The sequence below is a fragment of the Eubalaena glacialis genome, chromosome 2 (genome assembly GCF_028564815.1).
Source record: "Eubalaena glacialis isolate mEubGla1 chromosome 2, mEubGla1.1.hap2.+ XY, whole genome shotgun sequence".
NCBI lineage: Eukaryota > Metazoa > Chordata > Mammalia > Artiodactyla > Balaenidae > Eubalaena > Eubalaena glacialis.
Window position 1 is genome coordinate 121,415,555 of NC_083717.1, and position 135,606 is coordinate 121,551,160.

Genomic DNA, 135,606 nt, shown 5'->3' on the forward strand with positions numbered 1-135,606 from the left:
AGAATCCACCTCCTCCCTAGTGATCAACTTTGTATACCAGGTGTCCCAGGAGAACCAAAACTGGTGACCAAGACTCAGAGATAATGACTGCCTTATCACTGTCCAGAAGGCATCAACTAAGGTGGCAACTCTAGTGGATTTCTTAAAACCAAGGCTAAGAACACTTCTCTTTGTAAAAAAAAAAAAAAAAATGCACTCTGTTATATAAAGGGTGATGTAAAGGAAATAATCATATAAATAAATGAAAATGGCATTAAATAAGTTTCCCTAGTACAGTTTTCTGAGGTACAGTCCAAGTAAGAGCTCTGCCCTGCTGGTCACTACGCAGCTCCTCGAGTGCCCATTTATCTCTCTCTTTCCCAGAGCTGGTCTAGTTATCCATCGAGCATTCTTCCCACAAATGCTCCAAAACACAATCCTCCACTGTACCCCTAAGCCCCCAGACTCCCCATCACCCTCCAATTTAGTTCATTTTCCGTTCAACAGATATTTAATGAGCATCTACTGTAAGTCACAATGAGTAAGCGTAAGAGAGATAAGGTCCTTGCCCTTACATTCTAGGGGAGGGGAACCAGAGGTCTAAGAACAAATTAAGCTGGAACAACAGGGATTCTGATGCTCACCCCCAGAGAATTAAAGGAGATGATCTCCATAAAGCACCCAGTTTGAGCTTAACTCATAGTAGGAGCTCAACATATATTTGTTTCTTTCCCTCTAGCTGTTTGGAGAATAGCATTCCCTTCCCATTTTGTTGTTGTTATTTTGTTTTGTTTTTCTTTTTGAGGCTTTCAAGCATTTTTGAGCTCTAACATATACAGGGGACCAAGGTAAAATGAACAAATGTGAAGCAAGTTACAAAGTTGTTAGAAATCTTAAGCTCTCACATTTTCCTGGGAGCTCAATAAAAAGAGATACTGTTGCATTACTGCTCAACCTTTCTGGAAACTAATTTAATAAAATGTATCAACCACCTTAAGTGTGCTCAATCCCCTTTACACAATAATTCTCACTCTGGGGGGTTATTTTAAGGAAATAATTTAAAATAAGCCCAAAGATTTATGTGCTTGTACAAGGATATTTATCACAGCTCTATTTAGAATAGCAAAACTTTGGGGTGTCGGGGAGGGATGGACTGGGAGTTTGGGGTTAGCAGATGCGAACCAGTATATATAGAATGGATAAACAACAAGGTCCTACTGTATAGCACAGGGAACTATATTCAATATCCTGTGATAAACAATAATGGAAAATAATATAAAATAATATAAAAAAGAATGTATATATATGTATAATGAATCACTTTGCTGTACAGCAGAAATTACAACATTGCAAATCAACTATACTTCAATTAAAAAAAAAGAGAGAGAGAAAGGAAGAGTAAAATTCTGGGAAGACTTAAATTTCTAGGAATGAGAGATTAATCAAAGAAATCATGTCATTTGTTCATTTTTATTAAAAAAAAAGTAGTACCAGGACTTCCCTGCTGGTGCAGTGGTTAAGAATCCACGTGCCAATGCAGGGGACATGGGTTTGATCCCTGGTCCGGGAAGGTCCCACATGCTGCGGAGCAACAAAGCCCGCGAGCCACAACTACTGAGCCCCCGCACCACAACTACCGCTGTAGGGCCTGCGTTGCCGCAACTACTGAGCCCACGTGCCTAGAGCCCGTGCTCCGCAACAAGAGAAGCCACCGCAATGAGAAGCCCGCGCACCACCATGAAGACCCAACACAGCCAAAAATAAATTTAAAAAATTAAAACAAAACAAAACAAAAATGTAGTACAACTACTGGGGCTTGCTCCATAAATTCAAGGAACAATTATAAGTTATATGTTGCAAATTGTTTCTTTTAACTTTGTAAGTAGCAAACATTTCTTGTGCAGCTCTGTGCTGGACCCTGTTCTAGGTCCTGGGTCACTGGTGTGAATAAGACAGATAAGCTCTTAAGGAGCTTACATTTTAGAGAAAAGAGACAGAATTTAATAAATAAACAAACACGCTGATGTTAAACAATAAGTACTAGGTAGGATACAAAATAAAATAGGGTGATATACTTGAGACTGGAGGCGGCAAACTAATCGGATTGATGGACAGGGAAGAGCTCTATGGGGAGGTGACATGTGAGCTGAGACCTGAATGAGGGGGGCAGCCATGCCACCTGGAGGAAGGGTGTTCCTCCAGAAGGAAGGGCAGATGCCAAGTCTTAGGTAGAAGGTTGGTGAGTTTGAGAAGCAGAAGGACGGTGGGGCTGAGGCAGCAGGGCCAGGGGCATGTGGTGGAGTTGAGGTTGGAGAGGGCTGCAGGGCCAGATAGATGAGGGTAGGACTTTGCATTGATCCAAGGGTGATGGGAAAGCACTGGAAGTGTAGCCATAACATAAGCTGCTCCATTTTGAGCAGCAGAGATTTAAAAATTTACATGCATCTTCCCTTCCTACTGACCCTGGTGTGTCTTAGAGCTATTTGGAGAATGACTAGCTGACTAGGGGACAATTAATCTTGCTTGCTTAAGAATTACAGGGACTGGCCTTAAAGATATGGGAGCAGACCAACCCTAGAGTACAAGATCAAGATGGTGCAGACCAGAACACCACACAACCAGTTTATTATTTATTATTATTATTGGAGCTGACTGTGCTCTTCTGCACATAGCCCCCCCTCCTGTACACCCCTGAAACTCCCCTTTAAAACCTTTGTCCCCTAACCAGCAATTTGGAGGTTGGTTTTGGGACATTAGTCCACCATCTTCCCAGGTTGCTGGCCTCCTGAATAAAGCAGCCATACCCTTCCCAACAACACTTGTCTCTTGTATATTGGCTTTCCAAGCAGCAAACAGCTGAACTTGGGTTCAGTACCAGCCTCATCCGGTTTTAAGCAGGAGAGTACCAGGATTTAATTTAGAGCTTAGAAAGCTCACTGGCTGTGTAGAAACTGGATTATTCAGGAACAAGAGTGGAAACACACCAGGAGGCTATGGCAGTTCCATAGGGAGAGAGCACAGTGACAGTGCAAGTGGAGAGAATGACAGATTCAGATATATTTTGGACATAGAACTGATAAGAAATACTGGTGGAGTGAATCTTGGAGGAGAGAAGAGGGAGGAATAAAGGGTGACTTGTAGGTTTTTGGCTGGAACAACTGGGTGATTATAGTAACAATGAGATGGGAAAAACTAGGGGAAGAAGAGTTTGGGGATGGAATTAAGAGCTCTGTGGGGTCACTTTCAGTCTGAGATAAAATACAGGCTGTGGAGCCAGACTGCCCAGGTTCTAATCCTATTCTAGAGTGCTAAATGATTTTGATGGGTTCCCTAGCCCCTTGCCTCAGATTCTTCATCTGTAGAGGGGAAATTATAATACAGTGACCTTATGAGGTCGTTGTGAAGATGACAGGCGTTATTATATATAAATAGATTAGTGCCAAATTCTTCACTCAGCAAGTATTTAGTGAGCATTTCTATGCACTAAATTCTGAGCATACAACAGAGACTAAATCAGACAAAAACCACTGCTCTTGTGGAGTTTATATTCCACTTGGGGGAGGGGGGACACAATGAATAAATGCATTGTTAAAATATTGAATATGTTGGATGTGGATAAGTGTTATGCAGAAAAATAAAGCAGGGAAAAGTGGTTATGAGGAGAGGAGTGGGTTGCAGTTTAAAATAGGGTGGCCAGAAAAGGCCCCATTAAGACAGTGATATTCGAGGATAGACTTCAAAGGAGGGGAGAGTGCCTGCCACATGGATATCAGAAGAAGATTTTCTGTTTGAATTTAAAAAAAGAAAAAATCCCACAAGGACTCAGAGGCAAAGAATATACAAATCAATTTTCACTGCAAAGTAAAGGAGCTGTTACAGTGGAGGATTACTGGACTGAATGTCAATATTATGACATAGTATGAGTGTGTTTCATGTTTGGTAATTGCAATCATTGTTGCCTTTGTTGTGTTCATCCATGTACAATGCTTGGTGTCAGTCTATTTATCTCTTGTAAAAATAAAATACAGTGTGTGTGTGTGTGTGTGTGTGTGTGAAAAAAAAAAAAAAAAAAAGAAGAGTCTTAGACACACCTCTTTATAATGAATAACTTGTTTGACTCTAAAACCAGATTTTGGGGTTGGGTGGCGGTTGTAGTTGGCTTTGATGTAGAACTGTTGACTAAATTGGCAGATTAAGAAAAAGTCACAGTATTCGCCTACATAGATTCTTCCGAATCAAGCAGCAAAGATGTAAAATGAACATTTTTGGCCCTATAAATTCTCAGAGGAGTTTCTGTTTTTAATTGGTGCCATACAATAGATAGTATGTTTTGGTTTATATCTTAGAATCCAAATGACTGTAAGATGCTTAAACCATTTCCAGAGTCCTAGATGTGCAGCAAAATCTAGTTTGTGTGGTGTGTTGGGGGACTGTAGACCTCATTTTTCTGGTGGTACATTAATATACTGCATCCAGTTTTCTCATTTAGACCATAAAGTGTTTGTAAGATTATGACATACTTGGTTTTTATCTATTGATTTTTTTTCCCAGTATGAGTAATTCCTGTTTAAATTGTTTGCCTTACGAAAAAAAAAAAAAAAAAAAAAAAAAAAAGAAGAGTGTGCCAGGCAGGGGAAACTGTTAGTCCAAAGGCCAGGAGGTCAAGGCTTTGAGAAACACCAAGAAAGCGAAGCAGCCACGGCTGTTATTCTGCAAGAAGTTAGGAGCCACTGGGGAGTGTGAACAGATTGGTGACATGATCTGACTGATATTTAAAAGCATCCCTCTGGGGCTTCCCTGGTGGCGCAGTGGTTAAGCATCCGCCTGCCAATGCAGGGGCCAGGGGTTCGAGCCCTGGTCCGGGAAGATCCCACATGCCGCAGAGCAACTAAGCCCATGCGCCACAACTACTGAGCCTGTGCTCTAGAGCCTGCGAGCCACAACTACTGAGCCTCCGAGCCACAACTACTGGAGCCAATGCGCCTAGAGCCCGTGCTCTGCAACAAGAGAAGCCACCGCAATGAAAATCCCGCGCACCGCAAGGAAGAGTAGCCCCTGCTCACCGCAACTAGAGAAAGCCCGCGCGCAGCAACGAAGACCCAACACGGCCAAATAAATAAATAAATAAATAAATAAATAAATAAAATCTATTTTAAAAAATTTAAAATAAATAAATAAATAAAAGCATTCCTCTGGCTGCCAAGTTGAGAATAGACAGGGCAGGGCAAAGGCTAGTGAGAGGACTGGGGCTTCAATCCAAGTGAGGGAGGATGGTGGCTTGGACTAGGATGGAGCAGTACTGGTAGAGAGAATTAGATAATAAATGATACAAAAAATTTAATGTATAGAACACCACATGGTAACATGTACTATGGAGAAAAAGAAAGAACAAGGGGAGATAGGAAACATGGACGGTGCTGCAATTTTAAAATGGGATGGAAGAGAAGACCTTAAGATGGTGGCACTTAAGCAAGTCTTGAAGGAGAAGAGGGAGTGAGCCATGGGGCCATGTGGGGAAGCAGTCCTCAGGCAGAGCGCAGCCCTGCAGAGCCCCTGGAGCAGGAGTGTGACTGGCGCTGTCCAGGTAGGAAGGGGCCAGCGAGCTGGACGGACTGAACCGGGGGAGGGGAAGGGGAGGGAGGGCGGAGTCACAGACCACTGCAAGGACTTTGACTTTGGGGGAAGCCAGTGGAAGGTTTTGAGCAGAGGATTGACACGAATCTTGTTCACCTGCTCGTTCCAGCTGCTGTGTGAAGAACAGGGTACCAAAGGGCAAGAGTGGAAATGGGGAAATGATTAGGAAGCGGGTGCAACAGTCCAGCTGAGAGATGAAGGCAGCTCGGGCAGGATGGTAGTTGTAGAGGAGATAAGGAGTGGTCAGATTCTAGACACCTATGAATGGGAAGTAGAACCAGCAAGATTTGCTGACAGATTGAATGTGGGATGTGAGAGAAAGAAAGGAGTCAAGGGTGACTCCAAGAGTTTGGGCCCAAGAAACTGGAAAGATGGAGGTGCCATTTACTGATGTAGGGGAAGGTGTAGGAGGATATATGCTGGAGGGAGGTCAGGAGTTTGACCTTGGATGTGTTATACTTGGGGTGTCTTTGAGACATCCACATTGGACATCCACATTGTAGAGATATTGAGAAGGCAGTAAATATACAAATTTGAGGTTCAAGGAAAATATACAATTTTGGGAGCCAGCGGTCCTTAAAACCTCGAGTCTGGCAGAGCTCACCTTGACAGAGTGGAGCTGGATGAGAGAGAGCCTGGGGCGGAGGCCTGAGTCACCCCAACACTGGAGTCTGAGCCGAGGCGGAGGCACCAACTGAGGAAACTGAGGACAGCCAGAGATCCAGGAGGACCAGGAGGGCGGCCTGGAAGCCTAGCCTACCATCCAGTCTCTAAACACGATGCTTTCAAAGACTATTTAATGCTGTAGGAAAATGCTCACCACAGGTCATTTGGCCGGGGCGGGGAAGCAGCATATGAAACACAATGTTAACAGTTACTTTCTGTACATGGCGGGGCTTGAGGATTATTGTTACTTTCTGCTTTATAATTTTCTGTATCTTCTTAATGCTCAACCCTGAACACGTATTACTTTTGTAAAAATTCTTAGACAAGGATATTTGAAGATCAATATTGGAAAGTGGCTTCTGCCGCTCAGAGAGAACTCCAGCCTATTTCTACCTCAAACATGTGCCTACAGAAGGGACTTTAGGTTCTTCTTTCCCACAGGGGGTGCTGTGGAGGGGGCAGTGCCACTGAGCCCAGGGAGCTTCCAAGGGCTTTGGTCAGCAGGTGAAGACTGGGCAGGTAAGCCCTGGAGGCTGTCCTGATGCCAAGCGGCCCCATCTCAAGAGCTGCTGAGTGGTACCACTGCTGACCTGCCAGCCATGCTTCTCAGAGCTAGGGGCGTCAGAAATGCCAAGGGCATCCCCAGGATAGGCCATGGGGCTCCTTGGCTCAGCATAGACTGACAGATGGACAGCACGGCAGCTTCATTAAAAAACAGTTTATTAGCATCTGTGCAGATGAGATCGGTTCTTCCCCAGATGCCCCGGTCTCCCCACCTGAGGCCCTGGGGAACCGCTCTGCAGCGGGCCCCTATCTTGAGGCAGTGCCCTTGCTCATCTGACTCCACTCCCACTGCTCCTGGCCCAGGGCTAAGCCCCACCTCAAGATGCCATAGGGATGGTCTCCCCTGAGTGACCGTTGCCTCTAGTATCTGAGGAGTCCCTGCCACCAGCGGCCGGGGCCACATCCACCTGGATGACCCCATGCACCTGGGAGAGCTGTGGGCTGTCCAAGCTGGCGATGAGCTGGCGGGATCCTGGTCTCACAGGCACGAACGTCTGGCGCAGTGTCACTCTCTTGTCGCCCCCAATGTCCCTGTGGGAAGAGACAGGATCATGGGCCTGGGGTGACCGAGGGTGGAGTGGGGAGTAAGGGCTGATGGGGCAGGCAGGAAGGAAGGAGCAGCAGGTGGAGCCCTTCAGGCATTTCTGGGCTCAGCTGGAATCTCCACACCCAAGACCTAACCTACCGACTGGAACAAAGCCTGAACCCCAAGGCCACCTCTGCAAGGCTAGATCACTGGCCGCCCACCCAGCTGCTGGAGCTGGAAATCTCCTCAGCATCCAGGACTCCTCCCTCCCTGCTCTCACAAACATCTGGACAAAGACCGAGGCACTGCCTCCCCTCCTCTCCATGGCCAATGCTCCTGCCCCAACCAGGTCAGCCCCAATCCCCGTAGGGTTTCCAAGAACAAGGAAACTTCAAAGGGAGACTTTGGGGCTCAACACAGTATTGCCAAATACTTTCAGGTTTGCCGAGGAAGAAGGTGGAAGAAAATTAATCATCCTCTGCTACGATCATATTTCAGGATGTTATTTAAAAAACAAAAAACAAAAAACAGACAATTGGCATCTTTAAATTAAATTGACACACATTCGTGTGCGTGAGTGAGAGAGAGAGAAACACACATGCTGGTGTGCACACACACACTACAGTGTCTTTATTTTCTTCCTTCCCATGGACCTCTGGTCCCAGACCACCCCTCTGGGAATCACAATTTCACCAGCCTTCTAACTGGCCTCCTTGCCTCCCATCTCATTTTCCATTCTATTCTCCAAGCACTCAGAGGTGAACTGAGCCCTTCACCGGCTTGGCTTCCTCGGTGCTTATGAGATAGATGAAACTGTAGCTCCTTAACCTGACACACAGGTTCACTCTGAGTCACCCCGCCTGCCTGAGGTGAACTGAGACCTTCACCGGCTTGGCTTCCTTGGTGCTTATGAGATAGATGAAACTGTAGCTCCCTAACCTGACACACCAGCTCACTCTGAGTCACCCTGCCTGCCTGTGCCACCTCATCATCCCCCCATTCCTCCTGCCCACCAGCCCCACTGAGCTCCTCCCCTTCCCTGAACTCACCTCTGTCTTCATGCTTTGCCCCCAGGCTGCCTCCAGACCCAGCTCACACCTCCTCCTCAGTGAGGGCTCCCTGGAGCACCTCCTGCCCTCAGGAAAATGAATCTCACCCTTCTCTGAGCTCCTCCAGCAATCTGCACGTGTGCTTACACACTGACTGTGACTGCATTTATATCGCACCTTCTCACGCCTGTTAGCATCTGTCCTTTCCTGCCTCTGCCTTAAACATTTACCTCTGGCCCCTGCTCAACCTGAGCCTGCCTTGGGGACCATCTCTGGAGCCAGACTCTGTGCAAACACCACAGTCCTCCAAGGGAATGAGCCAACACCCCAGCATTGAGGATGAGCTCTCCTTGGGGCAAAACAGCTTGGAGCCTGCTTCCAAGGGGCGTCCCTGGACCACTCTGTACTCCTTCTTCTACCATTGTTAACTGTGTGGTTTAGAACAAGGTACCAGTCATCCTCACTTTCTGGTGTAAAATGGAAGCGAATGTAAAATGAGGGGGTGGGATCAGATGGTCTTGAAGGTGTCTCCAAGCTCTATGAAGGTGGGAAGCAGGGGAGACAGGGAGATAGATATCTATAGCCTACCTGTTAGGTTATAGACTTAATTTCTAGACTTCCTATCATAATATACAACTTGAAAATAAGTCTAGAGACTTCCCTGGTGGCGCGGTGGTTAAGAATCCGCCTGCCAATGCAGGGGACATGGGTTCGAGCCCTGGTCTGGGAAGATCCCACAGGCCGCCGAGCAACTAAGCCCGTGCACCACAACTACTGAGCCTGCGCTCTAGAGCCTGCGAACCACAACTACTGAGTCCGTGTGCCACAACTACTGAGGCCCGTGCGCCTAGAGCCTGTGCTCTGCAACAAGAGAAGCCACCGCAATGAGAAGCCCGCACACCGCAACGAAGAGTGGCCCCCGCTCGCCGCAACTAGAGAAAGCCCGCATGCAGCAACGAAGACCCAACGCAGCCAAAAATAAATACATAAACAAACAAATTTATTAAAAAGAAAAAGAAAGAAAGAAATTAAGTCTATAACTTAGCAGGTAGGCTATACTCTGCCTGGTTACGAATCTGTGCTTTTAATTTGTGCTCACTTTTCCATCGATGCAGGTTAAAGGTTGTTTAGGTTCAGATCAGCCTTTAAAAGTCTATTTAACCCATACTATAATTGAACTGTACTATTTCAGAGCCTAGCCTTTATTTATAACATTATTTCCAAGAGAAATTGCTCTCCAGATTCCAGCTAGGGATGTCAAGATCTCTTCCTACCCTGGTCTTAAGAGTCAGGCGAGACCTTGGCTGCACCCCAGTTTGCGAGTTTAAGCTGAGCACGTCAGCTGCTAATGTTGGAATGTGCCCATAAATGAGTGCAGGTAATAAAACCAACTCCCTGGCAGGACATCAGAACTTAGACATCCAAATTAGCATTGTCCTTCAATTATGTACTGGTTCAACCCTGTTGAACATTTGAAAAAACTCCTCTCAGATTTTCCTTCACAGCCATTTAAAACCACACACATCACACGCACCCACTTGGGCACGCACGCACACCCAGACAAGTCACTGCCCCTCCTTTACAGCCAAGCTTCAGTTCTGATTGAAAAGGGCGTTATGACCCACCTTGTTCACTTACCTTATTAATTAGTCTTAATTCTAAATGACTTGAGGCTGTTTCCCCAAAGTCAAATCCACCCCCTTAGAAGACCACCCTAAGGACATTCTAGAGAATATGATTCAGGCTCTGGGGGAAATTCCTGAGAAGGATTTGGAGCAGACTTCCAGCTTCCCCTGGTGACTGCTTTGGTGGTGACAATAGCCATCTGAAGGAGTAAGTTCTGGAATGTTTATTAAGGGGCCGCTCAGCAGGCCGGGTGGCACAACTTATGCCATAATGGGGCTCCATACCACAGCCTTGGATGCGCAGATGAGAGTGAAGTGATGCCCGTTTTGGAATCTAATATATCCGAGCCAGGAGCTCAGGGCTCTCAGCTGTCCTGGTGGCCCTGGCCTGGGCTCACAGCAGCTGAGGAGCCACAGAATGTCCAAGGAGGACCTGCCTTGAGAAACTACCATCTAACCCTCTCACATACTGGTGGGAAGACTGGGACCTTTAAGTGGGGGGAGACTCACACAAGCCCCACAGCTGAAGAGAGGAGCTGGGTCTCCATCATTCAGTGCAGCAGTCCTTCCCTTATTCCCAGGCAGGGGCAAGAATCAAAGATCTGGTGGGGCTGCTGAGGGAAGCCCCGCTCTGGGGGATCTCTCAGAACAGGCGAACCTCCCTCTGTCAGCTGCGGGTGAGAGACACCAGCAGGTGAGCTGTCTGGGAGTTCCAAGCTCCACTCTCTAAGCTGCCAGAGACCCTTTTAGGGTGACAGAAGGAGAGCACTCGTTTGTGATGTGTCCCATCATCCAGGGGGCCGGGCTGGGGCAAAGATCAGAACAGCAACATTTTCAGCTTTGGCCTGTTGGCGAAAGTGGCAGCCACCACCGGGCAGAGCCTGCTGTGTGTGGGGAGAGGGATGGGCAGGGCGGGCAGGGACCCTCTGCTTCCTCACCCAGCCCCCCCGAGCGCATGCTGTCCCTTTCCCTTGGGCACTCTCTGTCGAATGAGGAAAATTCCTGCCCCTGTCCCCAGAAGGCTGAGCTTAAAGGTCAGCCTCTGGCCTTCTCTGCTTTCCCTCTGTGCTGTTCCTGCGTGCGTGGGTCTGCGTCAGAGATGGCAGCACAGGCCCAGGAACACGACTGTGGGCACCGGCCTGGCCCAGAGCCTCACGTGGCTCGGGATCAGGCCCCGGCAGGCTGGGTGAGGGCCCGAGGCACAGGGCTCTCGCCTTCGGAACTGCTGCTCGGCCCTCATGCCACCACGCCAGCAACAAGCTTGAGAGCCTGTGCTCTCACCAAAGCGGGAGGGGCAGACCCTGCCCCTTAGGAGTTGTGAGACCCTGTGAGATGCGGCCACCAGCTGCCCCGTCTGTAAAGGGGGGACAGCTACCAACAGAACACTAATGTCGTGCCGAGCACCATGCTGAGTGCTTTACGGGCAGCGTCGCCTCTGATCCTCAGAGCCAGGCTCATCGTTATCCCTACTTTACAGGTGAGAAAACTGAGGCGCAGAGGAGATCAGTCACTTGCCCTGGGGCACACGGCCCAGGTGATGATCTCTAATGTACTTTAAGGGGTTTTTGTGGTCTCCAGATGAACTTATATTCCTGAAAGTGCCTGCTCAACTCCTGAGTGCTGGGCGACAGTATTGACGAGTTGCTAGTGATTCCTATGTGAGTTTTCAGCTCCCTAACGAGCCGGTGAGGCAGGGTGGGGACACCACGGAGCACTGCCCACAGCAGGCCTTTTAAGTGCTGGGTGGGCTGAACTGAGTCAGGAGGTGCTGCTGGCTGGCCCCAAGCGACAGACCTTACCGTCCTGACCGAGAGAGGAAGCAAAGCTGGGACCCACGCCGCCAGGAGGCAGGCAAGGGCAGCGGCAGGGGAAGGAGGAGGGGCCGGACTCACCCAGCGTTGAGGGCCTTGGGTCTCTGCAGCCCGGAACCCTCGAGCCGGAAGACAACGTTGGTGAGGGTGACAGGCAGGGGGTTCTGGAAGACAATCTGGACCTCGCACTCCTGGCCAACCACGGCTGCTCGCAGTAACTGAGAGAAAAAGAGGCCCCCATCAGAGCCCCTGGCCAAACTCACGGGACCAGACGCTCCCCCAGAGAGGGAGAGCTCCTTAGAATCAAGACCTCCCTCAACCCACGTTTCTGCCCCCAAGAGAGGGCTCTCCCAAAGCCAGACAGGAAACTCCAACCCACTCTCCAGCTGCAGCCACCACAGAATCAGGGAAATGAGATCTGATTTTCCAGAGGAGGAAACCGAAGCCCAAGAGCCCAGAGCTGGTCCCTGACCTCCTCCTGCCACGGCTCCTGGCCCAGTGCCCCCTCCCCTCGCCCTCCGATTTCCCCCTGCCCCAGCCAGCTGCTCTACCGTGAGGGAGAGGTCCGGGGTGCGCAGACGGAAGGTGTGCTGCTTGGCCAGCACCTGCGTGTTCTCCTTGACGTGGCCCGAGACGTTGAGCAGCATGGTCCCCTGGTCCACGAGGTGGACCCGGTACTCCTTGTAGGCCACGGGCATGGCCGTGCGCTCCGCTGTGGGGAGGAGGCATGGTGTCACTGAGGCCAGCTTCCCCAGACTCGGCATCCTGGGGTCTCCATGTCCCCAGCCCCGGGGTGCCCAGCCGTGGGGTGGGGGGGAGGGGGCAGGGCTGGGGAAGGAGCACTTACAGGCCCCTGGCGCCAGCACCACTTCCTTCTTGCTCTCCTTGAAGACAGACCCAGAGACGCCGGTATAGAAGGTAACAGAGAGGTAGAGGTGCAGCTTCACAGTCCGGGGGCTGCTGCTGCAGTTGGTCAGCACCACACAGATGGTCAGGTCCTGCCCCATCACTGCGTCCTGCGCCTCCACCTGCAGGGCCACATCCTCAGCCGAGTCCCGGATGGCGTACACGTTGGGTTTGCTGCCGTGGGCGGCTGCGGTCTCCACTGCCTTCCGCTCTTCTTCTGAGCCTGGGGGTTGAGGGTCAACGGTGAGCTTACCACTGCCGCTGGCGTTGGCGAGTGCTTGGTGGGAACCCTTGGCGTGGACGGAGCTGGCCAGGTTGGGGGGCTGGTACCTTCCGGGTGCTTATAGATGTGGGAGACCACTTCCTGCATGTTGGAGCCAACGGCCTTCGTGACGACGAGCGAGCCGATGGCTTTCTCCTCCACGTACACGATCTTGAAGCTGCCGTCACTTTGCCGCTGCCAGTAGATCTTGTCACTGTTCACCTGTATGGGGCGTGTGTGGGGTGTGAGCCGGGAGTGAGTGAGCCAGAAGGTCTGAGGGTGGGCCTGACCCCCAGCTGCCTTCCCTGGATCCTAGGAGCTGCATGGAGGGCTAGATCCAAAGGTTGGGAGCTTCCTGGAAGAGCCAAACCGGGAGACTTTCCAAGCTGAGCCAGACAAGGCCAGAGATGGGGGAAGAAACTGGTCTGGGAGGCTCCTTACAGTGTATTCAACATTAATAACAGTAATTCCTTACGCTCGTTCGCTGACTCTGCGACTTACAGAGCAGCTTCATACCCATTATTTCTTTTGATCCTGAGCACAGGAAGCATGGCAGCCATTATTATCCCCCTTTTAACAGTTGGGGAAACTAAGACTCATAGAATGAGTAACTTGCTCAAGGTCACACAGCTAGTCGGTCAGTGGTGAGGTCAGGACCAGAGAACCCAGGGCCAACGCCAGTGCCCTGGTCTCCCCAGGCTGCCCACAAAGGCACCGGGCACACAGGCCTCACCTCAGCAAAAATGAAGGGCGTGTCATACTTCATGTAGACCAGGCCGTTCTTGATGGACTGCACAGAGCAGGGGCCACAGCAGAAGATGCCTAGGGGAGTGAGGGTAGCATGGGGGTGAGAGATCCAAGGAGGCCGAGGGGGACCCCCCCCAGACCCTGGGCCCACCCATCCAGGCCCAGCGCCCACTGCCTTGGGTCAGCTCCCACCGGTCCAACTCAGGGAGGTTAAACAAAGGAGCACGCACGTTCTATTTGGCCTCAGTCATTGGTGGGGGATAGGGGGACAGGGACAACCGTGGAGACAGGCCTGCCTTGCTAACCAAATTGCTGGCATACTTCCTCTACCGGCTGAAGCTTCATGTCAGCTGTCTGTAACCCCCTGAGGTCAAGAGCCATCCTACATCAAGACAAACCCAGAGCCCACCGTGGTTCTGCTTGCCGGCTGGGAGAGCAATGACATCACAGTCACCATTCCAGAAAGATCCAGAACAACCCTTCAGCTCTGCAGCCTATTGTGTCCTCTCTGTGGGGAGGTGAGAGGGGAGCTGGTGGGAAACAGAGTCTGTCCTCAGTGTGCTCGGGAGGGTTTTCTGGAAGAGATGAGCTGATAGGGAGGAGGCTTGGCAGGAGAGGACACAGAACAGGAAGTGAGGGCTATCCAACAGGAGAGAATCTTAGAAAACATCTCGTATGATGGTCTCCTTTTACACATGGGGAGACAGGCTCAGTGAGGCAAAGTAGATGCCAGGATCTCCCAAGACAGTTGGATACAGAGAGAAGGAAGGAGTTAATACTTAACTGAGTAGCTACTAAGCTCCAGCCATGCTGCTAGTCTACTATGACTTCTCATTAGATCCTCCCAACCACCCTGTATGGTATATATCATCCACACATTACAAACAAGAACACCAAAGCCCGAAGGTGAAAGGAACTTGCCCAAGATGACGTATCTAAGAAGTGATCAAGCTAGAATCAAGCCCAGGTCTGGCTGGCCTCAGAGCCCCTGGCTGCCGCCTAGCCCACCACTTCCCAGAGTGGGGACCAGAACTCAGATCTCCCGGTGTCCTGCAGGCTGTTCCAGCGTCGCAGGCATCACTGGGGTTGCACAACTCAGGGGGCACCGTTCACAGAGATGACTGAGGGGGAGGGGTCTGGCCAGAGACCAGAGGAGGAATGTAGGCTAGGGGAAGGCTATCTGACCCAGGGTGAGGAAGGGAGAGGTGGCAGGGGTTGGGGGGAGAGGCAACCGGAGGGGCAGGTGGGGCTACCTGGGGCCAGAGTATTAAGGTGGGAAGGGTGTGCGGGCCCTGTCTGAGAACAGCACGGGAGGTCTAATTTTTGCAGAAACGTGCGTTGTGGAAAAGAGACTAGTAGGTTATGTCATCAGTGATTACTTCTTAGGCTGGACTGGGTTACAGAAGCTGTTTTCTCCTTTGAACCTATCTGAACCCTGATTTTTTCATACTGTACGTATAACTCAGTGGAGCAGTGGAACAGATACGAGAGGAACTTGGTAAAAGCGAGAATATGTGTCGAAAAAGAGGAAGTCGGGGGCTGGGTCTGCTCTGCTGCTGACCTAACGCTCTGTGCCCTAGAGAAGCTCCCAAACCCAGCTGATCTGCAACATCACCAGGAGAACTTTCAAAAACACAGATTCCAGGCTTCCCTGGTGGCGCAGTGGTTGAAAGTCTGCCTGCCAATGCAGGGGACACGGGTTCGAGCCCTGGTCTGGGAAGATCCCACATGCCACGGAGCAACTAGGCCCGTGAGCCACAACTACTGAGCCTGTGCGTCTGGAGCCTGTGCTCCGCAACAAGAGAGGCCGCGATAGTGAGAGGCCCGTGCACCGCGATGAAGAGTGGCCCCCACTTGCCTCAACTAGAGAAAGCCCTCGCACAGAAATGAAGACCCAACACAGCCATAAATAAATAAATAAATAAATAAAAATACAGATTCCTAGAGTCTATTCCCTGAAGGTCCAACGTATCAGGTCTGGAGCAGGATATAGAAATTTCCTTGAAACAAAACGAAACAAACCACCTGAAAGAAGATAGGGAATTGTATACTTTATGCTATACAATTCTATCCTTTTTTTTTTCTTTCCAAGCATGTTTTACTTAAAATAACGACTTTTTAAACTTTAAAAGAATATATATAAATAAAAGGGTCCTTCAATTAATTACCTCCAGGATATGTAAATAAAGAAGCAAGTGGGAATAGTGGATTTGTCAGGGGAGGGAAACCTCTCACGGAATTCTCTCGAATCCTTGGGCTTTTGAGCCATCTGAGTGTAATAATCATTACAAATAAATAAAATTTAGGCAAATAGTTACGCAGAAAGGTAAAAACAAATGAAGGGCCACATGGTGATTTGCCCTGATGAGTCTGAAGAACTGCGGGGTTACAGAACCCGGCTCGAAGGCCCCGTCTGGGACGCTGGAGTTTGGTACCCTGGCTGGGGAGAGAGGGAGGGGCCCCAAGTGGGGTTCAGGAGCCAGCCAGGGCCCTGCCTCACCACTGCTGGTCTCCTGGGGTGTGGCGTCCACAACCTGCCATCCATCAAAGCCTGAGGGCAGATCAGGCCTCTTCATCCAACAGTCGTTCCACACGTGGAAGTTCCTGGATGGACACGGCCGGAGGGCTCCGTGAGCTGCCCACCCCCCCCAGGGCCTCCCCGGCATCCCCCCGCGCCCAGGCCTCGGGTCACCAGTCCTCAGCAGGGAAGGGCAGGCCAGCCCCAGCCTCACCAGACGGAATCATGGTTCAGGTGCTCGAGTGGCTTCATGTTCTCATCAAAGTAGATGTCCATGGTGAGGGACGTGTCTGTGTCATGCGCGGAATTGAAGTTGGTGATGGTACGGGTGGCCAGGCCCAGGCAGCGCAGCACTGTGGGGAAACCAGGGTTGGGGTTCAGGGCCCGCGGCCAGGGCAGGGGTGGGGGGCAGGTGAGGCACGAGGTCAGGAGTAGCAAGGGGACAAGGGCAACTGGGTCAGGGGTTGCTAGGGTCGGGAGGGCACTGAGCCAGGGAGTGTTGGGGGTTAGGGGAATCCAGGCCACCGGCCTCGCCTTGTCCCTAACTGTCCCTTCTCCCTCCTCTCCTCTAGGCCCCTCTCGGTTGTTAACACTAATTAATGATAATTAAGGCCAGCCTACCAGCCACCCCGCCTGCTCCTACACTGTAGCCACAGCTGGGCTGGGATCGTGAAGGCGGAGCCTGGCTTCCCTCCCTCCTTCGTGTAGGGCCCAGGCCACTCCTGTCCCGTCCCTCCACTACCTGTAGTGGTCACACCGGCGAAAACCCAGCACTGGCCGTAAGGGACAGGGAGGCCGGTGCGTAGGTAGCTGAGTAGAATCTCCACGCTGCCCACCCACGCTGATGGATTCGTGCCGCGGGAATAATTTCCAGACCAGTTCCCAATCAGGATGCCACTGTCATCCAAGGAGTTCACCTGCCCAGGACAGGATGGGATGAGACAGAGTTGGGGGAGAGGCTCAGGGCCTGCCGTGTGGCCCCCGGCCCAGCCTCTGACCCTGCAACCATCCCTCACCCCTAAAGGCTTCAGGGTCCAGTAGCAGGCTGAGCCCCTCTCACCACTCCCAGAGCTCTCTGCCCACTCCACCCCCATCCTGGTCTGACACAGGAATGTGAAGGCTGGGTGTGCCAAGTTTGGGGTTTGGCCCTACATTACACAAGAGCTGGAATGGGAGCCAGGAAGGGGAGGGTTGGGGGGCAGGCGAGGGAGGGAAGAGGAGTGACACCACTTCCCACAGTACCCTTTGCAAGAGCAGGGATGGAATCAGGAAGGGTAAGAGTGTGGGGTGGAGCAGGGGAGGCAGCAGGCAGACACACAGTAGGGCTCAGAGACGCGAGTGTGCTCACCATGGCAGAGACGACCCGGCAGACACTGATGGGGTCCCTGCGGCCTCCATATGGCATGCCCCGCCGGTCCAGGATGTACAGGCAGGCATCCAGCACCCCTTGGTCAAACTGGAGGGAGGAAGGGCAGAGGTGACCCCTAGGCCAGCACCTGCTCCCCTACCCCGCCCCACCTGCCTCTAGTGCCCCTGAGTGCACGAGGCCCCAGCCAGCCGTACCTGGCCGTAGTTCCAGGTCCGCTCGCCAACCTGTGCTTCGGTCCCATAGTAAATTCTCCCAGACTCGTTAAGCACGTACTCCTGCCGCCAGTCCTCACGGTCCACATACACGGTGTCCTCTGTGTTCCCAAAGCATATATGCCTGGTCCCCTCCAGCCCTCTCCCTGGGTCCCACCTGCCCCTGGGCTGATTCTGCAGGACTCATGACCGCAGAGGAAGAGCAGGAACGCCTCTAGCCTGACAGCACTGCTCCCAGGACGGATGCAGTGAGCATGACAGAGATAATGAGAGGTGGGTGGCTGTAACCAGGGCCCTTCCCCAGGAGAGGTGAGGCTGTGTGACCTTGGGCTGGTCACCTCTCTAGGTCCTGGATCTAGGTCCCCTCACCTGGACAATGGGAGGCTGGCTTCTCCTAGGGCTAGGTACCCAGGCACGTAGCCAGATCCTAGGAAAGGAAGCCCTGACCTGCCCTCCCCTCCTGTCCATGCCTTGCTTCTGACTCCAGCAGGCTCACCTGGGCACCAGGGATTGAAGAGGATGTAGATCTCATTGCAGGGGTCAAAGGGCAACTGGAACTCGCCAGCTTCTGAGTGCGTGCGGACCGTGAACTGAAACTTGCCGATGATGGCATTGGGGCAGGTGTGGACCCGTAGGTTCAGATTATTCCCGCTGGACTTGGTCACCTGGGCTTTCCAGCCTCCACTGCCCCCCTGGCCCACTGGGATGATCACGTGGGTGCCCTTGCCCACCTCAGGGTTGTTTCCTGGAGTGGGGGAAGCATTGATTAGCTGCTGCAGCCTATCTGAAGTGGGGGGGGGGTGCCTTGGACTTCTCCCAGCCCCACCCAGAAAGTGTATGAGCCAGTGAGTGTGTCCCTGAGTTGGACCATCGCCTGGGTCAATCTGAGAGCAGCTCTGTCCCCACCCAGTGTTTGCCCACATGTCAGGGCAGAGATCCAGTCCAACATCCCAAACCTGTTCCCTCGACACTTAACTCAGAGGTGACTAGAAGAGACCAGGTCATCGTCACGCTCTCCCTGCCTGACTGTTCCAGCACCTGGGCTGGAGGAGCAGAGCCACCCTGTCTGGGTCCAGTTGCCCCTGCCCCGTGTGAAAGGGCAGTTCATACCCTGAAGGTCAACCCTGCCTGCTCCCTGGGGCTGCAGCTTCCAGAGCCCAGGGCATCCTTGCTGGAGGTGGTGGGGGTACCTGGGAAATTACAGGCTGGGGTGGGCAAGGCTAGGCCCTAATCAAAGGGTACAAGGGGTCGCCGGCCCTCTGCGGCAGCATAAGCACCAGCCTAGGCAATCAGTAGCCACCAAGCAATGCAATGCGGGAGGCACCTGCCCTGGGCCATGGGGACAGAGAGACCGAGAGACACAGTGGGACAGAGCGTGGAGCCACACCCTGAGGAAGGAGGGCAGACCCAGAAAGAAAGACACACAGAGGCAGCAACACTGAAGGGGATGCTATACCAAGCACCTGAAGAAAAAGAATTTTGGGACAGATGCCTCTGGAGGCTTGAAGAGGGTGAGCTTAGGAAAAGAGGGACACCAAGACCCTCCCTGAGGCACCCCTGGGGACATACTTACATGCTCGCACCTGCCTTATCTGGCAGGGGCGAGGAGTGGGGTGAGTGAGGAGCCTAAAGATGCCCCTTTGACCCTAATACGAGGGCGGGGAGCCCTGCTAGGCAGCCCCCTACCCCCACTCCACCCTGCCCAGGACCTTCACCCCTCCCACTGCGCGCTCCACTGACCGATGAACAGCTCCAGGGTGACACGATCGGACGACTCATAGGGACGAGACAGGAAGAGGACCATGTTGAAAGGCTGCCCACGGCGGATAATCAGCTCATTGTACTCGAACTCGTTCGTGTGGTGCTCTTGGCGATTCCGGTCCCAGGGTGAACTCAGCAGATCCACGCCGGTCACCACCAGCGTTCCCTCTGCAAGGCCAGAGCTCAGGTTCAGTGAAGCCCCGTGGGGAGTCCGGCCCTGCATCATTAGCCTCCCAGGCCCCCAGAGACGCCAGAATGAGTCTCAGGCCCATTAAAGCATTTTGGCTCTCAGATAACGAGGACAGGTGGGCCTCACCTTGGATGGTGCCATTTCTAGCTGTGTCCACAGTGCTGAACCGGGAGTCGGGTCTTCGACCCCTGGAGCTGGGCCCTCGATCCCTGAAGTTAGACCCTAGGTCTCTGCGGTGCTCAGGCCTCCGGTCCTCATCTATCGCATTCTGGCACGAGCAGCAGCCACAGCAGTGAGCCCAGAAGGAGCGGCCCCCTTGGCGAGCATTTCTGTCTGGCTCTGGCTCCGTCTCTGGAGAAGGTGTCATGGGGGGCTGCCAGGTGTTCCCGCCCCAGCGGCCCACATCCGAACGAGGACTGCTCGTCGTCATGCCTGTGTGGACAACGCAGGGAGGCTCTGATCACTCACACAGACCTCCTTTACCCCTACAGGATGCCCCAGTCAGCTCACCCAGAAACCCTCCATCCAGAGAGCTGATTCAGTCCCAGCCAGATGACTGAGATGATCTGATCTCGACCCTGAGATTCCCTCAGACCCACCCAGAGACCTTCCCCAAAGACTCCTTTCAGAAACTTCCTACATTACAGAGACGAGTCTTTCCCCTCTCACCCGCACACGGACATCCACCAAGCCAGGTGCCCGATCCAGAAAGCTGCTCATGGACGCCTCCCAGGAAATGACACTTGTCACACCCTCAAGGTGCAGCAGCACAGACCATCCCGGGCCTGCTCCCTCCACCTGCCAGCTCCTCAGTCTGGAGGTCCAGAGCTGCCTGCCTCAAGGACCCATTTCTTAGGCGGAATCCCCCACCCAAGCCTCCTTGCATTACACAGGCAAGTGACATTCACGACTTGGGCTCCTGACATTCCCCACGGCGGGTCGAACACCCACGCGGAGCTGCCCGGAGGGGCGGGGCGGGGGCAGAGGTGCCCCGAGCCGGGCTTCCCAGGTGCAGAGTCTCGGTGTGTGGGGAGCAGCCTCACTGGGACAGGCTCGGGCTGGCTCGCACCCCACCTGGCCGGGGCCTCACCTGATGAAGGTGCTGCCATCTCTGGGTGGAACAGGTCACAGGTCGGGACTGATGGGACTGGACTGACAGCCGCCGCACGAATGGAAAGCTTGGGGCGGGCGGGTAAGTGGTTTATGAGGGGGGAGGGTGGGGCCAGGCTCCTGGGAAGAAGAGGAAGGGAGGTTGCTCCATCCTCGAGGGAGGAAGCCCAGCCTCTGGGGGCTGTTTCCGAGGTAGGGGTGGGAAATGAGGCTAGGCCGCACCCTCTTTCCCCTTTCAAGGAACCAGGAACCGACTGGAGGCGGGGTTGGGCCCGGGCTGGGGAGGGGGCGGGGGCGGGGTCTGTCAGTGCTGAAGTTGGAAGGCTTTGATGAGATCACCCCGTCCGAGGGATGCTGACTCCTGCCAGACTGGGTGCATCAGAAGCACCTTCTCCTCGGTGGAGGAGGTTGCGACAAGTGTCATTTCCTGAGAGGGGTCCTCGAGCAGCTTTCTGGATGGGGAACCTGGCTTGGTGGATGTCCATGTGTGGGTGAGGGGGAAAGAATCGTCCCTGTAATGTGGGAAGTTCCTCTAGCGCGATGGGGCAGGGAGGGTCACCCACACCTCTATCCAGCAGACTCGCTCTTCCCAAGCTCAGGCTGCCCGCCTCTGACCCTGTGAAACTGCCCCACCGGCCTGGCTCTGGGACTCGTCCTGCCCAGGGAGGTCCCAACATCCCAAGCTGGTACACACCGGTGACATCAGCAGCCAGGCCCTCCGACTGGCTCCACCACCCATCTGTCTGTCCCTCCTTCTTCCTCTAGCTAGGCCACAGCCCCCAGCATGAGTGAGCTGCCCCGATTCCTGTGTCCCTCCAGGTTGGGGATTAGGGGGGTCAGAGTAGAAGCAATCTCTTATTTCCTAACCGCCACCCCCCACCCCCCACCCCCCAAACCTAGGGGTCTGGAGGAGGCTGAGGTCTTTGCTCTGAGGCTCAGGTGGGAATGAAGGCCCCCTTCCCCAGGCTGCAGAGTACCCCCTTCTCTCACTGAGATGAAAGTCTGGTGAGCTGGAGGCCAGGGCTCTCCAACCTGGAAATCTTCCTGGGAATCCTGACCAACCGGCTCCAGGCACCTGCCCCAACTTCACCCTGACACTGGGAGAAATGCCAGGGAGGCCACCAAGAGAACCCCAAGGCAAAGAAGAGGTCAGACATCTTCCGGAAGGCTGGGACCCTGTTCCTGGGGTCTCTTCCCTCCATCCCACTGTTGTCCCAGCTCTGTCCATGGGACACTGAACAGAAGACAGTGAAAACAGGGTGGGCAAGGGGACACAAGGAAGCTGACTGGAGGAGATGCTGAGTTTGGTGATGCATCAGGCAGGGAGGTGGCTTGGGGAGTTGGGACAGAGGCTCCAGGACCGGGCACAGAGCCCTCCACATCCCCGTGACCTTTTCCTGTGCAGGTCTAAGTCCCCAAATCCTCCAGCACACTCAGAGGATGCACTAGCGGAAATCAAAATTCCAGGCAGGTGTGAGCCAGGTCAGCCAAAGGGCTTCATGGAGGGGCTGCCTGTGTATCACTATGGATATGGGAGGGCAGGGCCCTGAGAGTCCGGTTGTGTGTGAGCACATGTGGGTCCAGGTAGATTCTCAGGGAACCAGGAAAATGCCTTGTCACATTCTCTCCCTCTTGTTTCAATCTTTCTCTTTCCCCACCCAGCCAGGTTTGACTCAGTGCCCTCACCCCTGAGTCGCTCCCCTTTCCTCCCTCCGGGGAGGCTCAAGTGCCTCAGGGCTTTCAGTCAGGACAAGGTATGTGTATGTGTGTTGGAGGGGGGACCATGGGAAAAGACACCGTCTCGGTACCTCGGGAGCTGGGGCCAGGCTCTGCCCAATCCAGAAGCAAGAACATGAATCCGGAATCCCAGACCAAGTTGCAGAGACAGCTCTGGCTCCAGCACTTGAGCTCAGCAACCTTGGGTGCATCTTAACAGCAGTTTCCTCATCAGTACTATGGGCCTAATCGTCTCAGCCCTGAGAGCTTGTGAGGACCAAATGGGATCAAGGATTTCCAAGGGCTCTTTATCCAGAGCATGCTACTCATGGGGACTGACAGTGTTGCTGTAAGAGAGGGGAGCCAGGGTGCCCTGGCCTACTCCTCCTGGGAAGAGCTTTCTCAGCTGTGGTGAAGGAGAGCCAGGGCAGACAGGGCATCTAGAAGGGGCACAGGTCACGGGAGAAACTTCTACGAGCCCTTTCAGTTAGAGAGACTTCCAGCTGCTTTGTGGTCCAGCCCCAACCGGAACCTGAACTCAAATCTGATTCCAGCCTGGAACTTAGACCCAGCCCAGCCCCAAACCAGAATGTAGATTCAAATCCAGCCGTTGCCCTGATTCTGCCCCAGATACTGAGGCTTTGGTTCTCCATGACAGGGAACAGCAGGACTGAGCATAAAACGAAAGTAGAGGGGGTGAACTGACATACCCTCACTCTCTCCCTTTCTTTTCCAGGATAGGTAGCGGTAGTAATGATGGTGGCGGCGGCGGCGGCTTAGCAGCCTTTGGGGGCCTCTTCATTGTTTATTCAGTTCCAATAAGTTAAAGGGCAGGGGGCGGGGGCAGAGTCTCTTAGGTGAGGCTCCTGCAAACTGAAGGCAGCAGCTCGGCCAGATGCTCCGAGATGCCCACTGCTTGGCACAGGGGGTTGCCCTGCAGGTTGAGGAGGACCAGCCTGGGGCAGGAGGCAAGAGGCTGGAGCACTGCAGGCTGCTGGAGGCCTTGGGCAGGAGTCAAGGAAAGCTCGGCAGGTTCCTCCAGATCCACCTGCTCCTGTGCACCCATCACTGCTTTCCCTCAAGAACAGGGACTGCTGCCTAGCAGCCTGCTTGGTGGGCACCTTGTCCGCTTCCCCGGAGGGCATAAGGCTCTAGACTGCAAATACCAGCCCCCGGGGGCCAGGCAGGAAGCACAGGAGGCTGACTGGATACAGTCCCAGAAGGAGTGGTGGAGACTATGGCCAAGGTGAAAGCTAGCCCCGGATGCAGAGGCACCCATGATCCACCAATGGCCAAGGGTTGCCAAGTGGAAATGCAGGCTAAAGATTGCTTTAACTTCCATTTTTTAAAGAAGAATCAGGATTCTAGATTTTTTTTAAATATGAAACTTACTGATTTTAAAAACATGATGCGCTACCCAAGACTATCTGTAGGCTGCTGGTTTGTGAACTCTGGCTTGAGGAAGTCACTTACTTCCATCCTGCAAAACTCTACCTGTACAAGTCAATGATAGCCTCATACAGCGCCAGGCTACCGTCTCTCCTCAGCTTAGACAGCCAGAGCCCCCTCTCCATGTCTGGGGGCACACCACTCTGCTTGCTGTCTGTCCCTTCCTGGTGTGGCACCTCGCACTACCTGCTGTCTGAAAGGCACCCAGAAGGAAGGATACGGTTGTTGCACAGAAAGAGCTCCTGCAGCCGGGGCAGGTTAGTGACACCGTCCAGGGACTCGATAGTGTTGTCATTGGCCTGCAGCACCTGGGGAGCAGGGAGGGCAGGGAAGACAAGGCAGGGAAGGCAGCTGTCAGCCTGGGATTGGTACAAGCAACTGGGGAGCCCAGGGTGATCAGCTTACAGTGCATGGAAGGGCTCCTGGGGTCAGGCTGGGTGACAGAGGAGAAGGCAGGGGTCATCTGTGGGGTCTGGGAGGACCTGGGCATCTCTTTGTAGGGTGGGCAGACTTCTGAGGTGGAGGAAGGGGAAAAGGACCAGCCAGGACAGTGACAGAGGAGTGAGTGCTTTACCTCGAGGCAGCGCAGGGCAGCCAGGGCAGGGGGCAGGGCTCGGAGACGATTGTGTGACAGGTCGAGGTGAGTGATCAAGAGCAGCTGCTCCAGATGGCAGAGCACCGTCAGATCCTGAGAAGGGGGGATGAGATACCCAGCGAGACCTGGGGGAAGGTCCTCAGCCATCGTTTGTCAGGCACTTGCCCTGTGTGCCCCACACAGGCCCTTGGGGACCCCAGCTGAGGAGAAGAGGGAGCAGGTGGGACGCTCACCTCACCACCCCTGGCAGTACATGTTCCATGTCAAGGACATGGGAGAGACCTGAGCCCTGGGGCTGGGGTGGCCAGTGGAGTGGTGGGAGTGGGGCAGGTACGGGGGATGGAGCAGGGCGCTGGGATAAACACAGACACCGGTGGGAGCGGGCCTGGTGAGTCTGGGATCGGCTGGTGGGAGCGAAGGTGGGCAGCGGTGACGTGTTGGGGAGACTGACTGGGAAGGATTACAGAGGAAAAAGAGAGTCTGGAGGGTTTGTCAGAAAGCTCTGGAAACTATTCAGGTTTTAGGTGTCGGGGCCTGCTCCAGGGAGAGAAGCATGGGAGTGAGCTGAGGAAGAAATGTTCAGAAAGGCACGTGCGACTGAAGGAAAGCCGGGGGCATGGTGAGTGTCTCGGCTGAGGCCCGGGGAGCGGATACAAAAGCCGGCCAGGTCATGAGGAAGAGGGAGGCCAGCTAGCGGGGCGAAGGCCGGGAAGGCGCGTGTGCAGTCCCTACCTTGTGACCAAGGTGCAGCACGCGAACCTCCGCGTACTCCATCTTGAGCACGCTGTTCTCCAGCAGGAACTTGCTTCGCAGGTCGTCCAGGTACGCGGCCCGCATAGGGTCCACGGCCTGGCAGGGAGAAGGCACAGAGAATGCATGTCAGCGGCCCTCCTCCTGCCCGCTGGGCCTCCCCCTCGCCGGTTCCCGTGGACCCAACTTGCCTTGAGGGTCTGGAAGTATTGCAGCGTCTCCTTCTCATACTGCAGGGGGTCCAGCGCCCGCATCAGCAAGATGATGGTGAGCAGGCACCCTGGGGAGAGGGCGGGGAAGAGGATGGTCTCTCCTGGATCCTCCTCTGCTCCCATCCTCTGGAGACCCTTCCCGCTCTCCCCAAGGGCCCCCCCTCCCCCAGAAAGGGGCCTCCTCAGGGGAGCTCAGGGAATCGGGCCTCACATTTATTCTCAGGCTCCAGCTCTTGCAGCTCCTTACAGGATTCAAGCTCGGACTGTAGCACCGTGGACTTCTCCACCGACAGCTCACACCTGAGGGTGGGCAGGGTGGGGGAGGGGATGATGCCCCAGCCCTGGGGTACTAGTCAGCCCCAGTATCCAGTCTGAGATCATCTGCTTAAGCCCCCAGCCTCCTGCCCAGCTGCCTGATGCCCAGAGTCCAGAGCCCCGATCCTCGTCTGCGTGCTTCCCTGTCATCATCACCTAAAGAGCTGTTCATCCGTGGCGGAGTCCCGGCACCAGCCCTCTTGGCGGCCTGTGAGAAACAGCAGGTGGTCGGAGGGGACACCCATGACGGGAAGAGAGGGATGAGGGCTGCTGCCAAGGGGGGAGGTGCGGGCTGTGTCACCTTTTAAGAGCACACACTCCTTCTGGGCATCGCCTGCTGTCCAAATGACACGAAATGTATGTTGGGGCAACTGGTCGTTGAGAGAGGTGGCGGGCAGGTCACAGAGCTGGGAGCATGGGGTTAAGAAAAAGCCCGGCTGTACCACTTTCCTGACAGTCCCAGCCCAGCCCTACCCCAGCCTCCACTCTGCCCACCAATCCTGGGATACCCAGACGTGGCTAGGCCGGTTCCTGCCATCTGGGGTCCTCCACGCCACGGCCAGGGGTGACTCGTCCACCATGAGCAGCAAGGTCTCCGTCCTGGAGCCCACCTGGCACGGGGGACAAAGAGAGACCCGTCACTCCAACAGCACCAGGTCCACGATCCACGATGCTCTCCGGCAAAAGCTGCAGGACTCACTAGGAGGGGCCGGGAGAAGGAGACAGTCAGACAGGCCTCATCCCGGCTCACATGCAGGCAGCGCAGGGCATCCTGGGGATCCGCTGGGGGAAGACACAGCCTCAGGTCTCCTTAAATATTCTTCCATTTCTTCTAAGCCCTAATCACCCAGCTTCTTCCCCCACTGCTCACCTCGTCCCAGGAGCCAACGATGGTAGAACCAGGCACTCTGATCATTGGGGTCAGTGAAGAAGGCGTTCTGCACCAGCTCCAGCTCTGCAGGAGCCAAGGAGGCATGGGGTTGTGGTTAGGACCCTGCTTGGCTCCTGGCCGCCTCAACATCCCACCCTCACCTTGGAGTTCCTCCAGCCTGCAGTTTCACCTACAGGCTGGCCTTGCCCAGGGGCTGCACATTTCAGTTTTATCTCCCCCGTTGGACACCTGGGCTCCCTGCAGCCAGGGGCTGGATCTTATGCACCCCCAGAGCCAGGTAAGTTCCCGAGCGGCAGGTTCAGGAACAGGCCTAGGCATCAGGGTTGGAAGGGTGGCACTGCAGAGTCCTCCCCAGCACCCCCTGACTCTGCTTACCTTTGAGCAGCACATCCTCAGGGAGGCGCCCCTGGGGTCCAGAGTCTGGCGGGGGATGCAGCTGGGGCAAGAGGCAGGAGCGGTAATGCCAGGAGGAATAGTTGGAGAAGTTTCGGGTGATGAGGCTGTCAGTGAAGGCTAGCTCCTCTGCAGGAGGCACAGCTGCCTGTGCAGCCACAAACCGCCGGTAGTCCCAGCAGTGAACTGGGGGGAAGGGCAGACAGCACATCTCAGAAGCAGGGCAAGAAAATCTCCCCGGCTGGTACCCCTGGAGTTCCCTCAGAGATCCTGAGAAACACCTCTCTGCACTCCATGGATGATACATTTGGCTCCATCATCCCTTCTGCCATCAGCTCAGTGGGCCCATCCTGGCCATCCCTCCCCACTCTGGGCCTTACTGAGGCCCTAGTACCAGAATGTGGGGCAGGTGAGGGCTGTAGGGACAGAATCTGCAGGCACGTACAGTTCCGCTCATCAACCTCGAGGAAGCGAGCACACAACTCCAGCTCCCGGGCCCAGTTGGGCTCTGGCAGGCGGCCCAGCAGCCAGCAGCGGTGGTGCCAGGTACCGTAAGACTTGGGGTTCACCCTCAGACAGCTCTCCAGGAAGCCCAGTTCTGCCTTCACCAGAGTGGCCAACTCCTCGGGGGACCTGCACCCAGAGGGGAATGGTCAGGGCCCTCCAACACCCAATCTCAGCTCACCCCTGTCTTTCTGCACCCAGCCCTCCACTGCCCTCTGCCTATGCCCCTGGCTGCCCCACTCTTCCTCCAGCCCTGGACCCAGGCAGGGCAGGGGCAGAGCCAGGGCCATCTTCCCGGGGCTCTGAACCCCTACGCACTTCTGGACCTCCAGCCGCTGGAGCACCTCTCGGCGACAATTCCAGAGGGTGGCAAAGTCAGGGTTGGCTCCCAGAATCTGGCTTGTCAGTTCCAGCACTGATTCATCCAGCTCTCCAGCCTGGCGCTGAGAAGGTAGATAGCAGGGTCAGAGAGATCATATCTTTCTCCTGCTACACGGCTAATAACATAAATACAACTACCGACTGTCCTGTGAATGCCATACTATACTATAGGTACTATACAAAGCACTTTATGGGTTTACATGTATTCTCTCATTTAATTTTCACAACAGCCTTATGCAGTAAGTGCAATTGTTAGGCCCATTTTACAGATGGGCAAACTGAGGTCCAAAGAGATTCAGTAACTTGCCCAAGGACACACAGCTAGTACCTGACAGAACGCAGATATGGATCCAAGCAGCCTGACTCTAAGGCGCAGTTCTTGGCCTCAGTGCTATACTAAGAGAGCCACTGTGGGAGGGGACTACCTCTGAGGGCCCCACCTTCTGGAAGACAGTCCGGGTGGCTGACTGGTATAGCTTCAGCTTCTGTTCCCGCTCTAGCCTTTTGGCTTCCTCTTGCTCTTCTGATGTCTTCACCTTCAGGCGCCCGTGCTACAGGGATGGGCGGGTTGCAAGAGCGCAGGCTGCCTTGCAGGGGCATACCCACCGGAACCCCCACTGCGGAGCCCCAGGTTTATATCGGGCAACGGAGGCAAGGCCCCACGCGGGGCAGGGGCAAGGGCAAGGGCATGGGCACGCGGAGGTGAGGGGCTGGGCTCAGGGTTCTCACCATGGTGCTGGCTCAGATTCAGGGCAGGGGAGGGGTCAAGTGGTGCCCGTGAAACCTGGGGAAAGACGTGTCAATCATGGGAGCCCCGCCCCTGGTAGCCCCGCCCCTAGATGTCCCCAGGAAGCCGCGGGCGAGCCGGGGCGGAGACCCCTGGGGTGTTAAGGGGTTCTGGGACAGGCACTGCACGTCCAGAAGGCACCCACCCGGAATGGGACTTGCACACGTGCAGCCCTGTCCACAGCCCGATCCGCCGGAGCCGGGCCCGAGCTGGAGCACTTAGGTGATGGGGACTACTCCGCGCCCAGAGGCTGTCGCTACCCACCCGCCCCACGGCTCCCAAGCACTGCTGGCCCCCGCCGGCGGACCCACCTGTGCTGGGAGGAGGCGTGCGGGACGCGGAGCTGCGGCGCCCACTACCGAGCCCGAGCGCTAGCGCTAGCTAGAGCGGCGTCACGCCCCGGCTCTCCGAGACGCAGCGCCCTCTGCAGGCCTGGGGAGGGGCTCGCGGCAGAGCAGGCGGGCTCCGGAGGCGCCTGCGCAGGATCTCTGCGAGCCTTGTCCGGGAACGCCGAGTCCCTGTTAGCCCTCTGGTGTGTAAGAGTGTGCAGGCGTGACTGTGGCGCGCGCGGGAAAGCAGCGCGGGGTGCAATTCCAGCCACCTACTCAAACGGCGTTTCATTTGAAAAGGTTTCCCCAGCAGCCGGAAGCCCGCCCTCTCAGCGCTCCACTAACCTCTCTCTGGCCGCACTCGCCACCTCTTAGTTGCTAAATCTAACTGATGGAGTTTCCTCTCCTTACCTCCATTGACCTCTGCAGCATTTGACGCTGCTGACTTCCCTAGACTTGACACCCTGTCCTGGCTTCTCCTGCACTTTTGCCCCTCTCTTCTCATCTGTTCACCGTCTCTTCCCCTAAATGTTGGTGATATCCAGGGCCCTTTCCTCACTCCTTTCCACTTCACACACTGCTCCCTTGGGAGACTGTTCACAAATCCAAGGCCTTCAACTGCTTGGAGTTGGAGCTCTCCAGAGCTCTGTCCTGGGCCCACAGATCTTCTGGCCCACACTTTGTCTGGGTGACTTCATCCACACTCATGGTTTTAATTGCCATCTGTAAGCTGATGACACTTAAATTTATATCTCCAGCCCAGATGTCTTGCAAGCTTTTTTTTGTTGTTGTTGTTGTTGTTTTTTTTTTAATTTATTTACTTTTTTTATTTTATTTTATTTTTTTTTTATTTTTTTATTTTTGGCTGCACTGGGTCTCTGTTGCTGCACCCGGACTTTTCTCTAGTTGAGGCGAGCCGGGGCTACTCTTTGCTGCGGTGCACTGGCTTCTCATTGCGGTGGCCTCCCTTGTTGCGGAGCGCCGGCTCTAGAGCGCAGGCTCAGTAGCTGTGGCGCACGGACCCAGTTGTTCCGTGGCATGTGGGATCTTCCCGGGCCAGGGCTCGAACCCGTGTCCGCTGCATTGGCAGGCAGATTCTTAACCACTGCGCCACCAGGGAAGCCCGCAAGCTTTTATAATGGAAAAAAATGTACACACACACAGGAGACACAAACATTTTTTTAAAAAATATTTATTTAGTTAGGCTGCAGAGGGTCTTAGTTGTGGCACGCTGGATCTTTGTTGCAGCATGCGGGATTTTTTGTTGGGGCATGAGGGCTGTTAGTTGTGGCATGTGGGATCTAGCTCCCCCACCAGGGATTGAACCCCTGGCCCCCTGCACTGGGGGCACAGAGTCTTACCCACTGGACCACCAGGGAAGTTGCAGACACGCACATGTTCATAAGCCTATTAGGTATCACCTGGGTATCCCAGAGACACCTCGAACTCCAAAAGTCAAAAGGTATCATTGTCTCCCCTCCTTCCAGCATAAACTTTGGCCTTTATGTTTCCTATTTTAGTGGATGGCCTCCCCACTTTTCCTTGATATCTCTTAAATACCCTCTCCATTCCCACTGCACTAAGAATTTAAGTTCATTTATTCCTGGGATTGTTGGAAGTCTTTTCAATGTCCCCTCATCTCCACCCTGTCCCCTCTTTTATCAGTTCACCTCTGTGCTGCTGAATCAATCTTTCTGAAATGCAGATTTGATCATGTTGTTTCTCTGCCCAAAACCCTTCCATGGCTCCTGACATCTTTTCAGGAAAGACTCTGAATCTCTCAGGTCAGCACATCAGGCCTTTTGGCATTTGGACCCTGCTTACCCCTATGGCCTCATGTCCTGCCTGTCCCTGTTAAAAACTCTTCATCACAGCTGGTAGGATGACTTGCAGTTTCCCAAGCACATTAACCTGTTCCCGCTTCCTTACTCTCCTTCCTCCACACCTCTTCCTTTGCCAGAATAACTCCTGTTCATCTTTAAAACTTAACTCGTGTCACCTCCAGGAAGCTCTCTAAAATGCCCCAGTCTGTCAGTGATAGCACTTACCCTGCTGTGCCTACGGTGAGTCTTGGTTTGTATGCTAACATCGCCTAGGAGATTCAGAGTTCCTGGAGGACAGGAACAATATATATATTTTAAAATTTTATTTATTTATGTATATATGTATGTATGTATGTATGTATGTATTGGCTGCGTCGGGTCTTCGTTGCTGCGCGCGGGCTTTCTCTAGTTGTGGCGAGTGGAGGCTACTCTTCGTTGTGGTGCGCAGGCTTCTCATTGCGGTGGCTTCTTTTGTTGCGGAGCACGCGCTCTAGGCGCGCAGGCTTCAGTAGTTGTGGCGCGCGGGCTCAGTAGTTGTGGCTCGCGGGTTCTAGAGCACAGGCTCAGTAGTTGTGGCGCACGGGCTTAGTTGCTCCGCGGCATGTGGGATCTTCCCGGACCAGGGCTCAAACCTGTGTCTCCTGCATTGGCAGGCGGATTCTTAACCACTGTGCCATCAGGGAAGCCCAGGAACAATATTTTTTTTTTTTGGTATTGCTTCTCCAATACTTGGCCCTGGTTCTCAGTAGTTATTGGGTAGTTATTTGAATGAATACAACACCGCATAGTGAGGGCTGGCTTGGCTGGGCCTAACGGTGAGGGCTGTTGGCATTCAGGGATGGGAGAGATTGTGAGGCCTGGACCAGCCTAGGAAGGTTTCCTGATGGAGCCTTCATGGGTTCAAAGTGGTCACTGAGTGTGTATGTGTGAGTGTGCTGTATTTGTGAGAAGTGTGTGTCCATGTAGCATGTGTATGTTTATAACACACATCTGGGTAAGAAAATATGGCTTTAAATTTTTTACATTTCTTCCACACCTTTTTCAGGCCCTGGAAATGTGTGTAAAGTGCCCACTCTATATTCTGTCCTTTCTGAGGCCCTGTAACAAGTTACAGGGGAAAAGAGACACTTGTCCTGGCCTCCTGTACTTCCTCACTGTCCCAGTGAGGAAAGAGTTACACCATTTGACGGCTGTCTTTGTGCCAGTCACTGTATCAAGAGCTTTGCACACACACAGGATCACACGTGGGAAGCAGTGTGCAGAGTGGTTAAGAACGTGGACTCTGGGACTTCCCTGGTGGCGCAGTGGTTAAGAATCTGCCTGCCAATGCAGGGGACACGGGTTCGAGCCCTGGTCCGGGAAGATCCCACATGCCGTGGAGCAACTAAGCCCGTGCACCACAACTACTGAGCCTGCATGCTGCAACTACTGAAGCCCACGTGCCTAGAGCCTGTGCTCTGCAACAAGAGAAGCCACCACAATTAGAAGCCCGCGCACCACAACGAAGAGTAGCCCCCGCTCGCTGCAACTAGAGAAAGCCCACGCACAGCAACGAAGACCCAACAGGTCCAAAAATAAACAAATTAAATAAATAAATTAAAAAAAAAAGAAGAACGTGGACTCTGGGGTCTCACTGCCTGGGTGCAAATCCTGGCTTTGCCACTTATTGGATATGTGACCTGGGCAAGGCACTTAACCTCTGTGTTGACTTTCTTCTGTGTCTCAACTCCTTCAGCAGTAGCATAGGAAAAATAATGTTACCTACCTGCTAGGGCTGAAGTGAAGATTAAACGTAAAAGTCTATGTAAAGTGCTTAGGACAGTGCCTGCTCTGCGTAAGGGCGCAGTGGATAGTTATAGTAGTAATTTTCTAATTTTCATGACAAATATGCCAGGAAATAGAGGCTCAGAAAGAAAGGCTGAGTAACTTGCTAAGTGCTACCCATGTAGTAAGTGGTCAAGTGGGCATGGGTTTGATCTAGCCCAGACCTCTCTCTACCTCACCAACTGCTTTTTTTGTTTGTTTAGTTGGGTTTTTTTGGTCACCACCTGTTCTTGCTTCCTGCTCTATAACCACTCACATGTACAGCCAGATACCCGGGAACCCAGGTGCCCACAGATGCAGATCTGCCAGATACAGTCTTACATCATAGTCACTAAGGGCGGAGGAAAGGGGGTGGAGGAAGGCTGAAGTAGGCACGAAATACTTTTTAGTGATTAGTAATCCTGAAACTGGGAAGTCTGAGTCAAGCAGGTTTAAGGGATGAAGCGAGTCTCAAAATCTGCCTCCAAGAAGGTGGGGCCTGGGTTTGGAAAGAGGACAGGAAGGGCATTTCAGGCATGTGTTGTGACAGACTTAGCTGGCAGGCAGTCAGGCAGGCAGAAGCTGAACCAGGCGCCTTTGGAGATACGAGCAATGGAAACAAGACAAGCCTCTTGCTTTAAGGCAAAAGGAGGTGTCAGGAGTTATATTTGGCCTCCTGTGTGGGATAAGTGGGAACCATGCTGGTGTCTGAGGGCCACAATCTGAATGACATTTGAGGAAGGGATTTTACTGCCTTCTATGTAGAGAAAAGAACAAGTAATAACTGAGTACCGACTGAGCCTCAGACATCCTATTTGATGTTCTCACTACCTATGTGAAGTAGGTATTATGATTTTACAATGAGGACCAATGCATACAGTGGGTTCACAGAGGTTAAGTCGCTTGGCCAAGGTCACACAGCTGGGAGGAAACCAACTCCCCCTAAAACCGAGTTCCCTTACCAAGTTTATGATTAATCTATCGAAAATTTTATTCCCTTTTTGGTCCCCTCTGGCCTCGATCCTGTGCTAATTGAACACTAGTCAACCAGAGTCAGATGACTAAAGTTGCTGTTGTCGATAACAGAAGATGTCAGCGTGGGCACGGGTAGTAATTCTACCCAGCAGAAAATGGGGATCCCAGGAGGCAGAGATGAGGGACCCACAAACAAGCTCTGGTAGAGGCATGGTGAGGGCAGCACTGGGGATGTGGGGTGAAGAATCCTCAATGGGGGAGCAAAGGAAAAAACAGACTATGAAGAGAGGTTCTGTGACCTTGAAGCCAATATTAATAATGACTAAATTCTTTACAGCCATGATAAGAAGAAACTGAAATTCTGCCCAAGGTCACACAGCTTGTAAGTGGTAAGAGCCTGGTCTCACGCTGGGAGGCAGGGTGCCCTTCAGAGGACAACTAAATCACCCTTTATATACACACAATAAAGTTTTCTACTTCTCTAAACTGAACAAACAAACCAACTGACCCTGGCTGTCTGATTCCAGAAGACACTCTTACTCACTTTCCCTCCGCCTGGCTTGCCCACCGTGCTCTGCTGCAACCGGCAAAGGCCCAGAGTGTGTGGGAGAGTGAGGGGGTGTGGAAGTGTCACAAGACTTCTGGAAAGCTGGGGTGGGTGTGCTGGAGGGCCGGGTGGGGAGGGAGTTCCACTCAGAGGAACTCAGACCTGATGGTCTGGATCTTCCTGGGGCCATAGTTCCGCAGGGTATCAAGTGAGCAGTGGTTAGATGTTTGGATGGGGGCACCCCGGGCACTTGAGAGGAAATCAAATGCTGGGAAGGCTGAGGGTCAGCTTAAGTTGAAGTAAAGGAGTTGCAAGGGCAAGAGCAGAGCCTGGCACTTGCCGCCCAGCAGGAAGGGCGGGGTTGAAGCTTCCCCATGCATGAGCGGAAGTGCCCATTTCTTACCTCTTGCAACATGGACCCTCCTCTCCCCCAGCTTCCTGACCTTCTCTCTAACCTTGGCCACCACAGAACAGGACATCAGAGCTGGAGAGGGCTCGACAGGTCATCTGGCTCCCGTTCATTTCCCAGCGGCCCAGAGATACTTGGTGACATGAAACCACATACACGTTGGCGGCAGAGCCAGGGCTGGAAACCAGGTTTCCCAGTGATTATCATAGAGCTTTTACACCCATCAGCTCCATCTCAGGATATGGTGAGGGACAAAACGGTTAACTGTGGGTAGGATGATAGGATAGCAGATATAACTGGTAGGATATTCATCTCCAAATAATAGTGGTTAATGTGTGTTTGTCAACTTGGAGAGAAGTCCCTAGTGGTGGCACTTTTCAGTGATATGTTGGATGAGCACACAGTGCCATTCTCATAATTGAAGGTAGCTAACATGTAGTTGGGAGGAATGCTGGATGATGGAATCTGGATCTAAACATAATTTGAGGGCCCATATTTGACCAGATGGCACTGAATAGTGACAGAGGTACAATCGGGTTCTTTGGTCCTCAAATCATCCTCTGCACAAGAGCATGATGTGTGGGCGATGGAATAACACCAGTGTGTGCGGACAGGGAGATTCTGGTTGGCATAGGGCTGGTAAGAGTCGACTCCTTGCCAGAAGCACTGACCTGACTTTGAGCTGCACGAAGAGAGCTTTAGGACCCAGAATGATGGGGTGCAGAGGCCCCAAATCTGTGATGGTCAGACCCTGTTGGGAGTGTATGGTCCATTTTAAGAGGGACAGGGACAAACGGCAAGGTCCAGAGGGAGCAATCAAGATGGTGAGGAGAGTCCACAACCAGAGAGAGGACATGGGAATGTCGAACTGGGGGAGAGGACTCAAGGGGCAGATGATAGTGGTCTTCAAACTCTTGAAGGGCTGCTAGTTGGAACAGAAGCCACATTGATTCTGTTAATCTTGAGCGCAAAGAACAAAGACCAGTGAACAGATATAGCCTTGTTATGGGGGGAGACTTTCTTATAATTAAAGCTGTCCAAAGGTGGAATGGGCCTAAATGAGTGGTGAGCTCACCATCATGGGAGGTAATCAAGCATGTGTTGGTCAACAACCTTGTGAGAATGGGGTAGAGAACATTCAAGGACTAGAATGTTCCCCAAAGTTATGAAGGAGTCTGACACCTGGGATGGCCCAGGGAACCAGAATGACTCAAAGCCCAAGAAGATCCTCTATATTCACCACCTCCCCAGGGTCCTGGGGTCCTTCGTACTTGGTCCTCGTGCTTGGATTTTTTTTTCTCTCCTTCCTGCTCCCCAGTGCCTTCTGCCAGGTTGGGGAAATTCCACGATAGACAACAGTGCCACCAGGTACCCATAACTGGAGAAGAGGAAGGAACAGACTGGCCAGTCAGAGGGAAGGGCAGGGCCCCAAGTCTGGGCCCAAAAGACAGAAGGGCCCCAGAGGGAAAGTCCCCACGCTAGAGCATCCTGTCTCCCCCAGGGTGTGGCAGGTGTTGACTCAGGTTGGCATCTCTAGGGGAAGAGATGTAGGGAAAGCAACCAGGAAGTGGGGCTGAAAAGCTGGAAAAACTTCTTGAGCCAGAACTAGAGTCTCTGCACTGCATGGTGGTTGGTGAAGTTGACAGCATTGCCCAGAGCACTGGTGGGACTGGGAATGTGGCCAAGAAGCTCGCTGTGTGGCAGGGTCTGGGTGGCAGCCTCCGTTGTACAACTCCATGGTATGCCTTGGGCTTGGGGCGTATACACTGTGAGTGGTGCCAGGAGGTAGCAGTCCTGAGGTTCTAGGCCTGCATGAGAAACAGAAGCCTTGGAACAAGGTGAGACTGTGGGGGCCTAGGGAAGGAAGGGATGCTCTGGCTGGGAGATGAGAGCAGCGGACAGAGGACAGTCCCAGGAAGGAGGAGCTGCTTGCTTTGGGGAGGACCCTGCCCTTACCCCTTCCCTGTTCCATTCATTCATTCAACAGTGACTGAGTGCCCCTGTGCTGGACACCACGCTGGGCACGGAGGCCAAACACGGACACATGGAGCTTATGGTCCTGAGAGGGGCTGTCGCACAGAACCCTCTGAGTGTTGGGAACAGTGTAGAGAGGCAGTCAAGTAATCCTATAAGCAAATGTAAAATTACAGCTCTGGCCTTAGGGAGGTGTGTGTGTTGCTGGGTGAGCGCCTATGGGGGTGGGTGAGGTTTCCCAGGGAAGTGAGCTTGGAGCTGGGGCTGCAGGTATGGGGGAGGAGCCCTGGCTTGGGGCTCAGACACACATCTCCTCTGTGCTTCCCCAGAAGCAGGGCCTGTGTTGCCCTCTTTCAGCCCATCCTGTGGGCGTACAGCACCTCTGCTTCTGCTCCTGCCATGGCCTACCGAGAAGGCTGGTTTGATCGCATGTCTCCTCACCTGCCTGCCCCATGGTGGTTGCTCAACAAACATTCACATAATTCAGCCGGTCAATCCTTGAGCAGTAATCACTGAGCACCAATACAGCTCACCCCACGGCACTGACCAAGACTGCCTAGGTCCCTGCTCTCGTAGAGCTTACACTCAAGCTGGGGAGACTGATGACCCTGTAGAAGCAAATACACACAAAAGACGATTTCATCAAGTCGTAAGTGCCCCGAGGAAAATTAAAGAGGGTATTGAGATAGAGCTGGTGGTGGTCGTAGGGGTCCTGGGAAAGAATGAATGAGTGAATGAATGAATGGTAAGCCATGGTGGTCAGAGCAACACATGCTGCACCCTGCTGGATGGGGCTTAGGAGGGCGAGCTGGGACTCTTAGAACCCAGGGCAGGGAGCTTGGGGCGAGGTGGGGAGGAGGCGGACAGGGAGTGGTGTGGAGCCTCAGAACTCAGTGTAAAGAAGGAGAACGCCTGGAACTGATGACAGAAGCAACACTATGTCTCCATGTCCCCTTTGCACCCAGCATGACTCAGGCTTGAGTTCTGAAGGGTGGGGGCAGGGAGGACCTGGAGTTGAGGTTCAGGGAGCTTGCAGGGTTGGCCAGCTTCCCCAGGCCTGCTCCCACAGAGGTCCCTAGTGCTCCCACAGCTGGCAGCCGTGCTACGCAGTCCTCTTCCCGAACCCAGGCCCCTGAGCAGGGGGCAGGGAGCTAAGGTTGAGGCACGAGATAGATGGGCTCCAGGTGAGACATTTACAACCAGCCTCCTGTTTACACTGCTGAAACCGTGTAACTCTGATTGGGACTTGAACGCATGTGCCGGGACTCAAACCCAGCCTAAACCCAGATTGGGACTTGAACCCACAGTCTTTTTTTTTTTTTTTAGTTTATTTATTTATTTTATTTTTGGCTGCGCTGGGTCTGTTGCTGCACACAGGCTTTCTCTAGCTGAGGTGCGTGGGCTTCTCACTGCGGCGGCTTCTCTTGTTGCAGAGCACGAGCTCTAGGCGCACGGGCTTCAGTAGCTGTGGGACATGGGCTCAGTAGTTGTGGCTCACGGGCTTAGGTGCTCCGCGGCATGTGGGATCTTCCCGGACCAGGGCACGAATTCGTGTCCCCTGCATTGGCAGGCGGATTCTTAACCACTGTGCCACCAGGGAAGCCCCTGAACCCACAGTCTTTTAATTGAGATCACACGCCTGGTTTCAGGACTTAATGAAGCTCAGGTTCTTGATGTCTCCTTGCAGAAAGAAGTCAGTGAGAGACAAAGTGATAGGTAAGAAGTGGATTTATTTAGAGAGAAGCACACTCCACAGACAGAGTGTGGGCCATCTCAGAAGGCGAGAGGTCCCGAAATATGGGGTGGTTAGTTTTTATGGGCTGGGTAGTTTCATAGGCTAATGAGCAGGAGGATTATTCCAATTATTTTGGGGAAGGCACAGAGATTCCCAGGAATTCGGCCACCGCCCACTTTTTGATCTTTGATGGTCTACCTTGGAACTGTCACAGGCGCTGGTGGGTGTGTCATTTAGCATATGCTAATGTAGTACAATGAGCATATAATGAGGCTCAAGGTCTACTGGAAGTCAAATCTTCTGCCATCTTGGACCTAGTTGGTTCTAACCAGCTTTTGTCATGTCCTATGGCTATGTCATTCTTTTAAAGGTTGTGCCCTGCCCCCTTCCCTCCCGTCTCACTTCCAGATAAAAACAACAACAGGAACGGGGTAAAGAGCTGGACTTTGCCTCTGGCAGACACTTTAACAGTAATGGCAGGGGTAGAGAAGAACTGAGCCTTGCCCAGATGGGAGATGAAGAGACCACATATTTCTCATTCTCGAGGTCAAGGAGACCTTTCCAACTACACATGTGCAGAAAGGCTCCTTGGGGGCCAAAAAGGGAGGGGGCATCACCCCACAGTAGGTGATGTCAGTCTACCCATAGGCCTCTTCACTAGAATCCATCTTGGCTGAGATGCGCGTGCACACATGGGAGGACCCTGAGATAAACCAAATATGGACTCAGAGCCAGACAAAGCAAGATGATTGGCCAAAGGAAACCCAGAAGAAATGCCCCATATAAGTGATTCAAACTACCACGAGGGTGCGACTCTCTCTCTGAGTCTACCCATGTGAGTCTTATTCACTTGCACCCTTTTTTCCTCCTAATAAACACTTTACTTGTTTCACTACTTTCCATATCTTTGTGGGAATTCATTTCTACAAAGCCAGCAGGCCAGGGGCCTTGTCACTGGCCACCGTCCCTGGTGGTCTAGTGGCTAGGATTCAGTGTTCTCACTGCCGCGGCCTGATTCTAGTCTCTGGCCGGGGAACCAAAATCCTGCTCCAAGCCGCTTCAGGCTGAAGCTACCCCAGATCAAGGTGTAGCCTGTGGGGCTGAGCCCAAGGACTGAGGAATACGTGGGGCTGCAGTTCTGGGAGTGTGAGACCTGGGGCACAGACACTGCCATTAGCTGGCTCAGCCCACCCGCCTCAGGGAGGGAGGGTGGGGTCCTCACCAGTGGGTCCCACTGGGCCTGTGAGCTCAGCTGCACCCTGGGTGGCTTGGACACTCTAAGCACTATTCTGTTCTGAGTGCAGGGTTCAAAGGTTCTGTGAAGCTGTGTGGGGGGAGGAGGAGAAGGGGCCAAAACCCAGCTCCTGTCCTGGGGTTGTGGTGGGGTAGGGGGTTTTCAACCTTATCTAGGGGACCCGATGAGGACATCCATGGCTCTAATACCAGTCAAGAGCCAAGTGAATGTCATAGGTTCCCGAAAAGGGGCAAGAGAAATTGCAGAAGAAACCAGAAGTTTCTAGGAGGTTGAAATGAGTTTTTTTTTTTCTTTTTAAATGTATTTATTTATTTATTTTTGGCTGCATTGGGTCTTCGTTACTGTGCGTGGGCTTCTCGTTGCGGTGGCTTCTCTTGTTGCAGAGCACGGGCTCTAGGGCGCGAAGGCTTCAGTAGTTGTGGCTCACGGGCTTAGGTGCTCCGTGGCATGTGGGATCTTCCCGGACCAGGGCATGAACCCGTGTCCCCTGCATTGGCAGGCGGATTCTTAACCGCTGCGTCACCAGGGAAGCCCGAGATGAGTCTTGTGGGAAGAATTCTGGCAGGTGGAAATGGGGCTGGGGTTGTTGAAGGGAGCGGGTGGCAAGCCAGGGACCAGAACAACTCGAGCAAACGTGCAGAGGAAAGGAAATGTCACAATGAGAGAAGGGCAACTCTGTATTTGGCCAGAGGGGTCCTTGGGCTGAGTGAACTTGGGAATGCTTTCACCATTCCGCCCAATCCCCAACCCTTTGCGCAAAAAAGAAAAGCTCCTCCAAAACCAAATAACAATAACAACAACAACAAAATAAACCAAAAAAACAAGCAGCAGAGGCGGCATGGTGCAGGGGAAGGAGCTCGCACTCTGGAGTCATGTATTTAGTTGAATCCAGACTCTCACTGTAAAGACCTGCAACTCTGGACAAGTACCTCAACTTTCCTAAGCCTCAGTCTCCTCAGCTGTAAGAGAGTACGTACCTCATATGGCAGATGAAAAAGATGAAGTCTGACCTAGGCAGAGTGTTTAGGTCATTGCTGCACTCATTAAACACGAATTCTCTCGGCCCCTACAGCGCCTCGAGTCTCTGGCTGGCTCAGCTGTCTTAGAGTGACAGCGAAAGCCCGGAGCCCGGTTGCCTTTCCTTCTCTTGCACCAGCCCCTCCAGGGCTGCTGGAGCAGTATCTGTTCGTGGAGTTCCAGCTTTGACTGTTTCTTCTGGAACCACCTCTCCAAGGAAGGGGGAGCCAAGACCTGCCTGTCGAGGATGGGAGCATATATGTTCATACTTGTAACAGAAATGGCACAAAGCTGACCCCACTTCATCCCTCTGCCTCTTTCCCAGCATTCCTCGCAAGGCTCCTCCATTTCAAGGGCTTAAGGAAGGGTCCTTTTCTTTCCCAGATTCCCCCATTATCAAGTTAAGCACAGCCGGATTCCAGGTCCTCTCCTCTTCTGGCACACAAGTTGCCAGGCAGGCCCTGTGACCCCTTGACCTTGTTCCCAGCGAGCCTGCACTGGGCCCTGGCGGGAGCTGGCCCACTTCTGAGCTCTGCAGATGCCTCTGTGCAGAGGGCAGTGGCATCCACCCATCCAGAGAAGGTCCCGCCTGTGCCCATCCTCAGCCCCTGCTCAGACCTGCCCCTGCAGCTCAACATGAGCCAGGCCAGCCTGGTTAAACAGGCGGTAATAAAGCTCTGTGGATGATCCCTGGGCGGGGGCACCCAAGAAAGGTGTGTGTGTAGGGGAGCTGGCCAAGGTGACTGTCCCAGAGGGAATCAGGACAGATCGAGATGGGCAAGGATGCCTTTGGTTGCTGGAGGCAGGAACTGAGGCAGAGGTGAGGTTTTGCAGAGAAAGGCAGGGGTAAGGATGCTCTGATACCCCCAGGAAGGTGAAACCTGAAAGGAACAAGAGTTGTCTGTGGCCCAGGGAGCAGCCTGGCTGCCCACCCCTCCTGCTCCTTTGAGTCCCCACCCTGGGTCTCATCACGGCTGTCTAATTGTTTCACGGTGATAACTGAAAGCACTTTGAGAGCCAGACCTTTGTCTTATAAAGCTTGCCTGTGCCCATCTGCCTCTCCCTGCCCAGGGCTGGGCAAGGAGGAGGCTGCAACAAAAGCCAGCTGACTGGGAGATGGAAGGGGAGGGAGAAGATTGTGTGGAGGGCCCAGGGGGAAGGGCGAGTGAGGGGGCCCCGAGGGGCTAGGAGGAGCAGCGGAAGGATGGGAGGCCGGAGAGGACACAGGCCGAAGGTCCGGGGAGGAGGGGTTTTGTGGAGGTGTGGACCAACCTAGGGGGTGAGGACCAGGGACCAGATGGGACGGGGGACAGGCTGCGGCGAAGCAACTTCTGAGGTCATGGCGGGGGCCCTCCCCAGTGACAGGGACACCAGGAGCTGAAGGGAACCTCATGCAACATGCAAGACAGTGGGGGCCACGGGTGGGGAGGAGCCAGGATAAGGAGGGAAAAAGGGTGGGTCTGGGCCCGACCATCTCACCTTGATTTGTCTATTGGGCTGGGCTCCTCTGGGGCCTTGTGTGTGCTCTTCATTCCCCATGCCTGAATCCTCACGCCATTGTCACTCACATCACCCACAGGGACCTTCAGGAGCCGATGGGAAGTCCTCCTCCGTGACTCGTCCCGGAAGCTGGCATCTGAGATGCCATGGTTCAGGCCTGCTTCCATCACCTTGTTTTGTGTCAGCCAATTGGTCAGAGCTACGTCCCTGTGGACTCCTTGGGAACAGAAGCTCCATGGTTGGCCTCACTTTGGCACGCCTAACCCTTGGGCAGTTGCCCTAGAAAGAGGAATCCACTTCAGGTGTGACGTGCATCTCACAGGTGCAGTGTGGGTCCACTCCTGAGGAGGCCAGGGCTGGTCAGGCTGATGAGGCTGGGCTCCTCGGCACCGCCACTGCTTCTCTGCAGCCATTTTTCTCCATTCTTTAGGCCCTCAGTTGCTCTTTCTCTTACCCTCCCTGCTAGTGGGGTAGGGAAGTTTTGGGTAATGGGAGCACCTGCATAACAACGTGAGAAGGGGTGGGGCCTCTGGGCCAGGGTTGCTCCTTGCTTAGAAGTGTAGAACACAAGGGCCAGAATAGGCCTCAGAGACTGGAAAATACAACCCCTTAGCTGGAGAAACAGAGGCCCAGATTTGCACGCAGTCAAATCTCTTCTCTGAAATATGCTTAGCTCTTTGCTTGTACAGGCGTGGGCTCTCTCTATGGCTATCGAAGAATATGGTAGTGCTGGCTGCCTCTGGGTTGGGACTGGGCACTAGTGAGCAGGGATAGGAGGGGGGACTTCTCACTGTACACCTTTATATACCTTTTGGATTCTGACCCATGTGAATGTCACCTTTTAGAAATGTAAATTTAAAAATGCTAATCAAAAATCTCTTCTCCATCCTTCCCTGGGCTCCCTTAGGGGATTAAGCATCTTCTGGGGACCGGCCAAGTCCCTAGATTTGCTCTGGTAGGGGTAGGGGCTGCATCTCAGCCAGCCCCTGTGTCTCACCACGGCTGATTTCCCTCACAACTCCGGCACATTCTTTCTTTCTCTGTGCCTGCTGCTGCTTTCATGGCCCCCACGCCAGCGGTAACAGCACGGCAGTCCTGCACCAGCCCCACCTCCCTTCCTACAGGTCCTGTCTGTTCACTCTGCCTCTTACAACCTCTCCTCAGCCCACACCTCCGCTGCCATCACATCTGGGATATTGGCCAGCCTCCGGGCAGCTCTTCTGATGCCTGCCTGTCCTCCCTCTGGCCCATCCTCCCCACACCTCAGCCCCAGTGAGCTTCCTCAAATACAAATCGGTGCACACTCCTCTCCTGCTTAGACCCTCCTGTAGCTTACAGTGTTAGCGCTCTGCCCAGATCCCCTCGGATGCCCTTTTCCATTTTTGTACATGACACCCCCTTCAATGTGTTTTCAAGGTCGACACCTGCAGCTCTTCTTGGAAGGCTGCCCTTGACCTCCTGGAGCTGCTTTGCCCTGCCTGGCCCCCACCTGGGCCAAAGTGTGACTGGTGACTGCTCAGTGGTGGTGGTGGGGAATGAAAGCCTGGCTCCTTTTTCCCAGGCAGGGCTACCCTGAGGCCTTACACTCCAGTGCTGTCCCCTGGGCTCTGAGGGAAGCCACCCTCCACGGCTGAACTGGAGCTCTTGCTTGGCTTCTCCCCCTCCACCCAGCTCCCCTGGGAGCACTTCCTTAATAGTCACTCAGCGTCTAAGATGACTCCCTCGGGTGGAAACCTACTGCCCACAGTTTAAATCTTAATCACTGATCTTTACTCATCTCCTTTCTCCCTGGAAACTGATCCCATACCACATCTACACTTACATCATACCAACTTCTAGCTGTCCTGCACCATTTTGTGTCTCAGTACCTTTTTTTTTGGTTAGAAAAAACGACCCCCCCATCCCACCTTCTCTCTTCCCATTCTGTAACTCTCTGGTCAGCATCACTTCCTTCACTCTCCTAGTGGAGCCGGCTGCTCCCTCCTGTACTGTCAGGGTACTGTGTAAACTTACTATAGCACCCATCTCACCAAACTGAACTAGTCTTCCCTGGTGCCTAGTACGGTGCTGGGCAGAATGCAGGTGCCAAGTAAGTGTTTTCTGAATGAATACTGATCCCCCAAATGTCCTAAGACTCTGCTGTTGGGTTTCTCAGATCTTGAATCTCTTCTACTCTCTGTCCATGTTTCACTCTCTCAGAGCTCTACTCCATTGCTTATGTTTCTAAGGTTAACTAAGTCTTGTTGGAGGGAGGCAGTGTGGTGTCTTTTAAAGAACACTGCTCCCTCCGGCTTCCTGAGATAACCAGGGCTGAGGCTGAACTCTGCGTTGGTGTAGACTCTTGGGTACCCCGTTCACTCACTTCCTAAGGTAAGTCGAAGGTCTAGCTGACTTCTAAGGTCTTCCAGGGCTGAATGAAAGTCCTCTGTGGGCTGGAGCCTGGTCTGTCTCGTTCTCTGCTCTCCCAAAGCCAAGAAGGGTGCCTGGTGCAGAGCACACTCTTAAATGTTTGTCAAGAGAAAGAACTGACAACTTTAGTGGCTACATATTGCTTGGTGCATATATGTTATTTCACTTACTTTCCAAAGTGGTGAGGTTAGGATTTGTATGACTTTGAAGCCCATGTTCTTCCCATGATACCTTGTGGCGTTTAGGGAACAAGGCCCTCACGAAAGGATTTGTTCCAATGATGGTTTTTAAAGATGGTTGTGGAAGGCTGGAGGAGATCCTGAGGTGCTTGTCCTTCTTCTTAAAGCATATAGGCAACTGCTGCTGCCCCTCACCAATCTTAGGGGAATTTAGGGTGGTGAGTGGAAGGCAGTGAGTGGGTGGTGAGGAAATCTGATCACTGCGATCTAAATGGGGTGCCTGGGCAAATGGTGGAATTTAAGTACGCAGTTCCAGTCACATGCTGAGAAGCTGGCTCTCTCTTAAAAAATGCCCTGATTGGCAGCAGTTGTGGACTCCTGTGCCATATATACTTGCACCATAGCTGAATTCAAGCAACCATTGTCAAGTCACTGACTGCAGGGTTGGAAGAGATGCACATAATCAGCTCTTACCAGCCAGTGAGCCACCCCAGCACCCACTGGAATAGTAACCGGAGGCAGTCCCCAAAAAGCCACAGGAAGATCACAGCTTCTGCAGACTCTATGGGGAGTGTTGGGAAGCCTCAGCTCTCACCCTGCCTTTTTTGAAGATTAGAAATTATCTATGCCACTCTGATTTACAGCAGCCATCCAATTACCTTGATGGCCATCGAGGCTGCTGGTGGGAAGGTGTCCTCAGAGTGGCCCTCAGCTCCTCTTTGGAATACACACCCTGTTGCCTTGTCTCGGGCTGGGACAGATCCCCCCCCCCGCCAAGCAGGAAAGGCAGCCCTAAAGGGTTCTTGCAGTCAGTTCTTCAGAAAGCAGTTCAGGTGGTGCCATCCCAAGAGGGAGAATGTGAGTGTGTCAGTGCCATCAACTACTCTTCTGCCTCTCACTTGGATCTGGATAGTACTTTCCTCCCAAATTCCAGGAAATTGTAAACACCAAGGAGTTTGCCCTTCCTGGATTGGGCCTCACCCAGGGATCAGGCCCAGCTAGAAGGCAGCAGGCATCCCTGAAGAGATGGCAGAATGAGGGGGTGGGAAAGCAGTGAGGGACTGGGACGTGCCTGCTTCTGGCTGTGGAGGGACCCTGCTCCCCAGCTGGGGCATGGGAGCCAAAGGGCAGGTGCTCCTGAGATGGGCAGCTCTACAGGGAAGAGGAGGAACAGATGTGGAGGAAAGGGGCCTGTCCTGGGGATAGAGATCCTTGAGAACCTACACATTTTGCATACCATTAGGTCTTTCTCTCAAGTACTTAATACCTTCCTGAGCATAGAATCAGCACTTGAAAATAAGTTGAAGGAGAAATGAGACCTTTATTAGCCCCCAGAACATTTTTCAATATTAAGGCAAAAAGTAAAACGCAGGGGCAAGGAAGACCTGAAGAAGGACCTACAAAGGCCCCTACGGCTCAACCAGGGCACACGGCAGAGGCCTTCTCTTCAGATCAAGGGTATGCAGTAGGTAGGCGGGAAAGGAGGCCTTGTTCCACTGAGATAGGCCAACCACTCAGCCCAAAGGGAAGCAGAACTGTGTGAGGCCAGGAGGGTTAGAACTTGCTAGAATAGAGGGTCATAACCCACTTGGGCACTCGGAGGAAGCCAGGCAAGTAGGAGGCCAGCCAGCTCAGGCTGGAGACATGGGAGAGAGCGGAGCTCAAAGACAAATAGTCCTGGACGGGGCGGCCTGCAGATCACAGGAAAAGAAGGATTAGACTCTTGCTTCCCACTCCTCAGACACCCCCACCCCGGCTGAGGAGACTGAATGGAAGGTGAGGGAGGAAGGAACAGGGAGAGAGAGAGGGAGAAGGGGTGAGCCGGGAACAGAAGGAAGAGAGGTCTAGGCTGGCTGCTGGGCCAGAGCTCTTACCATCAACGTCCTGCAGGCCGTAGCGCCGCGCCAGGTCACAGGATGGCAGCACCTTCCCGCTTAGGCTCAGGATATTGGGGTCTGTGGGCACACAGACAGCTGAGACGGCCCGGGTGCGGCCCAGGGTGACAAGGCTTGGGCCCAATGGCACAGGGCACTACCGAGACAGGCTTAGGGACCCAGACTTGTTTCTCTCTGTTTCTAGGAAGGTTCCCGGGCCTCTGGCTCTTGGCCACATCTCCCAGGATCCAGTTCCTGAGGCTCCCATATCTCAAACTGGGCATCGGACCCTTTGGGTCTCCAGAAGCCAGAGAAAAGAAGGGCGTATTCCTGGCTCGGGACCCTGAACTGGCTGCCACCACCCTGCAGATCCTCCATGCCCTTTCCTGTTACCAGCTGCCCCCAACCTCTTCACCTGTTGCCAAGGCCACCACACATTTTCCACTCATTTCTGTGGTCTCCGCAGATGAGAAACGAAATCTGAACTGAAACACAGGGGCAGAGAAGTGAAGGGTTAATTTCCAAGAGCACTGCCCAAGTCCCTTCCCTGCTTTCAGCTTCTGTCCAGGAGACAGAGGCGCTCATCACTGCACCTGCAGGACTCAGCATCTCAGAAGGTACGGGAATCATTCCTCCCCACATCCAGTGAGCCCTGTACCCCAGTACCAGGACCCACTGCCTTTCCTAAGTGGAAGGATGTGGGGTTGCCAATTATGTCTGGGCCTTCTAGATTAGTTCAGAGCAGAGGTCAAGGGCATGGGCTTTGGAGCTGGATAATCTTTCCACTTATGGCACATGTGACCTTGAGCAAGTTTCTTAGCCTCCCTGAGTTTCAGTTTCCCCGTCTGTGAAATGGAGACACCGTCTCCCTTATAGGAGAAAAGGACATAACGTGTGTCAGTGCTCAGCCCTGCGCCTGCAGCGACAAGCACCTGGGTATTTACTCTGTTGTTACTGTCTTGCTGTTGAGGATGGAGCGGCTGATCCCCACATTTTCTGCCACCCTCGCCCTCCCCTTGCCAACCTGCTCAACCAGGGGATCAGCAGTGTTCTCCTCCTTCATCATGTGCTCCTTCAGCAGTTCTGTCTGCACCAACCCTGGCCAGAGCGACACGTAGCTGACCCCGTGGCGCCGCAGCTCCCGGGCACAGTCAGCAGCCAGCCTGTCGCACTGCAGAGGGACAGAAGGCCAGGTGGGAGCCAGGGCACCTGGTCACGTCACCTCCCTCCCCTGCCTTCCCTGCTTCCACCGAGGATGCCCCAACCCCCTGGCCTTCCCAGGAGCCCTGTCTCAGCTGTCCACCTTCCCCAGTGCACTGCCTAGCCTGGCCAGCTGAGAGGAGCCCAGGCAAAGGAACCATCCATGCAGGTGCAGAGGAAGAGGTGAGGGCCAGTCAGCCTCACCACTCTGACTACCGGGGACTGTCTCTCCTGAGCTATGGGTACCACGACTGTCCCCAACCCCTGTGCCAGTGGGTCCTCACCGCAGCTTTGCCCACGCCATAGGGGACGTTGAAGAAATACTGCAGCCCACCAGCGGAGGAGATGACCACGATGAGCCCCCGGCCAGCTGGTACCATCAGCCGTGCCCCATACACAGAGCACAAGTAGTGGCCTCTAGAAGGTGGGGCAAAGAAGAAGGAATGAACCACGTTCAGGGCTGTCTCGGGAAGTTTCTTCTGCCCCCTAATGGCTTCTGATCCAGGAGAAGGCCGCAAACCTGGTGAATCAAGGGCTTGAGGCCACATTCTGAGAGGGACACGGGTAAAATTAACCACCGAAGGTTAAGAAACGGCAATCTTTAGAAGACTGTAATGGAAGAAAAGCACTCTGTCATGACAGCAATAACAAAGCTAAAATAGCTCAGGGGATAAAACATAATAAATGTATAGGATCTACAAAGAAAAACTATAAAGTTCTGCTTAATACAAAAGAACAAGTACAGACATAATTTGTTTAGAAGAATCAACATGTAAAACATCAGTTCTACTTAAACTAATCCACAGATTCAGTCAATTTGAGTTATATCTCAATAAGACTTCTGGAGAAATCAACAAAACAATCTAAAGCTCAGTGAGAATAAATGTGTAAGAATAGCCAGGAAAATTCTGAAAAAGGAAGAGTAATATCATGTGGGTGAGGGGGATATGCTCCCCTCACCCCGCCAACCTGCGTTAAAATGTACAGTGACATAATAGTTAAAAAAATGCAGGACTGGCATAACAATACATAAGTAAGTCAATGAAACAAAATACTCAATAATTAATCCAAATGTAAAGGAGAATTCAGCGAATTACAAATGGAACATTTCAAACCAACGGGGCGAGATGGACCACACAATAAATGGATTTGGAACAACTGGTCAGTTATTTAGTGGGTGGGATTGGTTCTCTACCTCATTTGTTTTAAAATGCATTCCCAAAATATTTGAATATAAAAAAATGAGTGCACAAAAGCACTAAAAGAAAGCATGACAATGTGTTCATAAACTTGAGGTAGGGAAAACTTGTTTCAGTATCACACCTAGATAGAAACATGACTTCTTAACAGTAAGACATATATACATATAGAGATGTACAAATACATACATGTGTACACAATTAAGTATATATAGCTGAGGAAAGCATAAATGCAAACAATGAGTAATAAGTTGAGAAAGGTATTTGTAAAACACACATCAAAGGAATCTATTGTACAAAGATCTCTTATAAATTGATGTGAAAAGAATAACTTAGTAACACAACTCACAAAAGAATCAAGAACCAATAAAAAATGAAAAAAAAAGCTCAACTTCACAAATAATAGAGAAGTGTAAATTAAAAAACACCTTCAGATATCTTTGGCCTATTAGAATGGCAAAACTTGCCTGACCTCGTGGTCTGATATTGTCTAGTATTATTGAGGACACGGGGAAACAGATATCCTCCTTCACTGTTGTGAGATTATAAATTGGTGGGGTCTTTTTAGAGGACAGTTTGATAATGCTTATTAAAATCTTTAAGAAGTCATATTTTTTGACCTAATTGTTTTCCACTGTTGCAACAGATAAGAGGTTAGATAAATAAATTATGGTATCTCTTCCCAGTGGAATATTTAAATGAGTGGTAGAATATATACTAGGCTATTAACAGTAGCTATATCTCAGGCAAAAGAGAAAGCGGTGGTGACTAGGGGAATAAGATTATACTGGTCTTCACAGTATATTTTTAAAAAAATAACACACACATACTTGGTAACCAGAAAGAAATTTCTTTTGCATGGGAAACAGGACCCTCCAAATGAAAACAAGTAGAGTGTGGTATCAAAAGGAAGCCCAGCCTCAGGCAATGCAGAGGAAAGGCACAGTAAGTGTGAATGTGTGTGTGGGAGGTGAAAGGAGGTATTGGTGCACTTCCAGGAGGCTCACAGAGTGACCTTCACCTTGGAGAATTCATCAGGGCTCCAGGGCTGGGGTCCAGGCCTTTGCTTCACAGGCTCAAAACCCTGACCAGCAGGAGATGAGAGTGTGGAAGGCCCCTCTCTCTGGAGGGCTAAGGATATGGGTGTTGCCAATTTCTAGCTCTTTGGGTTTTCTTTTCTTTTTTTGGCCACGCCATGCAGCATGCAGGATCTTAGTTCCCCAACCAGGGATTGAACCCGCGCCCCCTGCAGTGGAAGCGTGGAGTCTTAACCACTGGACTGCCAGGGAAGTCCGGGTTTTCTTTTCTTGATTCTTGGCTGACCATCCCCCTCTGTCCTCACAACCTTTATTCCACTTTGGAAATGACAAGTGGATTCTAATCCTGCTTCCCTGGGATTGCCACTAGAAGCCGTGAGTGTCCTTAGACGCTTTAGAAGTAGATTTGCATATAATCTCTTGGTGACTCCCACAAGTGGCTCATCACATCCATGCAGTGTAGTTTCTGAGAGGGTACCCTCTTTCCAACAATAAACACAGACCTAACTGATGTATGTCATGCTGGGTGAACTCTGAATGCTGTGTTTCATCTCACTCCTTTGCCAGATGTATGTGTAACCCCATGACACCCCTGCCCTCCCAACTTGGACTTGGGAGTACCCTTGCCTGTGGGTCTGAAGTGAGGAGGGAAAGGCTAAGATAGCTGGCACTCATTCTTCCTTATTGACCTTCTTCTGATCTAAAACAAAACAATTTCTTCCTCTAGCCATCTTCGGAAATACTGACTACAGGTGGCATGCTTTACTGAGGGAAAGAGGCTCCCTTCTGGGTCATGCATTTGGATGGGCAGAAAATGAGGCAGGAGGGAGGGTAAGGGCAAATTCAGATGAAAATTACTGACAGAAACAAGGCAAAAGTTGACATTCTTAGGTACAGATTCACCTGGATTAAACTTCTTTAGAAGTTAGTGGACAAATGGGACAAGGGAGAAGAAAGAGACAAGATCAGAGGGAAAAGGAGAGGGCACATGGGGAAACGTCTGGGCCCTCAGCTTGGATGAGTGAGTGAGGGGAGCCCAGGCCCTTAGCGGGGTGGCAGGGGAGGCACCTACTACCTGAGTCCGACGTTGTTGATATCATCCCAGATGGAGGCGGGGCTTTCCCAGAATGCCTTTTTAGTGTTGTTCAGGATCGCCTGGAAGACAGGGAGAGTCGTGAATAGGACGCTTTGAAGGCAGGAAGGGGCTGGGTAATGGAAGGGATAATGAGTGGGGATGAGGACTCAGGTCAGAGGGAAAGGTCAGGAGTGTGGAGCTGGGGTCAAAGTTCAAAGAGCACCTGGACCCCAGCATAGGCGTTGTTGACCAGCACATCCAGACGCCCCTGCTGTTCTCGATCCACCTGCTCAAACAGGCTTCGCACTTCACTCTCCTGGCTTGAATCACACACCACCGGCACACACCGGCCCCCTCGGGATTGTGCCTGGAGGGGGTTAGAGAGGATATGAACTTCCCGTCGAACATAGTATGAGACATAACACAGCTCCCCTCAACTCCCAGCGTGGGAGCTGAGAAGGCAATCATAGGACTCACAGCCAGCAGCTGAAGGAACATGGTGGGCAATACTGCCCTCTGGTGCCTGTTTGAGGAGTTTCAGGAATGCTAGGTCCTATCATTGTAGAGGAAGGTGGATGGGGATCCCAGGTTTAAAATCTACAGACATTTACGGAGGCCTACCATGTGCAAGGCACTGTACTCTGCATGTGGAGGGTGAGGGACAAACAAGGCTTGGAGGCTGCTCTTTTTTTTTTTAATTTATTTAATTTATTTTATTTTTGGCTGTGTTGGGTCTTTGTTGCTGCGCGCAGGCTTTCTCTAGTTGCGGCGATAGGGGGCTACTCTTCCTTGCGGTGCGCGGGCTTCTCATTGCGGTGGCCTCTCCTGTTGCGGAGCATGGGCTCTAGGTGCGCGGGCTTCAGTAGTTGTGGCTCGCGGGTTCTAGAGCACAGGCTCAGTAGTTGTGGCACACGGGCTTAGTTGCTCTGCGGCATGTGGGATCTTCCCGGACCAGGGCTTGAACCCATGTCCCCTGCATTGGCAGGCGGATTCTTAACCACTGCACCACCAGGGAAGCCCTTGGAGGCTGCTCTTGAGAAATGAGTATCTATCTTTTTCCTCATCCTTGGTCATTTCCATTTCACGTGCCCTTAGCTCCCACTCTTCGCCACTCATGCGGAATCCCGACTTAAAATCACAGCCCTCTTACCCTCACTCCACCAACACTTCTGCCTAGTAAATGAGAAATCAAAGCTCTCAGACATGAACTATCTCTACTTTCTGTTCTGCCTCACCCTCTACAAATGTGCCCCCATCCTCTAACTTCAGATAAAGAATACCTTATTCAAGAACAATCATCATATTCTCCAGATCCATGCTCTGGATCCCACCCTCTGACCTCCCTGCCTAACTGCTCACCCATATTCCCAGTGCATTCTGGGCACACTTATCACTTACCATATTCATATTAATTACTTTTATCACTTACTGTATTCACATTACATTGAAATGATCCGTTTTTGCCTTAGACTTCCTGCTGGACTCTCTTTTAAAAGCAGAAGTTATGTCTTACTAATCTTGGTAACCCCAGTGCTTCACCCAATGCCTAGCATATCAAACGCACCCCAGTATTTATTTAACTGAAATTCAGTAGAAAAGTCAAGTGAAAATGTACAAGTCAATAAAGTCTTAACAAAAACAAAGAAAAAGCACAGGTCCACAACTCTGAAGATGCAACTCCAAAATCCCTGAAGCTCTCCAACAGAAAGTTTTTTCATAAAATTCACTCAGTGGCAAAATATGACCTGATCTGAAGTTACTTATGGGGTTTACTTATCCCACTTTGAGTAAAGATGTTCATGTTTACTGAGGAATATTTTGGTTTCAGGTAAGAGGGTAAGAGGAGTGGTTAATGGGAAGGGCTCCCTGAGGTGGTTTCTGCCCCTGGGATCCCGGGAGAAGCACTCACCTCCTGCGCAGTGGCCTGCAGCGTGTCCAGATGGCGGCCAGTGATGTAAACTGTGGCACCTGCTTGGCAGAGCTGCAAAGCGATGCCCCGGCCAATACCCCTGGAAGCACCAGTAACCACGCACACTTGGCCCTTCATGGGAGCTGGCATGACTCACAAGCGAAAGGATTAAATCTGTGGAAGCAAGGACTTGCTCTGAGGGAAGCCTGCAGACTGTATATGCAGAGAGGGGACCTTGACAGTGATAGGAAGGGGAGCCAAGGTTGAGATCCTTTGATGGGAGAGAAATTTCAGAGGGGGATAACCAGTGCAGGGCCCAGGACAAGGCTGGTTGTCCCTTTCGGGAGGCCAAGGAGTGAAGAAGGGGGATAACTAGTGCAGGCCCCAGGACATGGCTGGTTGTCCCTTTTGGGAGGCCAAGGAGTGAAGAAGTGGGGCTGTCCAAGAGGGCCACCTACTGAGACTTTCTGAGTGGGGCTGACTGGGTGGGGGACTGTAGCGGGGCGGTCCCTCTCAGCGCGTCCACGCGGAGTCCTGAGCTCTCTGGAGCTCTGGCCGCTGGTCCGGAGGCGAGACTTCCGGGTCGGGGGTGGGCGCGAGGCCAAGGGACCCCGAGCCCGAAGTGGAGGGAGCTCGCGCCCCTTACCTGCCACCTGTGCTGCCGCTGGAGTTCTCGCGCCGCCTCGCTCGCAAAGTTCTCGAAATCGAGAACTTTAATTCTGGCCGCGGGAGCGGGACGAGGTGACAACAACGGGGTCAGAGTACGAGGCTGGGGTGGAAGTCAGCGTTCTGACCCAGTTTCCGCTGGCGACGCGGAGGGGAGGGTCGAAGAGTACCCTGCGGGTCCGGGGCAGTTGGCAAGCGAGAGCAGGGCGATCCTGAGACTCAGCCACGCCCACCCCGGAGCGGTAGTCGCGGGGCTATGACGTGTGACGCGGCGCCCCGAGCGCGCGGGCGTGGCTAAACTCTGCCCGGCCCCGGCCAGCATCCGACTGCTTGAGGTTCCCCCTGCGGCTAAGGAAGCTTTCGCTGGCGGAGAGGCGCTGAAGCACTTATGGGGCTGGGTCCCCGCTCCCCACACCAGGCGGGGCGCCGGTTCCCAGCTGGCGGCAAAAGAGGGCGCGGAGCCAAGGGCTCGGGGCGCCCCCCACCAGGCCGCCAGCGACAACCCTGCCCGCCTCCGGATGGGCGCTCAGAGCCGCCTCCGGATGGGCGCTCAGAGCCGCCTCCGGATGCGCACCCTCACCTGAGCCCAGAAGCTCTGGGGTATTTCCGCCGGGCGCTTTCCGCGCTGAAAGAGGTCCCCGAGACGGGAGAAGAACGAGGTAGGGAGCAACTTTGGGGTGGGATCAAGGGAGGCACTTATTTGGGCATAAAATCCAGGACCGGTAAGGACATTTTCGTGGGTCCCCAGGGTGTGAGGACTTAGTTTCATCTCCTATATCCCCTTCGTCCCTCCGCACCCCTTGGTTAAGTGATGGAACATAACCGTAGCCTCCTCTCATTCTCTTTAATATATTTCTTTTCTTGTTTTTCCAGAGCTGATGGTGCACAATGTTTTGAAAGAAGTGGAGGCTCAGGCCCTAGCCTTGGCCACAAACAGGGCTGGTAGTGAGATGCTGCAGGAACTGTTGGGGTTCAGTCCCCTGAAACCGCTGTGTCGAGTATGGGCTGCTCTGCGGCCCAACTTGCGCTTTGTGGCCTGTCATCGATGTGGGGTCCATGTATTGCAAAGTGCTTTGCTGCAGCTGCCTCGATTGCTAGGGAGCCCTGCAGAGGAGGAGGAGGAGGAGGATGGGAAGGATGGTCCTTTGGAGACCCTGGAGGAGCTGGGCCTGGGACTAGCCGCTGAGGTGTGTGATGATTTTCTTTTCTACTGTGGAGACACACATGGCAGCTTCGTGGTCAGAACTTTGCTGCAGGTATTGGGAGGGACTCTTCTGGAGTCTGAGAGAGCCAGGCACCGTGGCTCCCAGTTACCTGGTAAGTATTACAAGAAAGGGATATGGACCCAGAGGGAAGGAGAGTTTAGGAAGTTCAGAAGGAGAGAATAAGCAGAAGATTTCTTCATGACCTTGAAGAATTAGCAGAGAAATTAGGTCAGGGATAGCAGGCCAAAGATTAGTGTGTGTAGAGGCCCAGAGGTGAGGATGCATAGGTGTGTTTAGGGAACAGCTGTTAGAAGAATGGGGGCAAGTGGAAGAGATGATTCACTTGAGCATTGCGTTTCAAACTTTTTTTTAACCAGAACTCACAGTATGGAAAAGTTTTTTAAACATGACATACATATGTGTATATATACACATACTGGATTCAAGCAAAAGGTCAGGAAACAATACCCTTACTACATGCAACCCACTCTGATATTTTCTTTCCCCCCTTTTTTTTTGCTGTGCCACACGCGGCTTGTGGGATCTTAGTTCCTCGACCAGGCATCAAACCTGTGCCCCGTGCAGTGGAAGCTTGGAGCCCTAACCACTGGACTGCCAGGGAATTCCCTCCATTTTCATTTTATTTTGTGTGTTACATTAAAAAAATGCTTGGACTTCCCTGGAGGTCCAGTGATTAAGAATCCGCGCTTTCACTGCAGGGGGCGCAGGTTTGATCCCTGGTTGGGGAAATAAGATCCCGCAGGCCATGCAGTGCGGCCAAAAAAAAAGCTTGTTGAGACCCACTAGATTGATTTCGTAATACACTCATAGGCAGCGGACCTACAGTTTGAAAAACATTGGGAAATAAGATAGTAAGTTTAGGTGAGGCCTGATTTTGGAACACCTTGAATTCCTGACTGAGGAGTTTGGACTATCTCCTATGGACCATGGGGGAGCTGGTTGAAGTTTCTTAGAAAAATTAAAACGGAAATGTAGTCTCAGTTCAGTCATCCACATGAGACGAGACATTGCGTTGTACCAATTGAGTTGTATGTGTTCTGCATCTCCAAGCCGAATCCTTGGTCAACTATGGAATTATTCTTCCTCCTGGATGGCAGTTTGTGATCTCACCACTGCATACGTTCTTGATCTTCCTTCAGAAGCACAAAGGGCCCCATCTCGGGAATGTAAGGCAACCGATTTCGAGGTCCCTGAAACCTTCTTGAATTGTCTTCAGAACCTGAGCTCCTGCTTTCTGAAGGACATTGCTGGTAAGGAGGGAAATAGGAGGAAATCTAGGATCTTCTTTTTTGGGGGTGATTATCATCAAACAAGGCTCTTTTTTTTTTTTTTTTTAAATAATATCCAGATTTTAATTAATTAATTAATTAATTAATTAATTAATTAATTAATTTTTGGCTGTGTTGGGTCTTCGTTTCTGTGCGAGGGCTTTCTCCAGCTGCGGCAAGCGGGGGCCACTCTTCATCACGGTGCGCGGGCCTCTCACTATCGTGGCCTCTCTTGTTGCGGAGCACAGGCTCCAGACGCGCAGGCTCAGTAGTTGTGGCTCACGGGCCTAGTCACTCCGCGGCATGTGGGATCTTCCCAGACCAGGGCTCGAACCCGTGTCCCCTGCATTAGCAGGCAGATTCTCAACCACTGCGCCACCAGGGAAGCCCAAGGCTCTTATTTTGATCAGTCTTATCCCTCTTTTTTCCAAATGTTATCTGGTTTGATGTTGTAAAGGCCCTATGTAGACCATTTGTGTCCATAGTCCCTTGAACCTTGTTGCCTGAGGTCTGAGGTTTTACAGGTTGTCTGGATTTTGGGAAAGCCGCTTTTATTATTTCTGCCCTCCCCCACAGTGTTTATCACTGACAAGATCTCCAGCTTCTGCCTTCAAGTGGCCTTACAGATCTTACACCGCAAGCTGCCCCAGTTTTGTGCCCACCTCTGCAATGCTGTGATGGGCTACCTGAGTAGCCGCAATTCCTCAGCAGATGGCAGGTATGGACAGGGCCTCAGGATTGACCAAGGTGGTGGGCTGTGTGAAATGAATGACATGATGTAGGTATTTTGTTTGTTTGTTTTAAAAGACAAAGGTTTTCATTCTGTGTGTGCATGTGTGTACATATGTATATATATGAAATATATATATGAGCTATATATATATATGAGATATATATATGAGATATATATGTATATAGCCGTGTTATTTTTTTGTCCAGTTTCACTGAGATATAATTGACGTACAGCACTGTGTAAGTTTAAGGTGTGCAGCATGATTTGACTGACTTACCTCACAAAACAACGACCACAATAAGTTTAGTGAACATCCATCATCTCATTTACATACAAAAGTAAAGAAGTAGGAAAAAATTTTTTTTTCCTTGTGATGGGAACTCTTAACAACTTGCATGTAAAACATACAATAGTGTTAGTTATATTTATCTTGTTATACATTACATCCTTAGTATTTATCTTATAACTGGAAGTTTGTACCTTTGACCGCCTTGTGCCAATTCCCCCTCCCGCCAGGGCCCCTGCCTCTGGTAAACACAAATCTGATCTCTTTTCCTATAAGTTTGTTTGTTTTTGAAGTATAATTGACCTACAACACTGTATTAGTTCCTGTTACACAACGTGATGATTTGCTATTTCAGTACACTTCAAAATGATCACCATGGTAAGTCCAGTGATGTGGTTATTTTGGATGAAGTGAAGTGAAGACTATCTGATCACCCTCTCCTTGTCCCCAGTCCCCTACTGCTATTTCTGCGCGATCAGACGAGCTCCAGACTCCTGGAGCAGGTGCTGCTGGTGTCGGAGCCCCCAAAGCTCCAGAGCCTCTTTGAGGATCACTTGCAAGGACAGCTGCAGACCCTGGCTGCACATCCTATTGCTAACTTCCCTTTGCAGCGTTTCCTGGATGCTGTCACCACTCCTGAGCTGGTGAGTCAGGAACTTGGCTGAGTCTGTGTCTGTTAGTTCTTGTTCATTGGGACTTGCTTTATTGTATGCCTGCTTCTGTATTTTCAACAGTGTGCTGGCCGTTCCCCTTGAGGCGTTATTCCTGGAGTGTTCCCAGAGCTTAGGGTGAAGGTGCCTTCTTCCCAGAAAGGATTTGCTTTGGCTTCTCTCAGGTGCCAGTGCCAGCAGGGGACTGGCGTAATTCAAGTTCTCAGCCTGAGCTTCCGTGGCTCGCTCAGTCTCTGGGTACTTGGCTACAAATCCATATGAGCACTGGAGCTGCTGTCGTAGCTTCTCATTTCCTTTGCTGCTTAGTGCCAAGGCATGCTTCCCTGGGATCTCATGGGTTGAGATCTAGGGTAGAAGGGGAGGTTTAATTCTAGTCCTTCCTTATCCTGAGAGTATGGCCATTTACAATCCCCTCCCCATGGGAGGCCGCACCTCTAAGACTGCCCCTTTGTTCTGGACCTTCCTTATCCGTCCAAACCAAAGTCCTGTTATTGGCAATGCTTTTATGTTTTATCTAGCATGTTTAGTTGTTTTTGGCAGGAAGATTTCTCTGAATAACTCAGCCCACTGTTACCAGAATGCCAGATTCTTTAACCCATGTTTCCCCTCAGCTGTCCCCCGTGTTTGAGGAGCTAAGCCCTGCCCTGGAAGCTGTGCTGGCTCAGGGTCACCCAGGGGTAGTCATTGCCCTGGTCGGGGCCTGCCACAGAGTTGGGATCCACCAAGCCCAGGTCCTACAGCTGTTGTTGGAGGTGAGTGGTGGTTACCCGCAACCCATTTATGCCCTCAGTTCAAATTCCACCTGCTAGGACTTAGCTAATCTTCAGTGGTTGTATCTGTGGACCCAAGAGGTCTAGTGCCCAGGGAGTTCACAGATACAGGGGGAAATGAAGCCAAAACCATCTCATGGCCCTGGAATGAAAATTGTCTCCCAGGACAGAGAGAGAAGTTTTAAGGAATAAATATTTATTCAGTCCCTGTTACATATATGGAGGCTGTGGATACAGCAAGGCAGATGAGATCCTGTCCGCATGCAGCTTATGTTCTTGTGGAGTTAGGCATTCTCATCTGTCCTGAATGCTTTCCCCTGTCTGGGAAGTCGAGGTTAGGGATGAATTAGTTGAGGTTCTCAGTTTCATGTTTTGTCTTCCCTTCTAGGCGTTCCACTGTGCAGAGCCCTCTTCCCGGCAAGTGGCCTGTGTGCCTCTCTTTGCCACTTTGATGACTTATGAGGTGTACTATGGACTGGCAGAGGAGGAGGGGGCAGTGCCCGCAGAGCACCAGGTGAGGTAGGGGAGAGGCCAAACCTGTGACTAACTGGGGACCAGGCCTCCCAGGGCTTAGGAAGCCCCTCACCACTGAGGTGAGGGTGGTGAGATCTCTGGCTTCATCCAAGTGAAGGTGGCAGTTTGGTGGCTGCCTCCTAATTCCCTGTCTCTGTCCTTCCAGGTAGAAATGGCCACCGCCAGGGACCTGGGGGAAGTGACAGTCCTTGGGTCTCTACTGCTCCAGCATTTGCTGCACTTCTCCAGTCCTGGTCTTATACTTCGAAGTTTGGGCGCCTTGACAGGACCACAGCTTCTGACTCTGGCCCAAAGCCCTGCTGGTTCCCATGTGCTTGATGCTGTCCTGACCAGCCCCTCCGTGACACGCAAGCAGCGCCGCCGGGTGCTGAAGACCCTAAAGGTTAGATTTCTGGCTTCTGCTTTGATTCCTCTGCCATCCTCCGTTTAGAGAATGTGAGCTTCCCCCAGGACTGTCCTTCGGAGTCCCAGAGAGGATATGTAGTTCCTAGACTGCTTCACCTCAGCCTCTTAACTTCAGCCCTCACGCCCACCCCCACCCAACACACTTCTGTGGACTGCCCTAGAGGGCCCTACCTTGCTTGTCTCAATGCAGGGACAATATGTGGCTCTGGCCTGTAGTCGCCACGGCAGCCGTGTGCTTGATGCCATCTGGAGTGGGGCAGCCTTGGGGGCCCGGAAGGAAATTGCTGCTGAGCTGGGTGAGTACCAGCACCGATCTTGGACCTTTCCAAATGTTCCCTTTCCTCACTGTAAAGAGCTGGGTGGCTGGGAATGGACCTAAATTAAGCAGAGACTTCAGTTCCAAAGGGTGGTCTTGGCCATGGGTTCTTGGCAGTCTGCTCTCCCCGGCCACTCTGCGGACTGTGCAGCCCTGTGCTCCCACCCCTCCTCCTGACTTCTCTTCTTTGGACAGTGGAGTGTTAACTCTATCCTGAGGCAGACCCAGGGTTCCAAAAAAATGGAGGGACCTTCACCCCAAGTAGAGTCTCTTCAAGGATGGGTGGGTGACTGCATGGTGATACTGAACATGAATGGTTCCCTTTGCAGGGGCGCGGAACCAGGAGCTGATAAGGGACCCTTTTGGCCACCATGTAGCTCGAAACGTGGCCCTGACTACCTTCCTGAAGCGGCGAGAGGCTTGGGAACAGCAGCAGGGGGCGGTGGCCAAGCGGAGGCGGGCCTTGAACTCAATACTTGAAGACTAAGGCCTTTGGATCTGGGACTGGGTGTTGATGGGGCAGGGGGAAACGGAGTATCTATCCTGTCCTGTTCCTAGTTTAAATTGGAGTCAAAAGTCTTATTGATAAACATTTTTATATTTTTACTGGAAACACCTTTGTTATTTTGGGGGGGAAGGGTACAAAGAAATAGAGATCTCAAGGTAAAGTTAGAGAGGGCTCTCTTCAGGGCACTGGGGAGCTTAGGGACAGGGAGGGAGTGGTAAGGACCTCTAGATGTAGCAGCAATCAGGGTGGGATCCAGATGCCTGTGGACAGGCTGTGGCCTTTCAGGGTAAGTGGGAGGCTGGAAAGATGGCTAGGAATGGATAGTATTCTTCAGCAATGGGTATAGGCTGGGGTGGAAGGCGTTAGGCTGATGGGCCTGTCACTATGGGATCAGAAGACTGGGGAAAACAGGCGAGTTAGTGAGCCTGCACTGTGTGTAGGCCCCAAACTTGACGCTGTCACAGTCCTTACAGTCTGTCTCTTGGAATGAGTCTAGGGGCAGAAGCTCAGAGCCCCTTCTCAGTAGGGTTGGAGGCGACCCTGCCGCTGCCACCGCTCAGTCCCTTCCACTGCATGACGAAGGGTGGAGGAAATTCCCAGCAGCATGTGGCCCAGGCCTTGCAGCAGTGCGGAGGCCCATCGGAGGAGCTCCCTGAAGGGCAGAGACAAGAGGAAGTCACGGGGTGGGGGAACCTGGGAGGAGGCCACAGGCTGGGGTCTGGGGGTTTTCCACAGGGGAGCTAACAGGGTAGGGGAGTGCAGCTGTAGGGATGGGGAAGTGTGACATGTTGGTCTCTGACCTGAGTATTTTCTTTGGGCCGAGTCCTTGAATGTCACAGCTCATGGAGTAGAGCCCGTAGAACGTGGCTTTGATGTTCAGGCTGCCAAAGAGGTCTCGAGGGTTTTGCTTGTACACATCGAAGGTGATGCGGGCGATGTCCTTGCTGTGCTTGGGCTTCTCCCGGCCCAGGCCATACGACAGCACCCCACCCTGTAGGGCCCCCCCATCGGTGCAATGGACCCTCACATACTGACACCCACCACTAATCCCCGTCAGCACTGGGACAGACCCACCCTTGCCTGGACTGTTGGTCCGCTATAAGGAGTCCTCGACAACTCCTCACCTCTCCCATCGCCTCTGCCCCCAAGATCAGGGTTAGGCAGCAGAAGAGGCTCGGGAGAGACAGAAAGGGTCAGTGGCCTAAGCAGCCCCAGTGTGGGCCTCTCACCCTGCTGGGGCTCCAGCTCTGTCCCAACTCCAGCACCATCAGGCATGTGTCATCCTCCAACAGCTGGAAGAAGTCCTCGCTGTCCACTGTGGTCCCATCCTCCTCCAGCACCAGTGTTAGCACCCCACTCAGCATCAGAGTCTCCAGTGCCTGCCCAGTGGCAAGAAGGAGGAGGGAAGGGGCAGCGCTTATCCCATGCCCCTTCCCCGTCCAGCTGCCCAGCACCCAACGGTTGACCCTAGATGCTGATTGATATCCCAACTCTCCTTCCCGGTGCTTTGCCATCCCTTCTAATGGCTCTAGCTCACGGTGTTCTTTAGTTGTTGGGGGACCCTCACTAGGGGCTGTCCTTTTCCTATTTGTTCCTGCTTTGCTCCTACCATGTCACTGTCATCTCTCTCAGCTTCCCTCCAAGCCATGCCTACTGGTTAGGAATTGAAAAGCTAGCCAGTTTCTCTTGAATGGGTATAGGCATTATGCTGATGGGGCCTGTCACGATGGGGTCTTATCTCCAGTGTCCCACCTCACTCTCCCCGACCCTCACAGAGTTCTTCAGAACTATTTTCAGTAATAATAACTTTTAACCTTTTTGAGTCTTCACTAGTGTCAAGTATCTATGTAGCACTTTACATACATTATTCTCTTTTACTCCTTTCAGCAGCCCTAGGAGGTAGTTGTATTATTGTTCCCTTTTTACAGATGAAGAAACTGAGGTTTTGATAGGCTGAATAACTTCCCAAGTTTTGACACTAGGAAGCGGCAGAATCAGGATTTGAATTTGATCTGTCATACAAATTGCCGTTCCATACTGAGTTCTGAAATCTATCCCTCCAACCCTGTCTACTCCTTTCCCACCCCCAAAGAAAAGCCCACTCCTTGGGGAAAAAAAAAGTGCATTGACTCAAATGCAGCCGAAGCCACTGGGCTCACCCCCCTGCTTTCAGCCCTCAGAGGGAGGGGCAGCCATGTAGCTGCAGCCCTTCCTGCTCGTTATTCCAAGCTCACACTCTTCCCTAGCCCCTTGGCTGCCCCTGCTCTTGGAACCCAGGGACTTGGCCCACTCACCTTGTTTAGCAGTTCCCGGCGGGTGGCAGCTGTCAGGCCTTTCCGGGTGGCCCGCTTGTGATCACAGACACGGAAAGGTCGCCGGGGTGGTGGAGCCGAGGTCCAGACCTTACGGCCCAAATCGGCGCTCATACTGGATACTGACCTGGTAGGTGGGAAGAAAGGTCAAGAAGGAGTGAGGGGTTTGGTGAGTGCAGCGGGGGTGATGGGCGTGGGATAGCTGGAGCGTTAGGGAAATTGGGAGGGAGGGATCTAGGTGTGCAGATTAAAGTAGCTCGGGGAGAGAGGGAGAGACCATGGACTGGGGGTGGGGGCAGTTCAGGAGCTGGACAAGCCCACTGTGAAAAGGGGCAGGGAGGGGAAGGGGTACAAATTCGAAAGTTTTCTAGGGTCTGAAAGCAGCTTTGTCACCCTGCCTATATCCCCAGAGCTGGAGAGTGGAGAGAAGGGTTAGAAATCACCTGAGCAGGCCGCTGGGGTCCAGGGCAGAGAGGTACTCCATGGTGGAGGGAAGGAGCAGGAGAGTTGCCTCTCCCGGGAGTTCTGGGCTGGGTGGTTCTCCGCGGGGTTGGAGCTGAAGTGGTGGTGTTTTCTGTTACGGAGCTGGGATCTCAGCCCCAGCGAGGTGGGGTATGAGTCAAGCCCGGACTCTGGCCCCCCTGCCTGGCCAGCGAGAAGGGCAAAGTCCAAGGGGAGGGAGGAGGGGAAGGGCCAAGTGGGGTCGTGGAGGAAGGATCGAGGCCCAGATATGTCCAGCAAAAGCCATGGAAGTTTGTGTGTGTGTCTCTGGTGGCAGCGTGTGATGTGAGGGTAAATGGGAACTATGTAATTGGATGGAATGTGATCTCCGGTGTGTTTCTTTATATCGAGGTAATTTCTAGGGCCAATTTCTTCTGGCTCCCAATCTGTGTGAAGCTGGTTATGTGATTTGCTCTGTATGTGCTGCCACCTACTGAAAAAGCCATGAACTGCAGCTTTAGGAACAGGGAGGCCGTGCTGAGGATGGGCAGGGCTTGGAGAAAATAGGACACCTCCAGGCAGTGTGCCTGGGTGGGGTGCGAGGGGAGGATGGGTCCTGATCCATGGATCCAGAATCACCAGGATCCTGTCTGGGACCCTGGCCTTCCTGCTTTCATGCTCTTCCCTCTGTGGGCTAGGGGAGGGGCTGGCTCAACACTTCTCTTCAGAAGAACTGCCTGCTTCAGCTGCACTGGATTAGTCCTTCTCTCACCTTTCTCCATTGGCCACTTTATAGGCATGAAGGAGATGTGGATGGCGGAAGAGGGGATGGGTCCTTTGATGGCATCAGGACTTTAGCATTCGGTGCCCCGTGTCCCATCTCTGATTTCAGCTGCAGTTGTGATGAACAGTTGTGAGGAAGCTCAGACTCTCACTGTCAGTGAATCCCTCACATGAGCGTAAGTCTCTCTGATTTCCTGCTCAGGAGTCTTATCTGAAGCTGTAGCAGCCCACTCAGCCCCCTGACAAGTACAGGCTGCAAGTGTGTATAAGGGCATTAATGCCTCTAGGACAACCCTTAAACAATGGGGAATGTGAGCTGGCCATAAACGCCCATCTTCTGTCTTTCTGGAAGTTATTTTGTGCACTCAGAGGTTCCTGATGCCCACTGAATATTGGAACTCAATAACACACGCTTACTGGCTTTCCTCTTCCCTCTTCCCCTGCTCCCTCACTCCTGCTTCCCGACCTGACCCCCCAAATACAAGATTACCCGTACCCATGCCCTCGACTCAGGCTCTGCTTTGGAGGGAACCCAAACTGAGACAAGACTGGTGTCCTGGCTCCCAAGAAACCCCCTTCTGGCTGTTGACTGGGCAGAAGCCTTTTTTCCCTTTCCCTAAATTTCATCAATCTACCAAATTTCTTCCTTTCCAAGCTTTGCCCAACCTCACGACCTAGAGAAATAAGTCTCTACACTGCGCCCTTTCCTTTTTCCTTGTGTTGTATCCTGGTGCAGCCTGGCAGTGTGGCCTCTTCATGGTTGTGAGTTAGGACTCCTCAACCAGGCTATAAGCCCCTCACACCTCCATGCATCTCCCATTCCGCCCGGAACTTAGCCCATGCTTTACACTGAAAGCTGTCATTGACAGCCCACTGAGAGCTGTGAGGGCGGAATGACTGGGGCAGGGTCCCAGGCAAGAGGTGAGAGGGGTAGGTAGGAAGCTGAGGAAAAAGGGGGCTCAGCAGGGTCAGGAGTCTGAAAACAGGCAAAGGTAGAGCAGCTGGGGGAATGAGGAGTTGGGACGCCTTCTCTGCTGAGTGCAGGCAAGAGCGGCCAGACAGCTTAAGAGCTGCAGAGTGGGAGGATTGGGACCAGAGGGTGGGGGGCAGGGGGTGGGGAGGGATGAGCGCAGAAGCAGGACCCAGGGGCAGGATCCGGCAGTGTCCCTACTCACCCACACGACCAGGGGACCTTATCTGCACCCCTTCAGCTTATCCTGTTTCCTGGGGAGGCGGGCTCTCACACGCCTGGACGTGTTAGTGATGGGAAGCAGCAGGGTGAGGGAGGGGCCCCAGGAAAGGCCCGAGAGGAGCCCCACCTTGTCCCTCCCTGTTTTCGCCTCACCCTCTGCCAACCTGACAGGCACAGGACAGGATTAGGCACCTGGCCCACTGCTCCTTTGCCTTTGGGCTTCCCCAGGCCCCTGGAGGGCCCCCAACCCTGCTCGCTCCCAGCTGGGTAAGTAGATCTGCCCATGAGACCATACTCCCTTCCACTCACTTTTGCCCTGAGGTATAGGCAACAGGGCTGGACGAAGAAGGAGAGGCCAGGTTAGGAGGGTGGAAGGTGGAGGCAGTGACAGCCTGGGAGTCAGGACTGGGGAGGTCGGCTGACCCAGAGCAGAGAATTTGGGTTCCAGGAAGCAGTGTTTGAGCTGAGGCTGGGGTCCTGGAGGAAGAGACAGAAGCTCCCAGACAGAAGAGAGGCAGGCTGCAGAGGAGTGAGGGAGGCACAGTCCCTTCTCACTGGCATCAGGCGTAACGTGGGCCTTTGCCCCACCTGAAAGCGCTCCATGGCTCCTTCCAGCCTCCCGTAGGCGCCTAAGGATGTCGGTCTGCTACGGTCCCCCGGGGAACGAGACGCTGCTGAGCTGGAAGACCTCGCGGGTCACAGGCACGGCCTTCCTGCTGCTGGCGGCGCTGCTGGGGCTGCCTGGCAACGGCTTCGTGGTGTGGAGCTTAGCGGGCTGGCGGCCCGCACGGGGGCGACCGCTGGCGGCCACGCTCGTGCTGCACCTGGCGCTGGCCGACGGCTCGGTGCTGCTGCTCACGCCGCTCTTCGTGACCTTCCTGACCCGGCAGGCCTGGCCGCTGGGCCAGGCGGGCTGCAAGGCCGTGTACTACGTGTGCGCGCTCAGCATGTACGCCAGCGTGCTGCTCACCGGCCTGCTCAGCCTGCAGCGCTGCCTCGCCGTCACCCGCCCCTTCCTGGCGCCCCGGCTGCGCAGCCCGGCCCTGGCCCGCCGCCTGCTGCTGGCCGTCTGGCTGGCCGCCCTGGTGCTCGCCAGCCCGGCCGCCGTCTACCGCCACCTCTGGGCGGACCGCGTGTGCCAGCTGTGCCACCCGTCGCCCGCCCACGCCGCCGCCCACCTGAGCCTGGAGACCCTGACCGCCTTCGTGCTGCCCTTCGGGCTGGTGCTCGGCTGCTACGGCGTGACGCTGGCGCGGCTGCGGGGCACCCGCTGGGGCGCCAGGCGGCACGGGGCGCGGGTGGGCCGGCTGGTGGGCGCCATCGTGCTGGCCTTCGGCTTGCTCTGGGCCCCCTACCACGCTGTCAACGTGCTGCAGGCGCTCGCCGCGCTGGCTCCGCCCGAAGGAGCCTTGGCGAGGCTGGGCGGGGCGAGCCAGGCGGCGCGAGCCGGAACCACGGCTCTGGCCTTCTTCAGCTCCAGCGTCAACCCGCTGCTCTACCTCTTCACCTCCGGGGATCTACTGACCCGGGCGGGTCCCCGCTTCCTCACGCGGCTCTTTGAGGGCTCCGGAGAGGCCCGAGGGGTCGGCCACTCTAGGGAGGGGACCGTGGAGCTCCGAGCTACCCCTCGGCTCAAAGTGCTGGGGCAGGGCCGTGGCAATGGAGACCCCGGGGGCGGGGCGGAGAAGGACAGTCAGGGATGAGACCCTTGACGTCAAACCCTACAACCGGGCCTGCTCTTCCCTATCCCCTTCCATCGCCTTCCAGAACTCAGGGAACCACTCTGGACGGTTTGGGGATCCTTCTCTGACCATAGTTTGGATCTGTCTGGGCAGAATTATCATACATCTGGGGCAGGCCCAGGTTCCTCAAACTGAGGGACTATGAGTGGTGGTGGTCCGTGTTAAAGAGTATCATGTACTTGCAGGTTGGCATGTGCCCAGGTGCCAGAGCTGCTTACTTGTTGCCAGAAGCTATTGTGAAATACACTGGGTGGCCGTTATGTTGCAGCAAAAATAGAAATGAGACTTTTCTGATAAGCAAGGAAAATAAGCAAACAATGAACAGGCTGGGGAAACAGCATAAACAGGCCTGAAAGAGTTAAACAATCTTGGTTACTCTTTAGCTGTTACTACTAACAAACACTTGTAGCTAGACTTGTCCTTCACAAAGCTAAACAAAGCTAATTACTCTCTGATTCCATAGGAATTATACTCTGCACCTGGCATTCTTCTCCCCCTACACTCTCTCACAGCATTAAAAGAAGGTCATGGGCGGATAACTTCAAGGACACCAGACCCTGTTGCCTGTTGCTAGCTGTGGCCGTTTTAAAATATTGCAAGAAGAAGAAGAATGCAAAACCTTCACCACTTTGATCCTTATCACTTACCCTGGACTTCGAGTTCCACCTATAAGACCCTCTGTAATCCCCCAGGAGAGGGGGAGCACAGTTCTTGAGGCGCTAGCCTACTGTGTTTCCCTCTTGCATGGCCAAAGGAATAAAGCTACTCTTTTCTATTTCCTCCAGATTTTGTCTCCGTATTTCTATTCGGCATTGGTGGACAGGGAGCCAAGCTTTTGGCAACAATTACACGATGGCTTAAGCATGCTCCCTCCAGCGGTTCATCATACCTGAGTGATACCGAAGTCACCTAGTTCCCTGCTGGGTCAGGCCAAGGCTGGGCAATGCCAGCCTTCGGTGGCATCATGACCTGTCCTCCCCAGCCCAAGTGGCCTGGTTCCCCCAAGCCAACCCATAGAACTGCTTTGGAAATAAAGAGAGAAAGAGGAAGGAAAGGTATGAGTGCTTGGATGAAGGGTGGTGATGGGATCCATTCTTTGGGGTCTGTTAGAGCTGAGTGGAGAGGAAACTGGCTCTGGAAGGGGAAGGTCAATCTGTGGGGTTTGAAAGGAAAGTTTTCTTGTCTGTCTTGTGGTTGGTACATTGGGGAGGGGCAGTGGGAGTCTGAGACTTACCTTCTTTGAATCTAAGTCTCCCTGCAAAGGTCACCTGACTCAAAAAGGAGCCCAGGAACAGGCATTCACTTACCCAGGGGCCCTCTGGGGGCTGGGGATGATGGGTATGGGGAGTGGTGTGGATATCTGGAAGACAGGAGGAATTTTTCAGGGAGGTGCCACCTTTCCTTTCTCTCTTTCTCCTTTTTGCCAAGTCTTGACTCCTCCCAAGACTGCTAGCTGTTCCTCATCTCCCCCAGTACTGCTCAGCCCCCATCTTTTGGAATCTTTCTATCTCTAGGTCTCAAAATTGTTCTGGATCCTGACACTTTTGAGTTTGGGGATGTAGGATGGGGTCCTTTTTAGGGGATGTCCGTGTGCACACACGTGTGGTCACCATGGTGACCAACCCATCCCTGTTTGCCCAGGACTTTCTCAGCTTTAGCACTGAAAGTCTCTTGTCCCAGCCCCCTCAGTCTCTGGCAAACTTAGATGGTTGTTTACCTGAGAGGTCACCCTGACCATCACCCTGGTTCTGCTTTAGTGACTGTTCACACCGCCCAGGCAGAGCCCAAGAGAGAGAGCAAAGGAAATCCAGTTCTCAGGGTCACGTCAGGGCCACCAAAACTGGGGTTGGGATGGAGCTCCAGACCTGGGGGACAGAGAGTATGCCTAGAATGTCTAGTCTAGGGCAGAGGAAGACAGGCCATTGAGAGAAATGGAGGTGGGGAGCAGTTTGGGAGAAGAGGCAAAGACAACCCAGTTCCTGTCAGAAGGGACTTCTGGTTGACCCTGGAGCTCTGAGCCAGAAGCTTCTATCCCCAAACACCAACTTCATGGGCTTCTTCCTGTCCTCGCGCACTGGGGCAGAGGCTCCCCAACTTCTGTTACACACTCCCCTTCTCACACACCCTCTGCGGTCAGAAAGCCCTTCCTCAACTCTGTCTTCAGTTCTTGCTGCGGTTTCAGCCCATTTCTTTTCGCCATACCCTCTGCCTGATAACTGCTGGGTCAACTCTGCTCTGGCTTTTCTCAAAGCAGGAAAGGTAGGGGCACTACAGAGGATAAGGGACCTCAATGACCACCATTACACTGTGCATCTTTCCTGAGAAGAGGCAGACTTGGAAGGGAAGCAGGAAGGCTCATGGTCAGATGGAAGATAAGACTTTTTGGTTCTTAGCTTCGCAGGAGAGTTCAAGAGGAGACTGTCCTCATTCCAGGGGGCCGGAAGAGTGACCCTTCTAGGGGCTGTTTCCCTTTCCACATTCCTGGTTTCCCCTCTTGGCAGGGCAGGCATAAGGCATCACTGCCCTCACTCCCTCATGTCTGCTCCCTGTGTTCACCTCTGCTTTCTCTGTGTGTCTAAGGTGGGACAGAACAGTCAGCTGTGGGAAGGTAGGAAAGAGGTGGTGCTGACTTCCTTGCCCAGCGCCCAGATCTTGGGTCCAAATTCATGTGGCAGGGTAGCCACATGGGCAAACACAAGGCAGGTGGTTCGGAAGGGGAAGAAATTGTCATTCTGTGTGATACTAGAGAGACCATTTGGACTTTGGCTTCTACCAAAGAGAATGGAGATTGACCTAGAATGGAACTAGTTCTTTTAAGTGAGGAGAGGGATAGCGGTGCTGGAAGAGGGTCCTCTCCCCCAAATCCCGGTCATGGCTTGAATCCAAGCCAAACACAGAATGCTGTCCTCTTTGACGTCACCTGACCCAAACCCAGAACCTAGCCACAGCGTCAACCTACACTTCCTATTAATCTAAAAATCGACATCGTTCACAGAAAATATAAAGATACCCAACATTCTGACCTCTCAATCTGAGTCCATTTCCCCTCTCTGGCTTCCTTCCCTCCTTCTCCTGTAGGACGCAATTTATTATTCTGTTCAATTCTTCAGTCTAGACCTGCATGTGAGGCCACACCCCAGCCTACTCACCCCCTCACCCCTCTTTCCTCTCTCACTGCCCCTTCCGGGGCTCTTCTCTTCTGGCCCCACCCCTGAGGAGTCTTCCTCCCAGCTGGGCTCTTCTGGAACATGAAGAATATTCCACCTCATCTAGTGAAGGGAGGGGGTAGGAGTTTCCACCCCACCCTCAGGAAGATGTGTCTTCTCCCTCCCCTGCTCTGTGGTACTTCCTCTCTGGCTGACTTAGCTGATAGAACCTGGACCCCAGGCCAGGCCCCTGGCACTGGGACAGATCTGGGGATAGGCTACACCACTCTGTTCTCACCCTGGGATTGACACCAGCTTCCAACCAGTGCTCGGCAAAGCCTTAAGTAAGTTTCCTGGGAGTAGGGGAGGCGGGGCGGCGGGGGGTGGGGTGTGAAGCCATAAGAGAAGGTCCAAAGGAATTTCCAAAGAAAGGCTGACCAGCGGTAAAATGACTTGGGAGGACTTAGTCTTGTCTCCTATCTACGAAATCCTCCCCATCCCTGTTATTCTTGGTGGGCCCTGGGCATCTCTTGGGCGAGTGGGTAGGTGGTTGGAAGAAGTCAGTGGGACTGAAGGGCTGAGGGCCTGGCGGGGGGAAAAGGAGCTAGCCTTTTGAGGGGTGCAGCATTGGTAAGGAAAGTCCCCACTTTGGTTCTGGGTTTCAGGGTCTCCTGAGGGAAGGAGGCTGAAGGGTCTGGAAATACTGCTTCTGCTGTTGCTATATATTTTGCAATTGGGTCTGTGGGCAGGAAGGGGCCCTGTGGCCCAGTGAGGAAATTAGTCTTTCTACTCAGCCAGATCCCCTTAAGACAGGTCAGTTGGCAGTGATGAGGGCAGTATTCTGCGGAGGTGCACCTGATGCTGCTGGTCTTGGAGACAGAGTGGAATACCCAGGCCAGGTGTGTCCAGGGTGTCAGGAAACCCTTGTCCCTTCCCTCATGTGCGTGTCCGCCCTCGCTCTCCAGGTCCTTGCAATAGCCACGAGCACTACATCTCCTGAAGCACCCTCCTCACCAGGTGTCATGTTCATCTCTCTGCTGGTTATCATCGTACTGTCAGTGGCACTGGCTGTGGGGCTGCCTGGCAACAGCTTTGTGGTGTGGAGCATCCTGGTAAAGATGCGGAAGCGCTCTGTCACTGCCCTGCTGGTGCTACACTTGGCCCTGGCCGACTTGCCCGTATTGCTCACTGCCCCCTTCTTCCTCTACTACACGGCCCAAGGCACCTGGACTTTTGGACTGGCTGGCTGCCGCCTGTTCCACTATGTCTGCGGAGTCAGCATGTATGCCAGCATCCTGCTTATCACGGCCATGAGCCTGGACCGCTCGCTGGCGGTGGCCCTCCCCTCTGCGTCCCAGAAAATCGCACCAAGACAGTTGCCTGGCGGGCGCTAGGAGGCATCTGGGTGGTGTCTGTCCGGCTGGCCACGCCCGTCATCTTGTACCGCAAGGTGACGCTGGGACCGGACAACAGGAGCCTGGTCTGCTTACCGAAGTACCCCAGCGAAGCACATAGGGCTTTCCATCTGTTCTTCGAGGTGGTCACCGGCTTCCTGCTGCCCTTCCTGGCCGTGGTGGCCAGCTACTCCGACATCTGGCGCCGGCTGCGGGTCCGGCGCTTCCGCCGCAGGCGCTGCACCGGGCGGCTGCTGGCCTTTATCATCCTGGCCTTCGCTGCCTTCTGGCTGCCCTACCACGTGGTGGACCTGGCCGAGGCGGTACGCGCGCTGGCGGGCAAGACAATGGGGTCCGGGCCCGAGAGTCAGCGGCTGCACCTGGCCCGCAAGCGCTCATAACGCTGGCCTTCCTGAGCAGCAGCGTGAACCCCGTGCTGTACGCATGCGCCGCCGGCGGCCTGCTGCGCTCGGCCGGCATGGCCCTCGTCGCCAAGCTGTTGGAGGGCACTGGGTCCGAGGCGTCCAGCAGCCGCCGCGGGGGCACCCTGGCCCAGACGGTGAGGGGCGCCCCCGCCTCTCCCGAACCTGGTCCCGCCGAGAGCCTCACTGCCTCCACCAACCCTCTGGAGCGAAGCGAAGTCAACTAGGCCTGCGGGGTGGCGGCAGCGGAAGGACGGTCGCTTTCCTCCTGGGGGAATACGCCCACGCTGGCCTGACCCAATGCTTCAACCTCCTCTTACCCAGGTGGCGGGTGGAGCGGAAGAGAGGGAGGGGAAGGGCAAGTCAGGGCAGAGTGGGAGCCTGGCCCCCACGGGCAGCTTTGCAATTAAAACTGAAGTCTGAAATTGGGTCAACCCTGTGTGTGGGGCATGTGTATTATGGCGGACTCGGGTGCTCCTGGTTGCCCTTATGGGTGTCCTTCTCAGTAGCTGAGAGGCACATCCTTTAGTTTCCCATGATTTTCAGTTTTGGAAGAGACACAGACATAGAAATCAGACCTCCTTCCCTCCCTGCTTCTGAGGCAGGTGGTCTGCAGATCATATTGAGAACAACACAGAGCTGCAGACTCCTGAAGGAGCTGGCCAAGGAAGACCACCCATGTGGGCTCATCACTCCAGACTCTCCGACTCAGCGGACCTTCACTCCCTGACTTAGCGAACCTTCTGAGAACACTTAGCACTGCTGTGAGGTGTCTGCCCTGAAGGCTGTGATGGGTATCTTTATTAGCAGGACTCCAACTTCCTACCAGTAATCTTTGTCCCCTCAGTGGGAGGTGTCCTAGGGGATTGCTTTCCTTCCCTCTGTCTCCCAAGGAGGCCTCACTTGAGAACCAAGTCATCAGATCTTATCCCCTAGAATTCTGCACATCAGCATTCTGCCAGCCCCTAAAACGCTCTGGTGCAGGCTGGAGCTGAGGGCCCTCTGTGATGTGGTCACCCTTAGGAAATGAAGATTTGCAGAAGTGAGAAGGTTGAGTCATTCTTTCCTAGGGATGACTGTTGTCGTGGAGAGTCTTGGACTGGCTCTGTTCTGACAGCATTTTAAGAAGATGGTAGGGGCTTCCCTGGTGGCGCAGAGGTTAAGAATCTGCCTGCCAATGCAGGGGATATGGGTTCGAGCCCTGGTCCGGGAAGATCCCACATGCCGCGGAGCAACTAAGCCCGTGCGCTACAACTACTGAGCCTGCACTCTAGAGCCCGCGAGCCACAACTACTGAGCCCGTGTGCCACAACTACTGAAGCCCATGCGCCTAGAGCCCGTGCTCCACAACAAGAGAAGCCACCGCAATGAGAAGCCCGCGCACTGCAACAAAGAGTAGCCCCCGCTCGCCACAACTAGAGAAAGCCCGCGTGCAGCAGTGAAGACCGAATGCAGCCAAAAAATAAAAATAAATAAATAAAATAAAAATATACGATATTCGTTTAAAAAAAAATAGAAGATGGTAGCGGCAGTGTACTTTTTGAATGTCTCCCATAAAAATAGAAAGACAACTAGGAGAAAATCCCCAAATCCACGTGCAACATCTGCAACAAACTTAGGGTGTCAAGATATCTCCCATGGACCCCAAAATATGAGCAAGTGGGAAGGAGCCCTGGATGCTTCAAGACCCATGTAATATCAGCAACTGTGCAGAAGGATGCAAAAGGAAGCAGGGGGGAATCTGAGGGACCTGAGAACAGGAGACCCTCAAACTGTCTACAGGTCCTTGCTAGAAAGCATGGTGGGTCCGTTTGAGAACAGCAGCCAAAACAGGGAGGGACCTAATAGATTATTTTCCAGGCCTCCCGCCCATGCTACATAGTAAGCACATAACAGGTGCTTATTTAGTGTTTGTTGAATGAATAAAGATCAAATGACATTTTACTGGAGATTCTTTCCAGCATTTGTGGATGGGGAGCAGGAAAGGACAAGTCTTTGTTTTGAGTCATGTGGATAAAATCGTTTCTGCTTCCAAGGGTACAAAACACTGGAATCACGTTGGCAGGCAGGCAGGGAGGCTGAGGCAGTCGTCTTGCTGAGCTTGTGAGGAAGAATCACTCCTTTTTAACACACTCATGCTCACACTTGCACGCACACAAACACTCAGTCTGGCCTGAGAAGAAGCCATACTACTGAGAGGCGAGGAGAAGATGCTCCCCAGATATACTAGTAGCTTCTGACATCAATTCTAACCCAGACATACCAGAGTATCTTTATTGAGGATCTTATAGGTGGGAGGAGGGGGTGGGGTTCTCAGCCTAGGGTGGCCGAAGGAGGTCCAGTTCGTGTCAAATCTGTGTTCAGGAAGTAGGTGCAGAGCTGCCCTTTGCCTTTGACCTTGATGATGCCCCGGCTGTAGCAGGTGTAGCCTAAGGACTGCAGGGCGCAGGCTGTCTCTTCGGTCACCTGCAATTGGAGGGGGGTGAGGGAACGTGGGAGTGGCCCTATCCCTATCCCCCTTCCCCCATGCCTCCAATGTGGCTCCCTCACTTGGATCTTTCCCAGGACGCCTGTACTCTCCATTCGGCTGGCCACGTTCACCGTGTTGCCCCAGATGTCATATTGTGGTTTCTGGGCCCCAATCACTCCGGCCACTACAGGTCCGTGGTTTAACCCTGACAAGAGGTATGGTAAAGAGGGGCCCTGAGGGGGGCATTTCGAGCAAGGGGAGGGGAAGATGAAGCTCAAGGAACTAGGGTGAAGGGCCTAGGGGCCTTGGAGGAAAGGAGGAGGGGCTGGAGGAGTGCGGCTTAGGGAAAGAATTGGATGGATCTCATAGCTTCTGGCCCAGTGGCTTCATGCTCCATCCCAAGGGGTGAGTCTGGAGGGGGCTCCCGGGGTGGGCTGGGGAGCAGCTAACAAAGGACTCGGGAGAGGGAGAGCTTGGGAAAGTGAGGAGGAGGTCCCAGACTGTCCCAGCAAGGGAGGGTCCTCACCCACACGCAAGCGGAAGTTGTTGAATGAGTGCTTGTTGATGACGTCCAGCTTGGACCCAAGGGCCACGGCAAACTCTACCATGGTGCCAAGGTGGCTGCAGCTTTGCTCAGCATCCTGGCAAAGGGCCGGCCCACCAGGATGGATCAATGAGGTCACAGGGATAAGGCCCACTTATGGGCCCACCAATGAGAGCCCGAACGAGGGTTAGCAGGAAATGAAGGGACGCTGTACCTGCTGTGCGTCCTGTCCGGAGGTGGCGTTCAAGCCTGTAGCTGCCATGTAGGTGCTGCAGATAGTTTTGATTTTCTCCACCCCACTGAACTTGGGCTTGGAGAGCAGCTGTACGGAAAGGAGGCTGTGTCCCCAGTCTCTCTTGCTCTCTCCCAGAAGCCCAGCCCCAGGATTTTGGAAGCTAAAGGACCAGTTGTGGGGTCAGGGATGGTGGCAGGAGGAGAGTTGGTAGTGGGCAGAGTTGCTGGGGAGGGCAGAGCTGGGGGTTCAGAGGAGGAGCAGGAGGACTGGGGAGGGAGGATGGGCCTCATGGCCGGGAGAGCGAAGTGGAAGGAGGGACTGGTGGGAAATTCTAGAATCCAGGTCATAGGGTCTGGGGGGACCTTTCAAGTTGTCACCTCATCAAAATCAGCAATTATCTCATTGAGCAGCCGCAGACACTCTAGCCCCTCATGGTTGATGCTGGATTCAGAGTAAAACTCCTTAAAGTCTGGGACTGAGGCGAAGAGGACACAAACACACTCGTAGGACTGGTGGTAGAGGTCCTGGGAGGGCAGGAGGTTGGGGTAAGGGGCTATGCCACGTTCTTCCCCCTTCTGGGTCTACATGGGTCCTCCTCCCTGTGTCCACACTCCTCCGCCTTGCTTTAAGAAGGATCGGGAAGGAAGGAGAGGGGTAGGGCCAGGTTACCCCAGGGATGTGACTCAAGAGTTAAAGATTGGGTCTCATTGCGATTCCAGGAGAGACAGAGGTTCAGAGTCAAGATCACCTCACAGCAACGTGAAGGGAGTCTCTTTTGGAACTGGGATCATGTCCATGGGAATTATCTGTATATCCTATCTTATTGCTGAGAAGTGTTAAGTCAGTTAAGTCAGCTTACAAAGATACCTACAGTTTGGAAGATAAAATGAAGCAATAATAGCCTCCAGAACTTTGAGAAAAGGATTTTGCTGTTCAAACTCAAAAAAAAAAAAAGAGCAATAATAGGGGAAGGGGGAGTCCTCATTAGTCCTAGATTCTGGCTCTGAGCTTTCTAGTAGCCAATGAGAAGACAGAAACAGGATCAGTTACCAGATTTCCAGTGTCTATAAGAGAAGAAACCAGGAGAAGCAGAGCTACTACTGATCTTGAGAGCAGAGAGCATGTGGTGAGGCACAAGGCTGCAACATAGCCCCTGAGCCATTTCTTTTAACACCCTCTTGATACAGGCCAAGAGCATTTCCACAGCAGACAGTGTGAGGTGGTGGTGGTACAGAGAAGATGGTGTGGATATGTGAGTGACCTTCTGATCCTCTGACTGTAGCAAGATATTTGAGGATCTAGAGCAGCATCATTCAACCGAAGTTTCTGTGGTGATGGAAATGCCTATTATATGTGCCGCCCAATATGGCGGCCACTAGCCACGAGCAGCTGTCGAACACTTGAAACGTGGCCAGTGTGACCGAGGAAGTGAATTTTCTATTTTCATTAATTTAAATTTAATTGGCCACACAAGGCTAACGGCTACCATACTGGATAATGCAGGGCTAGAGAGATGGGTGTACTGTGTCCTTCACACAATTCCCATGGACACGCGATGAGGCTTCTGAAGTGTAGAGAGTGGCCATTAGAGAGGACACTCCTTCCAAGTAAGAACTTGGGATGCGGAGATTCTGTGCTCACCAAAGACAGCCTAAGATCTTGTGAAAATGGAGGCACCTGACAGGCACAGGGGCTCGGGCAGCCACCCAACCCATGGTACAGGAGTCCAGAGAGGATGGGCCAAGCCAAGACTTTCATCGTCTGGGGCTCAGGAGCTGGGGGTGGGGAGTCACCTCGTTGCGCCGATTCTGGCCGATGAACTGGGGGGCTACGTGCGCGGGGAGCACATTCTCCAAGAGCAGCCGAGTCAGGTTTTCCATCGTCTCTGTCTCCTCCTGCTCCTGCCTCAGCTTCTTCTTCCACAGGAAGTCCAGGCGGCAGTAATACTCATTCTGGGGAGGGTCACCAGGGGGCCATGGGAAGACACAGTACAGGGGGAGCCCCAGCTCCTGAGTGTTCACCCCTCACTCCATGATGCTTAAAACCATACCACACCCCCAGTTTAGAGAAAAGGCTTAAGGTGCAACTATCCCTGGGGAGACTGCCTTGAATCTAGATTCAAACTAGCAAGGACAGTAGTGGCAGCAGATTTTTTCTTAAGCATGATTGTCCTAGATTGGGGTGGGAGGGAGGAGGGGAGGGGAGAATTTGAGGGCGCTCCCCTCGGGGAGTGAAGGAGAAAGAAAGGGAGCAGGAAGGTTCACTTAGAAGCTTCTAATGGACACACCCTTTGGGCTCAACCCTGGAGAGGTGAGAATAAGGGAAAGGGAATAAGAGAATGAGGGAAAGACTAAGCCACATATATGGGGACTCCGCCTCACCCTTCCTAGGGAGGCCCCGGAGGGCTGAGCTGGGAGACTTACCTGCCGAGCCAGGACCAGGAGGGTGAAGAAGAAGATGAAGAAGGAGATCGCTCCCATCAGTTTAGGCTCCTTCAGCACCCCTGGCCTGAGGAGGCTACAGATCAGGGTTTCCCTTTGCCCTGCCCCTTCTCGATGGCCTCTCCCCCGCACCTCCCGCGCCAGTGCCCACGCAGCCCTCGGCCTCCCTCTCCATTTGCCCTGTGGGTGGTTCAGACAAAGAGATGAAAACAGTTCTGCTCTGTCCCATCGCAGCCTGTGCCCCCCTGTGCAGCGGCCGTGCGCACCTGGAGTCCAAGGTGCCCAGATAGAGGCGGGCGATGAGGCAGTCGGACAGCCAGGCGTGGGAGTGCAGGAAGAGGGAGCAGGAGGCTGCCAGCCACAGCAGGAGCAGCAGCAGCTTCAGCTCGAAGCTCATGTGCAGGAAGAGGGAGCAGGAGAGGAACCCCAGCACGCAGCAGTGCATGGAGTACTGCGGGCCCGGGCAGGGCGGTCAGGAGGTGGGGCATGTCCCTCGGGCAGGGGCAGGGGCAGGGGACACCCCAGGGCTCCTGTCCTGCCCGTCCCAGGGTCCAGTCCTATCAGGAGGTCGGAGGGTGTTGGCCACACACACACACACACCAAGTGTGACTTATATCTGTCCCGGTCCACAGGATGAAGTGTTTTTCAACTAAGGGGGTGGGGGAGGGGCGGAGGAAGGCTCTGGAGAAGGAGATTCAGGGCTGTGAGGGATACTCACTGGGACGCTGATGAGAGGCAGGGACCCAGGGAGCTCCCAGGAGAGGTTGGAAGCCGTGGAGGACACATTGGGAGCCCGGAAAGGGCAGTTTGATGCTGCCGGTAAGAAGACCTGCAGAAGGAGACAAGGAGCTGAGGCGGGCAGGCAGTTCCTTGGGCACAGTGGTGGCTTGTGCCGGGTTGCAGCTGACCCAGGGATGAGTTGTGGCCAAGACTCCTCCAAAGGGGCGGAGCCTGCTATCTCTGGTTGGTGAGGGAGCCTCAGCGCTGGGGTCCTCGCTGGCGGGGGCGGGGCGGGGGCAGGGATTGGGGGAGTGGGTGTCCTGAGCACTAGTCTGTCATGGATCCACTGTGTGATCTTTTGCCAGCCACTTAACCTCTCTGGGCCCCAGCTTCTGCTTCTGTAACTTGGATGGAGGATGATTCCTAAGGTGCTTTTCAGGGATAGAATTCTAGGAACGATTCTAAGTTCTGAAAAATCAGCCAAACTCAGCTTACAAAATCATACTGAGTAAGGTAAGTAAGGAAGGTCTGCATACATAGAAAAAAGATAGGAAGGATATCCACCAAAGTGTTATTAACAATGATTATGCCCAGGTGGTAGGTTGTGGGCGACTATAATTTTCTTTTATACTTGTCCAACATTTCCAGCATCCCCTGGCCTTAGTCCAGCAGTCCTCCCAAATCCAGGGTCCTCTTTCAGCCTCTGGCAGGTCCAGCATGCCCTAATGGGGGTGCATAGGGCCCCCTCTCTCTCACCAGGCTGGTAATGGCCATGGAGAAGATGAGCAGGATGGTAGTGGTGCCCAGGGCAACTCGCAGTCCGGGCCGTGTGGCCACCAGGACAGACAGTGTGGGCAGCCAGTGCAGCATCTTGGGGCCTTTCAAGACACACCTCTGTGGAAGGAGCATGGGAGTCTTAGCCGTGGGGCTGGGGCACCCACTGTAGGCCAAGTCGTGTGGTCAGGGCCCCAGCTCGCCACTCTGCCCCCAAGCCCACCTCACCGTCAGGTGCTCTGAGAAGCAGACGAAGAGGAGGAGGAAGAAGAGGAGGAAGGTGATGCTATAGGTGATGGTCAGAGCTGGGGGCCTAAAGAGAGACAAGAGCGAGGCCTTTAAGAGCCAGAAGAGGCTTTCTGTGCGCTAGGAGGGTGCCATTCAGTCTGGTTGGGAGACATGGGGAAAAGTGGTCCTGGGGATCTGAACCGGCTGCCGATGGGGTCTAGGCTGATGAAAGGCATTACATGCTGATGATCTGGGAAAGCTGAGGGGTCTAGGACAGTATTGGGATAATGTAGGGACAATATTGGAAGGGGACAGGGGGCTCACAAGAGTGGCCGAGGCTGCATCAGATTGGTCTCTGCGCTTTCAGGCCAAAGCTCTTTCATCTGGCTGAGTTTTGAATGAGTCCTCACCCCTCCTAGCAGTGAACTGGGAGTGAGGACCTGCTCTCTAAGCTCATTTGCTGTGAGATTTGGACTTCTCAATGGGAACAAAACCTCCTTCATGGGACTGTTGTTAGAATTGAAAGACAGGTATGTGAAAATGCTTGGGGTACATAGAAAGTCCACAGGATGTAAGATAGTCAAGATGAGGGCTACGATTACTAGTTCCCCAGACCACATATTTCCATTTCCTCTGTGGCTCAGTGCCCTGAGCCGAGGGGAAGTGGGCAAGGGAAGAAAGTGTGGGTCAGGGGTCTGGAAGAGCCAGGGGGTCTGTTTTTGAGAATCAGGGCTTCCCTTGCCTAGGTGTCTCTCACCTGTTTGTCACCAGCATCTGGATGATGAAGTTGGAGAAAAAAACCAGGAAGGTGCAGGCTGCATAGTATTTGAAGGCGGGGAGTGCAGAGAGCCGATACTGGAAGGGAGGGGGTCGGTGGAGACGGGGCACCAGTGCTGCCCATCACCTTGAAGGTGTCAGTCCCAGGCAAGGAGTGGGTCCCCAGCCTCACTGTCCCCCCTCCAGTTCCGCCCCAGGTAGCCTCTACCTGTTCCCCAAGGAGCTGCCCTCCTCCCTTCCATCACCACCCAGTAATTCAATAGATGTGTATGAGCCCTTCACCCGCCAGGGTCACAAACTGGGCAGACCTGGGGAGGGGAGGTGGGACCACAGGGCCTGCTCCCTCCCCAGGGTAGAGGAACTGAGGTTGGGAAGTCCTATGGTGACATCCCCCCAGTCTACCTCTTTCTCCATCTCCTTCTCTCTGAAGTACAGTGTCAATGGGTTGAAGTCCTCTGACTGTTTCCACTGTCTGGTGGAGGGTGGGGGCAGTAAGCCCGGAAGAGGAAGGGGCAGGGAGGAGGGCGTGGTTAGGTGAGCCGAAGGGCTAGAGCTGGGAAGGCTCTCCCTTCCTTCCAGGTCCTACCACTCCTCCTCTACCACATGAGCCCAGGCCTCCAGCCCTCCCAGCCCTCTCCTGCTCTCCGTACTTCTGAGAGTTGAGCTGTTCGATGACTTGGAAGAACTTGGCATCCCCGGTGTCTAGTTCATCATCTAGTCCCCGGGGGGTACGGCTCCTGCACAGTGAGAGCCCAGCCTGTCACCAGGGAGATCCTCAAAAGCACCTGGGCAAAGCAGGAGCAGCCCCCCAGGGAGGATGGAGGTAGGTCACTGGGACAGCCCCACTGTCAAAGTTGTTCAGGCCTCCTCACCGGTCCAGGCTCCACTGGGGGCTGAAGGAAGACAGGGCCTTCTCCTGCAGGGAGAACACAGGGATGGGGGAAGATGAAAGACAGTGAGCGTCCTCCACCATGGTGGAGCCTCTCTGCAGTGAGGCATTCCATTATCTACACCCGGCCTTGACTTGAGCATTTGACCTGGCTGCTTCCCTTGCCTCTAATGAACTCTCTCTCTCTATCTCTATCTCTCTCTGTATATCTCCATTTCTATCTCCATCTCCATCTCTATCTCTACCAAATCCCACCTGCCCTCAAGGGAAGGTTCGAACGACATTTACTTCTTCAAGCTTCCTCCTGACTTTTCGGACTCCCAGAGTCTCTATACTCTCTGATTTCCTCATAGTTTCTATCACTTAGGAGGCAACCCTGGATCCTCTGTAGGCATGAGTGGCTGTTGATTCCTTGTCTCATCTTCCCTAAAGACTGCAACAGATTCCAAAGGCAGTGACTTGCCCATCACCCCGTGCCAAAAAATCCCTGTTGGTTGAAACTGGAATGGCAATGCAGAACACTCTGAATCTCCTCTGCCCTTTCGTGATGGTCAGGCTGAGCTGGGAGGTGGTGAGGGAGGGAAACGAAAATGGAGAAGAAAGGGAAAGAGGAAGAGAAACAAACCTGGTTACAGTCACTCTCTTCTGCACCGAAAGGAATACGCAATGTGTGCAGAGATGTGAGAAGGAGCACGCAAGCAGGTGAAGACAAGCGCCAACGAAGGGGGCGACGATGTATGGTGACCGTCCTTCCCCACTCGCCTGGCTCATGTGAAGGAAGCAGGGTCACAGGGGGCCACATCATCCCCCAAACCAAAACCTTGTGTATGTGAGAGGAGCAGAGAGGGAGAGACAGAGAGCAACTGAGAGGTATGTTCTAGGCATGGGGCCATCTATGCATCCATGCCTGATCCTCACCTTTATCAGACTACCTACCTGCGCCCCCCATCCCGGGCCCCATGCCTATAAGTTATCTGAAGGCAGGGAAAACATCTTATTCATTTCTGTCTTCTCAAGAACCAACCTAGTGCCTGCAACATAGTAGGTGCTCAAAGATGGTGGAAGGAAGGAATGAATGGATGGATGGTAGCCACCACACAAACACCATCCCACCACCCCAAAGTTCCACATTGTTTAATAGTAGGCTAAGTGTGATTCTCAGGATTCCTAACATTTGAATAAGACCCTGGGATATCAGGGGCTGAGAAGGGAGTCTCTGGGCTGGTGAGGTCCTGCCTCAGGAGATACCTTAGAGCAAGGGATTCCCACTCTGCCCTGAACTTCTTAGCCTGCATGCCAGTGGGGGGTTGGGGAGTTCTGGCATGGGTTCTGGGGGGCATCTCCACCACGGGGATTGCACCCAATATTGTCTTACAGCCCCTGGGCTCCCGGCAAACCCCTTTCTACCCCACCCCCACTGGAAGGTCTCATCCTGCAATAGTCAGCTGGGTCTTGGGCTCTTCCTTCCTCTCCATCCTGCCAGCTTAGCCCTCTGACTGCTCCCCTTCCCCATGTTGAGGCTTGAAATTAAGCACTCAGCCACTGAGCCACTGCTGCCAAGGACCCCCCCCTCCCCGCTCCCCGCTCCCCGCTCCCTGCTGTTCACTGATCTCTGGCCTGCTTTCCTGCTGGATGGGAGAGGAGTGGGGATGGGAAACAGAAAGGGTACTCTGTAGTCACCCCATAGATTCAAGCAGGTCTACCTAGTAGAGAAGATTCTGGGAAGATCTGGGGATAGGTGGTTGGGAATGCTGAACAGGTTTTGGGCAGATCGGGTAAAATGGAGGAGAACGGGCTGAGGAATCTAATCCCAGGGCAAGCCTTTAGGGACATGGCCTGGGTCCCTGCATGAGGGGGTTCTGGCCGCTTGTCATCAAGTACCAACCTCAAGAGTTGGCCGGTGGAGGAGATCAAGGCTCCTTCAGCAGCTGGTGAATCACTGACTACCTTGAAGTGCTATGTGTAGATCAGCCAGTAACTGGCCCTGCCCTAACTTCCCCAGACGGAGGGGTAGGCCGGCTCCTCTCTCTCCCTCCCCCATCCCGCCCACTCATGGTGATTTCCTTCTTCAAGGCCATGAGAGATTTTCACTGTCACCTCATTTTATCTGCGTACAAGTGTTGGAGAGTTGGGGCAACAAGCGATTGGCCCCGCCTTCCCGGTCCCAGCAGGGACTGAAGAAGAGAGCGTGCAGTCGCAGGACTGAGCTAAACAGAGACACTTCCTGGTGGGAATAGGTGTGCAGCACTGGCCTGAGAGTGAGGAGGAAGTATGGTACCAGGGGAAGGGGCTTTCCTGAGTAGAGGCTGGGGAGCAAGGGACATGGTGTCTGTGGGATCTTGGGTCTTCTCTGAGCTGAGCTCAGAGGGCAGTCATTTTTGCCCTTTCTCCGGAAAGAAGGGCAAGGAAGGTCCTGAACCAGTAACTAGGGTGACCAGAAAGTTCGGGACCTTGTGATGTCAAGTGACTCACTGGTGGTGGGGGCGGGAGGGGCTGGAAGTGGGCAATGGGGGTGGGTTTACGTAAGTGCTGGGCTCATGAAGGAGGTGCACGTACCGGCAGAGGGGTGGAGGTGGACACAGGGCTCTCTACATGGCTCAGGTGGGCGAAAGGCTTGGCTGCACCCCAGGACTCCAGGTAGCGGGTCATCAGCAGTGATGGACGCATCTTGGGGCCCTCAAGAGAGGACAGCAACCCGCCTGCAGTGCCCTTCTCGTCCTCCTCCTCAGCCTGAGGCACATGAGGGCTGAGAGTCAAGATCACAGACCCTTCCCCATTCTCCCCACACCGCTTAAAGGCTTGTGTCCCCTCCCCCACGATACACACTTCAGGACACAGGAGCTCAGTCTCTGGCACGGAAGAGATCAGGCCCATTGGCTGTGGATGGTTAGGGTGGGCAGCCCATGGGGTCCAGGCTGGGCTCTTACCCGGGGATCGATGACAAGGTAGGTCGGCTCCCCTAGCTCCCGAAGGTATGGGTCCCCGTGTTCCATGGCTGCCTCCTCCACAGCATAAGCCCCTGCCAGCAGTGCCAGCGTAGCCCCTGTGATATGTACTCGTCTGGAAGGAGGGGGCAGTGGGAATCAGGAGGGAGGGCTTCCAAATCTCTCATTTCTTTCGAGGATCATTCCTGGAGGTCTGACTTCAAGCAAGGCCCTGTGCTACAGGAGGTGTCTCCCAGCTCCCCTCCCTGTACCCCAGGATCTCCCTGAGCCCCACTTGGGAACGTGCCCATTTTAAAGAACTATGAAAACCAGGCATGTGGGAGGCCTGACTGGGCTCTTGCTATAGCCTGCTGGAGCCCCAGCTCTCACCCTGGCACTCCACTCGCCTCCATGTGGTTGGCCAGAGTGACGTCATGGGACCAGACATCATACTGCCATTTCTGCAGCCCGATGACCCCGCAGAGCACGCTGCCTGAGTGCACACCCACACGCATGTTGATATCCACGCCGGTGGCTGCCCGAAGTTTCCTGAGCAGAGTGTGTGGAGAACAGTCTGAGTGCTGCCTTCAGCCCTACCCATGCAGCACCCCTCCCTCTCTCCAGGATGACTTCCACTACCCTACCTGCCTCCACCCCACATCCATCCTGCCCACCCCAGCTGACCTGATGGCCCGGCACATGTCCAGCCCCATGCGCACACAGTTGACGGCGTGGTCTGGCAGCGAGAGTGGCAGCCCGGAGACACAGTAGTAACAGTCTCCCAGGATCTTGATCCGCATGCATTCATGCTCCTGGGGGAAGGGTGTACAGGGGGAGGGGGGCACCTGGTTAGTGGCCAAAGTAGGCAGGAGGGAGTTGGGAAAAGTGGGAGCAAATGTGGTATTCCTGAAGAACTTCTGAGGTTGGGATTGTCTATGTCAGGTCTAGGGACTCTCTTAACTTGATACAGGGCTGGCTGAGGTCTCCTATGCGGGTGTCTTTCTCAGAAGGGCTTCTGAAAGGTTGGGATGTCTGTGGCTCTCTCCAGCTTTGGCATGTGTAGCGTGTATTCAGATTTGAGCATATGAAAGTCACCTCAGGATTGAGCGTTTTTTTTGGGGGGGCGACACCCAAGATTAAGTTGCTTAGGGGCATCCCTGGGGACTGAGAAGGTAGCTGGGCTGAGGATGCAGAGGGCAGAGATTTCCCTCGGAAGGGCCTCCTAATGTTAGTGCATCAGAAAAATCTATCTAGATTTGGTTGCAGTGTCCAGAGACACCTATGCTGGGGCTCAGAGCCTGTTTGGGGGTGTTGTGGTTGGGGCATCTGTGAGGATGTTGAAAGGTCCCTCCAGGTTTGAGGTGTGCAGTGAGCAGTTCCATACCTGGGGATATTTGAGAGGGTTTCCTACCTGCAGTGGAGTATCTGGGAGCCCACAAGGACTTGGAAGTGGGACTGGGATCTTATAAGGCAGGATTTTCCCTCGGAAGGGGCTCTCCAGGGCGGGGAGTTTGAAGGTGGGGAAGGAAGCCCCCTCTGACCTTGGCGATCTGGTCGAACTTGCCAAAGAGCTCGTTGAGCATGAGCACCAACTCCTTAGGGGAGCACTCACTGGCCAGCCGCGTGAAGCCCACGATGTCAGCATACAGCACGCTGGGCAGGGCAGACCGCATCAGTGGGGCTGGCGTCTCAGCCCACGTTCCCTCCCGTCTGCCATCCTTCCTTATACCTCACTCCCTGGTGCCTCTTGACATAGAGGCTGTGGAAGTTGTTGGTGCTCTCTGGCCGTGACCCCTGTCCAGCCTGCAGCCGTGCCATGATCTCCGCCTTCATCTCTCGGGCCAGGTAGGCAGGAAGGATGGACAAGAGAAGGTGTTCCTGGGGGAGGTGATTATGAGCACCGACACTCCTACCCCCCAAAACCAGGAGCCTCAGCCCCCCAAACCCTTAGGAGCCCACAGACTTCCCCAGCCCCAGAGGTGTTCCCCAGGGCGCTGGCCCAGGTCCTCCCCACCACCTACAGCCGGGCTCCACCCCTGCCCTGCACTGATCACCTTTAGGGACTGAACTTCCAGCACCAATACCGGAATTAGAGCCCTTCGTTTAGTATCACAACGTTCTAAAATGCTTTCACAAGCTTCAGTTTGCTTGAGCCTCACAGCGGCCTTCCAAGGTGGGCGATAGCCACATTTTACAAAGGAGGAAACAGAAGGTCAAGCGACCCGCCCAAAGTCATTCAGCTTCCAGAGCCCGGTTGTGTGATCTAAACAACTCCTCTCCCCGAGCCCCGGTCTCTCCCGGCCTCCCGGGCCCGGCGGACCTGGTGCTTCTTCTCGGTGTCGAGTCTCCGGCGGGAGTGCAGGGAACTAAGCGCCTCCCGGAACGTGGCGCGCAGGGCGCGCTCCATCAGCGCCTTGTGGTATGCTCCGGCCACGTTCCCGCACAGGAACAACACCGCGTTTGCCGCCAGCTGTGCGGAAGGGTCAGCCTCAGAGGGCGCTGGACCCCGGGGTCGGGGGGCTATTGTGTGTAGCTGGATTGGTCTCTGAGAGGGCTGAGGAGGACTCTGCAGTTAAGAGACCGAAGTATTTCGAGGCAACGGGTGCCACACTGTGGGACTCATAGGGGGCACTTCTCCTCCCTCCCCGCCCCCCCCCCACCCCCCGCCCCAAGCAGACTCTTGGCTGCTGCACCAACATGGCCTCTTAGGTCTAGAAACCTTAGCACGTACGTTTCCTCTGCTGGGAATACCACTCCACCATCCCCACCCGCGCCGCAGCACAACGCAACTCAAGCTCCAATTTTTACATTCTCTGTGATGGTTCCGTCATCCCCATCTGTCCCCACCACCCCGGGCCCCTGGCGAACTCCCTTCCCCGTGGGCCCAGAGCCCTCTTCTGGCGTTTGCCGGCATCGCGCTGCGCTGTGTACCAGCTCCACGAGGGCACGGTCGGGGCCTGTGTTTGTGCCCTGCGCCCAGCGTTGCGCCCTGCCTTGGAGTCACAGATCATCAAACGGTTGGTGAATGCCCAGAGGTAGCAAGTAGCGCCCAGCGGAGCCAGCCTCGGACGCAGCCTGTGCTCCTTGCGTGCTCACCTGCGGCAGCAGCGCGGGCTGTGAGTCCGGCTGAGGCCCAAGATACAGCCCGAGGACCAGCAGGTGTGAGAGTGAAGAGGCGAGACCCGCGGCGGCGGCGTCACGCATGCCCAAGGGCAACATGGCATACACGGTGAAGATGACAAAAAGGAAAAAGGACACCTGGGGGAGACAGACGGGCGCGGGAAGTTGCACGCTTACACTGCTGCGCTGCTCCTCGGGGCCTGGGTGCGCGTTGGAGGCCCGGGAGTCCCCTCCCCACTGCTCGGCCTGCCTCACCTGGTCCCAGGCGCTCACCACGCCCCCGGTGAAGAGGAAGCCGTGGCCTAGCGCGAGCAGCGCTGCCCACACGAGGCCCGACAAGGGACGCGTCCAGCGCTGCAGTCGCTGCTCGCGGGAAGCCAGGCCCAGCAGCAGCGAGAAGCCGCCCAGCCCACACAGCATAGTGGTCAGGAAGCCTGGGTCTGAGGCCAGCTCCTGGGGGGGAGGGGGTACATGAGGCAAGATTGGGGTGTGGAGTTTGGGGAGCTTGTCCAAGGAGAGGAGGAGTGGGCAGTCCCTCAGACCCGTTCTGAAAACTGTTTCAAACCCAAGTAAGAAAAGCAGGTAGGGCACCTTCACTTGCCATTCATATTAGGTTGAACCACATGAAATTGCTGATAATCTGTTTTTTTTTTTTTTTTTTTGAGTTTAAGATGCTGCCTTCTCCCGCTCTCTCTTTTTTCTTTTTTAACATCTTTATTGGAGTATAACTGCTTTACAATGTTGTGTTAGTTTCTGCTGTATAACAAAGTGAGTCAGCTATATGCATACGTATATCCCCATATCCCCTCCCTCTTGCATCTCCCTCCCACCTTCCCTATCCCACCCCTCTAGGTGGTCACAAAGCACCGAGCTGATCTCCCTATGCTATGAGAGCCAGCAGTCTCCTGTGATTCAACCTACTACCTCACTGGCATGCTGCAGGGGGACTGAACCTTGGGCCATCTACCCAGAAGACCTGGCTCCAACCTCATATTGGCCATTTGTGAATCCAGGAGCTTTCTGAGCCTCAGTTTTCTCACCTGTCAAATCGGAACTAAAGCACCCCTCCCACCCCCACCTGGGATCCCAAAGCAAGTGAGAAATTCCAGCTCACAGAAGGCACTTAGGCATGAGTGTATCCAAATCTGGCCAATTTGCTGGGGAGATTCCCTGCCCGGGGCCAAGGCTCGGAGTTTCAGGCCCCGCCCACCCCCCCCTCAGCAGAGCTTGGGCAGGGGGGCGCCCAGAACCTCCCTCACCTGCCTGGGAGCTGGATCTCGCCATCACCTCAAGGCGTAGAAGCCCCCCACTCCCACCCCGGTCTCCACCGTTTGTCCCCACCTCTTCCTGGACTTGGAGGAGGACGGGCAAGGATTGGTCACATCCAGTGGTTTTCCCACCTTGCCTCCGAAATGTGAAAAGAAAACTTGGAGCAGGATACTTCCAGAAGTGGAATTGAAGGTCCCCTTTTCCCCCACAAAAGAAATTGGAAACGGGTTCATTTTGGAACTAAATGAGAGTGGGATGTAAAGTGTCTTCTGGGGCTCTGTGGGTACAACTGCCCCACGGCCCCTAAGAGGGAAAGAAAACCAGGAAGCAGATTCCCACGGGGCCCAGTGTAATTCCCCCACCCCGCGCCGGAAGACTGGAAATTCCGGTGTTGGATTTATTCTAGGACCAGTAGATCACAGAAGCTTGTAAGGTCTGAGGTCTGTCAGTACCTGCAGAGAAATTAGAAGCATCGAGGGCTCAGCTATCTCCTTGTGTAGACCCGGAGACTGTGGCCCAGAGAGGCAGAGTGACTTGTGCAGGGTCACTGCAGTTCCTAGCAAGGTCTAGCACTTGTTTCCCGGGTCCCAGCCAAGAAAGCACATTGAAAAGAAGATCCACGTGGGACTACCCTGGTGGTGTCCAGTGGTTAAGACGCCGTGCTTCCAATGCAGGGACCGTGGGTTTGATCCCTGGTCGGGAACTAAGATCCCACACGCTGCAAGGCGCGGCCGGAAAAAAAGAAAAGAAAAGAAAACCCACAAGTCCCAACCCTGAAAATGCCCCTGAGGCAGTGACCCTCCCGCTGTCCCCGAGGAGGCACCCTGCACCAGAGCCCCACTCCCTCCCCCGCCCCACTCACCCTGCCGCTGGCCCAGGCAACAGTGAGCAGCGCCAAGAGCCCGAAGAGCACGATCACCAGCAGCAGTAGCAGCAGTGGGTACTGCTGGCTCAGGCTGTAGTAGGTCTCGTAGAAGAGGTCTTCGCTGGGAGGCGGCCGCGGACTGAAGAGGCGGGCCATGGTCTCCCCTGCCCAGAGCTACACCGCCTTGGGGTGACCCCTGGGGCTGAGGAGGGCCAGGGTGGGTTACCGTCTGAGGCCCCAGCCAGCCCCAGCTGTGCCGTTCTCGCCGGGTCCAAGCCACTTGCGCCCGGACCTCCCAACCTCCCTATCCCACCTCCTCCCAGGCACTCCCTGTGGCCTCCCTGCCTTCTCCCAGTTGGCAGTGAAGGGACTGCTCAATCCTTTGCTCCTCCTTCCTCAAACCCAGACTGCAGAGGTGCTCTAGCAAAAGCCAGGGGCACAGGATTTAGGGTTGAAGCAAAGGAGCCCCGGCTACCCCCTTTCCCCCAACTCACTGCCGCAGCTGAACGGGCTAACCCCAGGGCAGGTTTTGGAGTCACACGGGCTGCTAGGCTATTAGCTCTGAGCCCCGGGCAACAGGCACTTCCCTCCCGGCGCCTCGGCGTCCTCCCACTTCCCCGGTGGGACAGCCCGGCCCTTCCTGTGCCCTAGCCGGACTCCGCAGGCCTCCTCCCCCACTCTGATTGTCTCTCCTGACTCCACAGCCTCCCCACATCTGCCCCCTCAAGGAAGAGGAATGCGGACCACGGGGGAGACGTAAGGGGTGGGATGGGCTGAGCCAAGCGTCAAATGTCAAAATGGGTTCAGAACCTTGGATGTGGGGAGACTGAGGGTGGGCTGGAGCGAAGGCTGGCAAAGATGCAGGCAAGAAGAACAAGGTGCCATTTGGGGGCTAGGTTCTAGGTCAGGATGGGAGGCGATCATTCCCTGCCCCTCCAGCCTAGATGGCAGCGCTGTGGCCATATCTGAGTGGTCCATACTCCAGTGGTGTCCAGCTCCAGGGGAGGGGCACATCTGCGTGTAGCTTTGTGGAGCCGTCGCTGTCCACTCCGACACCAGCTGAGAATCAAAGGGTTCCAGTGCCTCCATGGAAGCAATGTGTGCATGGGTGTACGCAGCGGAGGGAGGTGGTAGTATGGGGGCTGACCTACGAGAGACTAGGGGCATCATGCATGGCAAAGGTGTGCTGGGGTCTGCGAATTCCCATGGCGAGCCCCCTCCCCAGGACTCCACTGCCAAGTCTCCAGAGATCAGAGAAAATGTGGTGGCAGGACCACAGCCTCTGTCCTCAGGGTTTGGTTTAGGGTGGGGTCTGGGCCTGCTCTACAGGAAGTGCTCTGCCCTGAGATTAGAGCTGCCCAGGAGCCAGACCTCCAGGATTCCTTCCTGCCGCAGCCAGCTGGGCCCTGACCTTGTGTGCCACAACTCTGCCCACCTACAGCCCTCAGCATCCCGCTTCCGGCCCTAGCCAGACACTGCAGTGCCTTCTACTCCCTCGATGTCAACTCCCCCGCCTCTCATCCACGTCCCTTCCTGCCCCTGGCTGAAGCTTTAGCCTCGTTCGTGGTGCTTTGGTTAAAATTCCACCCATTTATTGACTCCTGGGGCCACAAAGACAGTTCGGGTGCAGGCCTGATGGCCCTCAGAGAAAGTCTAGGCTAGCTGCCTCAAGTCCAGGAGGCAGTTTAGAAGCTGTTTCAGTTCCTGCTATTATGATATCAGCCCGGTGGCCCACTCCAGGCTTCGGGTTCTTGCCGTCCTTCTTTCGAACCTATTCCTTGGGGGGGTGCGCTGGGGGCCCCTATCCAAGCCCCGAGGTGCCAGGCCCTGCACGGATGAGGCAGTTCTTTCTTGTGTAATCATATGGTTGTTGTTTCCAATCTGTACCCCTTGGCTATGAAGTATGGTAGGAAACCATGGCCCTTTAAGAGAAAGAGTGATGACGGTGGGAGGGTTAAGCGCTCTCTCGAGACTCAAAGTGAGGAGGAGCAGCAGGGTGGAGAGGCAGTGGCACCTCGTGTTCACCCTGGGGAAATGCAAGTATGGGGTCTCTGGGCCTGCCAGTGACTGGGTCAAGGTGTGCCTTCAGCCTTCCTCTTCAGGCTGCACCTTCAGAATTTGGTTTGCAGAAGCTCAAGAGGAGTGGCAACTAACATCTGAGACTCTGATATTTGGGTCTTTTCTGATGGGAAACCCTCTGGGCATACATGGCAACAATGGAATGGAATTCAGGGGTTCACAGAGCTGGTGTTGGGGAAAGTCAGAAGGCTCAGGGGCAAATCCAGGCTTTGCTGTGTGACCTCAGTGGATGTCAGTTTCTTCATTTATAAAATGAGAAAGTTGGGTTAGGTGGCCTCTAGCCCTTTCTCATTCCCCTCCCCAAGTACCCTGGATCTATATTCGGTCTTGAGGAAGAAGCTGGTGGAAGAATTGAGCAGGGGAAAGGAAGGAGGAAGGAGTGGGGAGTGGGTACCTGGTACTGGATTTGGCCCTGGCGCCCTGGGAGGCCAGTTGGTGTCACGTCTCTCAGCCCCCTGCAAACAACACAGGGCTCTCAGGCCCCCTGTCCTGGGCCTTGTTCCCCTGAGGGCAGACCCCCTCAGCCCCAAGTCTCCCCTAGCAAGGGGACAGGATTCACAGGAGTCTTAGTGCATCCCCTAGTCCTACCAATGTCTCACCTGATACCCTTGGGGTCCAGGACCTGGGGTCCAAGCTGAGGTGGGGCTGGGCTTCTGGTTTTTGACAGGTAAGGTCTCTGGATTTTGAGGAGGTCGGGCTGTTGAATCTGAAGAGGTCTCTGCTGTCCAGGCAGGCTGAACCTGCCCTCTCTGGGCCCTGATGCTCTCAGGAAGGTTTGTACATTTTTCAGGAACAGACCTGGGGTACCCCTCCAGATTCAGGTTCATCATTTCAGAGACCATGGAATCATGGCTTCCTGTGGTTCCCCCAGGGCCATCCATTTCTGTACTTTCCGGGCCTGGCTTGAGGACGGACAACAACCTGCTGCTGCCCCTGTGCTCAGACAGGAACTCCTTTACCTGCAAGGATGCGGAGCTGCCTGGGCATGGAGGTGGGAGAGCCAGAGCAAACCCAAGGGAGGAGTCTCTTGGTCCATATCTGTTGCCTGGGAACTCAGGGATGGGGCGGGACACTGGGGACGAGAGTCAAGGCTTAGAGAACAGTGGTCAGTGGGGAGTCATTGGGTGGCCAAGGGAGCCACGTTGTGCCATCCTGCCCAGCTCCTAGGTGGGGTGAGGGCGTTGGGCACTCACTGTGGAGACTGCAGCATTCATCTTTTTACCAGATACATCTCCTTTCTTTACCAGATCGAGGACTTTCTGGGTGTTTGGTCGGCATTCTGGAGAGAAGGCAGAGTGGGTGGCAGGTGAGCAAAACTTCCTTTCCAGTGAAAAGCCCCTGCTGACAGATCCAGGCCCACCTCAACTGCCAGCTAAGTGGCCAGCGCACCTTGGAAGGAGGGCCTCTTCTGGGGCTCATGGCTCCAGCAGTGCTGCATTAAATCCTTCAGTACTTCCAAGCCAGGATCTCAGGGCCAGACTGGGGCAGCTCAGTCAATGCAGGCCGGATCTGCCTCTCACACACTGCTTCCCGCAGCAGTGATTTATGGTCCACTACTGGGGTGTGGGTGTGAGGAGAAGGCATTCAGAGTATGAAGGCCACCTGCGCCATCACGGAAGGGGCAGGGAGTGTAGGAGATGTGAGGAGGGAGTAGGGCCATCTGAGCAGGTAAACAGGAAGAGGAGGGCTTGGGGATTGGGGATTTGGGGGAGGGGGCACCTGAGGTGAAGGATCCCAGAGTCTGCCTAGAGTTTAACTCTCAGCTTCTCTTCCGGCTAGCACTGCCCACATTAGGATCCCGAAGCTGCAGGAGACATAAAGCTGAGGCCTGACCCAACTGCTGACAAGACTCCTTTCCATATACCATCCCTTAGAAGGACCCAGAGAGGTGTAGAAATTGGGGATGTATGTTTGGAGTGGGTACCTTACCTGTAGACATCACTGGCCATGGAGGCCTTCCAGTTTATAGCAGCCAACAGTTCTGGGGCCAAGTAAGCTGGGGTGCTCCCTGACTCCCCAGATCCTGCCCCTGACTGTGAGCCTCCCAGAAACGTGGACAGGCCCAAATCTGCCAGCTGCAAAAGGAGATAAGAAGGAGGAGATAGGGGATGGACAGGGCCTAGCAGCCTCCAGAATCCTTTCCTCTCCCCCACAGAAGGTGCAGGCCCTTCTGTGCCTGCACAGGTATTATGGTCCCAGCCTTGTAAAGGGGGTGTGGAGGGTTAGCGGAATGGTAGGACCAGTGGGGCTCCATGTTGGAGGTCTGGGTCCCCGCTCCATGGGGCTGGGTCAAGGTCTGAGTCTCCTGGACTAGGTCAGCCACGGGTCTTTGGAGGGCCCCGTGGGGTGGACCCATGGAACTGACCATGTTGGCCAAGGCCTCTATCATCTGGTATGGCAGGGGCTAAAGCTCCTGGATGAGCCTTGACACTTGGGCAGCCCTGTGTCCAGAGGGAGATGCTGAGGATATTCAGAAGACAGGGCTGCAGCAGGTCCTCTGTCCAGTGGGTGGGGCTGGAGCAGCTCTGGGGCAGGACCTCGTCCAGGGGTTGGGCTGCGTAATGGATGCGCTGACCTTGGCATGCAGCTCTGAGTCCAATAGGACGTTGGGGGGCTTGAGGTCCCGGTGTAGAAGCATGGGGTTCTGGCTGTTCAGGTAGCACATCCCGAGCACCAGCTCCTGTAGCAGGCGGCAGAGGAGGGGCCCCGGCCTTGGGCACTGGGGCTGTAGCAGCACCGCCAGGGAACCGTTCTCCATGAATTGAGTCACCAGAGCCGGCCCAGACATGTACTCCCACTCCAGTTTCTTTGTGACCCCCAGCAGGGGCAGTACAGGATTGTTACACAGGCTTGCCATGGCCTTCACCTCCCTGGATATCGCTGGCCGGCACTCAGGAGAGGGTTGGAGCCGAGCTCCCTCCTGGGAAGATCCTTCCCTTCTGCACCCAGGCCTTGCCATGCAGCGGCCCCTCCTCCTCCGCCCAGCCTCCCAGACCAGACACCCGCCCGCAAGCGCAAGCGGCTCGGGGCACTCACACGAGTTCACGAGCTTCACCGCCACTTCCAAACCCCAAGTCCTGTGCTGTGCCCGGAAGACAGCGCCAAATCCGCCTTTGCCCATGAACTCCGGGTTCTCCACTTCCTCGGTGGGCACCAGCGGGGCTGAGGTACCGCTGTGCCTGAGAGAGGGGGCCTCATCACCCGCTGGCCAGGGCCCCAAGGCCGCGCGGCTCCCCACACCGCCCCACCCCCCAGGCCCCGTGACTCAGCTCGTCTAGGTCAGTTCAATCCCCAGCCTCCCGCATGAGCCCCACTGTGCCCTGGCCTTGGCACGTTCTGTGAGCGAGTCCGTGGGTGCCGTGTGTGTGTGTGTGTGTGTGTGTGTGTGTGTGTGTGTGTGTGTGGCTGCGGAACCATATCTCACTCTCCACTCACCATAACTTAACACAAGACATCAGGTTGGAAGGTGCGAGAAGCTTCTGGAAGTTGCAAGCCCACACGGATGGAAGAGGGGTTGGGGGCCGGGAGAGGGGTCAGTCTCCAGGCCACTGCACGGATTCCGCTTCCCGGGTTGCTTTCTCTACACTGCCTGAACCACTTCCTTCTTTGACGGAAGCCTCTGCAGTCCCGCCCTCGGGGGCAGGGGAAAGGGGGTGCCGGTGGGGTGCAGAACGGAAGCTAGTGCTGTTCCTCGGGTGCCGAGGCCGGGTTCATTGTCACTGGGTATGCAGGGAGCCACGGAAGGAGTCCTCACCTTCTAGAACCCACAACCAACCGCCTTCTAAGCTGGCGTCTCTCCCTTCTCCCACAGGATTCCCAGCTCCACCGCCAAGCCTGGGATGGTGAGGACTGGGGGGAGATGGTGCTGAGGAGGACCTTATGGTCCTAAGCTTCCGCTCTCCCACAGCTGCCTTAAGATCATAGCTAACACGTGTCTAAAGCTCACCATGTAGGAGGTACATATTATAGATTAGCTTATGTAATTCTCACATCAACCCTAAGGAGATAGGTACTGCTTTTGTTACTTCCTTATAGGTGAGGAAACGGAAGCACGGATAGTGTAAGTACCTGGCCCAAGCGTGTGTAGAACTGACCTCCAAGCCTGGCTCTGAACCATCAAGCTTTGCTATTTTCACATAGGCTTCAGCTGGTGGGGGAGGTGCCTGGGGTAGGTGTGAAGCAGCCAACAGTCTGCATTCCTGCCCTTGGTAGTGATTTGTCTGCTGGCAAGACCAAGACCCACTCCCAGGGTGTTGTGGTCAGCTAGGCGAATTGGGCCAGCCAGAGGGTTGCTGATATCGTGGTGTATACTGCAGTGGAAACACCTCAGAGCCTCTCTGCCCTCTCCCCCCACGGCAAATCCTCCATGCAACTTCTCTGGTTAACAAATGTTCCTGACAAGCATATACTCTGGACAAGGGCCCTGGAGAACTCAGGAGCATGGGGAGCCTTAAGGATTCAGGGTAGACAGAAGGCGTCCATATTTTACCTGCCCAAGGCCTGACCATGGCTGGAGGTTGTGGAATTAGATACAGCCAGCCTTAGGCACTCAGTTCTTTATGGGGAGACCCAACCCTGTGGGTCATGGGTCATGGGCCAGGACTCACTGGAGGGTGCTCACCTTGGTGCGAACTTTCCATTCTGTCCAGTGGTCCATGGGCCCTGCTAGTTGGAGCAAAAGTGGCCAGCAGCTAACTGTGGTTTCTCGAGCACCTGGAACTCCAGGATCCACATCATGAATTCTGGTGGAGTCAGTCCATGCTATTTTCAACCTATTTAGGGAATTCTTAGACTGTAGTCTCTTTAAAAGCTGGTACATGGTAGGTACCCAAGAAATATTTGTTGAATTGAACTAATAAATGAACAACCAAAACTTTTGAGTCTTCCTTAAGATGCTGATCACCCCAGCTGGCACTCCATACTCATTGGGAGGAGAAAGGAGGCTGGGCTGCTTCTTTATGGTTTGGGGTCTCTTGCCTGCACCTGCACAGCTGACAGAATCCATCTGAAGACTTTATTATGGCGATATGGTGGTATCTCACAGAATATAAAGGCAAGTTTGGCAGGTCCTCAAAAAAGTCTAGTTCAGGAGCTAAGAGCCATCAGAGAGGATAGCCATTCCTTTCATGATTCGTTTTGAGCTTGTGGGCTCAACACCTGGGCTCCACTTGAGGAGAGTAGTTAGAAAGGAGTTAGAAGTGTGTTTAAAAACCTTTTACAGCTGGATTTCCTTAGAATGACATAAGACCCTGAGAATCAGGGGAAGCTACTGTAAAGCATAGGTTTGGGGATGGTGTCAGAGCCTATAATACTTTTAAATTTTTATTTATTTATTTATTTATTTATGGCTGTGTTGGGTCTTCGTTTCTGTGCGAGGGCTTTCTCTAGTTGCGGCAAGTGGGGGCCACTCTTCATCGCGGTGCGCGGACCTCTCACTGTCGCGGCCTCTCTTGTTGCAGAGCACAGACTCCAGACACGCAGGCTCAGTAGTTATGGCTCACGGGCCTAGTTGCTCCGCGGCATGTGGGATCTTCCCAGACCAGGGCTCGAACCCGTGTCCCCTGCATTGGCAGGCAGATTCTCAACCACTTCGCCACCAGGGAAGCCCTATAATACTTTTTGACTCAAAATAAACCAAGCCCCTTTAAGAGAAGGAGGGGTAGGGAGAGGAGCCTAGAGTGAGTACCTGAGAGGACCGTCTGCTTCCTTCTTCTGGCAGGAGGGGACTGGCAACGGAGAGTTGAGTCCTGGATTTTGGAGCTCTGGCCTTTCTTGAGGCCTGGTACCCCTGACCCCAGTTGTCCCAGGCTTTTGGAGTCTATTTGGGTGTCCCTCATCCCTTCAGTTCTCTACTGCTGATTATCTTTGGTTACCTTCAGCCCAGCCCTTGTATCTGCTCTGATTCCCTGTTCCTAGTTGCTGGGGTGCAAGTGGGGGGTCAGAGGGTGTGGTCTCTCTTCTTGCATATTCTAGCCCTAACTAATTCTCATCTGTTGTTTGATTAAGAGATTAATCAATTATAGACCAAATGGTATTAACTGAGGTGACAGTAAAAAAGATTACGGAGAATTTTTATTTTTCTTAGTATTTGAATATTTTATATTAACATGTATTACTTTTATAAACAGTTAAAGAAGGAAAACAGGGCTTCCCTGGTGGCGCAGTGGTTGAGAAATCTGCCTGCCAATGCAGGAGACACGGGTTCGAGCCCTGGTCTGGGAAGATCCCACATGCCGCGGAGCAGCTGAGCCCATGAGCCACAATTGCTGAGCCTGCGCGTCTGGGGCCTGTGCTCCGCAACAAGAGAGGCCGCGATAGTGAGAGGCCCGCGCACCGCGATGAAGAGTGGCCCCCGCTTGCCACAACTGGAGAAAGCCCTCGCACAGAAACGAAGACCCAACACAGCCATAAATAAATAAATAAATAAATAAAAAAAAAGAAAGCTAAAAAAAAAAAAAAAAAAAGAAGGAAAACAGATCATGATGTATACAAAGGTTTAGCTGTAAGGATATTCACTGAAGTGTTGTTTATAATAGTGAAAAAATAGAAGCCTAAATATCCAATAATAGGAAAAAGATTGAATACTTTATGCAATAGAAGACTGTGTAGCCATTAAAATGATGCTCTAGACCTATATTTATTAGTACAACAGGTGTTTATCATATATCAAAAGAAAAAAGCAGGTTATAAAACAATATATACCATATAATCACATTTTTGTTTGTTTTAAAAATTCTCTTCCAGTAGTATCGCAGAGTTCGCAGAAGCCTCCCATGGCATAAATACCTAAATGCTATAAAAAGCACAACATATTTTAAAAGTAACTTAGAGACTTCCCTGGTGGCACAGTGGTTAAGAATCTGCCTGCCAATGCAGGGGACACGGGTTCGAGCCCTGGTCCGGGAAGATCCCACATGCTGCGGAGCAACTAGCCCATGCACCACAACTACTGAGCCTGCGTTCTAGAGCCCACGAGCTACAACTACTGAGCCCATGTGCCACAACTACTGAAGCCCACGTGCCTAGAGCCCGTGCTCCGCAACAAGAGAAGCCACCGCAGTGAGAAGCCTGCGCACCGCAGCAAAGAGTAGCCCCCGCTCTCCGCAACTAGAGAAAGCCTGCACGCAGCAACGAAGACCCAACACAGCCAAAAATAAATAAATAAATTTATATTAAAAAAATTAAGTGGCCCCATATTATTAATGCCCCCTGAAATCCAACAGGAGCAAACGGAATTCTCCCTAGAGGAAAGCATTCTCAATCCAAGCTTCTGGATTAAATTTAGCCAAATATAAATCACCAAAAAGTTACTAAATATGTAAGGATTCAAGTCACCACAAAAGAGAATCAGCAGGAACAATAATCAACAGGTTTAAATCTTTAAGGGCTCCAGAGTTTGGAACAATCAGATGATGTATCTAAAGAAGCTATTGTGAAATGTTTAAAGAAACAAAAGATGGAATAGAAAACATAAGCAAGGAATAAGAGATTATAAAAAATGCCCAGGTAGATTTTGGAAAAAAATAGAATATCAAGAAATAAAGGGCTTCCCTGGTGGCGCAGTGGTTGAGAATCTGCCTGCCAATGCAGGGTATACGAGTTCGAGCCCTGGTCTGGGAAGATCCCACATGCCGCTGAGCGACTAGGCCCGTGAGCCACAATTGCTGAGCCTGCGCGTCTGGAGCCTGTGCTCCGCAACGAGAGGCCGCGACAGTGAGAGGCCCGCGCACCGCGATGAAGAGTGGCCCCCGCTTGCCACAACTAGAGAAAGCCCTCGCACAGAAACGAAGACCCAACACAGCCATAAATAAATAAATAAATAAATAAAATTTAAAAAAAAAAGAAAAAAAAAGAGTAAAACCTTTAAAAAAAAAAAGAAATAAAAAATTGTATGTAAGCATTAAAATTAAAACTGCAATGCAGAAGATATAGCTGAAGAAAGTGTACTAAAAGATGGATCTGAAAAAATTCATCAGAATGCAGCAAAAGAGACAAGCTGATAAAAACATTAAGAGTCAAAGAATGAGACAGTCTTACAGTCACCAAACTGGCTTCTGCATGAGGAGAAGAGAAAGAAAATGGGGGCAAGGCAATATATGAGGAGCAAATGGCTGAAAAATTTCAAGAATTGATGAAAGACAAGAATTCACGAATATAGGAAGCACAGTTTATGCCAAGAAGGATAAATATAAAGAAATCCACATCTAGATACAACTCAGTGAAACTGTAGAACAATTAAGACCAACAATCTAAAGACTAGAGAGAAAACATAGATCATCTACAAAGGAAAACAACTAAACCTATAGCACACTTCTTGACAGCCACAGTGGAAACCAGAAGACATTGGAATGATTCAAAGTGCTAAAATAAAGGGGGGAGATCTATAAACATTGAATTGTATACCCAGTAAAATTATTTTTTGAGACAAAGTTTAAAAAAAAAGACATTTTCAAATAAATGAAAACTGAGTTTAACACCTACAGACGCTTCCCTAAAGAAATTTCTAATGGATGTGTACCAAGAAGATGAAGAAAACTTACCCCAGATGGAACATGTGAAATGCAAGAAGGAATACCAGTTTTCCCATAAGTTCAACCACAAAACCATTTAGCATCATATCAGACCCATAGAAATGAGAAGGTGTGGCTCACTGATTAAAAAAGGATCTGCTGCTATTTACGATAGCCAGGTCATGGAAGCAACCTAAATGCCCATCGACAGATGAATGGATAAAGAAGATGTGGTACATATATACAATGGAATATTACTCAGCCATAAAAAGGAACGAAATAGAGACGCGGATGGACCTAGAGACTGTCATACGAGTGAAGTAAGTCAGAAAGAGAAAAACAAATATTGTATATTAACGCATATATGTGGAATCTAGAAAAATGGTACAGATGAACCAGTTTGCAAGGCAGGAATAGAGACACAAATGTAGAGAACACACATATGGACACCCAGGGGGGAAAGCAGGGTGGTGGTGGTGGTGGTGGTGGGATGAATTGGGAGATTGGGATTGACATATATACACTAATATGTGTAAAACAGATAACTAATAAGAACCTGCTGTATAAAAAAATAAAATAAAATAAAATTCAAAAAAAAAAAAAGGATCTGCTGGGACTTCCCTGGTGGTCCAGTGGTTAAAGACCACGATTCCACTGCAGGGAGCAAAAGGGTTCGATCCCTGGTTGGGGAACTAAGATCCTGAATGCCACATGGCACGGCCAAAAAGAAAAGAAAGAAAGAAAAAAAAAAGGATCTGCTACCAGCAATTCCACTTCTGGGTATATACTCAAAGGAATTGAAAGCAGCGACTCAAACTGATATTTATACACCATTGTTTATGGTTACATTATTTACAATAGCCAAAAGGGGGAAACAACCCAAATGTCCTTCAATGAATGAATGGATATACAAAATGTGGTATATACCATACAATGGAATACTATTCAGCCTTAGGAAGGAATAAAATTCTGACACATGCTACAATGTGGATGAACCTGGAAGCTATTATGCTAAGTGAAATAAGCCAGTCACAAAAAGACAAATATTGTATGATTCTACTTATATGAGCTACCTAGAATAATCAATTCATAGAGACAGAAAGAAGAATGGTGGTTTCCAGGGGCTAAGAGGAGGAGGGCATGAGAAGTTACTGTTTAAGGGATACAGAGTTTTAGTTTGGGAAGATGAAAAGTTCTGGAGATGAATGGTTTTGGTGATGGTTACACAACACTGTGAACGTACTTAATGCCACTAAACTACACACTTAAAAATGATTAAAATGGTAGATTTTATGTTAGGTATGTTTTACCACAAAAAGATCTGCTAAAAATATGATTCCATATATTAGATAGGGAGATATGAAGATTTATATTAATAAACATTTAGTTATTTGATTTGAACATTAAATTTTACTGGGAAAAAACATTAAATTTTAGATATATATAAATAAGTGGGCAAATAGAAAAAATTTTAAAGTAATGGATGGTGGGTTTACAGGTGATATTATTTTCTTATATTATACATTCATATTTTCATCTGAAATTTCTAACTTTCTTAAAATGAATTTATGAAAGTTATATTGTAGTTCCACATCTCAGCCTCCTCTTTTCCCCCAGGACACTGACTAGAGATGCAGCAGCTTCCCTCTCCCACCTGTCACTACCCTAACCTGGAAGTCTACTCTGCTGCTCCCTCTTGATTTCTTGCAGCTGTAAGTCTGCTGGCATCACATTTAATCCCTGATTGAAGTTGGCCCTTGGTGTCCCAATGAGGAATAGGGTTTTGACAGACATAAACCTGGGAGAAGTGACTCCAGTCAGAGAGGATGTCATGAGCAAAACTGCAAACTTTACAGTGTGAACTTTGGAAAAGGCAAGGAGTCCAGACTGGCTAAGTCACCTTTTCCCGTCATAAGTCATTATTATCATCATTATCATCAACAAGGATAAAAAGTTAGTCTTTTTTTAGACTTGATGTTTCACAAAGTGCTTTCATAGAAGGTCATCATGACAAGCCTCTTAGATAGCCTCATCCACCAGAGGGCAGACAGCAGAAGCAAGAAGAACTACAATCCTGCAGCCTGTGGAATAAAAACCACATTCACAGAAAGATAGACAAGATGAAAAGGCAGAGGGCTATGTACCAGATGAAGAAACAAGATAAAACCTCAGAAAAACAACTAAATGAAGTGGAGATAGGTAACCTTCCAGAAAAAGAATTCAGAATAATGATAGTGAAGATGATCCAGGACCTTGGAGAAAGAATGGAGGCAAAGATCGAGAAGATGAAAGAAATGTTTAACAAAGACCTAGAAGAATTAAAGAACAAACAGATGAACAATACAATAACTGAAATGAAAAACACACTAGAAGGAATCAATAGCAGAATAACTGAGGCAGAAGAATGGATAAGTGACCTGGAAGACGGAATGGTGGAATTCACTGCTGTGGAACAGAATAAAGAAAAAGAATGAAAAGAAATGAAAACAGCCTAAGAGACCTCTGGGACAACATTAAACACAACAACATTCTCATTATAGGGGTCCCAGAAGGAGAAGAGAGAGAGAAAGGACCCGAGAAAATGTTTGAAGAGATTATAGTTGAAAACTTCCCTAACATAGGAAAAGAAATAGCCACCCAAGTCCAGGAAGCACAGCAAGTCCCGTACAGCATAAACCCAAGGAGAAACATGCCGAGACACATAGTAATCAAATTGGCAAAAATTAAAGACAAAGAAAAATTATTGAAAGAAGCAAGTGAAAAACGACAAATAACATACAAGGGAACTCCCATAAGGTTAACAGCTGATTTCTCAGCAGAAACTCTACAAGCCAGAAAGGAGTGGCATGACATATTGAAAGTGATGTGAGGGAAGAACCTACAACCAAGATTACTCTACCCAGCAAGGATCTCATTCAGATTCGATAGAGAAATCAAAAGCTTTACAGACAAGCAAAAGCTAAGAGAATTCAGCACCACCAAACCAGCTCTACAACAAATGCTAAAGGAACTTCTCTAAGTGGGAAACACAAGAGAAGAAAAGGACCTACAAAAACAAACCCAAAACAATTAAGAAAATGGTCATAGGAACATACATATCGATAATTACCTTAAACGTGAATGGATTAAATGCTCCAACCAAAAGACACAGGCTCACTGAATGGATACAGAAACAAGACCCATCTATATGCTGTGTACAAGAGACCCACTTCAGACCTAGGGACACATACAGACTGAAAGTAGGGGGATGGAAAAAGATATTCCATGCAAATGGAAATCAAAAGAAAGCTGGAGTAGCAATACTCATATCAGATAAAATAGACTTTAAAATAAAGAATGTTACAAGAGACAAGGAAGGACACTACATAATGATCAAGGGATCAATCCAAAAAGAAGATATAACAATTATAAATATATATGCACCCAACATAGGAGCACCTCAATACATAAGGCAACTGCTAACAGCTCTAAAAGAGGAAATCGACAGTAACACAATAATAGTGGGAGACTTTAACACCTCACTGACACCAATGGACAGATCATCCAAACAGAAAGTTAATAAGGAAACACAAGCTTTAAATGACACAATAGACCAGATAGATTTAATTGATATTTATAGGACATTCCATCCAAAAACAACAGATGACACTTTCTTCTAAGTGGTGCTCGGAAAACTGGACAGCTACATGTAAAAGAATGAAATTAGAACACTCCCTAACACCACACATAAAAATAAAGTCAAAATGGATTGGAGACCTAAATGTAAGACTGGACACTATAAAACTCTCAGAGGAAAACATAGGAAGAACACTCTTTGACATAAATCACAGCAAGATATTTTTTGATCCACCTCCTAGAGTAATGGAAATAAAAACAAAAATAAACAAATGGGGCCTAATGAAACTTAAAAGCTTTTGCTAAGCAAAGGAAACTACAAACAAGAGGAAAAGACAACCCTCAGAATGAGAGATAATATTTACAAATTAATCAATGGACAAAGGATTAATCTCCAAAATATATAAACAGCTCATGCAGCTCAATATTAAAAAAACAATCAACCCAATCAAAAAATGGGCAGAAGACCTAAATAGACATTTATCCAAAGAAGACATACAGATGGCCAAGAAGCACATGAAAAGCTGCTCAACATCACTAATTATTAGAGAAATGAAAATCAAAACTACAATGAGGTATCACCTCACACCAGTTAGAATGGGCATCATCAGAAAATCTACAAACAACAAACGCTGGAGAGGGTGTGAAGAAAAGGGAACCCTCTTGCACTGTTGGTGGGAATGTAAATTGATACAGCCACTATGCAGAACAGTATGGAGGTTCCTTAAAAAACTAAAAGTAGAATTACCATATGATCCAGCAATCCCACTCCTGGGCATATACCTAGAGCAAACCATAAATCAAAAAGACACATGCACCCCAATGTTCATTGCAGCACTATTTACAGTAGCCAGGTCATGGAAGCAACCTAAATGCCCATCCACAGAGGAATGGGTAAAGATGTGGTACATGTATACAATGGAATATTACTCAGCCACAAAAAGGAATGAAATTGAGTCATTTGTAGAGACGTGGATGAATCTAGATACTGTCATACAGAGCGAAGTAAGTCAGAAAGAGAAAAACAAATATCATACATTAACGCATATATGTGGAACCTAGAAAAATGGTACAGATGAACCGGTTTGCCGGGCAGAAATTAAGACACAGATGTAGAGAACAAATGTATGGACACCAAGGGGGGAAAGCGGCGGGGGTGGTGGTGGTGTGGTGAACTGGGAGATGGGGATTGACATATATACACTAATATATATAAAATGGATAACTAATAAGAACCTGCTGTATAAAAAGATAAATAAAATTAAATTAAAAAAAAAAAAGGTCATCACAAGTCTGTGAGGTCAGACCTATTGTCAAATTTTGTAGATGAAGAAATAAAAAGGCCTCACTTTTTTTTTTGGTCTGAATGTGAAAAACAAACATAAAATAAGAACCTTTATTACTGTGGCAGTGCAAGTCCTTCCCACTGGCACAAGGTTGCTCCTGCTTATCAGGGGAACGATTATCTCTTCTCCCAGCTGCTGAAAACCAAATCCTACCCAGAGAGGGAAAGGGTACAACTATGGGCAAATTAACTGTCACTTTTGGGGATTGGGCAAACTTTAAAAAGTCACAAAACAAACCCCAGGGTTTGAGCAGAGAAGAGTTATGGAGAAAATGTTCCACTTGGAAAGGAATCTGTGATACTGTGACATAACTAGAAATAGATAGGTGGTCTTTGACTCTGTTCTTGGCACAGAGCTCCTAAAACACTTGGAATTTCCAGTGTTGAGAGAGGAAAAGAGGTCTTTTGCCAGATGAATGAAGTGTCTTTTGGAAAGCCCTTAGGTAATGTAGGGATGGGGGCTGGTGGCCAGAGGAACCAACTTTGTGATTAGAGGGTTGGAAGTTTCAGTACCCCCTCCATCCCCAAACTCTGAGGAGGAGAGAGGGGCTGGTGGTTGAATCAATCACCAATGGCAATGAGTTAATCAATCACGCCTATGTAATGAAGCCTCCATAAATCCCCCAAAGGATGTGTTTGGAGAGCTTCCAGGTTGGTGAACACATGGCGGGGAGAGTGGCACCTGGAGAGGGCGTAGAAGCTCTGTGCCTCTTCCCATACACCTTGCCCTGTGTATCCCTTCCATCTGGCTGTTCCTGAGTCATATAAATGCCTTTTCTAATAACCAGTGATCTAGTAAGCAAAATGTTTCTTTGAGGTCTGTGAGTTGCTCTAGCAAATTAATTGAATCCAAGACAAGGTTTGTTGGACACTCCAATCTATTGTCTGTTGGCTAGAAATCCAGGTAATAACCTGGAGTTGAGACTACCGTCTGAAGTTGGTGGGGGGGCAGTCTTGTAGGACTGAGCCCTTAACCACCTGTGTGATCTGATGCGATCTCCAAGTAGATAGTGTCAGGACTGAGCTGAATTGTAGAACACCCTGCTGGTGTCCAAGAATTGCTTGGTGGTGTGGGACAACCCCTGTAAAACACACATTGGAATTGGGTCCAGTACCTTTAGGAGCCCACCTGAAGTGGTCCCTGCTTCTCTCTGCTCTTGGATTCTTTTTTGGGGAGCCCTCTCCAGTGCCCAGGGCATGTTCTTCTCCTTTAGTGTTCCAAGCAGGTCAAAAGTCTCCTTTCACTTGTTTTTCCTTAGCAAAGTGGAGAGACTGATGCTTTCCCAAAGAACCATACTGTCTAGGGCCACCTGCCCCAGCAAATGGAATCCCTGTTTATCATCTGTTTCTTCACACAGCGGGTTTCCCAGTGGTGTCCCACTGGCAGAACCTAAGTTGCCTGTCTGCACACTCAAGGCAAGGGAGACTGGAAAGGGTAACTTCTTTTTATTCTACCTTAGCATGAAGGGACTAAAAAGATTTTGAGCAACCATCAATGACAAGTGTCCACACACATACAACAACCATAATGCACCTTCTACTATCAGTGTGGAGTCCTTCTCTCTTCACTTACTGTGTCTAGTTAATGTTGATGATCTAATTTCTGTGCTCTCCTAGCCCCTCTCATCCCGGTAAGGCAGTTTTCCCAACTGGATGTTCTCCTCCCTCTCTTCCCCTTGTCTGTCTCTCTCTCTCATAGGGAGTTGACTATAGCCTAATGGTCAAAGGTCCAGGCTCTCAGATCAGGCTACCTGGGATTCAATTGTGCCTCTGCAAGTTACTAGCTCTTTGACATTTACCAAGTTACTCAACTTCTCTGAGCTTCAGTTAATTATAGTACCTACTGGGCTGGGCTGCTGTGAGGATGAAATAAAATAATACAGCGCATTTCCAGGCACATGTTATGTGCTTAATAAGTGATAGACATTAATACAATCAACATTATTGCATTTCCAATCTGAAGAACATTTCTAATTCACTATTGGTAGAGCAGAGAAAAATGATTTCACTGCTGCTCAGTGACATAGCTAGCTTTTCCTTCTGGTAAATTCCCAGCCCCACCCTTTCCTCCCAGAGATCCTTTTATGACTCACCCATCAGGTATTCTCACTCCTCTCTCCCAGACAAGTGTCCTGAGGGAGCGATTGAGGAAGTCAGTTGTGTCCCTGCCTGTGGTCTAGAGGAGTGCGGGCTTTAATCCTGAGTCTCTAGCTTCTTGGCTGTAAGGTTGTCTAAGGTTGGGAAGGTCACATGGTTGACCCAAAGATGGGCTTTGGGCCTGAGGCAGCTGCTTTTGGTGCTCCCTGCCACACATTCTCAGGCCGCCTTTGATTTGAGCTGCAGCTGCGGTGGATGGCCCTCGACCCTGCCAGTGCCCCATCCAAGAGGCCTGTCTCTGTTTTTCTCCCTCAGTTGACAGAATTGTGGTGAGAGGAGAGGAGAGTTAATGCCTTGGGGGTGACCCTCACAGTGGAGGACATGGGTCAGTGCCCCAGCCTCCTTTCTTTCAAAGGGTCAATTCTGGGGTGTGTTCTACAGTTCTTCAGAGGGCCTCTGGCTAGACTGAGCTCCACAACACTAGCTAGCTCAATAGGTACATTTTGGGGGCATTTTCTCCTTCCCTGACTCACATTTTATGCTCTGTCCCTCCTGACCCTTGGGACCACCCTCCAGGAAGTCTCAAGTTCTGGTCTCAGGCGCTATTTTCAGGGGAACACAATCCAAGCCCTCTGCCCTGTTTCCTCCTCACTGTTTAACCTCTGAATGTCTTTGTGACTAGGATCCCTCCCTGTCTGGAGAGAAAGAGGAAAGGAGGGGAAAAGAAGGGAACAGAAATGAATCTAATTCTCTCAGAGATGGGGGATCATGTATTTGGGCACCTATGGCTCTCTCATCTCTTATCTCATTCAAATTTTAGCAACAAGCCTGTGAGGCAGATAATTATTAGTCCCATTTTATGGATGAAGAAACCGAGAGGCTGTGAGAGGTTAAGTAACTAGCCTGAGGTTATACAAAAACTTTGTGGCACAGTGGGGTTTTAAACCCAGATCTATGCTCCTTCAGCTGCTTTCTTTTATGGGTGAGGGCCTTTGAAAGAATCTGGAAGCTGGACTTTGAATCAATCAAGTAAGACTATCAGCTTTTTTAAGCTAAATATTTGAACAGTGTTATTGAAGTAGAGCTGACATTCAGTAAACTGCACATATTTAAGGTGTACAATGTGATGAGTTTTGACATATGTATATGTCGGTGAAACTATCACTACAATTAAGGTAATGAACATATTTATCATACCAGAAACTTCCTTGTGCCCCTTTTCAATCTTTCACTCTGCCTTTCTATGCTATTTCCCCTTTCCTGGTAACCACTAATCTGCTTTCTGTCACTCTGTGATTGGTTGGCATTTTCTATTTTATATAAATGGAATCACATAGTATGTATTCTTTTTTGTCTGACCTCTTTCACTTAATGTGATTATTTTGAAATTCACCTATATTGTTGTGTGCATAAGTAGTTTATTCCTTTTTATTGCCAAGCAGTACTCCATTGTACCACAATTTCTTCATCAGTTCGCCTGTTCATGGACAATAATTTTTGGCTATTACAAATGTACATGTCATGTACACGTCTTTGTATGGACCTATGTTTTCAATTCTCTTGAATAAATATCTAGGAGTGGAATGCTCAATCATATGATAGGTATATATTTAACTTTTGAAGAAACTGCCAAACATTTTGCCAGCATGGTTGTACCATTTTACATTCCCACCAGCAATGGGTGAGTCTGAGCTCACACGGAACTATCCACCACAGAGGGTCCTAAACAAGATGAATCCAAACAGACCTACACCAAGACATATTATAATAAAAATGGCAAAAATTAAAGATAAAGAGTGGATTCTAAAGGCAGCAAGAAAAAAACAAAGAGTTAATTACAAGGGAACCCCCATAAGGCTTTCAGCTGATTTCTCTACAGAAACACTGCAGGCCAGAAGGGAGTGGTAAAATATATTCAAAGTCTTGAAAAGGAAAAATCTGCAACCTAGAATACTCTACCCAGCACGATTATCATTTAGAATATGAGGAGAAATAAAGAATTTCTCAGACAAGCAAAAACTAAAAGAATACAGCAATACTAAACCTATCCTAAAAGAAATATTGAAAGGTCTTCTTTATATAGAAAAGAAGCAAGAAGATATAGGAAGGAGAAAATCATAATTGGAAAGTAAACCACTTAAATTAGCCAGTGTACAGATCAAAAAGAAAAAAAAAACTATTTGTGCAACGAGGATCCCATGTGCTGCAACTAAGACCCGGCACAGCCAAATAAGTAAATAAATATTAAAAAAAAAAGTAGAAGAAAAGAGAGAGAACCCAAATAAACAACATAAGAAATGAAAAAGGAGAAATCTCAACTGATACCACAGAAATACAAAAAAAAAAAAAGAGAATACTATGAACAATTATATGCCAACAAATTTGACAACCTAGAAGAAATGGAAGACTTTCTAGAAACATACGGCCCACCAAAACTGAATCAAGAAGAAACAGATAATTTGAATGGACCAGCCACTAGAAGTGAAATAGAATCTGTAATTTAAAAATTCCCTATAAACAAAAGTCCAGGACCAGAATGCTTCACAGGCGAATTCTACCAAACATACAAAGAAGAACTTATACTGATTCTTCTCAAACTCTTCCAAAAGATTGAAGAGGGAACACTCCCAAAGACATTCTATGAAGCCACCATCACACTGATACCAAAACCAGACAAAGATACTACCAAAAAAGAAAATTACAGGTCACTATCTTTGATGAATATAGATGCAAAAATTGTCAACAAAATATTAGCAAATCGAACCCAACAACACATAAGAAAGATCATACACCACGACCAAGTGGGATTCATCCCAAGTTCACAAGGATGGTTCAACATATGCAAATCAATCAATGTAATCCACCACATAAACAAAAGAAAAGTCAAAAACCACATGATCATCTCAATAGATGCAGAAAAAGCATTTGACAAAATTCAACATCCATTCATGATAAAAACTCTTACCAAAGTGGGTATAGAGGTAACATATCTCAACATAGTATAAGCCGTTTTTGACAAACCCACAGCCAATATAATAGTCAACAGTGAAAAGCTGAAAGCCTTCCCACTAAAATCTGGAACAAGACAAGGATGTCCACTCTCACCACTTCTATTCAATATAGTATTGGGGACTTCCCTGGTGGCGCAGTGGTTAAGAATCTGCCTGCCAATGCAGGGGACACGGGTTCAATCTCTGGTCTGGGAAGATCCCACATGCCACAGAGCAACTAAGCCCGTGAGCCACAACAACTGAGCCCATGTGCCACAACTACTGGAGTCCACACGCCTAGAGCCCGTGCCCCACAACAAGAGAAGCCACTGCAATGAGAAGCCCGTGGACCGCAATGAGGAGAAGCCCCCTCTCGCTGCAACTGGAGAAAGCCTGCATGCGTTGGGTCAAGTAAGCAACGAAGACCCAACGCAACCAAAAATAAAACAAAAAACCCCCCAACCCCCCCCAAAACCCCATAGTATTGGAAGTCCTAGCCACAGCAATCAGACACAAACACACACACACACACACACACACACACACACACACACACAAAGAAATAAAAGGCATCCAAATAGGAAGGGAAGAAGTAAAATTGTCATTATACACAGATGACATGATACTATATGTAGAAAACCCTAAGGACTCCACACAAAAACTACTAGATCTAATAAATGAATTCAGCAAAGTAGCAGGATGCAAGACTAACATTCAGAAATCGGTTGCATTTCTTTACACTAACAATGAAATATCAGAAAGGGAATATATTTCCCACCTCTCATAGGACCTGATCCATGACCAAGTCTCATTTAATTTTTCCAACTCAGAAAATTGCTTTACTTAATATCTTTTGAGCGTCTATTATGTGCCAGGCACTGTAATTATGCATCATACACTTCTATCCACCCATTAACCTTAAGTAGATATTAGTTCCCCCATTTTATACATGAGGAAATTGACACAAAGATTAAGGAGTTTTCCCAAAGACAACTCTGAAATGGTGAAGCCTAAATTAGCCCAGGTCTATCAATCTGACTCCAAATCTGTGTTCTTCCCACTATACTATACTACCTCTCTCCTTCCTACTTGTCTGAGCAGACAGAAATTACTTTCCTTCCTATCTCTTCAACATTACTCCACATCTTCACCTATTTTTTTTTTAATTAAAGTATTATTTACCATGTTGTGGCAATCTCTGCTTACGGCAAAGTGACTCAGTTATACACACAGAGACGTTCTTTTTTTAAATATTCTTTTCCATTACGGTTTACCCCAGGAGATTGGATATAATTCCCTGTGCTATATAGTAGGACCTTGTTGTTTATCCATTCTAAATATAATAGTTTGCATCTACCAACCCCAAACTCCCAGTCTATCCCTCTCCCTCTCCTCCTCCCCCTTGGCAACCACAATTCTGATCTCTATGTCTGTGGGTCTATTTCTGTTTTGTAGATAGGTTTGTTTGTGCCATATTTTAGATTCCACATAGAAGTGATATCATATGGTGTTTGTCTTTCTCTTTCTGACTTACTTCACTTAGTATGATAATCTCTAGTTGCATCCATGTTGCTGCAAATGGCATTATTTCATTCTTTTTTTTATAGCTGAGTAGTATTCTATTGTATATATGTACCACATCTTCTTATCCACTCCTCTGTCAATGGACATTTAGGTTGTTTCCATGTTTTGGCTATTGTGAATAGTGCTGCTATGAACATAGGGGTGCATGTATCTTTTCAAATTAGAGTTTTGTCTGGATATATGCCCAGGAGTGGGATTGCTGGATCATATGGTAATTATACTTTTGCCTGATGATTCAGGAGAAGCATAGTTGTTGCTGAGACCTGAGAAAAAAGTATCCCTCGGTACAGAGTGAGGACTCCGAATAGTTGCTGTAGATGTCGTGGACAGCATCCCTAAAATAGGATAACCATGACTGTCATAAAGCTGCTTCTTTTTTTTTTTAATAAATTTATTTATTTTATTTATTTATTTTTGGCTATGCTGGGTCTTCATTGCTGCGCGCGGGCTTTCTCTAGTTGCAGTGAGCGTGGGCTACTCTTTGTTGTGGTGCTCGGGCTTCTCATTGAGGTGGCTTCTCTTGTTGTGGAGCACGGGCTCTAGGTGCGCGGGCTTCAGTAGTTGTGACTTGCAGGCTCTAGAGCGCAGGATCAGTCGTTGTGGTGCACGGGCTTAGTTGCTTCCCGGACCAGGGCTCGAACCTGTGTCCCCTGCATTGGCAGGCGGATTCTTAACCACTGCGCCATCAGGGAAGTCCCACTGCTTCTTTTTAAAAAATATTTTTTTAATTTATTTTTAAAAATCTTTGGCCGCACTGTGCAGCATGCGGGATCTTAGTTCCCTGAACTGGGATCGAACCAGTGCTCCCTGCGGTGGGAGCATGGCATCTTAACCACTGGACCGCCAGGGAAGTCCCAAGCTGTTTCTTCTTTACTATGAAAAGAACTTGATTCATTCTGTGTAATATATAATGAGAATAATTACATGCTAAGTCAAGAATATCTTATATTAGAGGAAATATGAGTGACTGAATTTTATGGATAATCCCTACATCCCATTTCTCTAGTTTGCAGAGGCTGCTAATTGACCCCAATAGTCTTTCTTCCCATATTCTTTAGTAACAGAACCTGTTATTTTCAGGTAAATATATGTTCACTTGGAATAAATAGATTTCCCAGCCTCCCTTATACCTATATGTGGCCATGTGACTAAATTCTGGCCAATTGGAAGTAAATATAAATGGCATGGGGAGGGAGTGGTGTGCATTCTTCTGCTCTTCGTTTTCCTGTTGGTTTAAAAGTGAGTGTGATGGCTGGACCTTGAGCAGCCATATTCCATGAAGTGGGATGCTAAGGATGGTGGAACAGCAAGATGGAAGGAGTTGGGAGTCTCATAGTTGTGGCGTTGACATACTACACCTTGAATTTTTACCTGTAGAGCCTTTATATGGGAGAGAAATAAACTTCTATCTTATTTAAGCCACTGATATTTCAGGTTTTTATGTCATACCCAGCCAAACCTAATTCTAACAGATGCACCTAGTTGTTAAAACACTATCTCTTACCAACTCTTTAATTGGTCAACAAATATCTTCTATCAATCTCTGTATCCCAGAGCTTAGCATGGTGACGGCACATAATAGATGTTCAATAAATGTGAGAGATTAAATATACAAATGGACAGTGGCCAGACCACATATAACAATAGAACTCTGACTTGTAATCTGCAGCAACTCCCCAGTCCATTATCTACAGTAAGCAGCCTAGGAAGCCAGCCTACTCTATATGTCAGGCTTGCAGGAAGTCAGACCACTATTTCTAGCGACCAGCCTAGGAAGCCAAAAAATAAGTCCTGTAACAATCTTCTCCAAACAGCTAGATCTTGATTAATAAGTGACAGCTTCCCTAAGTTTTGTTCCTGCTTCCAAATTAGGACCAACCAGAGAAAGCCAAACAATGCATCTTTAACCAATCACATAGGAGGCCCTGCCTTCAGTTAGCCCACCTACAGCTTCCCCATACCAATAGCTTCCAATCAGGTCATACCCGAAGTCTTTCTTTTTTTCCACAATAAAGCTTCCCTACTCCTTTACCTGACTTTGAGTCTCTGCCAAAATGCAAGTGAGGGTGGCTGACTCCCTTGCTGGAGGAAGCTCTGAACAAATAGCTTTTGCCTGTTCTCATTTGATTGGTTTTCATTTATTTCCACTAGTGTTTATTAAATATATGAAATGTAAAAAAAAAAAAAAAAAAAAAAAAGGTTTTGGTAGATAAATAGACAGCCAAGGTTCCTTTCAGAGAATTTATACTCTAGTGGGGTACACAGACATTAAACAAGTGTTTACACAGTTATCTTATTACAGTTGGGAGATGTGTTATGACTGCTATGAGAATGCTATGAGATTATAGCTGAGATCTAGAGATTAGTAGAAGTTAGGCAAAGAAGGTTGTGTGTCAAGAGAGATCCAGGCAGGAGAAACAATATCTGCAAAACCCTGGAAGTGGGAAGGACTTTGTACACACCAGGAACTGAAGATGTCCAGGACCATGAAGAGACTGTGCCTCAGGTCCTCGTGTCTAGCTCCCCAGAACTACTACTGTCTAGCTCCTACATGCCCATCCTCTCTGAAGCCTGATTCTCCTTTTCTTTTAGTTCTGTGATCTCTCCTGTCAAAACGTTCCTCTTTTGCTTAAGTTATATGGAGCCAGTTTCTGTTGCTTCCAACCAATCATCTCTTATTGATAGAATTGCTTTGTTACATCTCCTGAATTACCAGTTATTGTTAAACTCCTTTATTAGTATGTAACTTTTCACGTTTACATCTTATCCCCCAATTAGATAATATGTAGCTGGAAGGAACCACTAAGTTTTGGGGTGGTTGGTTACACAGCATTTCCTCAGGCTTGAGGTCCAGGATCTAGGTGATGAGATCTGGGCCCTTGTGCCTGAGCTTGGTGCCAAGATGGGATGAGACTTGAAGGTCTTATGGGGAGGGGATGAGTGTGGGAAGGATGTGGATTGTTATGACCAGACTGTGACAGATTTTATTTTCTAAAGATGACCATGTGTATGTGTTTATCACATTCTACATGCTCTTCTTGCAATGTAACTGATATTTCTTCCACCCAGAGGTGGAGTCTATGTTCTCACCCCTTGATTCTGGCCAAGGGCTTGTGACTTTCAAGACTAGGTCATGAAAATGATGTAGCTTCTACCTGGAGCTCTCTCTCAAAGTTGCCATTTTGTAAGGAATCCCAAGCCACAAGGAACAGTCATATGTATGTGGTACAGGCAATTGCTCTAGCTAGTCTCAGCTAACAGTCAATGTCAACAGCTAGACATGTGACAATTCTAGCTCCTAGCCTTCAAGTCCCTCACCAGACATTGTGGAGCAGATAGGAGCCTTCCTCACTGCTGAATTTCTTACTCACAGAAACCATGAGAGATAATAAATGATCATTGTGGTCTGAAGCCACAAAGTTTTGGAAGTGATTTGTTATGCAGTAATAGAAACTATTACATTATGTAAAAACTTGAAGTTTTTGTGTTTAAAATTTTTCAGTGAAGGAGACATCTGAAAGCTGTTAGCTTCAACCCTGGAGAAACAAAGACATATTGCAATTTTTGGAATTTATTGTGAAATGGGATTTTTAATGAATTGTGCCAATCTTTTCCTTAGATTTTTTCTAAATATATATATTGCTTTCTGTGGAGAAAAATTTTAAATTAAAATCAGTATTTAGTCATAAAAATGAATGACGTACTGATGTGTATTACCAATGGATGAACTTTGAAAACATTACGCTAAGTGGAAGAAGCCAGACACAAAAGGCAACATTATGTGATTCTGTTTACATGAAATGTCCAGAATAGGCAAATCTAGAGACAGAAAGTGAATTAGTGGTTTCTAGGGAGAAAGGGAAGGGGAGAATGGGGAGTGACTACTAATAGGTATGGCATTTCTTTTTGGGGTGATGAAAATATCCTGGAATTAGATATGGTGATAGTTGCACAACCTTGTGAATATACTAAAAAGATAGAAGCTGTACACTGAGTTGTACACTTCAAAAGAGTGAATTCTATAGTATGCAGATTATATCTCAATAACAAATTAAGATTATTAAAAAGTTTCCTTTGATCAACCATAAGTGAGATAGATCAACAAATCTGGCTATACTGTCTATATGTGAAGATCAATTTTGACAAAGTCACTGACAAATTTGCAAAAATTAAGACCTGGAACAGAAATTGTAATGTTATAATTCATTTCTATGACAGACCAATATGTAAGTATATGTTTTTCCTTTGTATTTAAAATAAAAGTATATAAATATAATTGCAATTATTAATCTGTTGCCTTTTCCTGTCTTTTACTGTTTTATCTATCTATCTATCTATCTATCTATCTATCTATCTATCTATCTATTTACTGGCCTTGTTAGACATATGAGCATGGGAAGTCAATAAAAGAAAATTATTACTCTTTCCATTTTTTCTGGCTATTATTTTTCATATCATGATTAATACTGAAATTATTTTTTTGTTATAGAGAAGGGTTTAAAAATGATATGCTTCAGTTGTCAAATGTGTAAAGTATGCCATTGGTGTTAGATACTGTTATTGAGAGTCTAAGAAAAAATCAAGGTCTAAACTGGTATGGCAATGAAGGGAATGCAAAGGAAGGAGATAGATAGGTAGATAGATATAGATATAGATAGATAGATAGATACATAGGTAAATAGATACTCTATGAATAAAACAGTTCTGTACAGTTAGGGGGCAAGGAAGAGGGAGATGTCAAGTACGAAATGTATTTCCAGCCTGATAATAACTGGCAATTCTTGGGAGTGTGGTTTATAAATATAGGTACCCAATGCCTAGAAATGCCTCTGAACATAGAGGTTCCTCAATACATATTTTTTGTTTGACTGAATGATCTTGTATAGCAGCGGTCCCCAACCTTTTTGGCACCAGGGACCGGTTACATGGAAGACAATTTTTCCACGGACGCGATGGGTGGGTGATGGTTTCGGATGATTCAAGCGCATTACATTTATTGTGCCCTTTATTTCTATGATTATTACATTGTAATATATAATGAAATAATTATACAACTCACTGTAATGCTGACAGGAGGCGGAGCTCAGGCGGTAATGCGGAAGCCGCTGTAAATACAGATGAAGCTATGCACGGTCACCTGCCGCTCACCTCCTGTTGTGCGGCCCGGTTCCTAACAGGCCAAGGACTGGTACTGGGGGGTTGGGGATCCCTGTTGTATAGGACACATCTTAATTGTCTCACTTACTGTCCATCCATCTTTTTACTCCAGCTATTACTGTGGCAACCAACTGCTTGCCCATGTCACCTGACAGTACCTACTCACAGGCACAGCTCCTATCTTTTTCGCCTCTTGCCCAGGGGCTTCTTTGCTGCAGCCTTGTGGGACACCTATCGTTTTCTGACCCTTGTGTAAAACTGGAAGAGTGAGGGAATTAACACTCAAGGGGCAACTTTTGACAATTGGGGGTGAGGGCAAGTGGATAAATATCCCAACTCTTGAATCACATTCTGTATGGCTCCACAGAAGGTGCCCAGGGGGACAATGTTCCAGTTGCTCAGGGTGGTAACCAGCTCCACATCACACCCTTGGATGGCTTTCCTTCTTTCCCATTTCACTCTTCCCAGTCCCCCACTTTTGTCCCTTGTGATTGCTCTCCGCAATAAACTACCTGCATCTCATTCTTTTTTCAGGCTGATTTTTGGGGGAAAGCCCACCCTAAGACAGATTCCTACGTATAATGTGGTATAGTGGAATTAGCACTGGACAAGGACCCAGGAAACCTGGGTTCCAGACCTAGCTCTGTCACTAACCTCAAACAAAGAGATGGACGCTTTTATTACTATTTTCAGATGCACATGTATTGACAGGAAAAGCTCTCCAAGCCATCTGTTAACTGAGAAAAAACCAAAAAGCAAGTCAAGAAATATGCTTGCAGCATGGTCTGAAGTACACAGAAAGAGCAGGCGTGTGTACATATATAGGTTAACAAATTTGTACAAAATGGCGGAGTAGCAATCGAAGCTTACTATATATTCTTGTATGGCTTGAATCGTTTACAAGGAGACTGTATTTTGTGTAACTGAAAAGAAAAAAAAAGAAATAAAAAGAAAGTCCACCTCCAAGGCGTTGAATCATGCTTATGAAAGTGGAGAGCATAAGTCAAGGCGCTCCACGAACACAAGGTGAGAAAGCGGAGCTGTGTTCAGGTGTGTGCGCTAGGGGGCAGCCGAGCGAGGACAAAGGCCTGACGGGCGAGAAATCGGACCTGCGGGAGGGAGGGCGGCTGAGTCTTTGCGGTCGCCAGGGGGCAGATGTGTAGGGCAACCTAAACCTAGAACTATCCACTCTTCCCCTGGCAGGACGTTGCAGAAGTCATAAATTCCATCCCTCTGCTGCAGCCGAGACAGATCCGAGGGTTTTCAGAGTCGAGGGGATCCCCCTTCCACTCCCCACCGAGGGAAGCTTGGCGCTCTGAGCAGCCTGCAAGCTCGTTCATACCACATTTACGCTCAACAACTCTTTTCTCCGCCCGCACCCCCTGGCCCCCACCGGCAGAGGGGAAATTGAGTCACTGGAAGGCAAGGCCAGAGTCGCCAGGGGAATGTGCGCCAACGCCAGCCTTCAGGGCCTTCCAGATGCTGGGAGGACGGGGAGGGACCTCCAGGAAAATACACAAAGTGGGGTGAGAGGGGGGAGCGGCAGGCTGGGCAGGAGCTGAGCCAGACACATGGAGAAACGCTGCCCAGGATCAAAGGAAATATGACATTTGAAAAGAATGTGCACGTCTGCTTGTGCTGCGGAGGCGGGCAGGGCGGGGGTGGCGTGTGTGGGATCAGGGGCTGGAGCGGGGTCGAGGTCTCTACCCCTGCCCTTCTCGCCTCCGCTTCCCACGTTCCTCTGCCCGCCTCTTAGGTGGAGGCTGGCCGGACGTTTCAGGATGTTCCTCGCTCTCCCTCCCCGTGGGTCTCTCCTTCCTTTATTTCCGAGATGAAGCTGGAAGGGAAATGTAACCTGAGGAGACCAACCGGAGGGGAAAAAAAAGAAAAGAAAAGGAAAAAAAAAAAATCAAACCAGGCCGCCTCCCCTCTTGGCCTCGGAACATTCTTCCCTCCCCGCCCGCCTGGCTTCTTCTCCCCGCCCCTCCGGCGTCTGGGCCCTGGGCTCGCCGCCGGCGCAGCTCCGCACGTCACTGGGGTCCCCCGGGGCTGGGGGGGTCCCCAGGGCGGGCCAGAGGAAGGACGGGAGGGAAGGGAGGGAAGGGAGGGAAGGGAGGGGAGCCGCACCGGCCGCAGCGGAGCTCGGGCCGGCCGGGCCGGGCCAGCCCTCCCCTCTTTCCCGGCCCCGCCGAGCCTGTTTTTCATTAGAGTAACGGGCGCGGTCCCACCCCGGCTGCGGAGTGTTTGTAAACGTCTGACCCGAGGGCCGTCGCTTAACCCTTTAGATGCGGGGCTGGGGCGCCGCTGGGGGCGCGGCCCTGAGCCGGAGGGATTTAGATTAAAGATAGCTGCGGCTTGTTAGACAGGTTTGTAGCCTACGGTCTGCTAGGGGGAATGGTACCCGCCTCCCACCTCCCACCTCCCGCCCCCCACCCCAGTCCGGCGTCCAAGTAACTAATCTCGATCTAAATCCCTCTCACACGACAGGGCCCCACCATGCCTGCCCTTCCTAGAAACTCCAGTCCGAGTCTTCCTTCCTCCTCCCGCCCAGGTGACAGGTGTCCAACCCTGGGGCCCACAAGGTCGCTGGGCTGCGGGGCTCTGGTAAACCTGGTCAGGATTATCAGGAGAGCTGGAGCGGGTTGCCATCGGACCCGAGATTCATTCCAGCCTACGGTTCTAGGGAGGAGGGAGCCGACTTCCCTAAGGGGCTAATTAATGGCCCCTCTGGGCGGCTGAGACTAGGGCAGCGGTAAAGTCCGGCCTGGATCCTCGCCCATCAGGATCCGTGGACCTTTGAACAGTGACCCAAGACCACTAAATGTTCTTCATTTTGGGGGGAGGGGGAGAGATGACCGGTGGAGGGCCGGATTCGGCAGGTCAAAGGCTTCCAGAAGGCCTAGGCAGAGCGGCCTTAGGCTAGGGTCTTCAAAGGAATGGCCTTCTCCTCTTCAGAGCAGCCTGGAGCCATGCTGCACCCCAGAGCCTGGCTGGCCTTAGGCTTGGAGGAAAAGGGGAGGAGAGGTGGTCCTTCCTTGCTAGTTGCTGGCTGCACAGTTCTTCAGAAAGTGTCTTCCATGGGCCGTCTACACTGTGGGCCCAGGATGTGTCCCCTTTAAGGCGCTCGGACCCGGAGCCCCTGAACTTAGACTAAGTTGGGGATTGTGGTGGTAGTGCTCCGTGCGGGGAAATGATTGTCACAACTGCGGGCCAATAGGCATCATTATGGTCCTACCACGCTTGAGAGACCGTTTTCCAATTCAGTTTTGTTCTTTTTTTTTTTTTTTTTTTTTTGAGGGGGAGGGACTGGAGAGAGGAGAGAGAGAGAGAGAGAGAGAGAGGGAGGGGGGAAGGGAGGGAGGGAGGGAGGGGGGGGGACAAGGGGCGCGTGGTTTTCCCATCTCATCCCTGGAGGAGGGGCTGGAGCATCCCGGGCAGCCAATCAGAGACAGGCTGGGGGGGCACTTTGAAGAAGTTTGGGGAAAAAAGTTTGGAAAAGTTTCTATAATAACGAGGGGGCGTCCGGAGGGAGGCGGCAGCGGCGGAGGAGGGGGCGTCTCAGAGAAGGGAGGGAGGGAGCCACGGGTCAAGATACTGCAGCCTCCTGAGATCCCCCCTCCCACCCAGACCGGGACCTGGGGGCTCTGGCCGGATCCATGGGGGCAGCAAGCTGCGAGGATGAGGAGCTGGAATTTAAGCTGGTGTTCGGGGAGGAAAAGGAGGCCCCCCCGCTGGGCGCGGGGGGGTCGGGGGAAGGTCAGTGCGGGGCTGGGAAGGGGTCTTGGGGTCCGTGAGGGAAGGGCGCAGGGATCTTGAGTCTGGGGACTTTCGGGCAGAGAGCCTGGGGTGAGAGATGAGGGGCTCAGAGGTTGAGGGGAGGTGCAGGGCTCGGGGGTCTGCGGAGGTGAGGCTGGGGACCCGGCACCACTTTCTCCTTTTTAGGTCGTGACTGGGGTGGGGGTGGGGGGGTGCCGTTGGCCGCGCGCCGCCTCTCGGCTGGGCTGTCACTGGGATGCGGGGCGGGAGGGAACAGCGGTCCCGAGAGCCCCGGGCGCTGCCAGGGAAAGGGGAGATTGGGCTCCGGAGCTTGCCCCTTGGGGACCGAGCCCTGGGCCCGCAGACGGGACGCCGGGGGCTGGGGGCGCTCTCAGGCCCAGCCGGGGCGCCCCTCCCCCTCCCCCGTCTGGCCGCAATGAGAGGCAGATGGCGGGGATTGAGCCGGGGGCGGCGGCCGCCGCTCGCACGGAATACGCGCAGCCCGCGCCACCCCCTCCCTCGCCCGGCCGGCGCGCGGCACCCCCTCCGCTGCACCCCCGCCCCCAGATTGGGGGGAGTGAGGGAGGAGCCACCTTCCCTTGTCATCACAGCCCTGGAGCCCCCCTTCCCCTGGCCACCGTTGCGATGGCAACTGGGGCTCCTGCCAGCGCCGTTTGGGGGTTTGGGAACCGCTGCTAATTGGGTTCATGTGTGAGTCGCCCCCAGCTCAGCCCAATGCTTCCTTAAACACGCCTCCGGGCCCAGCTCCAGCCCCTCTCGACCCGCCTCCCTTACCTTGAGACCCGCCCCGTCTGGTACCCCAGGTCCCAGGGCCAGGAGCTCAGAGTGTGAGGTTCTCTGAATAGGAAAAGACCTGACACGTCTGGCTCCATCTCCTCCACCTTCCCAAGGCCAACTTTGCTTTTGTCTTTGTGGCTCTGAAGGGCATCTCAGAGACCTCTCTTTGCTGAGGAGGGGGTAGCATACCAGACTTGGGAGGCTGCCCGTTCAAGGAACCTAGACATCTCACCTGCTTCTCTCTCTCCCCATCTCCTGTGACATCCCTCTCTCTGTCTCCTTCCCTTCCCATTTTGACAGAACTGGACTCAGAGGACACCCCACCATGCTGCCGTCTGGGCCTGGGGGATCCCCCTCCCTATGGCGCTGCCCCTATTGGCATTCCCCGGCCTCCACCCCCTCGGCCTGGCATGCACTCCCCACCACCCCGCCCGGCCCCCTCACCTGGCACTTGGGAGAGCCAGCCAGCCCGGTCAGTGAGGCTGGGGGGGCCGGGAGGGGGCTCCGGGGGGGCTGGGGGAGGCCGTGTTCTTGAGTGTCCCAGCATCCGCATCACCTCTATCTCTCCCACTCCTGACCCGCCAGCTGCGCTGGAGGACAACCCAGATGCCTGGGGGGAAGGCTCCCCCAGGGATTACCCCCCACCAGAAGGCTTTGGAGGCTACCGAGAGGCAGGGGGCCAGGGCGGGGGCCCCTTCTTCAGCCCGAGCCCTGGCAGCAGCAGCCTGTCTTCCTGGAGCTTCTTCTCAGATGCCTCCGACGAGGCAGCCTTGTATGCAGCCTGTGACGAGGTGGAGTCTGAGCTAAATGAGGCGGCCTCCCGCTTTGGCCTGGGCTCCCCACTGCCCTCACCCCGGGCCTCCCCTAGGCCGTGGACCCCCGATGACCCCTGGAGCCTGTATGGTCCGAGCCCTGGAGGCCGGGGTCCAGAGGATAGCTGGCTACTCCTCAGCGCTCCTGGGCCCACCCCAGCTTCCCCACGACCTGCCTCTCCATGTGGCAAGCGGCGCTATTCCAGCTCGGGAACCCCATCTTCGGCCTCCCCAGCTCTGTCCCGCCGAGGCAGCCTAGGGGAGGAGGGGCCTGAGCCACCTCCACCACCCCCATTGCCTCTGGTCCGGGACCCTGGCTCCCCTGGCCCCTTTGACTATGCGGGGGCCCCACCAGCCGAGAGCATCCCCCAGAAGACCCGGAGGACTTCCAGTGAGCAGGCGGTGGCCCTGCCTCGGTCTGAGGAGCCTGCCCCGTGCAATGGGAAGCTGCCTTCAGGAGTAGAGGAGGCCGGGGCTCCTCCCGGGGGTCCTCGGAAGGAGGTGGCCGGCATGGACTACCTGGCGGTGCCTTCCCCACTGGCTTGGTCCAAGGCCCGGATTGGGGGACACAGCCCCATCTTCAGGTGAGGGTCGTGTCTGACACCACTGCTGTCTCCAGTCATCTCACCCAGGGAGCGGGAGGGTCAAGGGATGAGTTTGAAAAAAGGTCCTAGTTCTGTGTCCTTGGCATTTCAAAAGAGAATCTGCTACCAGCTTGGCTGCTGGCAAACTACTCAGTTTTAGGGAGAATTTTAAAAACGCACCCCCTTTGGACAGATGATTTGCAAAAGGACAGTCACTCCCTGTGGATCAATTAGAAAAAGCCCCCCCAGCCCCAGAAGGACCATGTGGGTAAAGGAGGAATTCCTCTAGGGTGTCCTCCACCCCCAGCTCTGTGCTGGAACATGGGCTGGATTTCAGCCCTACAATGGGCAGCAGGAAGTCTCCCTTCTCTAACTGAATTTCTAGGGCCTGACTTGTGGCTTAAAAGTATACCTGCTAAATTTGAATAAAGTAGCATGTGTTTGCAAGTCAAAGAATTCATATTAAACCAAGCAGTTCTTGCTGTTTTTCTACACCTTTCACCCTCAAAGAACCTTGTCCATTTCAATAATCCTAAACCTTGGATGTCAGATCAAGCTGGCTCCATCCAGAAAAGTTTCCCTTAGTTGTTTCCAGACATTGCCAAGTATCACCTGGGGGCAGTTACCGGTTGAGACTCCCTGGCCTAGGGTATCTGGGTGCTCACTACAGGAAAGTTGCAGATCCGTAACCCCCAGCTCTCTGGAACCCACCTGCCCAGCCCCAGCTAGTGGAAAGGGCGCTGGCCTGGGAACGGATGTGCTCAGTCCCAGCTCTGTCAGTTGCTGGCTTGCTTAGCCCTCTACGTTCTACCCTCAGTTTCTTTATTTGGGGTTAACAAAGTAACAAAGGGGTTGATTTCTGAGATCTTTTCTGGTCTGAAGTTGTGCTTCTTTTTTTTTTTTTAATGTGGGATCTTAGTTCCCCGACCAGGGATCAAACCCATGACCCCTGCAGTGGGCCTAACCACTGGGCCACCAGGGAAGTCCCTGAAGTTGTGCTTCTTTACTTGACTCTTCCTATCCAGGCCTGGGGGTTAAACTGGGCTTGGGGTTCCTCTGTATCCAGACCCTGTGTTCAGAGCTGGGAAGAAGGGAGTCTCAGTCCTGGTGCCCATTTACAAACCCTCATCTCAAGGGGCTCTGAGGGGTCTGTCCCCCATCTCCCCTGCTTCTGCACTTGTGGACTGTTTTACTTCGGCTATAATTTTCTTTCTCCCATACCCACCGCTGCTTCCTCCCTCACATCCTGGGGAGCTGGGACCCAGGGCTGCCCTGACTGGGGTGTGAGGCTGCGGGTGATCAGTGCTCTTCTCTCTGTCTCTGTCCAGGACCTCTGCCCTCCCCCCGCTGGACTGGCCTCTGCCCAGCCAGTACGAGCAGCTAGAGCTGAGGATCGAGGTGCAGCCCAGAGCCCACCACCGGGCCCACTATGAGACAGAGGGCAGCCGGGGAGCTGTCAAAGCTGCCCCTGGTGGTCACCCCATTGTCAAGGTAAGGGGCAGAAGCCAGGCCTGGTAGCCTCTCTCCTCTCCAGTCCCAGGTCCCTGCACATGGGCTCCAGCTGTGCAGACCCATGGCACTGCCCTTTCCCACACTCCCTCTCAGCAATGACCCTGCAGGCGGCCTGGGGGAGGGACTGGTGTTGGGGGAGGAAGGGTGCACTTCAAGGACCCGGATGTACTTTCTACTCCTCTGTCCCTCCACCCCCCGCTCCACTCATCCCATGGGACACCAGCCTTATGTCTACTCTGGAAAATGGTGGCCTGCCAGATGTGGGGGAGGGGTCAGGCTGAGGCCAAAGTTCACTGGGAGTTAGGTTGTCTCTGTTGAGTTGGGCCAGTCTCCCTTGGAAGATTTTCCCCTTTGCCCAGCCCAGTTTGGGCCTCATTCCAAGAATAACACTGTGAACTCCAGGCCACGTTTTCGCCACAACTGGTGGAGAAACTAGTGCCCAATCCCCCCTGGAAATCCCTTCCAGGATATCCTTTATCTTTCACTCCTCTCCAGGGGTGGACTGAAAACTTAGGGATGGATGAAGGATGGGACAGTGGGGATTTCAATTGGGTGGCCTTTGCCTCCCTCTGCCAGCTCCTAGGCTACAGTGAGAAGCCACTGACCCTACAGATGTTCATCGGCACTGCAGATGAGAGGAACCTGCGACCTCACGCCTTCTATCAGGTGCACCGTATCACGGGCAAGATGGTGGCCACGGCCAGCTATGAAGCTGTAGTCAGTGGTACCAAGGTGTTGGAGATGACCCTGCTTCCTGAGAACAACATGGCAGCCAAGTAGGTTCCCACTCCACTTCCCTTTATTCTTCGGGCTTGAGGACTAGCCTTTTCCATGGGGTCTAAGCTAGGTCCACTCTTCCTCTCCCCAGAAGAGTTAGACATCATCCCTAGGAGGTGTCAGGTGTTCTCACCATCTAGAAGAGGACTTTGGGGCTGGGGAGCATTCTGGAGAGGCCACCTCTGGGTTCAGATAGCCCCCCCATAGTCTCCCAGAGAAGGTCATTTAGGGCTTCGGATGGAGGGTGATTCTGGCATCAGCTGGGAGGGCTTGCCTTCCATTCTTTGGCTTCAGCATTGACTGTGCCGGAATCCTGAAGCTTCGGAATTCAGACATTGAGCTGCGGAAGGGTGAGACGGACATCGGGCGCAAGAACACACGCGTGCGGCTGGTATTCAGGGTACACGTGCCCCAAGGCAGCGGGAAGGTCATCTCGGTGCAGACAGCATCGGTGCCCATCGAGTGCTGTGAGCAAAGAAGCCCTGTAGCATCTCTCTGTCTCTGGCTAACTGCTTGTCTGTGTGTCTGTCTGCCCATCTCCTCTGCAGAATGTGCGGTGCCCTGCTGGTCCTGGGGACCCCTGTAAAGGACCCAGCCCTTATTTCTATCATGGATGGGCTGGGGGAAGTGTTCTACTTTGCCCCTGCTGCAGATTGTGCCTCTGGGTTGGACCAGAGCAACCCTGTCCTCCATCTGCCCCTGGGTATCCCCCATGTATTTGTTTGCGTAGCTCTTAGGCCTACCCTGTTCATCTCTCTCTTTCTGCCCAGGAGTGGTTCCTTACATGGTCTGTGTGACCCCAGGGAGACCATTGTTTTTCTTGTGTGTCTGCTTCTGAGGAGGGCTCCTCCGGGGCCCTGTGACAGTTATTCTAGGGAGGGTTGGGGCACAGGAGGCTGTCCTCTCCATACCAGCCAGCCAGGCCTTTCCTGCACTGCTCTGCAGCCCAGCGCTCAGCTCAGGAGCTGCCCCAGGTGGAGGCCTACAGCCCCAGTGCCTGCTCCGTGACGGGAGGGGAGGAACTAGTGCTGACCGGCTCCAACTTCCTGCCAGACTCCAAGGTGGTGTTCATCGAGAGGGGCCCTGGTGAGTATCTATGGGGAGCGGTGGGAGGGCAGGCAGGAAGAGCTTGGAACAGGAGGGTGAATGATCTCTGGCGCTGTCTCTAAACTAGCAAGTTGAGCCTCAATTTCCTTATCTGTAAAATGGGGCAGATAGACTGCCCGTCCTGTTATACTGTCTCCTTCCCATGCGTACTCTAGGCATCTGAAACGCTCAGGATGGCAAATAAATGTAAGAAATACACATTCTTTTATTGAGGAGTCAGCTTTGAGCTAATTTACCCCCATGTGGCTGGGGAAGATGAGAAGGGAAGAGGTGACTTATACCCTCACAGCTGGACCCTGAGCCCCTCCTGAGTTATGGGGCTGGCAGCACAGCTCTGATTACAGGAGGCTGTGAGGTGCCCCAGAATAGAGCTGCCGGGGTGGAGAAGGGAAGACTGAGGGGCCCAGGTATACTCACCAACCTGAGACCTCTGCTCTCCCCAACCCTGCCCACCCAAAGCCCCAGCCCCATCCTCGAGTTTAGCGCCCTAGGACCATATCAGAGCAGAGTCAGAGGTTCTGGGTCATGAAACTTGGGGTCTCATAGCCTCCCTTCAAACTGAGACCCTTTCCGACCCTTGAACTTCTTTCCAGCTCTGTCATGGGAGGGGATGTTTAGAGTTGGGTGAGAGGGCTCAAGAGTTGTTTCGGGTCCCTGGACTGGCCCTGCCATTTCTCTTGGCCTCAGCTTGTGACTCTAGATCTTGGAGACAGTTGTAAACCCTGCCTGTGCTGTTCAGTTGGAGTAAACACGCAGCAGGCTCCTCTGCGAGCTAGGCCTTGTCAGGACCTTCTGAGTCTGGCCTTGGCTCCAGCAGGAGGGGAAATGGCAGAGGCCTGGGCACGGGGCAAGGGGTAGGGGCCGTGCGGCTGGGCTGGAGCCCCCTGTTCTTCCTGCACAGATGGAAAGCTGCAATGGGAGGAGGAGGCCGCAGTGAACCGGTCGCAGAGCAATGAGGTACCCGTGTTACTAGGGTCCCCCCTGGGGGTGGGGGCGGGGTGGGAGAAGTCAGGAAATTCTCAGCCGGCTCCCTTGCGCGTGAGAGTGGACTCCAGAAGCTACCTGTTCTTTTCTAGAGGAGGCAACCTGGCCACTCTGGAAGCAGGGACACCTCTAGGGAATGGACTTTGCTCCTTTGTAAATGGAAAAAGCCAGGAGGTGGAGTTAGGGCACTGGGAAGGGCTGGGCTGAGCTTAGATCCCTGAGGGCTCCCTGCCTCATCCTCTGCTCTCCCCCAGGTGACGCTGACCCTGACCATCCCTGAGTACAGCAACAAGCGGGTGTCCCGGCCAGTCCAGGTCTACTTTTACGTCTCCAACGGGCGGAGGAAGCGCAGTCCTACCCAGAGTTTCAAGTTCCTGCCTGGTGCGCTCTGGAACAGCCCATGGTGGGGGGATGCTGATGTGGGGACCGATGCAGGGGCACAGGGATGCAGTGCCCCATGGTGAGGGATCAAGGGAGGGATGAGACCTAGGGATGAAGAGATGGTTGGAGAGTGTGCGGCGGGGAGACTGCCAGCCCTCTCACCAGCGTGTCCTCCTCCTTCCCATCCGCCCAGTGATCTTCAAGGAGGAGCCTCTACCAGACGCATCTCTCCGGGGCTTCCCTTCAGCATCGGGCCCCCATTTTGGCTCTGACATGGACTTCTCACCACCCAGGCCCCCCTACCCCTCCTATCCCCATGAAGACCCTGCTTATGAAACTCCTTACCTGTCAGAAGGCTTCAGCTATGGCACGCCCCCTCTGTACCCCCAGACGGGGCCCCCACCATCCTACAGACCTGGCCCGCGGATGTTCCCTGAGACTGGGGGTACCACAGGTTGTGCCCGCCCACCTCCAGTCTCATTCCTTCCCCGGCCCTTCCCTAGTGACCCCTATGGAGGACGGGGCTCCCCCTTTCCCCTGGGGCTGCCGTTCCCTCCTCCAGCCCCCTTCCGGCCTCCACTGCCTTCATCCCCACCACTTGAAGGCCCCTTCACTCCCCAGAGCAGTGTTCACCCCCCACCTGCTGAGGGATACAATGAGGTAGGGCCAAGCTATGGCCCTGGGGAGGGGGCTCCGGAGCAGGAGAAATCCAGGGGTGGCTACGGCAGCGGCTTCCGAGACAGTGTCCCTATCCAGGGTATCACGCTGGAGGAAGGTGGGTGTGGGACCAGGGGCTGCGAGTGTGAGTGTGTGCAAGAGATTGCTCTGCATGCTTGCTGAGGGCTGGAGCTTGGCTTCCCAGAGGTTGGGCCTCCGTGGTCCCTCAGGGCCAGTTGGAGGGCCTAAGGAGGCCAGTGCTTGGTGCGTGTGGCCAGTTGAATCCAGTTGAATTCTGAAGGGGGCACGGAGTACCTGCCTAACCTTTCTCCTGCCTCGGCCCTTGGCCCCAGATCACAAAATCTCAGGGCTAGAAGTACTTGCAAGATCATTCAATCTAGCTCCCTCAATTTGCAGATTCAGGCAGTGAATTTCAGAGAGGGGCAGTGGCTTGCTGGTGTCCCAGTCAAGCACGTTTTCCCTTGCCTCAGCTTCCCCCTAAACCTGGTGACAGTGGTCTGGATTGGTGATGAGGAGCCTTCCTATTTCGCCTCTCTTTCCTCCCACTGGCTACACCCACCTCCGGCCCTGCTGACAGCGATTGCCCTGACGCTGCAGGCCAAGCCAGCAGGAAGGGGCTGCACGGGGGCCTGAGAACCCACGTGGATGGAGTTCAGCAAGATTTGATTGAGAGCAGGTGTCAGGACACAGTGGGGAAACTGAAGCCCAGTGGTAGAGAAGCCAGTGCAGGAGGAGCCTGGAGGCATCCTAGACGGAGGCCTGCCTGGAATGGATTGGGGGTCTCTGGAAAAGGAGGCGACCTGCCCCTTGCCCAGTCTCTCAACTGCCCCTCCTTTACAGTGAGTGAGATCATTGGCCGAGACCTGAGTGGCTTCCCTGCACCTCCTGGAGAAGAGCCTCCCGCCTGAACCATCGCCTGGCCCCCGCTCCCCCCTGCCCTGCCCACTTTCCCTTCATCCTGGGATGGCGGTTCCAGAGGCTTGGGGGCCAATCTGGTTCCTCTTTCCCCAGTTTCTTGCCTCCTCTCCCCTGCCCTCCCTTCCCTCCCCTGGCTGAGGTGTGGCCCCCGGGGCCTGGTGCTGCCTTGGAGGGCTGGGGGCGGGAGAGTGTGGAGGACCGGGATGGGGGTGGACCCTGGGTGGGGACTGGGAGTGAGGACTGGAGGACTGCCGGAGTGAAGGCCGTGTCTAGACTGTGTACAGACCACGGTGCTGGGAGGCTGGGACAGGGTGATGGGTAATAAACTGCTCGCTGACTAGTGTTTCAGGCTCCAAAACTCTTTGGAGAGAGAGATGGGGCAGCTTACTCTAGCCCTGGCCAGAGGAGGCTTAGAACCTGGAAAGGGATGGGATGTGGCTGGGAAGATTGCATCCCAAAGAGTATCAGTGCAAGGGAGTGGGGAGGGTTTGGAGGGTCCCAGAGGCTCCCTAACTGGGGTGAGGTCGGGAGCCAGGGTTTGTAGACCTCTCCTCCCTGGGGATTCAGATTCCTTTAGGAGCTTTGGGAAAATCTGTGTATTTTCAAGTTACTTTCTCTTGCCACCACCGAGATGATTCTGATTCATGGCCAAGGTCAGGAAACACCAGTCTAGTCCCTCTCCCTCATTTACGAAGGAGGACTCTATGGCTCAGAGAGGGAAAGGGGCTTGCCCTATGTCACACAGCTAATCAATAGCAGGTTGAACGCTGCACTCCTGGGCTCCTGCCCCCAGCCCACCCTCAGATATCCTAACCCATGGAGGTCAGGCCCCTGAAGCTTATCTCCCTGGAGCAGGGTAGGAGATGAGGGAGGGCTGGCATGGGTCCATCCACACTCTGGAATCGCCAACCTTTGGGGTCTGTGAAGACATTCTGGAAAGATCTATGTTTCAGAGGTAGACTGCAAGAAGCCAAGCAGCTCCCCAGATGCCCTGACATTGCCTGAGCTCCGGCCTTTCCCACAGGTATACCCACATATCACCACTGACAGGCCCGGCCTGGAAACCTGGTTTGCCCCATGTCTTGACAGCCTAGGGGACCAAGTCCCCAGTGGGTTGGGGAGAGCCTGGCATACAGCAGGCACTGAGTACCACTGGCCCAGCTGCAGGGGGCCATACCCCAAAGATATTCCGGGTGTTAGTACTCGGGAGACTTGCCTCACCTCAAGGCTGGTATGTCCAGTGCATCTAGACAGGCCTGGCAAGTGCCCATGTGTTCCGCTGTGGGTGTGACAGAAGCTGGCTCTGGAATGGAGGACAGGAGAACCAGGATGACCCCTGGTCTTGTCACTGCTGCTTTGCAATGAATTTCCTTTATCTTCCTGAACACAAACTGCTGCGAACCAGACTGATATCAGGTGATTGGCTCACTGGGCCATGGCTGCTTCTCAAAGGTACCCTCCAGCAGGACTAGAGTCATCACCCACAGCAGGAGGGACCCAGGGCACACGTGTCCTGGCCAGCACCCTTCAGCTCCCCCTCCAAAATCTCTGACAGGCGGCGAGTCAGCCTCTGTGAATGAAAAGCTATAGTGACGGGGACTCGCTGCCTCCCAGGGCAGGCCGTTTCACTCTCTGCCATAGCACTGCCACTCATTCATTACCAGGCATTTATTGAGCAGCTACTAAGTGCCAGCCAGTGCGTCCTGGAGGACCTCATAGCCTCATGGGGTGACAGTAAGTAAACACACATTATAACTCAACAATTCAACTCAGTAAATGTTTCTTGTACAGATAGTATGTCAGGTCTTGGGCGGGGGGAGTAAACAAGTTTAATATGGGGTACAGAAGGAGCAGAGCACAGGGGCACTCCATCCAGCTGTGGGGGGTCAGAGGGAACTTCAGGGGGTGACTTCTAGACTGGGATCTGAAGCATGACTGGGAACTGACTGGGCTGAGAGTAGGGGAAGGGCAGGCCAGGCAGAGCCACCAGATGGGCCAAGTCTTGGAGGAGAGAGGCAAACAGGGAGGGCCAGCAGATCGAGGGCTTGGCATGCTCGTGGGACTGGTGAAGTTCTGGAAGTGGGGACCAGAGAGGGAAGCAGGGGCTGGGTTCTGAGGGGCCTTGTAGCCATGCTAGGAAGCTTAGTTATCCAAGGATAATGGGCGCTTTCCCACTAGATGGTAGGGCTTAAGCTGGGATTGACACAATAGATTTGCCGCACAGCACAGTTCTTCCTTGGGTAGAGCTTCCATCTGCTTGCCTGTGACTGCTCTGCCAGCACATTGTTCTGCCCTCTGGGCCCATACTTCACATGCCTAACCCCTCTTCCCATTAGATCCTGAGGTGGGTGGGTCAACTCCCATGGTCATTGTCTCTTCCCAGGTTCCTACAGACAGCCAGCTCCCTGAGGCTGGAGTTGGGAGAGGGAAGAGAAGGAGGCTGGATCTTCGGTTGGTGCCAGAAAAGACTTTCTTGGCCACGGTTTCTCAAGGTTTCTCAAAGTGTGGTCTGAGGATTACTTGCATTTGAGTCACTAGGGAGGTTTTTTGGTTTTATTTTATTTTATTTTATTGTTTGTTTTCGTTTTTAATACAGATTTCTAGGCAACCCCTGACCTGCTCAATTGTATTCTCTGGGGGCAGGCCTAGGTTTCTGCATTTTAAACAGCACCCTAGGTCAGGGGTCCCCAACCCCCAGGCCGTGGACCGCTACCAGTTCGTGTCCTATTAGGAACTGGGCCACACAGCAGGAGGTGAGCAGCGGGCGGGCGGGCGGGCGGGCGGACGGGCGAGCGAGCGAAGCTTCATCTGCCGCTCTCCATCGCTCCCCATCACTTGCTCACTGCCTGAACCACCCGCCTCCGCGCCCATCCATAGAAAAATTGTCTTCCGTGAAACTGGTCCCTGGTGCCAAAAAGGTTGGGAACCGCTGCCTTAGGTGATTCTCCGGCATAGGAAAGTTTTAGAACTAGAGTCATCTGTCAATTAAGGGTCATTCCTTCCCACTCCAGACTCTAAAACAGCTCCCTGCCCCCTTCTCATAGACCTAGTCTGGGCTGCTCTGGGTGGAAGGTCACCTGGAAAAGTATACTTAAGGGAGGGGAAAGGCACACACATTCCTGACATTGCAGCTCACCTCTCCCCTCACCTCGGCTCTGTCTTGCTCCATGGACAATCTGAGATGGTCTCGGGGCAGCCTGGAGCTCCGGTGCAGGAGCAGCTGCCCCAGAACTTTTGAGTCTCCTTCTCTGGCTGGATCTCTGGACCTCTAAGACACCTGGGGAGGGCACACTGGGTAGCCTTCCAGGTGGGTTTGGGCTCTGCCTGGAGCAGTTCTGTGATGCCTTGGTGCACCCCCTGCCAGACTTTCTAAGTGTTGGGAAGAAGGCTGCAGAGAAGTGGCATCTCATGTACCTCCTGGAAACTCCAGATGTGGGAAGTGCGCAGGGGTTTGGTGCTTTTTTGGGAGCTGGTTTTAGTGGCCTCAGCATCTGGTTGCTTCCACAAAACATCCCAAGAAAAGAAAAGGGAAAAAAAAGATGGGGAAGGAACCTCTAAACTATAAGAGACTTAAGGACATAGCAACAGTTTGGCTATTCCTTATAACATTAAGCATAGACTTGCCATGTGATACCACCAGCAATCTCTCCCCTACATATTGACCCTGGTGAATAAAAAATTATGTCCACACAAAAACCTGTTCCCAAATGTTTATAGCAGTTTTATTCATAATCAACCCAAACTGGAAACAACCAAGATGTTCTTCAGTAGGTGAACAGATTAACTGTAGTACATCCAAGCAGTGGAATACTACATAGCAATAAAAATTAATGAAATATTGATTCATGCAACAATATAAATATATATTAAATGCACTTTGTTAAGTGAAAGAAGCCAGACTCAAGTGGCTACATTTTGTGTGATTCTATTTACATGACATTCTGGAAGAGGCACAGTGGTAGAGACACAAAACAGATCAGTGTTTGCAGGGGAGAATGCTTAGAGAACAAGGAGTAGTTGACTGCAAAGGGATAGCACATGGGAATTTTCAGGGTGATGGAACTGTTTTATGTGATCTCACGGTGGTGAATACATGACTCTGTGCCACTGTCAAAATCTATAGAACTCTACACAGATGGAAATTAATTATATACAAATTTTTAAAGAGTCATTCAATCCTAGGATAGAATGCAAAGTGTAATATATGAATCTAAATGTATTATGAATATATATGGAAAAGGTGGTGGTGGGTGGGAAGGAGCTAAAATCAGTAATTTGGGGAAACAGTGTTTTGACTGGGTACTGTAAGGCTAAAGACAAAAGGAATCATACGTACAGATTATAGTTGGTAAATTTGTTACAGGTTAATGATTCTGAAGCTACTTAACCTATATACTAGTGTTGAACAGTAAGTAAATAAATTGTAGTGAGGTATTCTCACTGTCAGAGAAAGAAGGGGTTGTTTATCATGGTGTGGGCTGGAAGGCTAGGAGAAACCCTGTGGTGCTGGATTCAAGTTGAAGACATCAGTATGAACTCATGCTCGTTTTACATATATCTATATCTATGTCTATATCTACATAATATTATATATATATAATATTATAGAATATATAATAGAGCTATATAAATATCTATATAGATCTATAATCCATAGATATCTGTTTTATATAAATATATATAAAATACATGCACATACACACAAATAGATACAGAGATAAATATAAATATGGTGTGTATAGGGGTTAATATATATACATATATTTGTTAGCTTTGTCTGCTAAGAGAGCCTAAAAGGACTGGCACCCCATTATCAATGAAGACACCTAGCATCCAGATGTTGGCTTCTAAAAACCATTCTCCAATAAAAGGAACCAGGGTTCCTTGGAAAAATGGCTAATTCTAGAGCTGGGGCAGGGGAAATACAAGGTAATCCTGGAGCAACTTGCACTACCAGAAAGTAAGTGCAAAAAAAGAGGGGGGGTGCATATCAAAAAGACACAAGAGGCAACTCAAAAGATGTTCCAATGGCCAAAGCTGAAACAATATGAACAATGTAATAAATAATGATAATATTAGATTATAATTCAAAGAATAAAATAAATCTCTGTAAGTCCACACTGCTACAAATAAATGATTGAATAAATAACTAACTGGGGGAGAGGGACAAATCTTTACAGAAGAATTCCTGTTAATAAATGTAGAAGGAATGAGGGAACTAGAAAATCTACTATGGTAGATGGTCTCCTATGAGACCATCATAGTAATAATTGCTACAGGCAAGATCCATTGATGAATGCTAAAATCAGTAGGTAAAACTTTAAGGAAGAGCAGGATATTTGCAAAGCCTCAAAGTATCTGCTCCAAAATTAGCCCTACTAATTACTGTGAGGGTTTTAACGAACTGTCCCAAATTCTTTGACCCCTTGCTCTAGAAGATGGAGCTTAATTCCTTTTGTCTTGCATGTGGTCTGGAATTAGTGACTTGCTTCTAACAAATAGAGTATGGAAACAGGAAAATTAGCAACTTTACAGTAGAGAAACAGGCAAACACCACCTTAACCAAGCGATCAAGGTTAACATCACCAGCAATAAGTCATTTGATATCAGGTGTCCCCTGATATGATGCATTAAGAATCTCACATAAGCTCTGTGATATCCTTCCCCCAAACCCATAACCTCAGTTTATTCATAAGAAAGCAACAAACAAACAACACTTGGCAAACATTCTACAAAATATATAACCACGAATCTTGAAAAGGGTTGAGATGTTTATTTTTGTTATAAGGAAAAACATAAGCATATTTATGTACTGATGCCAGTGAGGGAGTGAAGCTGAAGCTCTAGTAGGGGGAGGGGCAATCCGTTCTAAAGCTCCGTGATTTTGTAACTTTTGGAGACACAGCCTCTTCATCTACTGCTCTCAGGCCCTGCATCCATTTGGATGTGTCACAGGCACTTTGGATGCACTTTCCACCATACAGTAAATTCCTAGTTTCTTCCCTTCCCTCCATCTAGGCAGTTGCTGTTTGTGTCCTTGTCCAGGCTGGAGAATCTGAAGAAAAGAGACCCCTTCCTTCCCAGCAGGACCTAGCTGAGTTTCAATCACGCTTGGCTGTGTCCTGGGGTAGGTGGTAGCCCCTCCCTCCAGAGTGCCCCAGGAGTGAACAGCGCCTGGGTTATCACCCAGGAGTGCTAGGAAGGTGACAGACACCAGGGGGCAGCAGTAACAAGGTGAAGGGTGGGGTGGGCAGGTGGGAGGAGGAGGAAGGTTAAGAAAAGCAAGACCCTGTTCCTGCTCCTGTGAACTTCACATCCCATATCCTCTTCTGCAGTTTCACACACCACCCCTTGAAGATCGGTTCCCCCTTCTCAGGATTATCAGTCATGTGGCCCCTAGTAATCATAGATTTATTTTTAGGGAGCTTTCCCTGTCTCCTCTACTAGATTGTAAGATCCTAAAGACAAGGGTCAGTGTTTATATTTATAACTCTTTGTCTCTCCTTGTGCAGTGAATAATAAAAGCTGCCATTTTTTTGTGATATGTATTAGGGGCATGCTTTATGTGTTTTAACTCCAAGTTTTCTGCAACCCCAAACCAAGGCTCAGAAATATGTGCTAAGAACAGCAGCAACAGAAGTAGATAACACGGGTAGAGCTCACTCTGCTCCAAGCGCCT

General features: G+C 51.9%; 10 protein-coding genes across 20 annotated transcripts; 4 read left to right on the top strand and 6 right to left on the bottom strand.

Annotated features, from left to right (window-relative positions):
- Window positions 1-7,095: 7,095 nt before the first annotated feature.
- On the bottom strand, window positions 7,096-21,414 carry TGM1 (transglutaminase 1). The gene is made up of 16 exons (XM_061181469.1): window positions 21,269-21,414; window positions 20,910-21,049; window positions 19,946-20,251; window positions 19,609-19,797; window positions 18,365-18,613; window positions 17,851-17,969; window positions 17,636-17,743; window positions 17,030-17,204; window positions 16,502-16,640; window positions 16,270-16,373; window positions 13,756-13,844; window positions 13,091-13,244; window positions 12,702-12,983; window positions 12,406-12,566; window positions 11,936-12,072; window positions 7,096-7,374 (listed from the first exon to the last, which is right to left on the bottom strand). Exons 1-16 carry the CDS (start codon window positions 21,412-21,414, stop codon window positions 7,161-7,163), a joined length of 2,712 nt encoding a protein of 903 aa, XP_061037452.1. The 3' UTR covers window positions 7,096-7,160.
- A 2,025-nt stretch (window positions 21,415-23,439) lies between these two features.
- Window positions 23,440-29,302, bottom strand: RABGGTA (Rab geranylgeranyltransferase subunit alpha). Of its 3 annotated transcripts, XM_061182388.1 has the most exons (17): window positions 29,235-29,302; window positions 28,866-28,920; window positions 28,577-28,687; window positions 28,074-28,198; window positions 27,697-27,884; window positions 27,234-27,437; window positions 26,838-26,921; window positions 26,667-26,749; window positions 26,476-26,577; window positions 26,268-26,373; window positions 26,123-26,174; window positions 25,863-25,951; window positions 25,631-25,719; window positions 25,422-25,538; window positions 24,669-24,782; window positions 24,315-24,402; window positions 23,440-23,647 (listed from the first exon to the last, which is right to left on the bottom strand). In XM_061182388.1, the coding sequence occupies exons 2-17, from the start codon at window positions 28,866-28,868 to the stop codon at window positions 23,499-23,501; spliced, it is 1,704 nt and encodes a 567-aa protein (XP_061038371.1). In that variant the 5' UTR covers window positions 28,869-28,920; window positions 29,235-29,302; the 3' UTR covers window positions 23,440-23,498. The 3 variants fall into 3 exon arrangements, with proteins under 3 accessions (XP_061038371.1, XP_061038372.1, XP_061038373.1); XM_061182389.1 differs by lacking the exon at window positions 24,669-24,782; XM_061182390.1 differs by lacking the exons at window positions 23,440-23,647; window positions 24,315-24,402 and having other exon boundaries at window positions 24,740-24,814.
- Window positions 29,303-46,179: 16,877 nt separating this feature from the next.
- Window positions 46,180-54,086, bottom strand: DHRS1 (dehydrogenase/reductase 1). The gene is made up of 9 exons (XM_061180711.1): window positions 53,819-54,086; window positions 53,173-53,346; window positions 51,487-51,630; window positions 51,264-51,343; window positions 48,237-48,369; window positions 47,777-47,923; window positions 47,168-47,237; window positions 46,753-46,833; window positions 46,180-46,569 (listed from the first exon to the last, which is right to left on the bottom strand). Exons 2-9 carry the CDS (start codon window positions 53,320-53,322, stop codon window positions 46,433-46,435), a joined length of 942 nt encoding a protein of 313 aa, XP_061036694.1. The 5' UTR covers window positions 53,323-53,346; window positions 53,819-54,086; the 3' UTR covers window positions 46,180-46,432.
- Window positions 54,087-54,137: 51 nt separating this feature from the next.
- On the top strand, window positions 54,138-60,660 carry NOP9 (NOP9 nucleolar protein). The gene is made up of 10 exons (XM_061180710.1): window positions 54,138-54,497; window positions 54,712-55,155; window positions 56,204-56,314; window positions 56,909-57,050; window positions 57,803-57,995; window positions 58,634-58,774; window positions 59,181-59,306; window positions 59,472-59,708; window positions 59,922-60,027; window positions 60,377-60,660. Exons 1-10 carry the CDS (start codon window positions 54,227-54,229, stop codon window positions 60,532-60,534), a joined length of 1,929 nt encoding a protein of 642 aa, XP_061036693.1. The 5' UTR covers window positions 54,138-54,226; the 3' UTR covers window positions 60,535-60,660.
- CIDEB (cell death inducing DFFA like effector b) lies at window positions 60,644-63,762 on the bottom strand. The gene is made up of 5 exons (XM_061180712.1): window positions 63,311-63,762; window positions 62,850-62,994; window positions 61,785-61,934; window positions 61,356-61,546; window positions 60,644-61,207 (listed from the first exon to the last, which is right to left on the bottom strand). Exons 1-5 carry the CDS (start codon window positions 63,349-63,351, stop codon window positions 61,075-61,077), a joined length of 660 nt encoding a protein of 219 aa, XP_061036695.1. The 5' UTR covers window positions 63,352-63,762; the 3' UTR covers window positions 60,644-61,074.
- A 2,156-nt stretch (window positions 63,763-65,918) lies between these two features.
- On the top strand, window positions 65,919-67,076 carry LTB4R2 (leukotriene B4 receptor 2). Its single transcript, XM_061182391.1, has one exon. The coding sequence runs from the start codon at window positions 65,919-65,921 to the stop codon at window positions 66,984-66,986; it is 1,068 nt and encodes a 355-aa protein (XP_061038374.1). The 3' UTR covers window positions 66,987-67,076.
- A 4,033-nt stretch (window positions 67,077-71,109) lies between these two features.
- Window positions 71,110-72,214, top strand: LTB4R (leukotriene B4 receptor). The gene is given in 3 exon segments (XM_061181470.1): window positions 71,110-71,530; window positions 71,533-71,952; window positions 71,955-72,214. Coding segments are annotated over 3 exon segments (1,101 nt in total).
- A 2,019-nt stretch (window positions 72,215-74,233) lies between these two features.
- On the bottom strand, window positions 74,234-89,827 carry ADCY4 (adenylate cyclase 4). 9 transcript variants are annotated; one of them, XM_061180714.1, is made up of 27 exons: window positions 89,738-89,827; window positions 89,241-89,445; window positions 87,365-87,562; window positions 87,086-87,247; window positions 86,310-86,459; window positions 85,719-85,867; window positions 85,531-85,642; window positions 84,674-84,801; window positions 84,380-84,538; window positions 83,993-84,125; window positions 83,622-83,795; window positions 81,691-81,885; window positions 81,049-81,092; window positions 80,827-80,913; window positions 80,579-80,648; window positions 80,157-80,254; window positions 79,400-79,484; window positions 79,154-79,291; window positions 78,396-78,506; window positions 77,944-78,128; window positions 77,660-77,744; window positions 77,030-77,188; window positions 75,614-75,760; window positions 75,216-75,323; window positions 74,984-75,098; window positions 74,538-74,662; window positions 74,234-74,453 (listed from the first exon to the last, which is right to left on the bottom strand). In XM_061180714.1, the coding sequence occupies exons 2-27, from the start codon at window positions 89,397-89,399 to the stop codon at window positions 74,301-74,303; spliced, it is 3,429 nt and encodes a 1,142-aa protein (XP_061036697.1). In that variant the 5' UTR covers window positions 89,400-89,445; window positions 89,738-89,827; the 3' UTR covers window positions 74,234-74,300. The 9 variants fall into 9 exon arrangements, with proteins under 9 accessions (XP_061036697.1, XP_061036696.1, XP_061036699.1 ...); XM_061180713.1 differs by having other exon boundaries at window positions 77,660-77,753; XM_061180716.1 differs by lacking the exon at window positions 89,738-89,827 and adding an exon at window positions 88,451-88,830 and having other exon boundaries at window positions 77,660-77,753; window positions 89,241-89,326.
- A 1,113-nt stretch (window positions 89,828-90,940) lies between these two features.
- Window positions 90,941-94,777, bottom strand: RIPK3 (receptor interacting serine/threonine kinase 3). The gene is given in 12 exon segments (XM_061181472.1): window positions 90,941-91,018; window positions 91,020-91,165; window positions 91,717-91,777; window positions 91,922-92,281; window positions 92,516-92,601; window positions 92,712-92,789; window positions 92,792-92,878; window positions 93,080-93,126; window positions 93,252-93,397; window positions 93,898-94,202; window positions 94,359-94,501; window positions 94,758-94,777. Coding segments are annotated over 12 exon segments (1,557 nt in total).
- Window positions 94,778-120,174: 25,397 nt separating this feature from the next.
- NFATC4 (nuclear factor of activated T cells 4) lies at window positions 120,175-129,130 on the top strand. The gene is made up of 10 exons (XM_061180723.1): window positions 120,175-120,376; window positions 121,475-122,570; window positions 123,899-124,061; window positions 124,659-124,858; window positions 125,154-125,326; window positions 125,805-125,945; window positions 126,868-126,923; window positions 127,205-127,331; window positions 127,525-128,106; window positions 128,850-129,130. The coding sequence occupies exons 1-10, from the start codon at window positions 120,277-120,279 to the stop codon at window positions 128,915-128,917; spliced, it is 2,706 nt and encodes a 901-aa protein (XP_061036706.1). The 5' UTR covers window positions 120,175-120,276; the 3' UTR covers window positions 128,918-129,130.
- The last annotated feature ends 6,476 nt before the right edge of the window (window positions 129,131-135,606 follow it).

Bases quoted from the DNA above. Each gene is read 5' to 3' on its own strand.
- TGM1 (XM_061181469.1), bottom strand. From the start codon at position 21,414: ATGGACATCCACCAAGCCAGGTTCCCCATCCAGAAAGCTGCTCGAGGA. The intron at 12,567-12,701 runs GTAAGTGCTCCT...TCCTCCCCACAG, and splicing joins GGTGCTGGCGCCAGGGGCCT to CGGAGCGCACGGCCATGCCC. The intron at 7,375-11,935 runs GTGAGTCCGGCC...CTCTTCCCACAG, and splicing joins CCCAAGGCCCTCAACGCTGG to GGACATTGGGGGCGACAAGA.
- RABGGTA (XM_061182388.1), bottom strand. The intron at 27,885-28,073 runs GTGCGTAGGGGT...CTCTGGGTGCAG, and splicing joins CAGCGGCTGGAGGTCCAGAA to GTCCCCCGAGGAGTTGGCCA. The intron at 26,175-26,267 runs GTGACACAGCCC...TGTTTCTCACAG, and splicing joins GGAGTGTGTGCTCTTAAAAG to GCCGCCAAGAGGGCTGGTGC.
- DHRS1 (XM_061180711.1), bottom strand. From the start codon at position 53,322: ATGCCAGCTCCCATGAAGGGCCAAGTGTGCGTGGTTACTGGTGCTTCC. The intron at 48,370-51,263 runs GTAGTAGGTGCC...CCCACCTTCTAG, and splicing joins ATCAACAACGTCGGACTCAG to AGGCCACTACTTGTGCTCTG. The intron at 46,834-47,167 runs GTGAAGAGGTTG...GTGTGCCCACAG, and splicing joins TGTGGTGGCCTTGGCAACAG to ACCCCAATATCCTGAGCCTA.
- NOP9 (XM_061180710.1), top strand. From the start codon at position 54,227: ATGGGGCTGGGTCCCCGCTCCCCACACCAGGCGGGGCGCCGGTTCCCA. The intron at 54,498-54,711 runs GTAGGGAGCAAC...TTGTTTTTCCAG, and splicing joins CGAGACGGGAGAAGAACGAG to AGCTGATGGTGCACAATGTT. The intron at 57,051-57,802 runs GTATGGACAGGG...CCTTGTCCCCAG, and splicing joins AATTCCTCAGCAGATGGCAG to TCCCCTACTGCTATTTCTGC.
- CIDEB (XM_061180712.1), bottom strand. From the start codon at position 63,351: ATGGAGTACCTCTCTGCCCTGGACCCCAGCGGCCTGCTCAG. The intron at 61,935-62,849 runs GTGAGTGGGCCA...GCCACTGGGCAG, and splicing joins GCCGGGAACTGCTAAACAAG to GCACTGGAGACTCTGATGCT. The intron at 61,547-61,784 runs GTGAGAGGCCCA...GGGGCCCTACAG, and splicing joins AGAGCTGGAGCCCCAGCAGG to GGTGGGGTGCTGTCGTATGG.
- LTB4R2 (XM_061182391.1), top strand. From the start codon at position 65,919: ATGTCGGTCTGCTACGGTCCCCCGGGGAACGAGACGCTGCTGAGCTGG.
- ADCY4 (XM_061180713.1), bottom strand. From the start codon at position 89,399: ATGGCCCGCCTCTTCAGTCCGCGGCCGCCTCCCAGCGAAGACCTCTTC. The intron at 87,563-89,240 runs GTGAGTGGGGCG...CCTCCCCCCCAG, and splicing joins TTGCCTGGGCCAGCGGCAGG to GAGCTGGCCTCAGACCCAGG. The intron at 75,099-75,215 runs GTACAGCGTCCC...GCCCTTTGCCAG, and splicing joins CCGGACAGGACGCACAGCAG to GATGCTGAGCAAAGCTGCAG.
- NFATC4 (XM_061180723.1), top strand. From the start codon at position 120,277: ATGGGGGCAGCAAGCTGCGAGGATGAGGAGCTGGAATTTAAGCTGGTG. The intron at 122,571-123,898 runs GTGAGGGTCGTG...GTCTCTGTCCAG, and splicing joins GGACACAGCCCCATCTTCAG to GACCTCTGCCCTCCCCCCGC. The intron at 125,327-125,804 runs GTGAGCAAAGAA...ACTGCTCTGCAG, and splicing joins ATCGGTGCCCATCGAGTGCT to CCCAGCGCTCAGCTCAGGAG.